Raw genomic sequence first — 143,164 nt, forward strand, 5'->3', positions numbered from 1 at the left:
AAAAGAGGAGGTGTTTTTTGATATTTTGGAACATCAAGATAAGACTGTTGACTTGGAAAGAATCTACAATATTTCAGATGCTAATTATAGAGAAAGTGCTGAAGATACACAAAAGCATGATACAGATGAAGACTCACAGCAGGAATATCACAGTGCTGAAGAACAAGAATACATAAGTAACCACTTATCTTTTGACCAAACAAAAACATTAGGTATATCTAATCCAGAAGTTGTTGAATTAGGAAATTTGGGTTATGAAGTTAAATGTGCTAGCAATGTAGAAGATAATCATGTTAACTCGGGAAGTGGTTCTGTCATCTCTTCAGATTCATTTGATGTTTATGGACAAGAAGAGTCACTTCATGTCTCCAAATTTCAGAATTCTGTTATGTTAAGAGAATATCATGACCTAAAGCATGAAAAGTGTAAGGAAAAAGAGACAAGTTCAGTATACCACACTGTATTTGATGGCAGTGTACTAAGAAGCAATTCTCCAGGAAACCAGGAATCTCAATCTAAGAGTGGTTCCTTGAGCCCTCAAAAAGTATTAAAAACGAAAACTTATACTGAACACATGAAATCTCAAATAAATGAAAGTAAAGATTTTTGTGGAAATAAAATTGCTGAGAACAAAATATTACTGCACCTTGAAAATCCTAGCACATTACCACAGGATAAAGCTTTAGAGACATTACCCCAACCCTGTAAAGATTGTCAAACTTCCTGGACCTCTGTTTTTGATGATTCAATAATTTCTGCCTATGGATATTCACATTATGAAAGCCTACAAAACACCCCTGACTCAGCCTTAGATTTTTCTGCTATGCTACCGAAGATTGCAGTGAGAGATAATCAGGCAATAGAAGATAATACTTGCCTAAAAGTTGCTCATAGCAGTACCACAAAGAAAACATGCTTTCACAATACGGAAGGAACATGTACTAACTTGATGACAGATGCAGCAAGTTGTACAGTCACAATTAATCAGACAGTGGATGTTAGCACTGATTTTAGGGCTTGTTTCACAACCAGCAGAGCAACAAGTGCAAGACCTTCTGTAGTATCTACATCAAGCAACACAGATATAACAATGATGAATAAAAAACGACCTGATGAATGGCAAAATGAGAAACAAAAAAGTGTGGCTTGTAGTACAGATTGGTCATACAGTGAAGATTGTATAGATACACAGATGGCTATGACAAAAGGATCAGGAAAATCTCCCTCAGTTGACAGTTTAAAACCTAATGGAAATTTTCTAAATAAGGTAAAATCAATATGAGTAATATTAAAATTTAGACTTTATAAAGAGACAGTATATGCTAACGTAAATGTTTTTGGTTTGTTGAATTAGGGCTTTTGTGAGAAAATGCTAGATGAGGGGAAAGGTTTATAAATTACCACCAGTTCTATCCTCCTCTCATGGCAGCTTCTCCCACAAAATCCATTAGAAATTGAATTATACATTTTACTAGTTTGGAATTTCAGATGTAACATATGTTTTTTTAATTTAATTTTAAATCATATTTTCAGGATTTCCTGGAATTAAGAAAACCATGTGGTATCACAGACCTAAAGAAACATCCTGAGAGGTACATCATATATATATGCTTACAGATACATCTGGAAGAAAAAATCAAAATAGTATTTGCTTTCTGTATAGCATGCTTACCCATATAGAATAATAGCTAAAATGGACTTCAAGAAATCATCTGTTTCAACCGTTTGCCTTCAAATAAATATTAAAACAATATAGAATATTAAAGCTCTTTGCTTACTGAGATTTCAGTCTCAATTTCTTCAGAAACTTGTGGCATCTAATCTTTACTTGTTCAACCCAAATCCATACTGATTTAATTTTCCATTTCCTTTCATTTTATTCGCCTGTAGACCAAAACAAACTAGCACCTTTGGAATATGTCATTTATTTGGAGAAGTAAATAACTACTTTCACAGGAGCATTTTAATCTTGATTTTAACTCATTGCGTAATTTGCTTTGCATTTATTAGATACTCTTGTAATTCAGAACACAGTGGAGAACCAGGAAGTGGGAGGGAGAGAAACAGGGAAAGTCTAAGATAAGCCAAATTAGTTATCATACTCTGAGGTCATTTACTTTTTCCTTCACTTGTTACTCATTCTTCTAATGTTTAATCTGGTGTTTCAGTTCTATAAAATTAAATAGAATAATTGGTTTCTAGAAGCAAAACTATTGAGAATAGCTAGAAGTGGTAATTAGTAATAAGAGAAGACCTCCGAAAACTACTAATACTCAAAAAAACAGTGACTTGGGGCTTTTTGATATAATAGTACTGCAAAATATTTACTTATGTTAATGATCCTTAATTATTAAGAAATATGTAAATTATTTTCTATTAAAAAGATAATATGTTTTAAGAATAAGTTTCATCAAAAATGCTTATAACTTTAAAAAATCTTGGCCAAAGTTTGATTTAGGTTGAAAAAAATCCATTGGTTCTGTATAAATAAGGTCATTACCAAAATGACTTTATCCAGAATGAGCAATTCTCCAGAATAAACAATTCTCAAATTCATACTTCCTTTTTTGGTATTGAAAGTATGAATCTGAGAATTGTTTACTTCCTGGACTTCTAGAATGAATATATTAAGCTTTAACTTCTTGTTTTCTGAAGTTGTTACATATTCCTACAGCCTCTTCAACCTCAGTATAAATTGATTTAAACTTGACAGGGAAATATAAAAAATTTAAAATCTGTTTCTGGAGGCATGTTATTACTATCGAAAAATGTTTGGAATCTTACCTGATCCTATCTTTTATTTTTAAAGGGAAGTTCAACTTTTTAAAGATACGGAGAAGGATTTGCCATCAATGTGCTGTCAGAAAATAATGCAGAGAGCCATAAAAGCAGAGCTGCACCTTTTAAATGTTCACTATCAGATGTGTCGTCGCCATTGTTGTGATATTTACAAACTTGTAATGGAAAATAGGGAAGGATTAAATATGTGTTTATTAATTTTAAATCTGTTTTTTCTTAGGAATTTGTCACTAGCTTTAAGTTTATTCTAGACAGTTTCTTTAATTTTCATTTTTGAAGAGTAAAGTAAGGAGTAGATTGTTACTGGGTTTGTTAGTTAGCCTAAGGGTAATAGAATCCTTGAGTTTCATGGAGGGGCCACAGGCATGGTTGGCATGACAAATCCAGTGAAAACATAGATTTGTTGTTTCTTTATAAAGTTCAAGTAAGGATGAAGTTAGAGGGTTTTGCATGACATGCTACCACACTTTCTCTGGCTTATGTGTTGACAGTTGTTTGTACTGCCCTTAGAAAAACACATTTACTGTGGTTCATTTTTTTCTTTTACTCAACATTTAAAAGAAAATATTTAGAGTTCTAGTAAAATTAGAACCAAGTGGGGTTGAGCAAGGTAGCTTGTGCCTGTAATCCCAGCACTTTGGGAGGCTGAGGCAGGAGAATCACTTAAGGCCAAGAGTTCAAGACCAATGTGGGCAACATAATGAGACCCCCCCCCCCGCCCATCCCTACAATACATTGTTTTACAAACTAGCTGGGCATTGTGGCATACATGTAGTCCTAGCAACTTGTGAGGCGGAGACAGGAGGATTGCTTGAGCCCAGAAGTTCAAGAACCAAGTGTATAATATAATATTAGTGTTAAATGGATGACTTGGGCCTAAATAATTTAGTTTTGTGCACTCAACTTTTGAACAGGAATTTATCAAGTAATTCTGCTAAGAAGGAAGTGGGATCAGCACTACTGTCTCTTTTGGGGGACTTAAAAGTTAGATATGTGACTTTGAAAGAAAAAATATACAAAGGCATACCACTGGAAGAGCTGCCCCCACTGTCAGTAGAATCAAAATTATTATCTACCTTCTCTACTTTTGCTTCCAGGGTATGTATATATGTTTTAGAAATTAAAAATTTTACTTCATTTAGACAAAACATTTTAAACAAAGATTTTTTTCCTTTTCTCTTTCCAGCTAATGAAAAAAGAAACACATGTGTGAGTTATGGTTTCATCTGATTTATAATTCATTAGATCCTAAAACTTGCTTAATTCAGTTAACTTTAAACTTTCTGTTTTGTTCCCTATTTAGAACATTGATAAATGTTTTATTGAAGTGTTTATCTTTTTTCTTGATATTTAATATTGTACAAATTTATGGGGTACATGTAATATTTTGTTACATGCATAGGATGTGTACTAATCAAGTCGATATTCAGGATATCCATCACCTTGTGTATTTGTCATTTCTATGTGTTAGGAACATTTCAAGTCCTCTCTTTTAGCTACTTTGAAATATACATTGTAGTTAACTATAGTCACCTTACTCTGCTGTCAAACATTAGATCGTTTTTCTCCTGAAGTGTTCCTTTTAGCTTTTCAGAAGCAGATGCTGAACGAGATGATCAGAGGACTCAAGATTTTGATGTTTCTTCGAACCTAAAAAAGACAATCTCTCAAGTAAGGGTCCTTGAAAGTTCATCAATGTAAACCTTTAATTGTATGGTTTAAGTAAAGTAAACCATAATTTTCAGAAACCCTGACATCCTTCTTTTCACTCAGCTGGCTTACTTTGTGTACTACTATTTGATGGATATAACTGATTATAATGATATATTTATGTCAAATCCTGATCAAACAGATGTCAACCGTATATATTGAGTAGGGTGACCATATAATTTACACCACGCCAGGAGACTTTTGCGGTTGAAAGAGCGTAATGGTAATTCTCTACGACAGTCAGTATAAACCTGGACTGTCCTGGGCAAACTATAATTTAGTGTCATAATCATGTTAAGCCAGTTCAATTAAAACTAACATTTTGTACCTTCATCTCATGAGATAAAGTAATAATTCAGTCATTTTAGACAGGGTAAAGTTATAATTTCTTCTTTACTGAAATGATGAAAATCATTTTTAAATGCCTGTCATAGGTTTTCTTATTCTCTCGTTCCCCCAAGAAAATGTTTGTCAGATGACAACCGAGAAGGAATATTTAATCTGTGTAAGAACACTCTGAAAATTACAAAGTGTTACGGAAACATTGGTTATATTCCATTATTGAGCAAGGAGGCAATCGAATAGGAAGGCTGGGGTTTAGTCTGCTTTTCTGACTTTGGTTTTAACTCTTGAGATTTTCTTTATTTGAGTAATATTAATCCCCCAAGATGAATTCCAAAGTTAAAAGTCAAATACTTGATTGAGTAAAATTAAATTACTTTAAAATTGTCTATTCCGTTGTTAAATTCTTTTTTTAAAAAATCTCAGTTATCCACAAAGAATTAACAGGTCAAAAACTAGATTTTTATGTATTTAATGGTAGGAATGGTATAACCTGTTTATTTAGAGGGAACAATAAATTATTTTTTAAAGAACAAGATGAAGATGCCGTTCTTTATAATCTTGGTTTTAGCTACAAAACAATATTTATTTTAAGTTGGGATTATGTTTTAATTCCTGTCTCATTAAATTAACTGGTAATGCATGAAACTCAGTATACTGTGTTTCTAAATTTCAGCTACTCATGTACCATCTTCACAATTTACCATAGCCCTGTATTACCTATAATATTACTTTGTCTTTAAATGATTCTCCTTTTTACATAAATTTAAATGTAAATAATAACTATTACATATAGGAAAGAAATACTACTACTTATAAATAAAAGATACACGTAAGCATACACTAAATTAAATATATAACTGTTAAAGGTTAATGTGATAAATACTTGTGTGTATATATATATACCTCCAAAAATTATCTCGATTACTTCTCGTGTATATGCCACACTTTGCCAGATAGTAGTGTTAGCACAGTCATTATACACAGACTGGATTCAAATTGTAATTCTTGTTAACTGTGTAACATGAAGCAACAAGTTACTTAGATTCTGTTTTCTCACATGTCAGGTCAAGTTGATAATGTTTTGCTTTCATAGCCCTCATTACTGTAAGGGCTGAATAATGCCAGTGAAGAGTACCTGTCACATAGTAAGAGCATAATAATTATTTGCTCTTATTTATTGTTGTTTTTGTTATCTTAATCCTCAGATGTCTTTATCGTCTGACAATAGTCGTGCTACACAAAACATATCACCCAAAAAAGATGACTTTAAAAATGGTGATATAAATGCAGACTTTAGTCAACTGAAACTTGATGATAAAGGTTAGTATAAAAATGTGTTATCTTGTATAGTTGCTGGAAAACAAAATAAGGTTTAAAGTATTGGTAGTGTTTATTCATTAAAGAAAAATAAATATTCTTAATTGACAGAAAGGCATCATTCTGATTATAAATGTCAAATATGTTCTTATTGCTATTTGACATCTTTAAGGTTGCCTAATATAGCTGACAATGCTAAATAATTATATGGACTCTTATTCTTTTGGTTCATGTTTTTAGTATGAAAATTCTCTGTTATATCTAATTTGTATCTCTAAATTGTGTGCATTTTTAGCACACGAAAAGAGATTGTGATCATTCCAAAAGATTATTAATTTAATTGTAATGAAATAAAGAGCTGCAACGCAGCTTAATTCTTTCAAAGATGTTTCATGTTATTGCATATATAAAGATAATATGTCTTTTTCACTAAAGGACAATTCAAAATGCTGAAAATTAAGGGTTTCAATAAGCTGGGAATAGTGTTTTAATTAAAGGAAAACTAGGAAACAGATCACTCAGACTGAAAGCAACTTTTTATTCAAGGGCTACTGAAAATCTCTTCTCAGAGAATCTTTGTGCTTGGTTCTCTTATTTTGCTAATATTTATCTTTAGATTTATACCTAAAACTCTAGTAGTCATCATCATGCTGATTCATCCATGGTTTTTAGATAACTTTTCAGTGTGTTGGACATTATATGTCATTCATAGCTCATTGTGTTTAATGTCTTAGACTGCAGACATTACCAAGAGATGAGTGAAGACTGGTCTGATGCTAAAGAGAACTTGACAGGAGTTGACATCTCAGGAACACAAGAAAATCAAATAGAACAAGACAGATGGAATTTGGATCTTACACTAGGTTGGTTCTCAAGAATTTACTGAGAAATCCTAACCTAGATTATTTGTAAAATAGTGCTTACCTGCTTCTGTGTTGTGATGGGCAACTGAGTTGTTTTAATATTTTATTCCTGTTTTGGCTTTTCTTTATAAATAAAAAAATGAAGAAATTGTTCAGTTGGAGGTCAGTTTTTTAAAGAGGAAAAAAAACTGCTAAAAGCTTAAATCCAAGATTTAGTTAACAGGTAGATACCCGCATTCTTTCTCTTGCTCAAGGCCAACATCAGCACTCCTGCAGGGCATCATTTTCCTCTTTCCAGGCGTGGGTACATGGTGAATAAAACCAGCTTCCCAGTTACCACCAGGCAACCAGTACTAATCTATCAAATTGGTGTTAATGATGAAAACTATTTGCTTTCTCTTATTTCAATAATTTTAGGGATGTTTTCATTTTTAGATAGTCCTTAATTGCTTAGAATAGTTATAGTTTTCTCTAGTACCTGTGATTATTGCCCTTCTATCATTTCTAGGTAAGTTTATGATACCTTTCCTTATTTTTTTTTGTATCTTCTATGGATTTTTCTTTTGTTTTCCATATCAGCATTGGTTTTATTGTTTTTTCCCTGCTTGTCTAAATAATGCTTATTATGGTTTTTTAAATAACATTTTAAAATATAGGAAAATTAAAATTAACTGGTTTCTCCAACCTGCAATAACCACTATGAATATTTTAATGACTATTTTTATGCATTTTCTTATGTATATATTTAATACACACATGCAATTTAAAGTAAATAGCATTATATCATCTATTTTTGGGGTTTTGTTGTTGTCATTTGTTTTTTGAAACAGAGTCTCTGTCACCCCAGACTGGAGTGCAGTGGCACTATCTTGGCTCACTGCAACCCTTCACCTCCCAGGTTCAAGTGATTCTCCTGCCTCAGCTTACAGGTGCCCACCACCACACCTGGCTAATTTTTGTATTTTTAGTAGCAACAGGGTTTCACCAAGTTGGCCAGGCTGATCTTGAACTCCTGACCTCAAGTGATCCACCCGCCTCAGCCTCCTGAAGTGCTGAGATTACAGGCGTGAGCCACTGCACCCAGCCCCATATCATCTAGTTTTATTCTGTTTTTTCTTCCCTTGCATTAGTTTTCTTCATGTCACTTATCACAACACTGTATGGTTTGCTTACCTGATATATTGACTGCCTTCTCATCCTCTCATTAGCTCAGTGAGCTCAGGGATTTTTATATGTTTTGTTTACTCCCTATCTCCAGTGCCAGGTACGGCATGCAGCCCATTGGATGTTCATTAGCTATTTTGTGTTGAAGTAGTGAAAGGTGAGGTGATGGGTATAATGTATGTCTTCTGATTCTTATTTACCCTTTTTTACTATACTGTAGCTCATTATTCCCTCCTCACTCCAATGTAAAAATATAAAGGTAGGTGGTTTTGCTATTTTCTCTATAGAATACATCATGATTCAAAGAGGTTAACAAATGAAATAAGTTAATGAAGGTTGGGTATTATTATCTAACGATGACAAACTGTGCCTGGATTCCAGCACCACCATTTACTATACTTGTGACCTAAACTCCTGAGACCTCAGCCTCCTTATCTGCAAAATGAAAATAATAATAGCTACCTTGTGGCGTGGTTGTGAGAATTACATGAGATGATGTGTATAAAGTGCTTGCCATATTGCCTGGAGCACCAGAAACACTGGATAAGTGTTAGGCTACTCTTATATATTATTATTTAATGAAAAAAATAAAATTTCCATATCGCCTATTACTATATAAAAATTGTAAAGCATATAAATAAAAGCTACTTTAAGGATTCATTCAGCAAATATTTGTGTTCTCCCTATGTGCCAGGTATGGTATTTGCTAGTAATTTGAATCTCTATTCAGTGGATCCTTTTTGGTTTCAAGTTCTCTTCACAATAGAGACTATGAAAATGTACTCTAAGAATTTTGAAATTTTTTATCAAGAAAAAAATTTATCCCTAATCCTAGTATTTGTAGTTTGGAAAATCATGCTTTCTAACTCAAGTTGTCTCCCCGCTTTTTTTCTTGTGTGCCCTTACCATTATTACAAGCTATATATTATAATACCTGCTATTGATCCTTGTCCAGTTAAAAGGTTTTCTTGGTGTGATGTTTCCCCAGCAAGGGAATTTGCATAATGAGAGCTCTCAGACCACTAGCTCTAGCCAGCATTAACACTAGGGAGTTAAAATCCTGTGTGTGTCCAGTGTTCTAGATAGCACTTCTCTGAACCAAAGACAAATGAAAGACAACTGCAGATTGAGAATATTTTTTAAAAGCCTGTATGAAACATGTACAGACTTTTTAGGAGTCTCATTACCTAAACAATACAGTATAACAAATATTTACATAGTATTTACATTTTATTAGGTATTATAACTAATCTAGAGATGATTTAAAGTATACGGAAGGATATGTGTAGGTTATGTGCAAATACTATACCATTCTACATAAGGGACTTGAGCATCCTTGGGGTGTCTGAGAACCAGTCCCCCAGGGATACTGAGGAACAACAATTACAGTAATTGATTACTTTGTTTAGATGTAATTTGTCCATTTTTGAGCTACAAGAGACTTAACTAACCCAACCTCTTTAGTTTTTAAGATGATGTGATTAAGGCCCAGAAATCTTAAAACTATACGGCAGGCTATTAGTCCTCAGTCTAGAAGTGCTGATAGTTGCTGATAACTTTATAATAAACTTTGGGTTAGTAAAAAGGAAGCATAAAATATGTAACAGCGTTCACATTTTCTCTGAAACATATCAGTACAATAAGGATCATTTCTGTTACATGTTTTTCTCTAAGCAGAAATGAAGAATGTTGAACCCTCACAAAGAGATAAAGGTTATTTGATACATGTTGGTGGCCTCTGCCCTTCAGTATCTGAGGTATACCAGGATTATTTTTTTGAGCTTCATTTTCAAATTTATTAGTTGTTCATATTTTGTTGTACTTTTCTACCCTTCACAAACTTTTATTTCTCTTCTTTTAGGCCGATTTAAGGTCTCATTTCCAAAAATACCAAGTTTCTGAAATTTCAATTTATGATTCTTCTACTAATTACAGGTGTGTTTCCCAACTTTAATCAATGTGCATTATTATGTGTCTGCTGTTTGCCAAAGGTTCTATACCAGATATCAGCTACAGTGGTGACAAAGTCAAGGGCTATTCTCACAGGGTTTCACAGGCCAGGAAAGGGGACACATGGACAAATAGCTGCAGTCTTGAGTTGATACTGTTCTTAACCAGATCTTTTTTTTCATTATACTTTGTAACTTGTTAATGGTATACAGGAGGGTTATTGATTTTTGTATACTTTATCTTGCTACATGCCATTACTTAGGGAAGTAGAGCACATTAGGTAAAAGAACGGCTTCCAGAAATAGATAACATTGGTTCAATTCCCAGCTCTGTCAACAACTTGGTTAATAAATTTAGGCAAGTTACTTAACCTTTCTGTACCTCAGCCTCTTTGTATATAAAGTGAGCATAATAATACTACCTTCACAACATTGCTGTGAAACTATTACAAGTAAAATATGTGAAACACTAGGAATAAAGCCTGGCACATAGTAGGTGCTCAGAAAATTGTGTTTCATTTTACTATTTCTGATTTCAATTACTTTTTAGTTGACACTCAATATATTTTAGGTAGACAGCTACCTCATTTACATATAGTTACTTTGAGTATGTATGTTGCTACTTTCTGTTTTGTGACATTGCCAGATGATTCAAAAGTATTAAATAACAATGGCCATAGCTTAATGGAATTTTTTTTACTGTTTTATCATTAAAAGTGATAGCTGTTTATTTCAGATATAAAATTTTTATCAATTAAGAAAGGATCCTATTTGTAGTTGGGGTTGCAATTTATTAAAAATGTGTGTCTTAAATGAAGTCATATAATTGTAAGATAATTGTTTAGCTGTAATTATTTGACCTGTTGATATGATGTTAATACATTTCATTAAAGTAGTATTGTAATCTTAGGAGCATTACTTCATGTGAAAGACTCTTTTAGTATCTTGTTGAATACTTTTTAAGAACTATGGTTTTTTTCTTACTTGAAGTATTTTGCATTCTGTGTAGAAATTTAGAAAATACAGTTAAATGCAAAAATACAAGGAGTTTATAAAAATGTATCCATAGTCTCATCATTTGAAAACAGCCACTCTTCCCAGGATTTGGTGTATATCCTTCCATTGACACTGTCTAAGGCTGATGCTTTTATAGGAATAGCTATTGCCCAACTTTCTTGTGTATATGATTAAAATTCTGATTAGATTTTCCAACTCTTTGTTTTTGTCTGTGTATTTCCCCACTACAAGGTCATAAAGATACACTGTTGCATATTCTGCTAAATATTTAAAATTTTGCCTCTCACATTTAAGCCTTTAAGTTATCTGAAGTTTATGTTTATACATAGGGATTAGTTTTAAGGTTTTTTAGTTATGGATAATCAGATGTCCCCAGACCACTAATCTCGGCAACTCTGTCATATATTAGCTTTGCGCATATTTTACATTAGATTTTAATATAAAATTAATAGGAGATAATGTGTAAGAAATACTTTTCTTCTATTTCCCATCTTTAACTTGGTTTTTATTTAGTTATCCTAAATAAATATTCTTCCTAATCCCAAGGTAAGTACAGCAACCTTTTTATTTTTAAAAGCAGTTATTCTTGTGAAAAATGTATTTGCGTCCGTAGTTACAAAATTAAGTTTGATGTAATTTGAAGTCATTAACAACCTTTTGGTTTTCTGCTTTTATGTTTTAGATATGCATCTCTTACTTTTACAAAAAACAGCGATGCAAAGATAGCTGTGAAAGAAATGAATGGGATAGAAATAAATGGAAAGTCAGTAAATGTGCGGCCTGTTAAAATTCTTGGAGAATATACATCACCACTTTCCTCCAAAAATGGGAATAGAATTAGTTCGAATAATTTAGAGAAAAGCACCAACAAAGAAATCCACTCAGCCTTCTCCATTTCTAGATTGCCCAGAACTAGACCACGGCAGCTGGGATCTGAGCAAGACAGTGAGGTTTTCCCTTCCAACCAGGTTAGTGTTTTTGATAGATCCCTTAGATGGTCTTTGTATGTCATATTGCTGTAAGTAGCTTTGTAGAATAAATAACTTCAATATGCAGTCTTGAAATGGGAATGACAGCATTAATCTGAATTTTTTTTAACCTTGAATCCACCCTAACCTGGTTTTGTACAACTCCAGTTGTTCCTGGGGGGAAATCTAGATCTTTGTAGACCGAGCTAACGAAAAACTCATTTTAACTAGGCTCTTTGCCAATCCTTCACCGTCTTTTTATTACTACTCTATAAGTAACTAATTATAATTTCATCTTGATTTTTCTTTCACAGCTAACCTTATCTCATAATTGTTAAAACCATAAAGTGTAGTCATTTTATTTTCATATATTCTCATGTCTCTGTTACTGAGGTAAACACCCTGTGAAAAGTGGTAAAGTTTGCCTCGTTCAGTCTTTTCTCTCCACTGCTCAGCAAATTGCCTGGAATCCCATAGGTGTTCCATATGTTTTTTTTTTTTTTATTTACATACAGTAAAATTCAATACTTTTTGGTGCCTGTAGCTTTAGACAAATGCATATAGGCAAATCAGCACCACCATAATCAAGATTCAGAACAGTTCCATCGTTCCAAAAAATTACCTGGTGCTCTGATCTGTTTCTTATTCTTTTTTTTTTTTTTTTTTTTTGAGGCGGAGTCTCGCTCTGTCGCCCAGGCTAGAGTGCAGTGGCGCGATCTCGGCTCACTGCAAGCTCCGCCTCCCGGGTTCCCGCCATTCTCCTGCCTCAGCCTCCCGAGTAGCTGGGACTACAGGCGCCGCCACCACGCCCGGCTAATTTTTTTGTATTTTTAGTGGAGACGGGGTTTCATTGTGTTAGCCAGGATGGTCTCGATCTCCTGACCTCGTGATCCGCCCGTCTCGGCCTCCCAAAGTGCTGGGATTACAGGCTTGAGCCACTGTTTCTTATTCTTAAAACTTGACCTTTTTCAGAACATTATATAAATGAAATTATACTGTATAGCCCTGTTAGCCTGGCTTCTTTCACTGAATGCATTTGAGATTGATCCATGTTGTTGTGTATGTTGGCATTTTATTCCTGCTCATGTTGTGTCCATTTTTATTCAGTTTATTTTATTACTGAATTTTGGTGTTTTAATATTCTGATTTTGAGTCCTTTACCAGATAGGCGATTTGCAAATAATTTTTCTCACTTTGTGCCTTGTCTTTTCATTCCGTTAACAGTGTCTTTCTCAGAATAGGGATATTTTAGTATTTATGAAGTATAATTTATTAATTTTTTTATTTATAATGTATGCTTTTAGTGTTGTAGCTAAGAAATCTTAGCATAATCCCAGGTCACAGAGATTTTCAGTTAATTTTTATATATTGTTTCTAGTATTTGTTGAGGTCGTTATTGCTTATTTGCATTTGTTTCTGTTTTGCATATGGAATAGTTCCAGCATCATTTGTTGAAAAGATGATCCTATTTCTGTTGAATTACCTTTGCGCCTTGGTCAAAAATCAGTTGACCATGTTTGTGTGAGTCTATTTCTAGACTGGAACTGTTTTGTTGAACTGTTTTGTCTCTTTCCACCCGTAGTACACTGCCTTCATTACTGTAGCCTCATAGTAAGTTTTGAAATCAGGTAGAATGAGTCCTCTAACTTTATTCTTTTTCAGAGTTATTGTGGCTATTTAGTCTCTTCGCCTTGCTGTATACTTTTATAATTCACCTATCTACAAAAAAAAAAAAAAATCCTACTTGGATTTTTGCTGGGATTATTTTGAATCCATAGATCAGCACAAGAATCAATACTTGTTGAATAAATGAATATAATTTTTTCCCTTAATAAGAGAAAGGGATCTCTTCTAACTGTGTCCTTTATCCAGTCCTTTCCTCATTCCTGGAGTTACCACATTCCTTTTCTATACCATTAGCAACTCCACTTCCACTCACAGACCTTAGCCTCTACTCAAAGTCAGGCACAGCCCTTCCTAATCCTGACAGGATTTTCACTTGACTTTGCATTCCTCTAACTTTACCATCCTTATTTGTCCTATGGTTTTTTTTGTTTTGTTTTGGGGAGTTTTTTGTTTTTGTTTTTTTGTTTTGTTTTGTTTTATTTGTTTGAGACAGAGTCTCACTCTGTCGCCCAGGCTGGAGTGCAGTGGCGCAATCTCAGTTCACTCAGTTCAATCTCACCTCTGCCTCCTGGGTTCAAGCAATTCTCCTTCCTCTGCCTCCTGAGTAGCTGGGATTATAGGAACCTACTACCTTGCCTGGCTAATTTTTTTGTGTTTTTAGTACAGATTTGGTTTCACCATGTTGGCCAGGCTCATCTTGAATTCCTGACCTCAAGTCATCTGCTCGCCTCGGCCTCCCAAAATGCTGGGATTACTGGCCTGAGCCACCACACCCAGCCTGTCCTATGTTTTTATTGCCAAAGTTCTCAATCAAGTAGGTTATATTCAATGTCTGTTTCTTTTCTTCTCTGTTGTCCTGATAATCTGACTTCAGTCTCTAAAATTTTACCTAAACGGCCCTTTTCATAAGGCACTAGTGACCTTTTATTTGTCTTTCCCTCATCTGCCTTCCTCTTGACTACTTTGCCTGTTTGACACTGTTCATCCCTTTCTTGAAACTTTTCCTTTCATCTCAGTGACCCTTCATGTGTGGGATTGATTTACTTGGTACATAGCCTCAATCTACAGCAGGAAGGAAGGAAACAAAGTGCAGCGAAGCTGCGTGGGGCCCTGAGCTGTAGGTGTGGGATCTGTGGCTCTCGCTTTCCTCCTTGTGTAGCACATGTGGTCTCCTGCCTCTGCTCTCCGTGTGCTTATTCCCCTTATTCCCCTTTCTCTACACACTGCTTTTCTCTGCTCATGACTGCTTTCTTCCCCCATTTGGCTTTGTTTTGCTTGATTCTAACTCTATATGTTCAATTCAAGTCCCTGTGATCTGATTAATTCATTTGCTTCATGTTCTAATTTCAGTCTTTTTTTTTTTTTTTTTTTTTCCTGAGACAGGGTCTCACTCTGTCACCAGGCTGGGGTGCAGTGTCACAACCACAGCTCACTGTAGCCTCAAAGTCCTGGGCTCAAGCAATCCTCCCACCTCAGCTTCCCAAGTAGCTGGGACTGCAGGTGTGTCATCATGTCCAGCTAATTTTTGTATTTTTCTGTAGAGACCAGGTCATGCTATGTTGCCCAGGCTGGTCCCAAACTCCCGTCCTCAAGTGATCCTTCCACCTTGGCCTCCCAAAGTGCTGGGATTGCAGGCGTGAGCCACCACACCCTGCTAATTCCACATGCTTTAGACAGGAAATTGAATTGATCCAGGCTGTGATTTTGATGTTCATTAGCTCAGGCAGCAACACTCTTGATCCTGTCAGCCGTGGCAGTGGGCCATGGGGTTGGGAGAGGGATGTTATAAAGAGGGCCATACGGGCTATTGGTAGGAGTATGTGGATCAGGAAGTTCCTGTAACCATCTTTGTTAAACTAATATCCAAGTTCTCTTTCCTTTCTGGCAATTTCTTGTTCCATTGTTCTTTTTCTGATACTCCACATTTATTTATTCTATTCATTCATTTAGAAAATATTGATTATCTACAATGAGAAGCAGAATCATAGTGATTAATAAACACTCTTAGATTCATAACCTGGCTCTGCCACTTACTCACCATGTGACTCTGGAAAAGTAACCTAACCTTTCCATTTCTGAGCTTCCTTATCGTAAAATGGAGATAAGAGTCATTACCTCACAAATGTTGATGAGTTTAAATGAGCTTACCACAGAAAAATTTTTAGAACAGTGCCTACCTTGGTAGATGTACCCAGAAAACATTAGCTGTTGTTGTTATTACTTACCAATAATTTGACTTCTTTCTTAGAGAGCATATTCTTTCTTGGAGAGCACTTACTTCAACTGTCACTTAAACTATTGTATCCCAAACTTTTTATTTATTAAACAAATAGTTATTACATACCAACTGTGTACACTATTCTAGGCACTGGGAAAGCAACAATGAACAAAACAGACAAAAATCTGTGCTCTTAAGGAGCTTAAATCTAGTGAGGGAGTTGAGGCAATAAACAAGCAAGTGAAAGATATAACGTTCTGATGTAAAAGGTCCAGTATATTATGTCTCTTGCCCTGACTTCATCGAGGCTTTAAAGTCGGAATCCTTCCTTTGTTGAACTCTTATGGTATTTACAGTGGTTTTCTACAATTTATAGCCTACTTGCATTGTTAACAGTAACTAATTGGTCATTTCAATTTTGTCTCTTCGCAAATGGAGAGGGCTCTGTTTTATATCACTATAGTTTTTCCCACGCAGCATATACTGCACTTCTGGGCATACAGTTTGTATTCATTACATACAGCATATAGTAAATATGATGTAAAATATCTCTAATTACTGTGTAGCCTTTTTTAGGTTGGTTAAGAGAATTAAGCCTTAATGCCCTAAGCCTAAAACGTTTATTTAATGAATGAATCTCTCTCCTATGCATCTAAAATGAAACTAGTTATATCCTATCTTTGGGAGAATTGAGAAAGTAGTTACATCATTTTCTGTGTTCTGTGGTTCAGATGAGAAATCTGGTTGAGAAAGGCTTATTTAGACATAACCTCGTATACTTTATCAGAAAGAAAAAATGTTGGGTGTGTTTTGTAGTATATGGCCCTGAAACATAGCCCAAGTAAATGCAATTGATACAAATAATCCCAAGTTAAAGTAAACTTTTAAGGAGTTTTTATTTTATTATTTTAATTTTCAAATATATTATTATTGAATAAGCTGTATTGTCTTTATGTAATGGTCCTTACTGATTTTAAGAAAACTTTTTAAATGCTTATTTAGGGTGTCAAGAAGAATTGTAAGCAGATTGAATCTGCTAAATTATTACCTGATACACCTGTTCAATTCATACCTCCAAATACATTGAACCTTCGTAGCTTTACCAAGATCATAAAGAAACTGGCTGAACTGCATCCAGAAGTCAGCAGGTAATAACCAAAATTATGTTTTAACTGGTTTAAAACTTTTGTGTAAAAATACAGTTCAAGTTAATAACTTAGATATATTCAGAATGTGTTCCTTTGGAAAAGACAAATAAATACTCATGTATGTTTTCCTTTTGCATAGAGACCATATTATAAATGCGCTTCAGGAAGTGAGAATAAGACATAAAGGTTTTCTGAATGGCTTATCTATTAATACTATCGTGGAGATGACTTCATCTCTTCTGAAAAACTCTGCTTCCAGTTAGGAATTCAAAAAACAATAAAGAGGTAAAGCAACCATATTCTTTCATATTTGAATATTACTTAAAATTTATAAGCTATTGATTTCATTTTATTTTTACATAAAAAAATTAAATTTAAAATAATAATATAATCACAAAATAACATGAAGTTTTAAAACAAGCATACTGTAATTAACTACTAATGCAAAACTAATTACCCTAAAATTGACTGGCTTAAACAACACTCATAAACTCACATTTTGCAGATCAGGATTCAGGGGTGACTTAGTCAGGTGGTTTTAGCTCAGGGTTTTTCATGTTGCAGTCAAGATGTTGGCCTGGACTGTAGTCATTCAGAGGCTTCACTGAGACCAGAGGATCTGCTTCTCAGGAGGCTCATTCACATGTCTGTTGGCAAGAGGCCTCAGTTCCTCACCACACAGGCCCTTCCATAAGGCTCTTCAACTGTCTTTGCATCATGGCAGCTGGCTTCCCCTAAGCAAGAGAGAGAGAGCAAGATGGAAGCTGCATTGTCTTGTATTATCTACCCTCAGTAGTCGCAGATACTGCAATTTTTACATATCGAAGGTTTGTGGCAACCCTGCATCAAGCAAGTCTATCAGCGCCATTTTCCAACAATGTGTACCCACTTTGTGTCACATTTTGGTAATTCATACAACATTTCAAACTCTTTTATGACGCCTGTTATGGTGATTGTGATCAGTGATCTTTGGTTAGTATTGTAATTATTTTTGGGCACTTTGAACTGCACCCATATAAAACAGCAACTTTTATAAATGTGTGTGTTCTGATCACTCTATTCATTGGCTGTTTCCCCATCTCTTTCCCTCTCTTTGGTCCTCCCTATTCCTTGAGACACAATACTGAAATTAGGCCAACTGATAACCCTACAATGACCTGTTAGTATTCCAGTGAAAGAAAGAGTCACATGCTCACTTTAAATCGAAAGCTAGAAATGATTAAGCTTAGTGAGGAAGGCATGTCAAAAGCCAAGACAGGCTGAAAACTAGGCCTTTTGTACCAGTTAGCCACGTGGTTCATTGTTGGGAAGCCAATGAGGAAAAGTTCTTGATGGAGATTACAAATGCTACTCCAGTGGACACAAGAATGATAACAAAGTGAAACAACCTTATTGCCAATATGGTGAAAATTTTAGTAGTCTATATAGAAGATCATAGCAGCCACAACGTTGCCTTAAGCCAAAGCCTAATCAGAGCAAGGACCTCTTTTCCATTATTTGAAGGTGATGAGAGAGGAGAGGAAGCTGAGGAAGGAAAGTGTGAAGCTAACAGAAGGTTAGGTTAGTTCATGAGGTTTAAAGAAATAAGCCATCTATTTTTTTTTTTCCTGAGATTTTGGTGCACCCATCACCCAAGCCCTGAGCAGTGTACACTATACCCAACGTGTAGTCTTCTATCCTTCACCTCACTCCCACCCTTTCTTCCAGTCCCCAAAGTCCAATGTATCATTCTAAGAAGTCGTCTTTGTAACAAAAGTACAATGTGAAGCAGCAAATGCTGATGGAGAAGCTGTAGCAAGATGCCCAGAAGATCTAGGTTAGATAATTGATGACAGTAGCCACACTAAACAGCAGATTTTCAGTGTAGAAGAAACAGCCATCTACTGAAAGTAGATGCCATCTGGGAGTTTCACAGCTTGAGAGGAAAAGTCAATTCCTAGTTTCAAAGGACAGGCAGGCTCTCTTGTTAGGGGCTAATGCAGCTGTTGACTTTAAGTTCAAGCTGATGCTCATTTACCATTCTGAAAATCTAAGGGCCCTTAGGAATTAACACTAAATCTACTATGCCTCCACTCTATGAATGGAACAACAAAGCCTGGATGACAACACATCTGTTTATAGCATGGAGGTTTTTTGGGTTTTGTTCTTTTTTTAGAGAGAGAGTCTTGCAGTCACCCAGGCTGGAGTGCAGTGACACAATCATAGCTCACTGCAACCCTAAACTCCTGGACTCAAAAGATCCTCCTGCCTCAGTCTCCTAAGTGCTAGAACTACAGTAGGTGCACGCCACCATGCCCTGCTACTTTCTTTTTAAATTTCAACCTTTCGGCCGAGCACAGTGGCTCACACCTGTAATCCCAGCACTTCGGGAGGCCGAGGCAGACGGATCAAGAGATCGAGACCAGGCCGGGCGCGGTGGCTCAAGCCTGTAATCCCAGCACTTTGGGAGGCCGAGACGGGCGGATCACGAGGTCAGGAGATCAAGACCATCCTGGCTAACACGGTGAAACCCCATCTCTACTAAAAAATACAAAAAAAAACTAGCCGGGCAAGGTGGCGGGCGCCTGTAGTCCCAGCTACTCGGGAGGCTGAGGCAGGAGAATGGCGTAAACCCGGGAGGCGGAGCTTGCAGTGAGCTGAGATCCGGCCACGGCACTCCAGCCTGGGCGACAGAGCCAGACTCCCTCTCAAAAAAAAAAAAAAAAAAAAGAGATCGAGACCATCCTGGCCAACATGGTGAAATCCTGTCTCTACTAAAAATACAAAAATTAGCTCGGCATGGTGGCGGGCACCTGTAGTCCCAGCTACTCCGGAGGCTGAGGCAAGAGAATCACTTGAACCTGGGAGGCAGAGATTGCAGTGAGCTGAGATCGCACCACTGCACTCCAGCCTGGCGACAGAGCAAGACTCCATCTCAAAAAAAAAAAAAAAAAAAAAAAATTAAACTCTTTGTAGAGACAGGGTCTCACCTATGTTGCCCAGGCTGGTCTCATATTCCTGGCCTTAAGCAATTCTCCCACATTAGCCTCCCAAAGTGCTAGGGATTACAGGCATGACCCACTGAGCCTAGCCTGTAGCATAGTTTACTGAACCCCTGGACTCAAGCAGTCCTCCTGACTCAGCCTCCCTCAGTAGCTGGGTTTACAGGCACATACCACCATGCCAGGATAATTTTTTTTTTTTCTAGAGATGGGGTCTTACCATGTTACCCAGGCTGGTTTACTGAATCTTTTAAGCTCACCATTGAGACCTACTACTCAGAAAAAAAAAGATTTCTTTCAAAATATTATTGCTTATTGACAACGCACTTAGTCACCAAGAACTCTGATGGAGATGTAGAAGGAAATTAATGGGTTTTTTTTAATGCCTGCTAACACAACATCCATTCTGCAGCCCATGGATCAAGGAGTAATTTTGACTCAAGTCTTAAATATTTAAGAAATACATTTCATAAGGTTATAGCTGCCATAGCTGATTCCATAATGGATCTGGACAAAGTAAATTGAAAACTTTATGGAAAGGAGTCACCATTCTAGATGCCATTAAGAATATGTATTATTCATGAGAGGAGGTAAAAATATCAACATTCACAAGAGTTTAGAAAAAGCTGAATCCAACTCATGGATGACTTTAAGGGGTTCAAGACTTCAGTGGAGGAAGTATGCTGATGTGGTAGACATAGCAAGACAATTCAAATTAGAAGTGGAGCCTGAAGATATGACTGAATTGCTGCAACCTCATGATAAAATTTGAATGGATGAGAAGTTCCTTATTATGGATGAGCAAAGAAAGTACTTTCTTTTTTTATTATTTGTTATTTTTGTAGAAATGGGATCTTGTTATTTTTCCCAGGCTGGTCTCAAACTTCTGGCCTCAAGCAATTCTCCCACTCAGCCTCCGAAAGTGCTGGGATTACAGGTGTAAGCCACTGTGCCCAGCCCAGAAAATGCTTTCTTGAGATGCAGTCTACTACTGGTGAATATGCTGTGGACATTGTTGAAATAACAACAAAGGATTTGGAATAGTACATAAACTTAGGTGATAAAGCAGTGGCAAAGTTTGAGGGGATTAAGTACCCATTCGGTGTTTAAAAAAAAAGTTTAAGGAAATTGACTCCAATTTTGAAAGACGTTCTAATCTGGGTAAAATGCTATCATACAGAATCTCAAGCTACAGAGAAATCTTTTGTGAATGAAAGAGTCAGTTGATGCAGCAAACTTCATCGTTGTCTTATTTTAAGAAGTTGCCACAGCCACTGCAGCCTTCAGCATGACATGAGTACATCAGAGAAAAACTGCTTGAAAAATTAAAGCCTAAAAGAACTATAAAGCAGCTGGAGGGATAAAGTTTACCTTAAGAGTGCAACAGTTAGATTCACAGCTGACTCCCACTCAACAGAAGTCACCAAATAATTATCCAAGCCCAAAGCTCTAGACCCAGGAAAAGAGCCTTCAAAAATAAATGTAAAATAACTAATTATCATGCAAATTTTAAAAACTAAGATAATTTGTTACTTTAGAAGAAGCCCTACTCTAAAGAAAATACCAAGGCCGGGCGCAGTGGCTCAAGCCTGTAATCCCAGCACTTTGGGAGGCTGAGACGGGCGGATCACGAGGTCAGGAGATCGAGACCATCCTGGGTAACACAGTGAAACCCTGTCTCTACTAAAAATTCAAAAACTTAGCCGGGCGAGGTGGCAGGCGCCTGTAGTCCGAGCTACTCGGGAGGCTGAGGCAGGAGAATGGCGTGAACCCGGGAGGCGGAGCTTGCAGTGAGCTGAGATCCGGCCACTGCACTCCAGCCTGGGTGACAGAGCGAGACTCCGTCTCAAAAAAAAAAAAAAAAAAGAAAATACCAGAATGTTCTCTGGGAAAAAAGTGATTTTAAATGAAAGGTCAGAGGTACAGGAGAAATGAAGATCAACGAAGAGTAAATATGTGGTAGGTCTCAATCAATATTGGCGGTAGAAAACAAAAATAATGATTTTTATAGGTTCTAATGTAATTAAAATACATGATAATACTAATACATAAGTTGAGAGGGGATTAAGTATTCTTACTATTCTAAACACCTTGCAGTTTGGGAAGAGAGTAAGATGCTCTGTGTTGGGGGTACTCAAGACCACCCAAGCTTCATTATATGCTAGGAGGACTCACGTAACTCAGGACATAGATGTGTTCATGGCTATGGTTTATTACAGCAACAAAATATGAAGCAAAATCAGCAAAGGAAAAAGGTACATAAGGTGAAGTCTGGAGGAAACAAGCTTCCACGAGTCCTCTTCCAGTGGAATCACACAAGATGTGCTTAATTTCAATGAATTGTGACACCTATAAAATGTTGTCTACCAGGGAAACTCATTGAAGACTCAGTGCCCAAGGATTTTACTGGGGGTTGGTCATGTAGTTGCCCTCTGCCTAGCACATACTGTAGCTCCAGGCTGTCAGGGAGCAGCAATTCAGCATAAACCACACTGTTTGTATAGCAGTTTTAGTATAATGAGGCACTCATCACTTCTGGAAATGGTGGGAACCCCCACCCCAAAATCCCAAGTTCCTAGATACCAGCCAGGGGCCAACCTTGCAAGCAGGTCTTTCTAAGGATGGCAGTCTCAGGACTGCTACATTAATTATTTTTCTACACATATGCCAGTTGATATCAGAACAAAGAATCCATGTTGTAAATTTGGGGGCAATTACTAAAAGAACAATTTTTTGTGGGGGGGGGGGTTGTTTGTTTTTGTTTTTTGTTTTTTGTTTTGAGATGGAGTCTCGCTTAGTCGCCCAGGCTGGAGTACAGTGGCACGATCTCAGCTCGCTGCAACCTCTGCCTCCCGGGTTCAAGCGATTCTTCTGCCTCAGCCTCCCAAGTAGCTGAGACTACAGGCATCCGCCACCATGCCCAGCTAATTTTTGTATTTTTAGTAGAGACGGGATTTCACCATGTTGGCCAGGATGGTCTTGATCTCTTGACCTCGTGATCCATCCGCCTCGGCCTCCCAAAATGCTAGGATTACAGGCATGAGCTACCGTGCCCAGGCCCTAAAAGAACAATTTTCAAAAGCATATGGAAAATGAAGTTGGACCTTTACCTTACACCATATCCGAAAATCAACTAAAATGAATCAACAACTTGAACATGAGTTAAAATTATAAAACTCTTAGAAGAAAACAGTGGAAAACTTTCGCAGCATTGGATTTAGCGCTGATTTGGATATGGCAACAAAAGCATGGACAACAAAAGAAAAGATACATATATTAGACTTCATCAAAATCAAAAACTTGAACATCAAAGGACACTATCGAAAGAGTGAAAAGGCAGCCCACAGATTGAGAAAATATTTATAAATCATATATCTGATAAGGGGTTAATACCCAGAATAGGCTGGGGAGGAGGTGGCTCACGCCAGTAATCCCAACATTTTGGGAGGCAGAGGCAGGCAAATCACTTGAGGCCAGGAATTCAAAACCAGCCTGGGAAACATGGTAAAACCCCATCTCCACAAAAAATATTAAAATTAGCCAAGCATGATAGCACATACCTATTGTCCTAGCTACTCAGGAGGCTGAAGTGAAGGATCCCTTGAGCCTGGGAGGCAGAAGTTGCAGTGAGCTGAGATTACGCCACTGCACTCCAGCTTGGGTGATAGAGCAAGACTATCTCATAAATAAATAAATAAGTAAAACAGGCACACAAACCAATGGAACAGAATAGAAAACTCAGAAAATAATGCACACTTACAACAATCTGATCTTCAACAAAGTCAACAAAAACAGGCAATGGAGAAAGGACTCCCTATATTCAATAAATGGTGCTGGGAAAACTGGTTAGCCATATGCAGAAGACTGAAACTAGACCCCTTCCTTACACCATATACAAAAATCAACTCAACATGGATTAAAGACTTAAATGTACAGTCTAAGACTTATAAAAACCCTTGAAGAAAAACCTAAGAATTACCATTCTGGACAGTAGGACAATTACATTCTGGCCAAGATTTCATGATGAAGATGCCAAAAGCAATTACAACAAAAACAAAAATTGACAAGTGGGACCTAATTAAACTAAAGAACTTGTGCACAGCAAAAGAAACGGTCACCAGAGTAAACAGATAACCCACAGAATATGAGAAAATATTTGCAAACTGTGCATCTGACAAAAGTCTAATATCCAGAATCTGTAAGGAACTTAACAGGGAAAAAAAAAACCATTAAAAAATGGGTGAAGGACGTGAACAGACATTTCTCAAAAGAATACATTCACCTGGCCAACAAGCATATGAAAAAATGCTCAGTATCACTAATCATTGGAGAAATGCAAGTCAAAACCACAAGATACCATCTTATACCAGTCAGAATGGCTATTATTAAAGTCAAAAAATAACAGATGCTGACAAGGTTGTAGAGAAAAGGGAATGCCTATGCACTGTTGGTGGGAATATAAATTAGTTCAGTCATTGTGGAAAGCAGTTTGGTAATTCCTCAAAGAATTTAAAACAGAACTACCATTCGGGCCAGCAATCCCATTGTTGAATATATGCCCAAAGGAATGTAAATCATTGTACCATAAAGATACATGCATGTGTATATTTATCACAGCACTATTCACAATAGCAGAGACATGAAATCAACCTAAATGCTCATCAGTGGTAGACTGGATAAAGAGAAGTGTATGTATACACTATGGAGTACTATGCAGCCATAAAAAAGAACGAGATGATGTGCTTTGCAGCAGTATGGATGAAGCTAGAGGCCATTATCAAGCAAACTAATGCAAAAACAGAAAATCAAATACCACGTGTTCTCATTTATAAATGGGAGCTAAACTTTGAGTACATATGGACAAAGAAGGGAACAGCAGACACTGGAGCCTACTTAAGGGTAGATGGTAGGAGGATGGTAAGGATCAAAAAACTACCTATCTGGTACCACGCTTATTAACTGGATGATGAAATAATCTATACGCTAAACCCCACATGTAAATTATATATATATAATGAACCTGCACATATGCCCCTGAAACTAAAATAGAAGTTTAAAATAAAATATCTTATTTTTCTTTATCAAAATAAAATTAGAGGCATGTAAAAGAAATATTAGAGTTAAAATGATTGCTAGATACAAAGACAGTACACAAAAATTAATTGCAATTCTCACTATCCATGATGTAAGAAAAATGAAATTTGTTAAAAGATACTATAGTACCATTAAAAACAAGGGCCTAGGAATGTATTTAACAAAAGATACTCAACAATCATTGTTGATTTCTCCTTTCTTTTGATTCTAGAACTTCCTTGGATAGTGTGTCTCCTCCTTCAGAGAATGTTCTACAGCACTTAGGAAAAAGTAGTAATAACAAGATGATGTAATTAGGTTGTGTAAATGGGCTAAGCTGTTAAAATATTCTACTTCATAGCCCTCCTTTAAAATCGAGCAGCAGTTGTCTATACAATATTAAGATCTCTGTTTGTTTAAAGTTAAAATATAATTTTAATAAGTTTTAAAATTTTTTATTTCAATCTTGTTGTTTAGAACATCAAGGTGCGTATTTGGGATCTAAAGAAATGGTCTTGTCCATTTTAAAAACCTTTATTAAGTCACTTTTAAAATATACTGACCAAGAAAGAGGTTTGTTGTTATATCAATGTTTGTGAAATGATTTCCATACATAAAAAAAGGTAATTTACCTGAACTTTATCTTAAGACTCTTATATTGGATTATAGGATAACAGATAAACTGTATAGATACATTCAGAATCATACAACATTTTGGAATGTGTATACTTTCAGGCTTCCAAGATAATTAAATTACGTCATGATACATTTCATGCATTTTTATGACTTCAGTATAAAACATTCAGGTGCGTTAGCCATTTTCGCTAGGAAGGGTAAACTTGTATGTGCTTTGGTACTTAAATTTAAATGTTCCCTATAGTGCTTGCATTCATTTTGTGAAAAGTTCTGTTGTATTGTTACAACAATTTTCAAAGGCTAATTTTATGCCTTATCTGATAGAAATATAGAATAGATGTTTCTTTAATTGCTTACTTTTTGAAAGTAATATAATATTTAAGTTGCATTTTTATTAATAGTAAGGTTAACATTTAAGTCTGCATTTTCTTTAAATGTTTTAAATGTTTATAACATTCAATGTTTAGTTGGTGTTACTTGATTAAAAATTAGCCATTTAACGTTTATATTTGATGTATTTATATTTAATAAAGGCATCTAATCTGTAGTACCACTGTCAATTTAATGCTTTCTTCGGGTTCAGTGGCATTTTTTTTCCCAGAATAACAAATATTCTTTATTTATTTTATTTTATTTATTTTAATTGCCAAATAGTAGTTGTACATATTCATGGGGCATATAGTAATATTTTCATATATATAATGTATTGTAATCAAATCAGAGTAGTTAGCATATTTATCAATTCAAGCATTTATCATTTGTTTGTCTTGGGAACATTCAATATCCTACTTGTAGCTATTTGAAATTATATCATATGTTATTTATTATAGCCATCCTATAGTGGTACAGAACGCTAGAACTCATTCCTCCTATGTAGCTGTGATTTTGTATCCTTACACAAATCTCTCCCTATCTTCCCCTTCCCAGTCTTTAGTATCCTTTGTTCTACCTTTTATTTCTATGATATCAACTTTTCTTTAACTTCCACGTGAGTAAGAACATACAGTGTTTAACTTTCTGTTCCTGGCTTATTTCACTTAACATAATGTCTGCCAGTTCCATCTATTGCCACAAATGACAGGTTTCATTCTTTTTTATTCCATTGTGTATATGTACTACATTTTATGTATCCATTCATCTGTTGTTGGACATCTAGGTTAATTCCGTGTCTTGGCTGTTGTGAATAGTGCCATACCACTCTCTCTCTCTCTTTTTTTTTTTTTTTTTTTTTGAGACGGAGTCTCGCTCTGTTGCCCAGGCTGGAGTGCAGCGATCTCGGCTCACTGCAAGCTCCGCCTCCCGGGTTCACGCCATTCTCCTGCCTCAGCCTCCCGAGTAGCTGGGACTACAGGCGCCCACAACCGCGCCCGGCTAATTTTTTTTGTGTGTTTTTAGTAGAGACGGGGTTTCACCGTGGTCTCGATCTCCTGACCTTGTGATCCACCCGCCTCGGCCTCCCAAAGCGCTGGGATTACAGGCGTGAGCCACCGCGCCCGGCCCACTCTCTCTCTCTCTCTCTCTCTCTCTCTCTATATATATATATATACATATACACACACACACACACACACATATATATATATACTTGCAGTTCTAGGCTACATGTGCACAATGTGCAGGTTTGTTACATATGTATACATGTGCCATGTTGGTGTGCTGCACCCATTAACTCATCGTTTACATTGGGTATATCTCCTAATGCTATCCTTCCCCCCCTCCCCCCACCCCACCATAGGCCCCGGTGTGTGATGTTCCCCACCCTGTGTCCAAGTGTTCTCATTGTTCAGTTCCCACCTATGAGTGAGAACATGAGGTGTTTGGTTTTCTGTCCTTGCAATAGTTTGCTCAGAATGATGGTTTCCAGCTTCATCCATGTCACTACAAAGGACACGAACTCATCCTTTTTTATGGCTGCATAGTATTCCATGGTGTATATGTGCCACATTTTCTTAATCCAGTCTACCATTGATGGACATTTGGGTTGGTTCCAAGTCTTTGCTATTGTGAATAGTGCTGCAATAAACATATGTGTGCATGTATCTTTATAGCAGCATGATTTATAATCCTTTGGGTATATGCCCAATAATGAGATGGCTGGGTCAAATGTGTTTCTAGTTCTAGATCCTTGAGGAATCACCACACTGTCTTCCACAATGGTTGAACTAGTTTACAGTCCCACCAACAGTGTAAAAGTGTTCCTATTTCTCCACATCCTCTCCAGCACCTGTTGTTTCCTGACTTTTTAATGATTGCCATTCTAACTGGTGTGAGATGGTATCTCATTGTGGTTTTGATTTGCACTTCTCTGATGGCCAGTGATAATAAGCATTTTTTCATGTGCCTCTTGGCCGCATAAATGTCTTCTTTTGAGAAGGGTCTGTTCATATCCTTTACCCACTTTTTGATGGGGTGGTTTGATTTTTTCTTGTAAATGTGTTTAAGTTCTTTGTAGATTCTGGATATTAGCCCTTTGTCAGATGGGTAGATTGTAAAAATTTTCTCCCATTCTGTAGGTTGCCTGTTCACTCTGATGGTAGTTTCTTTTGCTGTGCAGAAGCTCTTTAGTTTAATTAGACCCCATTTGTCAGTTTTGGCTTTTGTTGCCATTGCTTTTGGTGTTTAGTCATGAAGTCCTTGCCCATGCCTATGTCCTGAATGGTATTACCTAGGTTTTCTTCTAGGGTTTTTATGGTTTTAGGTCTAACATTTAAGTCTTTAATCCACCTTGAATTAATTTTTGCATATGGTATAAGGAAGGAATCCAGTTTCAGCTTTCTACATATGGCTAGCCAGTTTTCCCAGCACCATTTACTAAATAGGGAATCCTTTCCCCATTTCTTGTTTTTGTCAGGTTTGTCAAAGATCAGATGGTTGTAGATGTGTGGTATTATTTCCAAGGGCTCTATTCTGTTCCATTGGTCTATATCTCTTGTTTTGGTACCAGTACTCTGTTGTTTTGATTACTGTAGCCTTGTAGTATAGTTTGAAGTCAGGTAGCGTGATGCCTCCAGCTTTGTTCTTTTGACTTAGGATTGTCTTGGCAATGTGGGCTCTTTTTTGGTTCCATATGAACTTTAAAATAGTTTTTTCTAATTCTGTGAAGAAAGTCATTGGTAGCTTGATGGGCATGGCATTGAATCTATAAATTACCTTGGGCAGTATGGCCATTTTCACAATATTGGTTCTTCCTATCCATGAGCATGGAATGTTCTTCCATTTGTTTGTGTCCTCTTTTATTTCGTTGAGCAGTGATTTGTAGTTCTCCTTGAAGAGGTCCTTCACATCCCTTGTAAGTTGGATTCCTAGGTATTTTATTCTCTTTGAAGCAATTGTGAATGGGAGTTCACTCATGATTTGGCTCTCTGTCTGTTATTGGTATATAAAAATGCGTGTGATTTTTGCACATTAATTTTGTATCCTGAGACTTTGCTGAAGTTGCTTATCAGCTTAAGGAGATTTTGGGCTGAGACGATGGGGTTTTCTAAATATACAATCATGTCATCTGCAAACAGGGACAATTCGACTTCCTCTTTTCCTAATTGAATACCCTTTATTTCTTTCTCTTACCTGATTGCCCTGGCCAGAACTTCCAACACTATGTTGAATAGGAGTGGTGTGAGAGGGCATCCCAGTCTTATGCCAGTTTTCAAAGGGAATGCTTCCAGTTTTCGCCCATTCAGTATGATACTGGCTGTGGGTTTGTCGTAAATAGCTTTTACTATTTTGAGATACGTCCCATCAATACCTAGTTTATTGAGAGTTTTTAGCATGAAAAGCTGTTGAATTTTGTCAAAGGCCTTTTCTGCATCTACTGAGATAATCATGTGGTTTTTGTATTTGGTTCTGTTTATATGATGGATTACATTTATTGATTTGTGTATGTTGAACCAGCCTTACATTCCAGGGATGAAGCCAACTTGATCGTGGTGGATAAACTTTTTGATGTGCTGCTAGATTCAGTTTGCCAGTATTTTACTGAGGATTTTTGCATTGATGTTCATCAGGGATATTGGTCTAAAATTCTCTTTCTTTGTTATGTCTCTGCCAGGCTTTGGTATCAGGATGATGTTGGCCTCATAAAAATGAATTAGGGAGGATTCTGTCTTTTTCTATTGATTGGGATAGTTTCAGAAGGAATGGTACCAGCTCCTCTTTGTACCTCTGGTAGAATTCAACTGTGAATCTGTCTGGTCCTGGACTTTTTTGGTTGGTAGGCTATTAATTATTGTCTCAATTTCATATCTTGTTATTGGTCTATTCAGTGATTCAACTTCTTCCTGGTTTAGTCTTGGAAGGGTGTATGTGTCCAGGAATTTATCCATTTCTTCTAGATTTTCTAGTTTATTTGCGTAGAGGTGTTTGTAGTATTCTCTCATGGTAGTTTGTATTTCTGTGGGATTGGTGGTGATATCCCCTTTATCATTTTTTGTTGTGTCTATTTGATTCTTCTCTCTTTTCTTCTTTATTAGTCTTGCTAGTGGTCTATCAATTTTGTTGATCTTTTCAAAAAACCAGCTCCTGGATTCATTGATTTTTTGAAGGGTTTTTTTTGTCTCTGTCTCCTTCAGTTCTGCTCTGATCTTAGTTATGTCTTGCCTTCTGCTAGAAGGCATTTTGAATGTGTTTGCTGTTGCTTCTCTAGTTCTTTTAATTGTGATGTTTAGGGTGTCAATTTTAGATTTTTTCTGCTTTCTCTTGTGGGCATTTAGTGCTATAAATTTCCCTCTACATACTGCTTTAAATGTGTTCCAGAGATTCTGGTATGTTGTGTCTTTGTTCTCATTGGTTTCAAAGAACATCTTTATTTCTGCCTTCATTTCGTTATGTATCCAATAGTCATTCAGGAGCAACTTGTTCAGTTTCCATGTAGTTGAGCGGTTTTGAGTGAGTTTCTTAATCCTGAGTTCTAGTTTGATTGCACTGTGGTCTGAGAGACAGTTTGTTATAATTTCCATTCTTTTACATTTGCTGAAGAGTGCTTTACTTCCAACTATGTGGTCAGTTTTGGAATAAATGTGATGTGGTGCTGAGAAGAATGTATATTCTGTTGATTTGGGGTGGAGAGTGCTGTAGATGTCTATTAGGTCCACTTGGTGTGGAGCTGAGTTCAATTCCTGGATATCCTTGTTAACTTTCTGTCTCGTTGATCTGTCTAATGTTGACAGTGGGGTGTTAAAGTCTCCCATTATTATTGCATGGGAGTCTCAGTCTCTTTGTAGGTCTCTAAGGACTTGCTCTATGAATCTGGGTGCTCCTGTATTGGGTACATATATATTTAGTATAGTTAGCTCTTATTGAATTGATCCCTTTACCATTATGTAATGGCTTTCTTTGTCTCTTTTGATCTTTGATGGTTTAAAGCCGGTTTTATCAGAGACCAGGATTGCAACCCCTGCTTTTTTTTGTTGTTTTCCATTTGCTTGGTAGATCTTCCTCCATCCCTTTATTTTGAGCCTATGAATGTCTCTGCATGTGAGATGGGTCTCCTGAATACAGCACACTGATGGGTCTTGACTCTTTATCCAATTTGCCAGTCTGTGTCTTTTAATTGGAACATTTAGCCCATTTACATTTAAGGTTAATATTGTTATGTGTGAACTTGATCCTGTCTTTATGATATTAGCTGGTTATTTTGCTCATTAGTTGATGCAGTTTCTTCCTAGCATCGATGGTCTTTACAATTTGGCATGGTTTTGCAGTGGCTGGTAACAGTTGTTCCTTTCCATGTTTAGTGCTTCCTTCAGGAGCTCTTGTAAGGCAGACCTGGTGGTGACAAAATCTCTCAGCATTTGTCTGTAAAGGATTTTATTTCTCCTTCACATATGAACCTTAGTTTGGCTAGATATGAAATTCTTGGTTTAAAATTCTTTTCTTTAAGAATGTTGAATATTGGCCCCCACTCTCTTCTGGCTTGTAGAGTTTCTGCCGAGAGATCCGCTGTTAATCTGATGGGCTTCCCTTTGTGGGTATCCTGACCTTTCTCTCTGGCTGCCCTTAACATTTTTTCCTTCATTTCAACTTTGGTGAATCTGGCAATTATGTGTCTTGGAGTTGCTCTTCTCAAGGAGTATCTTTGTGGTGTTCTCTGTATTTCCTGAACTTGAATGTTGGCCTGCCTCACTAGGTTGGGGAAGTTCTGGATAATACCCGAAGAGTGTCTTCCAACTTGGTTCCATTCTCCCCGTCACTTTCAGGTACACCAATCAGACGTAGATTTGGTCTTTTCACATAGTCCCATATTTCTTGGAGGCTTTGTTCATTTCTTTTTACTCTTTTTTCTCTAAACTTCTCTTCTCACTTCATTTCATTCATTTGATCTTCAATCACTGATACCCCTTCTTCTACTTGATCATATCAGCTACTGAAGCCTGTGCATGTGTCACGTAGTTCTTGTGCTATGGTTTTCAGCTCCATCAGATCACTTAAAGACTTCTCTACACTGTTTATTCTAGTTAGCCATTCATCTAATCTTTTTTCAAGGTTTTTAGCTTCTTTGCGATGGGTTCAAACATCCTCCTTTAGCTCAGAGAATTCTGTTATTACCGATTGTCTGAAGCCTTCTCTCACCTCGTCAAAGTCATTCTCTGTCCAGGTTTCTTCTGTTGCTGGTGAGGAGCTGCGTTCCTTTGGAGGAGAAGAGGCACTCTGATTTTTAGAATTTTCAGCTTTTCTGCTCTGGTTTCTCCCCATCTTTGTGGTTTTATCTACCTTTGGTCTTTGATGATGGTGACATACAGATGGTGTTTTGGTGTGGATGTCCTTTCTGTTTGTTAGTTTTCCTTGTAACAGTCAGGACCTTCAGCTACAGGTCTGTTGGAGTTTGCTGGAGGTCCACTCCAGGCCCTGTTTGCCTGGGTATCACCAGCGGATGCTGCAGAACAGCAAATATTGCACAACGGCAAATATTGTTGCCTGATCCTGTCTCTGGAAGCTTCGTCTCAAGGGGCACCCGGCTGTATGAGGTGTCAGTCAGCCCCTACCGGGAGGTGTCTCCCAGTTAGGCTACCTGGGGGTCAGGGACCCACTTGAGGAGGCAGTCTGTCCATTTTCAGATCTCAAACTCCGTGCTGGGAGAACCACTACTCTCTTCAAAGCTGTCAGACAGGGACGTTTAAGTCTGCAGAAGTTTCTGCTGCCTTTTGTTCAGCTATGCCCTGCCCCCAGAGGTGGAGTCTACAGAGGCAGGCAGGCCTCCTTGAGCTGCATTGGGCTCCGCCCAATTCGAGCTTCCCAGTTGCTTTGTTTACCTACTCAAGCCTCAGCAATGGCGGATGTCCCTCCCCCAGCCTCGCTGCCACCTGGCAGTTCAATCTCAGACTGCTGTGCTAGCAGTGAGCGAGGCTCCGTGGGTGTGGGACCCTCCAAGCCAGGTGCAGGATATAATCTCCTGGTGTGCCATTTGCTAAAGCCTTTGGAAAAGCACAGTATTAGGGTTGGAGTGTCCCAATTTTCCAGGTACCATCTGTCATGGCTTCCCTTTGCTAGAAAAGGGAATTCCCCAACCCCTTGCACTTCCTGGGTGAGGTGATGCCCTGCCCTGCTCCATGGGCTGCATCCACTGTCTTACAAGCCCCAGTGAGATGAACGCAGTACCTCAGTTGGAAATGCATTACTCATGCTGGAAGTCTTCTGCATTACTCATGCTGGAAGCTGCAGACTGGAGCTGTTCCTATTCGGCCATCCTGGAACCTCTGTCTGGCATTTTCCAAGTATAAAGTAACCTACCAGTGTTGACCTGGGATATACATGAATGGTAAGGCGATACATCAAAATACTGGATTTCAAATGTTTCCTCTTTTATGGGATTTATAAAAGAATTGAATATATTTGAGAATAAAGTTTTATTTCATATATTAATTTGTCTCCAGTTATTATCAGATCCACTCCAAATGTCTACCAGGAATTGGGTTCCAGAAAGTAAAAATAACAATAATTTAAAAGGACTATATTTAATGAAACATGAAAATCATTGGCTTTAGCCATATAACAAATTAGTAAAATCCTAGTTTTACTAATTAAATTACTAAAATCCTAATTTTACTAATTAAATTTTACTAAAATTGTGGAGATTTTTCCTGTATGTTCGTTATATGGTTATTTATATTAAAAGGCTACATTCAGAGTTAGCATTGAATAAAGTAGCAACATGGAATAGGTGTTATTTTCAACATACTCCTAGAAATAAGAAGCATATCGCTAATCGTTTGTTTCTCAGAGGAATGATGAAGTAGAATTCCATTCTAGAATACATAGAGACAAAATTACTGCCTTTGATTTGGGGAAAATATAGAGTCACTTGAAATTCTAATTTTCAGCGCCAGGCATGGTGGCTCACACCTGTAATCCCAGCACTTTGGGGAGGCTGAGGTGGGCAGATCACGAGGTCAGGAATTCGAGACCAACCTGGCCAACATGGTGAAACCTCCTCTCTACTAAAAATACAAAAATTAGCCGGGCATGGTGGCATGCACCTGTAATCCCAGCTACTTCGGAGGCTGAGGTGGGAGAATCACTTGAACCCAGGAGGAGGAGGTTGCAGTGAGCTGAGATCATGCCACTGAACTCTATCCTGGGCAACATCTCAGCGTGGTGGGATGGGGAGGAAAGTAATTCTAACTTTCAGGTTTTTTGAAGTAAAGTCCTATCCAAAATATAAAGGTAAAATCAGGCAGCTTTTGTAAATTAAAGGGCTTTCAGCTGTGACCAGTAAATTGACAGCTGTTACGAAGATTCCCTAGTTAAATTTAGAAAGTTGAGTTATTTTTCATGAATCTTTTGGAAACTCAAGTGAAAAATCTCTGTTTATCTTATTCTGTAAAATCTCTAACTTGATATTAGATAATTGGATAAAATTATTGTAGAATTTTAAAAGACTGGTCAAATTGTCCAAGTTTTCATATATTTTCACTAGCAAAAATTTAGATAATTTAACATACATTAGTGCTCAAAACCATTTTTCTTTCACGCTGTTGTAGTAGATACCAAAGAGCACTTAGCTATATCAACTAGAATATATAGATAATTAATATGTTTGGAGATAACCAGAGATTTGAAAAGTTGTAAATACCATAAGATAATCAGCAAAAACAGTGGAACTAAAAATTCCCAGTTGGCTCTGCCTGATGCCAATCTATACTGGTCAAAGGAGAGATAATATGTGTGACTCAGAAGCTCAATATAACAAGTAATTTCTCTCTTAAAAAAGAGATCTCAACCAGTAATATCTATATATGGGCTTAAGTACTGCTTTTTCAGTGTTGACCATTGTTACTTATTATCAAATACATATGTGGCATGTAGTAGTAACATGTTTTAACATGTGGGCAGAACAATGACCTAAAATGTCCTGTTGTCATCTGGATCCTGTGATGTGTTGTACATGACAAAGGGAAGTAAGGCTGCAGATGCAAGTAACATTATTAATTAGCCGACTTTAAGATTAGGACCTTATCCTGGATTATCTGGCTGGGCTCAATCTAATTACATGAGTCCTTAAAAGTGGTAGAGGAGGCAGAAGAGAGAACCAGAGAAATGGCATTGTGAGAACTCAACACACTCCTGCTGGCTTTGAAGACAGAACAAGGGACTGAGAGCCAGTGGACAGCCCCCAGAAGCTGGAAAAGGTGGGAAATGGGCTCCCTAGAGCCTCCAGAAGGAATGCAGCTTTGCTGAAACCCTGATTTTAGTCTAGTGAGTTCTGTCAGACTTCTTTTTTTGAGACAGTCTTGCTCTGTCACTCAGGCTCGAGTGCAGTGGTGCAATCTTGGCTCGCTGCAACCTCCACCTCCCGGGTTCCAGTAATTCTGCCTCAGCCTCCCAAGTAGCTGGGATTACAGGCGTTCACCACTATACTCAGCTAATTTTTTGGGTTTTTTTTTTTGTGTGTGTGTGAGATGGAGTCTCACTCTGATGCCCAGGTTGGAGTGCAGTGGCATGATCTTGGCTCATTGCAACCTCTGCCTCCTGGGTTCAAGCGATTCTCCTGCCCCAGCCTCCTGAGTAGCTAGGATGTAATTACGGGCATGCACCACCACATCCATTTAATTTTTGTATTTTTAGTAGAGATGGGGTTTCGCCATGTTGGCCAGGCTGGTCTCGAACTCCTGAGGTGATCCACCTGCCTTGGCCTCCCAAAGTGCTAGTATACAGGCGTGAGCCATCGTGCCCAGCCTTTTTTTTTTTAGTAGAAACGGGGTTTCACCCCATTGACTAGGCTGGTTTCAAACTCCTGACCTCAAGTGATCCACCTGCCTCAGCCTCCCAAAGTGCTAGGATTACAGGCATGAGCTACTATGCCCAGCTTGGCTCATCTTTAATATCTGCTATTTAAGAATGCAGGCTCTGAAGGGCTTTCTTTAAAGCTTTACTGCACAGGCCTAGAGTGAAGCATTTACCACGGTGTTTGGCACAGTCAAGGTTTGCTGCTGCTGCTGGTAGTGCTGTCATCTAGCAGTGTGTCATGATGCATCTTTGTTAGTAACCTTACCCTGACTTCGTTGTAATAATCTCGTTTTACTTCATTCTACTTTCTTAATTTATTTTTATTCCTCTTCTATTGATGTCTGTAACCTGCCTCAGTATTTATTAAAATAAGGCAGGCCATAGGTCGGCTTGCTAGTCAGGGGACACTTAATTACAAATGATAGAAACGTAAACTAGCAAAAGTATAAGAAAATGGAAATGAACTTACATAGTTGAATACTCCAGAAATGTATTCAGGTGAAGCTGGATATGCTTTCTTCTGGGTTGGCATCGGGCTCTTCACACATGAGGGCAAAGATGGCCACTAACAGGTTTATCTAGGTTTATCTAATTTATGTAATTCTTTGAGTTACTAATTCTAGAAAAAAATCGTGTAACTCCAGCAAAACCCCGGGGAGGACTCTGATTAGGCAAGCCTAGATGATGGGCCTGGGCTCCACAAACACCCATGAAGTGAAGGGCAGCCAGAGAACAGGAAACCTGATTCTCCAGAGAGAAGCAGAATAAGCAGGAGGCATTTTTCCTTCATTTTATAATACAAAGGCTTTGTTATACAGACTTTAATTATGTTTGTATACATAAACATATGCAGATATATATGTATACATACAAAATTTAGAAACACATTCACAGTAAGGTCACTAGCTTTGACTTTCTAAAATGCTGCCAACACTGTCAGATGCTTCAGATGTGAAGGATTCGTTTATGCCTCTCTCACACACATATCCTGAGTAATTAGGAATGGTTCCAGCATTCACTAAGAATTACTGGGAAGTAGGGGCACAGGCAATGTTAAGAGTTGGGTATATGACTGCTTATTTGACCTTTTTATTTAGCAATAGTTTTATTGCTAGTAAGTCAGATATATATGATCTTTTCATTTAGTCTAAAATATAGTCTATATAAGTCTTAAGTAAGTCTAAAATAGTTTTAGACTTACAGAAAAGTTGCAAAAAATACCATAGGAAGTTAATGTCTGCCCTTCATTGTGCTTCCCCTAATGTTAACAACTCCTGTAACCATAGTAAAATTATCAAAACTAGGAAATTAACATTGGTGCAATACTATTAACCACAAATCTTACTCATTTTTACCAATTTTCTTCCTAATATTCTTTTTCTGTTTTAGGATCCAATCCAGTAGCCCACTTGCATTTAGTTGTTGTGTTTTCTTCATCCTCCATCCTTCATCTGTGACAGTTCCTCAGTGTTTTCTTGAGTTTCATGACTATTGTCGTGGTAGTGAATTGTTTTATCTTGACATTTGATGAGTATTAATTGATTATTTTGTAGATTACCTCTTCATTTGGATTTATCTGATGTTTTCTCATGATTAGATTGAGCTATACGTTTTTATGAGTACCACGGAAATAACCTCTCTCTCTTAGTACATCATACCTGGGGATAGTATCTTTTACAGGTGATGTTATCCTTGATCACTTTGTTAAGGTGACTTCTGCTGGGTTCCTGCACTATGAGGTTAATGGTTTTCCTTTGTAATTGAGGGAGCTCTTTGAGAGTATACAAATATGCTGCTCCTGAAACATTTGCTCACTGGTTCTAGTATTCATCAGATCTTGGCTGAAACAGTTACTCTTGTAGTGTTTGCTTCATGATGATTTTGTATGTCTCTCATCCCTTCTATATTTATTACTTGGAATTTTTCTGTAAGGAGGAGCCACACCTTCTCTGTTTATTCAGTGTTTTATATCAGTATGCACTTGATGTTTATTTTGTTCTGTGCATTACAATACTATTCTTTTCTTCCTTTGTTGCTCACATTTTTCCAGCATTAGCCATTAGGAGCTTCTTCAGGTTGGGGTCTGTGTCCTTTTGAAAAAGCCATTCTTTTTTAAGTTCTTATTTTCTGGCATCTCAGGATATTTTTGGCTCATCTTGTACATTCCCTGCCCCAGCACTGGACTCCACCACTTCAACAAGCTGTTTCCTTTTATTGGAGAATAGTATTTAGAAACGAAGACCTGGTCAGTAGGTTTGCTTGTTGCTGTTGGAGTTGGTCTTAGGCGCTCAGTAGATGTAGCTGGGAAATATGTGTGTGTGTGTTAATCCAAGCAAATAGACACACCTATATTTGTCCCTGTATTTTTACAGCTAGTCATCAGCACCTTATATATGTGCGTGTTCATACTGATACTTTGAATTTCTGTCCTTTATTTCTACCTTAGACCAATAGTGAGAAAACTGGCTCACGTTATTCACTGTTTATTTATTTATTTGATCAATCCTACTATACACATAAAATCATTGCTAAACCATGGCCCTGTGAGAAACAGATTTACTAACTGGAGTATATCATTTGTGTACAGTTCTTTTGTCTTTTGCTCTTCTGTCTAAATGTGCTTAGGTTATGTCTTTTATTCCTGATCCACTCAGGGTGGCTATGTTACACATTTGTAATATAGTCTCCTAGAGGTTGGGGGTTCCTTCAGTCTGTATGTGTGACATTTCATGTCCCGGTTTTCTGCAGTAGCTCTGGATGGACTTTCTTGTTTGTCTCTATGGTATTGGGGTGCTTTTCAATTTTCATGTCTAGAGTGTTAAGAGTTCGTCTTTCTGGAGACTGTTTCATATCACCCTTAGGCCTGTTCATCGCCCTCCCTCTTGGCTCCACGATTTTTCTCAGTCTGCCTTTGCTCACACTAAGCATGCGGCTGGCTGAGGGTAGTATAGGAGTGCAAGTTGTGTACTGGGATTCAGTGGGATTTTCCTTATTACTCAGTTCCTTTGCAGTTGGAGAATTCTCCAAGTAATGCTGAGGACAGTTTTATATAGAATTTATTTTTCACTTCTTTTTTGTTAGTTTTGTTTCTTGGGGGAATAGGGAAATACGCAACTGCTGTTCTCAGCTACTTGCAAGTGTTTTGGTTTTAACAGTGAGACTTCCTGCAGGACTTGAAAAACTGATAGTTGATGAACCGGAGTTCCCTGAGATGCTGCTGTTTTTGTTAGTGTTTATCTAGCAATTGCACAATTTAAACAACTCACAGAACTAAGTTGTTATTGATTATAAACATGTTATCTTCAGAACCACTGATTCATTATTGATAATGATTGAAGTTCAGCCTTTAAATTGTAGGCCTGATAATGAGGACACCAGTGGAGTCTTGCCCTTCATATCAGCAAGTTATTGAAAAACTATCTGTGGAATATTTGATGCTTTTTTCCTTCCAGTACTTAAAAATGTTCCATTGTTTTCTGATTGCATTATATCCCATGAGAACTCTTCTGTCACCCTTACCTGTGTTCCGTACATCAGCAGTCCCCAACCTTTTTTGGCACCAGGGACTGGTTTTGTGGAAGACAATTTTTCCATGGGGTGAGAGGAGGATGGCTTAGGGATGAAACAGTTCCACCTCAGATCATCATTCTCATAAGGAGTGCAACCTAGATCCCTTGCATGAGCAGTTCACGATAGGGTTCACAGTCCTATGAGAATCTCATGCTGCTGCTGATCTAACAGTATGCAGACCTCAGCTTCGCTAGCTCACCTGCTGCTCGCCTCCTGCTGTGAGGCCAGGTTCCTAACAGGCCATGATCTGGTACTCCTGTGGGGTTGGGGGCCCCTGCTATATACATAATGTCTTCTTTCTCTGGCTGCTTTTAAGATTTTCTCTTTATTACTGGCTTTAGGCAATTTGATCGTGATGTGCTTTCACGTACTTTTCTTCATGATTCTTGTGCTTGGAGTTTGGGGATGTTCTTGGCTCATGGGTTCATAGAAACTGTTCCACATGGTGGTTTTTCACATATTTCCCACCCACCTTCCTCTGGGGCTCCAGTTACACCTTGGAGTTGCCACTTGGAGTTGCCTCATGGCTCTCTGATGCTTTGTCCTTTGATTGTTTTTAAGTTCTGGAATGTAATAGCTACATCATTTGGAAATCATTTGATCCTGTTATTTCTTGCTTTTAAGTTTTGTTAGGCAGCACCAGAATAGCCTTTGTAATTTTTACTGACTACAGAGAGGGCCTTACCCTTCTAATTATGCTCTGATGTTCTGTGTATTTCAAGATTTTTCCACTATGGTTGGTGGGAACTGGAACTATTCCCAGTCAGGTGTGAGCTCTTAGGCTGTTTTCCCTTGGGTAGCGTCCTTAGATGTGTGGGCTGAGACTCAAGTGGGACCCTCTGTGATCTCTCACGTGCATTCTTTGCGCAGCTCTTTCCTCTCTGGTACTACGCCCTGCCAGCGTTAACTGCCTGGCTTCCCCAAACTCTCTTTGGGTTTCCTTTCTCTCTCTGTGGTCTGCAAACTCCAGGCAGTGAGCAGTTCTCGCACTCTATTTGTTACCCTGCTATCAGGGGTCCCTGCACTTCTTGTGGTCCACTGTGACAACCATTGTTTCATACATTTTATCCAGTTTTTTAGTTTAAGATGGGAAGGTAAGTCCAGTCCCTGTAACTTCATCTTGGCTGGAAGCAGGAGTCTTATGTTAATAGTGAATTTTTAGCAGTGTTGACCAGGCTTTGATTGTTATCTTTAGCCCTACTGTGTATGCAGTAAAGCATTTGGCCATTTTCTAATCTCTTCCATTGTTTAACCTAATGTCCCTCTAGATTGAGGTACCCTGGGAGAGGAATGATTTTCCATGCTACCTATGACAAATTAGAAATACAGATACATTGGACTACAACTTTTGAAAAAGGGAAGCCCATAGTAGTTGCTAAGGAATCTCTTACTTAGACCCAAGGTACAGACAGGAAAATCATGAGGAGAGAACCTGCCTCTAGGTGTGTGCCTCACTTCAGCATTCTCCAGAGAACCATGAATTTCTAAAGCACGTGAACTTGAGAAACAGGCTTTGTCTTCTTAGGAAAATGTATCCTTTAGGGAGTGTTGAGAAAATGGCGGTGGCCTCTGGCCCTGCCTCCTTGCAGTCAAGCTTCAAAGAGAAAACGTTGGGAAGACAGACTCCTGCTGAGCCTGATGAAAGAGGCGTCCCAGTTGCCAACCACAAACATGCAGCCGAAGTCCACAAGCTACAGTAGAAAGGGTGGCTCAAGCCAGAGAGTCCCTGGGTACGGAGTGCGGGTGATGGCTGCAGAAAGATGCAGGCTCTTCTCCCCCACTGTGACTGGCTATCACCTAGTGCAGGATGCGCGGTGGCCCTGTCCCAGGGCTGTGCTGGCATCCACCCTTCCCACTAGCTGTGCTGCTCTCACATGGCACGGCCTCTGGCTGCCAGGCCTGTGCTTGGGCCTGCATTCCCCTTGTGCACTTCTCTCCACCCAGCCCTCAGGACTGCCTGGGCTGTATTTTGTCCAGAGTCCTTTGTCTCCTTACTTGCACTGCAGCTGAGGCAAGTGTCCCTTGTTCTGTATGGCTCCTGTATTGTGGCGCTCATGTTATTGAGAGTTTTAGAGGTCACCCCTAGATTCACCAATTGAAGGGCAGGGCTTGTTGATCTAACACTGTCTTGCACATAGGGACACAAATGTCTGTTAAATGAAGAAAGTAGGGAGGCCAGGCCACCCAATGGGGTGTATCTCCTAGGGTTCAAGAAGAGGGGCTAATCAAGTCAAGAGAATGTGTGCCCTCCCCCACCATCTCACCCAGACCCCTCACTCTCAGAACACTTGGGGCCCCCGCGCAGGTGGTAGGCATGCTGGCCCTGAGTGCCCTCCCAGCCTGTGTTAGAAGAACCGGTGGATGACCTCGCTGTCGGCTGTCTCCCCTTCTCTGAGCTTACTGCAGGTGGCAGCAGCCTCTCAGCCACAGACTGTTCCCTTTCCTAGGAGGAAACGTTGGTCACTCAGCAATGCTGTGTGCTTGCAGCTTCCACCACAAAAGAGACAGCTGTGGCTGCAGCACCAGGGTGGTGATTCTTCCCCCTCCAAGGGCAATGGTGCATTCCTTAGCGCAAGTATAAATGTACTGTTGCTAAGAGTTATTGGAACAGGATAATACAAGAAGGAACCATTGCAAGTGAAATCCAGCCACCAGTAATGCCCTGAGAGGCCAGGCCTGTGCCTCCCAGAACCTGCTCCTCCCCAGGCTTCCCCAGCCCATCTCCAGAGCGCCCTTCTCTCACCACTTTACATAAACGAATGTACCCAAGATCCCCCATCAGTTCTCCATGCAGCTGCCAGAGTGACTGCCCCCAAAGCAAACCACGTCTCTAAGGACTCTGGCCAGGCCCTCACAGCCGCCTGCCAGGCTCTTGCTATCCATCAACAGCAAGACCCCTAGGCCATCTCAATCCCCGCAAACAGCTCTGTTCCCTCCAGCCCCACGGCTTCTGTTCACCTGCCGTGCTGTCCCCGCCTCTGCCCACCCACTCATCCTGCAGATCTGGAGCAGCATTCCAGGGCCTGGTAAGTGTGCGCCATTTTGGGTTACTACGAGTCTCGCCAGGCGCGGCGGCGAGTTTTGCCCCCAACGCTCCCCAGAGCCTGCACCTGGGCGGAGAGGTAGATACAGCTGGGAGATCTTAGCCTTTTGCAAGGCAAACACCAGGCAGGAATGCCGAGAACCTCGGAGGAGGAGGAGGGGAAGATCCCCAGGTGGAGACCAAGATGCTGCTCAGGCTGAGTCGTCTAGGAGACCCTTCCTAGTTTAAAAAGTGTTTATTTGCTCGGAGAACATTTCAGCAGTCATCCCTCGGAGCCCAAGTGTGCCGCCCCCCGGGAGGGGCCTGGAGACGCCCGCGCGGCCCCCTGCAAGGTTTTCCCAGCCCTGGGCGTCCCCAGCCCTGGCACCCACCCGGGGAGCCGCAGTGGGCCGGTCCGCGCGGCCGCCGCCTCCCACCGCTCCCGCGCCCGCTCCCGCCCCCGGCGCGTCTCCTCCTGGCCCGCGCGGCGGCGGGCTCAGTCCTCAGCGGGGCGCGTGGCGAGCGGACTCGGCTTGGCACCGCTGTGCACCATGGCCCGGGCCCTGTGCCGTCTCCCGCAGCGCGGCCTCTGGCTGCTCCTGGGTGAGTAGGGCCGGGGGTCCCGGTCGAGCTCCCTTCCCCCGGCCAGCCGGTGTCCTCTAGGGGAGAGGAGGGGAGCGGCGGGGGGACGGGGAGCGGCAGGGGGACGGGGAGCGGCAGGGGGGCGGGGAGCGGCAGGGGGGCGGGGAGGGCGGGCGCCGCGGGCGCACGGATCTGCTGCCCTTGAACGCGAGCCGCCCGGGTTCCAGGCTGGAGGCCCCAGGGCACAGGAGAGGCGGAGGGCGCGGACCGGGGTTGCGCTTCTCGCTGGGGAAGGGACGGCTTTGGGGACGTCGGGAAGCGGGCGTTCTGAAAAGCTTGGGGCAAGTCAGCCCTGCACACTGGAGAACTTGTTTTCAGAAGGAAAAAAAGGACGCGGGGTTCCCCAGCCCCGCTCCTCCGTTTCTCAGGCTGTGCGCCGCGGTGACCGCCAGCGCAGGCTCCCTTCCCTAGGGTCCCGCGTTGCAAAACCTGCAGGCAGGCACCTTGCAGAAGACGCAGTGTTTGGGAATCAGAACCACAGCCCGTTTGTATGGAAATTAGTCAACACTGACAATCTGTCGCATGCAGCAGTTGCTTGTTTGCAAATCATGTCTTTTCGGGACATTTCCATCGCTTTTTTTTCTTTTTTCTTTTGGTTTGCTTGTTAACTTGGCACTTTTGGCTAATAGAAATTTAAAGAAGGACGGGTCCCTTGGTGAAGTGGTGGAACATGTTTGGCTTTCCACTTGGAGGGAGAAGTGGAGATTATCAACAGCCCAATGGCCACAGGAACTGGCCAGACACTCAGCAAGAAACGGTCCTGTTCACTTCCCTTGTCTGTAACGTGTTTCTAAAATGCTAACTCAAGCCCCTTCTAAGCCGCTTTGGTTATTGCATTATTCCGTGTATTTAGCTCCCTTTTAACGGAAACAGAATAGGTTCTTGGCGTGGGAGAACCCAGTGCCCCTGGGAAGGCCGGAGCAGTTGTTTCTGGTATGTGTGGCCTTTCCCCAGAAACAGTGATGTTGGTCAGAGGCACCTGCCGCACAAGACTCCTTGGCACTGGCACTGAGCAAGCAGTGACCACCGGCGCTGTTTTTGTAGCTGGGGGAGCAGTTCGTGGCCCAGCAAGGAGAGGGGCCAGGGCTTCTTGGGAGCCATGGATTTCTGGTCCCTATTTGTAAACCTCTCCAAGGGGTGGCAGATCTGCATAGAATCCTCAGAGGCCAATATAATATAATCTGAAAGCGGGTCTTGCCACTTTAGAGTTTTGGCTGAAGTTGCGTGGAAAGCAAAATCTCAGAGTAATTTTATTCTCTCCATTTGGCTTGACATGGCCTTCACTGTTTTCGTTTCCTAAGAAACAAACATTTCTTTGTTAGCAAGGCAGAGAGCTGGCTTGTGGAATATTTTTTATATAAATAACCAGATAAATAAATGTTCTTTACTAGTGTCCAGAGGCTGCACCCTCTAAAGCTTGTGTAAATAAAACACTATGTCACGATCACATATAAAGACCTTACTTGTTTATCAAGAAAACTAGTCATGTTCTGCCGAAAGTCCAAAGTCCTGTAATTTTAACATTATTTTGAGTGGCCTGGCTAATGTTATGTCTTGGAAGAACAAGCACAACTTTATGAGGTTATCAGTAAATGAATGTCATTGGAGCCCAGCTGTAATTAGTAGAATTACTGAGCACAGGCTGTTTCCTTCCCAAGCTGCAGCACTAGCCAGATCTCCTTGGTGATGAAGATTTTGCTATCCAGAGTGGCAACATGGAATTTTTTTTAAAGTACTCTAGTTTACAGGTTTGAGAACTTATCTGTGACAATTTTACAATCAAGTTATTTGTCTTAGGTAGTTATTAAGAATCTCACCATCTGACCAGGCATGGTGGCTCACGCCTGTAATCCTAGCACTTTGGGAGGCTGAGGTGGGTGAATCACCTGAGGTGAGGAATTCCAGACCAGCCTGGCCAACATGGTGAAACCCCGTCTCTACTAAAAATACAAAAAAATTAGCCAGGCGTGGTGGCGGGCGCCTCTAGTCCCAGCTACTTGGGAGGCTGAGGCAGGAGAATCACTTGAACTCAGAAGGCAGAGGTTGCAGTGAGCTGAGATGCCACTGCACTCCAGCCTAAGAGTGAAACTCCGTCTCAGAAAAAAAAAAAAAAAAAACAACAACTTAGGATCCATATATAGTTCTTTTCCCTCTGAGCATCCTGTGTACTCTTGTGTTTACAGGAGACTCTACATGCATTCTTAAAGGTTTGTGTATAGACACCGAAAAGCTGTTCGTTAATCAGGAAAGAAGGATGCGTCAGAAGCCCCTGGTTTTTTGAGTCCATCTTCACTCAGGGAGTGCTGGCTGGTGCTGTCACACATAAACTCAGTCATCTGTCCTGGGAAACGCATGCCCTCCTTGTCTGTCGTGTGGGAGCTAGGGGTTTTTTAATGGCTGCACCATTAATTGAAATATATGACTTTATATAAATACAAGTAGAATTGGAATGGCGGGGACATCACAGGAAATGCTATGTGACTGCTTCAGATGCCATGTGGTTTTAAATCTGGACACAGTTCTCATGCCAAAGTCCAAATCTGAAGGATTCTTATTTGCTAATCAACCCAGTGTGTTTGTTTACCCTGTGTGTTTAGCTGCAGGAGGAAATTTCTGGATTTTTGTCTTCCTTCCATAGGCGCATGCCTGTCAGTGTGCTTATTGCCAGTCTGAGGCCGGGGCTGTTGAGAAACATTTCTGTCCGCAGTGCGAATGGTAGATTCAGCTCCGGGAAGTGTTTGAGGTGGAATCTTTACTTAAGGCTAGTTGGAAAAGTCTGTCCTGATGTTTTTCCCCAGAATGCACCCATTTCTTAGCTTCTAATCACTTACAACTGGCGTCTGGCTGACTGTGTGATGCAGGTGCCGTGTGTAGTGTGAATTCCAGGGGAAATGATGAGCCCAGAGAGTGAAGCCCCTCGGGCTTGCCCGCCAGTGCCCCCACCCCCAACTCAGGCCTAGAACCCCTCTTTCCTGATGGTCCTTGTGGTATGGTGGGCTGGCCCTCAGTGGGCCCTGAGCCAGGCCTGGCCATCCAGATGGTCCCAGGGAGGAGACTGGCCGCAGGCTGGACAGTCAGTGTTCTGCTGGAACCACGGGGAAAAACTGCGTCCTTCCTCCAGGCTGGATCTGAGTGGGGCTGCCACAGTCTACCCTGTGAGTCAAGGGAGAGCACCTGTCCGTGACACAGACAGAGCCCTCCTGACACCTTTTGAGCCCCTAGATCGAGCTCATGCGGTACACATTTCCATCATGTGACCCATAACGTTTGAGATGGGTGTCTGTCCCTTGCAGGGATGGTGTCTGGTAGACAGCAGGCTCAGGGGGCTCCCAGAATGGCGTACCTGGGGGACTGTGGGAATCCTGCCTAACAGCCTCCTCCTCCACTGGGGACCCAGGGGGGCCTCCTGAAGGAGGAGGCGCTGCAGCCAGGAAGACAGTGGGAGCTGGGAAGGGGACAGGGGAGCCTGGGCTGCAGTGGCCCTGGTGGCTCCAGCACTTGCTGGACCGTGTGCCCACTGCCCCTGCCCATCAGTTTCTTGGTGACAAATGAAGAGGCAGAGATGGTACTGCCAGGGCACTGTCCAGTTCCCAGCCTGCCATACCCCCTGCTTACCTCTGACACATCCCACAGCAGACACACGAAGCCCCGGAGGGATGTCCTTGTCCCCAGCCCTCTCCGCTCCGGAACAGGAGGACCCCCAGCTGGGTGATGTTCCTGGAGGACCTGTTTCTCCTTGTTGAGGAGGGTGCATCAACATGGCCACCATAGGAGAGCTCCCAGCCCAAACAAAATCGTGCTCACTTCACCGAATGATGTTCTTGTGTTCAGGAAAAATATTTTTTTCCTAAGATGTTTTATTTCAGTAATTTCTGCAGCATCCAAAAGGCATCATTTTAACCATCTTTTAAATCACGGATTCTGGGTGGCTTTGTTGGAGCAGGGTCCACGGGGACACACTAGCCAGACGTGGCAGGGGTGCAGGGCTATGGGCCTGAGTCGCAGCCCCCGAGACGTGGCAGGGGTGCAGGGCTATGGGCCTGAGTCGCAGCCCTCTAGACGTGGCAGGGTGCAGGGCTATGGGCCTGAGTCGCAGCCCTCTAGACGTGGCAGGGTGCAGGGCTATGGGCCTGAGTCGCAGCTCCGCTGACTCTGCGTTCTCAGCTGTCTCAGTGACTCCTCACCGTGCTTCGAGAGTGCTTCACTGCCTCCCACAGGCAGTCACACGGTGGATTTTCTGGGACCAAGAACCAGAACCCCGAAACCCCAGGCCCTGGCCATCCACTCTGCCCTCCGCCAGGGTTAGCACCACCTCCATCCCTCACAGGGGCAATGCCCAGCCTCCCAGAACCCCCACCCCACCCACCACCCCAGGGACAGGGGGTCCTCCTCTGTGCCCCCAACAGACCCTCAGGGTACATTAGTGTCACCCCCATACATGCCATGTTCAGGCCCCCACGGCTTGGCTCCGAGGAAGCAGCTCCTGAATTAGCTGAGAGTTCTGGAAAACCATGGGGGAAGGAGGGGAGGCAGAGTGACCTGGCCCATGGCCTGGGCCAGCTCACTCCAGGGGGTGGGGTACAGCTGGCCCAGGAAGCCCTGCCCCCTGTTCTCCCGGACCACGTACCCCCACACGGGCCTCAGGAAGGACTGTCTTGAGTCTGACACCACCTGGGAGGAGAAAAGTCAGTGATTTGCCCAACCATGCAAGTGTTTGCCTCTTAAGGCCTGCCGCTGTCGGGTACCCTGGCCCCAGGCCGGGAGGGGAAGAGGCCTAGAAAGCACTGCCTCTTCAACGGACACTTGGTGACTGACAGCCGGCTGGGCTCTCTCTGCAGGGATTTTCTTGCCTCTGGAGGAGACAGTTGTGAGAGGGAAGCAGGAGAGATGGACAGATGAGGGAGTGCCAGGAAAGCGCTGCACCATTTCTCCTGGAAACACCCATCTGCCACCTCACACACGTGGGACGCACAGGGTCAGGACTCTCACACATGTGGGACACATGGGGTCAGGAGTCTCACACGCGTGGGATGCACGGGGTCAGGACTCACACACACGTGGGATACGCAGGGTGAGGACTCTCACATGGGACGCACAGGTCAGTACTCAGAAGGGCAGAGGCCAGGGGTGCAGAGCAGCCTGCTACAGTAGGGTGTCCTACACACAACCCAGGGCAACCCCCCAGAGGATGATCCCACATCAAATGTCCACAGTGCCAAGGTGGGGCAGCCCTGCTGCGTGTCAACCATCTAGACATGTGGTGCCACTTAAATGCAGCAGGAAATAAACAGGAGACCATGGAGCAGAGCCCTAAGGAGCAGCAGCAGCAGCACAGTCCAAGCCCTGAGGAGCAGCAGCAGCACAGTCCAAGCCCTGAGGAGCAGCAGCAGCACAGTCCAGAGGGCAGAGGGCAAGGACAGTTGTGCAGAGGCCCTGCTTTTTGGAAGTTCCTAGAAGCCTTTTTGACTGAAGCATGGTGGGGAAGAGGGCTTTGAGCCGAAGCTGGTGCTGGAGGAAGGATCCATTCTCTAAGGATTCAGATCTCATTCCTAGGGCAGTGGGAAAACCTTGAAGGGCATTCAAGGGGGTGACAGGACTGAAGGTGTGGTTTAAAGGAACCCTCAGCTGTGGACCCCAGCATGGGCAGGAGGCCAGGCAAGGATAAGAGTGGGAGGGTTCCAGGGAGTCCCAGAGGCAAAAGCGATGGACTCCAGTCCCTGGGCCTGGATGCAGGAAGTGAGCACTGAGGAATGAAGAACAGCACTTGGCAGAGCTCCTGGGGGAGGAGGGAGGGCAGGGCAGGGGAGAAGAGAGGAGAGGAGGGGAGGGGAGATGACATCCCGGGCCACAGCCAGGGCTGCCAGGAAACATGGGAGCCCCAGGCAAACTGGAATTTCAGATAAATAAGGAGTATGAGCCTGTCTCATACAGTATCAGGGACATACATCAAAAACCACCGTTTCTCTGAGATGCAGATTTCACAAGGCATCCTATCATTTGCTGCACCTGGCAGACCCGTCCTCAGCAGCCACATGGGGTTCAGTGTTCCCCTTGGATGCTGAGGGGTGATGGTACATAGGCAGGAGTCTGTGCAAATCTAGGGCTCAGAAAGAGGTATGGCCAAGATAGGTGTTTCTGGCAGCAGCAGGACCTGGACGATGTCAAATCCTTGCTTGGAGGGATGGCCAGTAAGAGTGGGTGGAGACAGGCCCAGGCTCCTGGTGACTGGCCAGGGAGGACAGAGAAGGAAATGGGCCTCAGGCACCACTGGGTACCTTGACATGATTGGTGGTTGGGCGAGACAGATGGCAGGGTCCTTTGGGTGGCTGGGCGAGGCAGATGGCAGGGTCCTTTGCGGAAGAGGCAGCAGCAAAAGCTGCCCTTAGGAGGCAGCGAGGAGGTGAAACCAGAGAGCATGCCTGTGGAGGTTTCCTCCAGTGCCTTATGGTTTTAAATACGCAAACCTTTGATGCATCTGGAATTTACCTTCATTTCCTAGCAATTTTTCTCAATGGCTAAATATTTGGGGGATTTTCATGGTAGTTGCACTGAAAGTATTAACTGGTCAGGGAGAGTTAAATCAAGACCACCGGCTCAAGAAACAGCGGTCTGTTTTTCCACCCCCACATCTGCATCCAGGCCCTTCCAGAGATTTCGTTCTCCTGCAGATGACTCATTCAGTGTCTAGGAATCTGGTGCTTTTTGGCCATGACCGTGAGTGGGATATTTTCCCCCAGTTTATTTTCTAGCTGGTCGTCGCCAGCTAGGAGGAAGCTCCCCTTCTGCGTGTTTGTTTGGTGACTGTTGTTGCCCTCTGCCTGTTTTTTTTATTTCAGTTGTTTTGCTTCCTGCTTGGCTTTTTCAGGCTGGTCATAAGGTCGCCCGTAACCTAGGGTGGTCCTGCCGCCTCCTCACAATTTTCTGTGTTTTGTTCTTCAGTCTTACTGTGTTGGAGAGCGACTCACTGCCGAGTAGGGGAGTGACAGCAGCTGCCTTCCTTTGCTACTGGTGATGACAATACAAGTGACCCTTGAACAATGCAGAGGTGGGGCGCCAACCCCCCACATGGTCAGAAATTCGAGTGTAGCTCTTGACTCCCTGAAAGCTTAACTACTAATAGCCTACTATTGCACAGAAGCCTTACTGATAACATTGTCAGTCAATTAACCCATATTTTGTATGTTACAAGTATGTATACTGTATTCTTTTTTTTTTTCTTTCTTTTTTTGAGACTGAGTCTCCCTGTTTTGCCCAGGCTGTAGCACAATGGTGCGATCTTGGCTCACCACAACCTCTGACTCCCGGGTTCAAGCAATTCTCCTACCTCAGCCTCTCCAGTAGCTCAGATTATAGGTGCCCGCTACCATGCCCGGCTAATTTTGTATTTTTGGTGGAGATGGGGTTTCACTATGTTGGCCAGGCTGGTCTCAAACTCCCAACCTCAAGTGATCCACCCGTCTTGGCTTCCCGGAGTGCTGGGATTACAGGCGTGAGCCACTGTGCCCGGCCTATACTGTATTCTTAGAATAAAGTAAGCTAGAGAAAAGAAAGTGTTATTAAGAAAATTAGACCCAGCATGGTGGCTCACGCCTGTAATCCTTGCACTTTGGGAGGCCAAGGTAGGAGGATTGCTTGAGCCCAGGGAGTGGAGGTTGCAATGAACCAAGATCACACCACTGCAATCAGCATGGGCGATAGAGTGAGATCCCATCTCAAAAAGGAAAAACCCACAGAAAATATATATACTTTTCATGAAGTGTAAGTGGATCATCATAAGGTCTTCATGTTGAGGAGGCCAAGAAGGAGGAGGAAGAGGAGGGGTTGGTCTTGCTGTCTCAGTGGCAGCAGAGGCAGAAGAGAAGCTTAAAATAGGTGACCCACAGTTCAGAACCATGTGGTCAAGAGTTAACACCTTAAACCTTCTGTCTTTCTCCTTTGGGGCCAGATGCTTTTATTTTTATTTTATTTTATTTTTTTTCCTGAGATGGTGTCTCGCTCTGTCACCCAGGCTGAAGTGCGATGGTGCAATCTCAGTTCACTGCAAGCTCCGCCTCCTGAGTTCTTGCCATTCTCCCGCCTCAGCCTCCCAAGTAACTGGGACTACAGGCATCCACCACCGCACCCAGCTAATTTTTTGTATTTTTTTTTTTAGTAGAGACGGGGTTTCACCGTGTTAGCCAGGATGGTCTTGATCTCCTGACCTTGTGATCCGCCCACCTCAGCCTCCCAAAGAGCTGGGATTACGGGCGTGAGCCACCGCACCCAGCGGGCCAGATGCTTTTTCATTGTATTTTTGCAGGGGTAGGGGTGGGAGAGGGTTGGAGAATGCGTCTTCTTCCCATGTGTAAAGTAAGCTTCTGTCATGTGAAGGAAGAACCATTCGATGTGACACAGCAACCTGCCCAGCTGGGCATTGCCTCGGTGCTGGCAGGCCGCTGGCACTGGTGAGGCTGTGACACAGGAGAATTGGTCAGAGACTGCAAACCTACCGTGTTTCTGGGATGAATGGAGTGTTCCTTCATTCCTGTGCAGCCTTTCCGCAGCCTCGGGTGTCTGTTGGCCGCTGTTTGTTCTGAGTGTGGCTTCGTTCTTCCTGAGTGAGCTTGCTCTGTACTTTCCCTTGGGAGTTTTATTACCAGCTTTGGGTTTTCTTCCCAAGATATGGGTTGTGGACCTTTATTCTTTTCCTGTGTGCTAGGACAGTCAGGATGATGGAAATAAGCAGTTCCTTGAAGATCTAGAGGGTCTTCATTTTCACCTGCAAAACCACCGCGGCCAGGCTCCTTTTCATGGTATAGATAATTGGCAACCTTTTCAGAATCTTTCCGGTGTTATTGGTCCCTTTGGGTTTTCCTTTTTTTTTTTTTTTTTGGACGGAGTCTTGCTCTGTCGCCCAGGCTGGAGTGCAGTGGTGTGATCTCGGCTCACTGCAAGCTCCATCTCCCAAGTTCAAACGATTCTCCTGCCTCAGTCTCTCAGGTAGCTGGGATTACAGGTGCCCGCCACCAGGCCCAGCTAATTTTTGTATTTTTAGTAGAGATAGGGTTTCGCCATGTTGGCCAGGCTGGTCTCAAACTCCTGATCTCAGGTGATCCACCTGCCTCGGCCTCCCAAAGTGCTGGGATTACAGGCGTAAGTCACCGCACCCGGCTAGGGTTTTCTGTGTCTTGTAGCAATGATGTTGTTTTACATTTTCCTCTGAAATTGTTCATTTTATCCAACATATCATTATGTGGACGATTATTTTTCTAATTCCCTCTACATCTGTGAACATTTGTCCTTTTCAGTGCAATTTTGTGACTTTGTGTTTTCATGTTATTTCTTGATCAGAATGGACAGTGGTTCATCTGTGATTAGTCTCTTCCCCACTGATTCCTGCCCGCCTCCCCTGCAAAACAAAACCAGTTCTTGAGTTTACTTATCCTACACTTTCTTGAATGCCTAACACATTTGTTTCTGTTCTTTCTGGTGTGGGAATGAAACGTCATCAGTTCTCTGCTTGGCAGCTTGGCTGGATCCCTCGAGTTTTCCTCTGCCTTGTGCTCCGTGTTGATATTTTCTGGATTCTCTATATTTGTGGTTTCTGTCTCCTCTGTAGCACGTGAATTGTTTGGAAGCAAGTTTTGGCAAATCTCAGGGGCTCGGGCTTTTTGGTTTCTCTCCCGATACTCATTGCTGGTTTTATTGCACTGTGGTTGGGGCAGAACAGGAACCACAACCACAACTTAGTGTGCATTGCGGGTTCTTTCTTGTCTTGCAGATTTTTCCTGTTGTAAATGACCCATAAGCCCATGGGAGGACTGTGGTGTTTTTATGCATCCATCCCAGTCATCATATAAATTTAATACTTAGGGCCTCCGTATCCTTGTTTTCATCTTCCCCATCTGTGCACATTGTGTGAAAACCCTGCACTGTGTTCGTGATCCTGCCTGCTTTCCCTGGGCACATGTCGCTGCGTGTTCTGTGCAGGGGAGAAGATGGGGAATTCCATATGTGACCCTGACAGTCACAGCTTCGTAGTGACTTCTTATAGCCTAACCTCTGTCCCAGTCAGGCTTTGTTAATTGCAGTAAAGTATACACAACATAAAATGTACCATCTTACCTATTTTTAAGTGTACAGTTCTGTGCCACTAAGCACACTCATGTTGCTGTACAACCATCGCCACTATCCATCTCCAGAACTTTTCTCATTTTGCAAAACTGAGACTTGTCCCAGTTAAACCCTAACCTCCTGCTGATTTACCACCTCCCCCAGCCCACGATTCTACTTTCTGTCTGTGAATCCGACTACTCTAGGAACCTGTATAAGTGGAATCATACAGCATTTGTTCCTTTGTAACTGGCTCATTTCACTTAGCCTGATGTCCTTAAAGTTCTTCCGTGTTGTAGTGTGAGTCGGAATTTCCTTCCTTTTGAAGGCCAAGTAATATTCCACTGTTATGGATAGACTACATTGTGTTTGTCCATTCATCTGTTATTCCACTGTTATGGATAGACCACATTGTGTTTGTGCATTCATCCATGGACACCTGGGTTACTCCCACCTCTGGCTGTTGTGAATCAGGCTGCTGTGAACATGGGTGTGCAGATATCTCTTTGAGACCCTGCTTCCAATTCCTTTGGGCATATGCCCAGAAGTGGGATTGCTGGATCATCAGGTGGTTCTGTGTTTAATGTTTTGAGGAGCCGCCACCGCGTTTCCCTCGTGGCTGTGGCATTGTGCGTTCCCACCAGCAGTGCACAAGGCTCTGGTTCTCAGGGGCCGTGTGAGGCTGCCTCTGCCACGCTGCCGGCTCCCTGACACGCGGTGGGGGAGCCAACCTTGGAGCGCCGAGCCGGCAAAGAAAAACCGTCTCCACAGCCTTGGCAAAGCTTGTGATTTTGTTTTCGATGGTGGCCGTTCTAACAGGAATGAAGAGCCATTCGTTACTTCATACGTGGACAGCGGCAGCTTTGTCAGGGACAACATGGTAGTTTCTCATTGTCTAGTCTTTTTTCTGTGTCATGTCCCGCCACCCATCTTTTGAATGTTCCCCTGAGTCACTTAGCTCTTTGACCTGGTTTAGCATCCGGTTTTCTTGTGGATTTTAGGGACACGTTAATGTTGTTTACCAAATCCCGGCGCCTGCCCTGAGGTCCTGGTGACCCTGGGCAGGCCGCTTCCCGTCCCGTGCAGCTCTGATCTACAGGACAGGGCGGTGTGGGAGCACCCATGTCCCGGCCTGAGGACTCTCCAGGCCTCGGTGGGGGTGGTGGCAGGGCCTGGCCCACGCGGCTCCCTGATGCTGCTCACCCGCCCTTCTGGCTTTAAGAAGTGGAGCTCTTCTAACATCTTATTTTCCATTTTCTTTCCTTAATACTTACAGGGGCTTCCTAATTTTTCTCCAGGTCAGTATTTTCTTGTTCTTCTCTGGTAATTTGAAAGGTAGACAGTATGTTTTTAGTTCAACCTGTGTTTTATTTTATGACTTAAAAAAAAAATGAGGATTTCTTGACTTCTCAACTTCAGAAATGAGGAGTGCCTGTTGACAATGCATAGAATTTTACTGAGTGGCAGTTGTGGACAGGACCAAGGCTGGGGAGGAGGATGGAGGGTGCTGTGTGCAGTCAGGGGTCTGCCACCAGGTTCCTGAGGTTGGAGGTGAGGCTGGAGGCTGCCACAGTTATCCGAGTGAGGACTTGGAAGGGCCTGGGCATTCCCAGTAAGAGTGGGCAACACAGACCAAGACGGGGACAAAGAACTGTGCACAGCACCCCCATCCGGCACAAAGCAGGCACTTCGTGGGGGTACAGGCTCTGAGCCCAAGAGAGGGGACGGTGGGCTGGAATGCAGTGCTTTGCTGTCTTTGAGGCCCAAAATCAGGTGACAGGTGGAGGAGAATCTACTTGGTGGAGGCTTTGGTGGGGTAAGCAGCTGTGTGGGTGGGAGGGGAACGGCCCGGCCCTGGCCCATGGCCCCAAGGACCTTTCCTCTTCTGGCAACCGCCCCGGCACTGGATGCTCAGAGGTGTCCACGGATGGCGGGGAGTTTCTCAGCCTGGGCTTGAGAAGTTGGAATGAGAGGGTCTTGCTGGAGGAAGGAGAGTACCAAGGTGACCCCTGGAGAGACAGGACTTTAGACAGAGCAGGGCAGGGAGAGGGGGAGCTCAGACTGCTGAGTGCTTTCACTCTAGAGGACGTCAAGTTTGAGCCGGAGGGAAGCACTGGGGAGATATCCTGGCCACGCAGGAAATGCCAGGCTGTGGTTGACACCTCACGCGGGCACTCGCATGCCTGAAACGGACCAGGTCATGCAGGGAGCAGACACTCACCAGGGGCAGAGGCCTCGCAACCCACCAGGGACAGATCGTGGCAACTGAAGGGGCCCTGTTCGGGAGAGCCAGCCATCAGGGAGCCAGGAGCAGGCGTTCCCGTGACATCAGGGAGGCAGGAGCAGGCGTTCCTGTGGGCTGGGGAGCTCCGGGTTCCTCCACCACACCCCTGCCCCAACTCCCTTGGGCCCTGGGTACTTTCGCCCTTTGGAACAGTCGTCCCCAACTCTCTTGGTCCTGCCCCTGCCAGTAAAATAATCTGGACATGCTCCTCCAGGATTTGCTTATAAGTTAGACCCCTGTGCCACTGCGCTATGTGTTATAAAATATTTGCAAAAACAGGCCAGGAAGTCAAGGCTGCGGTGAGCCGAGAAAGCACCAGTGCACTCCAACCTGGGCAGCAGAATGACACCGTGTCTCAAAAAAAATAAAGAAAGAAAACCACTAGATATGGTGATGGTTGTGCAACTTCGTGAATTTACTAAAAATCATTGAATTGTCTATATAAAATGGGTGAATCTGTGGTATATAAACTATACTTCAATAAAGGTGTGTTTTAGAAGAGAAAAAACATAGGCTTCTTTGAAAGGAGAGATGCTGAGAATAGTGTACTACAGTCATGACCATCTTTCCGCCCTCCTGCGAGGGTATCGTCCATGTCTTAAGGACGGTAGCGGTTCTTAGCAGGGGCTTCAGGATTGAGTGTGGATCGAGCCTGTGTTTAGATGGACGATGCCAGCCCCTCCGCCCAGGAGGTTCTCGCATGGGGAGGAGAGGCAGCTCGGCAGCCTGTTCTCAGCCTGCCCTGGTGCTGCCAGAGGCACCTCGTGCTCTCTTCAGTTCATGCCCCTTCGCAAAAGTCGCCCACTCAGTGGCGGTGACGATGGCCACACACCCACTCTCCCAGGGCCCCTGTACTGCTGGGCACTAGTGTGGAGTGGCCAGGTGACTGTCCAGGTCGTGGACTCACGCATGCCCAGTGAGAGCCCCCGAAGCCACTCCTGGGAAGCCTGAGGGAAGCAGACACCCTGAGGAAGCCCGCCTTCAGCCGGGGCTCCTGGCCCAGGGTCTCAGGGCCTCCACAGACATGGGTCACCCATAGCCTTTGGGGCTGCTGTTGGGGTCTCCGCAAGAGGTCACTGACCTCATCATGCCTCCCACGTGTTCTGAGATAAGCGTGCCAGGGATTGCATCTGGGCTCTACCATTCCTGGGCTGTGTGACTCTTAACCTGTCTGAGCCCCTCTGTCCCTGCCGTAAGGGTTATTTGCGAGGATTAAATAGGCTAATAGTGGCCGGGCACCGTGGCTCACACCTGTAATCCCAGCACTTTGTGAGACTGAGGTGGGACGATGCCCAGGAGTTCAAGACCAGCCTGGGCAACGTGGGGAAACCCCATCTCTACAAAAAATAGAAAAATTAGCCGGGTGTGGTGGCATGTGCCTCTGGTCCCAGCTACTCAGGAGGCTGAGGCAGAAGGATCGCCTAAGCCCAAGGAGGTCAAGACTGCAGTAAGCCATGATTGTGCTGCTGCACTCCAGCCTGGGCAACAGAGCAAGACCCTGTCTCAAAATAAATAGGCTAATGGATGTAAGGGACTTAGGCCAGGACGTGGCCTGTGAGCTGAAGCTATCAGCATCCTGGACTGGCTGCTGGGAGGGGAGCAGGCAGGCTTCAGGAATTTGCATGAACTTGTGCTAGAACCCAACCTGCACTCTCCATTTAGCCACCACCCCAGCTGGGAGGAGGACAGTGATGGGGTCTGAGCTTCTCTCTCTACAAATCTAAAATACACAGCTGCAGAACTGGCCTTTCCTGCCCCGTGTGGCACAGACCAAACACGGACGTCAAGTGCATTGGCTGAGTCTGAGACCCATCAGCTCTGTGCCCCTTGTCTCCTTTGTCCAAACATCTGATGAGCTGAGTCCAGGGGTCCCCTATGGGGGGCCCGGCTGCCCTGTAGTTCTGTCCCCACTCTCTCACTTTGCTTGAGGGGCCCTCACCTTTGGGGTGCCTGCTATGTATGCTCTTTTCAGGGGCGCTGGCCTGCTATGGGGAGGGAGGCCATTGCTCTGAACTCCCCCAAGCAACACTGAGTTCCTAACTTATGCACAGCTCGAGGAAAGGTTCCTGTCTTAACACGCCGAGTGCGGAGTGAGGAATGCAGCCGTCTACCCAGCAACCTCTGCACACGGCTTTTTAAAGACATGATTTATGAATGATTACATTTGCAGTCACACAGAGGAATGGAAGCTATTTGGCCCTGAATGGCTTGTTTTAAAACTTTGGCAATTTATTCTGTTTTAAAACTTTGATGTTACCTCTCTCTCCAAGGAAAGAAACCACATCAGTCTCGTTTAAGAAAAACCCAAGCATTCTTCGCCTGTACCTAAAAAATGAAACAGGTTTCCAGATTTGCCTGAACGGCTGCCCCTGGCCTCATCCCAGCTGTGGGACTCTGGGCTCGCATAGGGCGGGAAAGAACGGGCAGCATTGGTCGGGGAGGGCTCTGTCCCTAAGGAGCAAGGGACATGGGCTGGGCATGGTAGCCCCGCCCCTTGAGAGGCACAGTGGCTCTTTAAGAGAGGTGGGGGATGCATCCAGGAGAGAACAGCCCAGAGCCAGGCCAGGGTCAAGGCCACCGGACCAGCCCTGCAGCCAGACCAGGACAGGGGGCTGCATGGGTGGTGGAAGCTAGAACTGGCTGGGCTGCAGGACAGGAAGGCCCAGTAGGTTGGGGGCAGGCAGCTGCTCTGGACAGCCCAGGGGACTGCAGGAGACTGACCTGAATATGACAGGGAAGGACACCCTGTGGCCTGGGGTGAAGGGATCACTGTCATTGTTTCTGGCCCCTGCACCTGCACTCCCCTCGCCTGTTGGGGACCCCGCCAGAAGGAGCAGCTCGGCCTCCCCACGGGGACTGGCTCTGCAGGGCGATTGTGCAGACCCCACTTCCCAGACCCTCCTGGGGACTTGGGAGCCACCAGCGTCCCTTTACCAGATCCTCCACCGCTCACACCAGCCCCAGTTGGCTTCTGCTGCGTGCAGCCGAGGATCCTGACTGAGGCACAGACGCCTGTTCATCTTCATTCGTCCTAACAGCGGCTCTTCCAGAGGAGGAGGGGAGTCCGCAGTGGTTTGTGACCCTGGCACCCAATCTGTCCACTCCACGCAGGACAGCGTGAGGCACACTTGCTTCACTCCCAGGCAGAATGGCCACTGAGAAAGCCGGATATGGCTGTCTTACTTATTTGCTGCTTCATTTGACAAATATTAATGTGCAAAGCCACTGGGTGCCAGGGAGGATGTATGCATGAGTCAGAAAGGAGTGGGAGATGAGAGGGTGGCCAAGAGAGTTCTGAGAAAAGAAAGAGACCTTCCACCAGCCCTGAGAGAGGCTCTGAGGAAATGGGCTGGGGGACAGGGTGGGGGAATGGCTTCCCACAGGTAGGGTCAGCCGCGGGCCTCTTGGAGGACAGGGCAGTGGAGGAGGGCAGCGGAGGAGGACAGGGGCCTGGGATTCACCAGAGAAAGGCAGTGAAGCGGGGACGGGATGCCGGGAGCAGTGAGGGGTGGGGGACAAACAGAGGGACGATTCTCCAAGTGCAGCTGGACAGGCAGCCTGGAATTCTTTCCATGAGTTATCGAGTCAGTGTCTGAGTCTTCCTGAGCTCCTAGGAGCCCCTGGGGCATCACTGTCCCCATTAGGTGGGCTTTCCTAGGGGGCATTGTGATGGGGCAGGTGTCAGAAATAGCTCTTTCTCCAAGGCTGCCCTGACTGTGGGTGAAAGAAGCCCCCAGGGTGGGGGTGCATCCACAGTGGGACCAGCCGGCCCCAGGGTGCACTCACAGTGCTGGTGTGGACACCTGTGCTGTCAGGAAGCAGCATGCCCTCAGGTGGGTACAGAGACTCCTGAGGGGTCCCTGGGGTGCTGGGGGGAGACTGTTCTGCCCTCAGCTTTCCCAGGGGCAGGTGCAGCTCCCTCTGTGGCCACAAACTCCAGTGCTGGGCGCTCATGCCAGGGGTCAAGGGTGGGTGACCTGCTGGAGTGGGGGTTGGGGGGACTCCATCTTGCTTGCCAGCAGGTCCTGTCCTGAGCTCCTCCAAGGGGCTTTTTCCAATCCCAGCCTTTCATGCAGGCCCAACCACACCCACATTCCTCCCTGGCTTCCTGGGCTAAATGTCCCTGATCCAACACACCTGGCTCTTTGGGACCCACTCATGGCCTCGGCCCAAATGTCCCTGATCCAACACACCTGGCTCTTTGGGACCCACTCATGGCCTCGGCCCAGGCCAGGGCTCAGCCTCCCTGGTCAGCACTCTGCTCTCTCTAGCAGCTGTGGGCCAGGTCAGTGCCCAGGTGTGCAGTGTGTGGGATCTGTTCACCCTGACACCAGCCACTGGGCCTGGAGTGGTGCTCTGCGACAGCACCCCCGGCCCCACCCCACCCTCGCATGGCCGCCTGCTCGCCCTCCCTCAGGTGCACCTCCAGGGACCTCAGGCCCTTCCCTGTGCTTCCCGCCTCCCACCTGGTGCCCAGACCACTTGGTCTGCTCTCTGGTCCACACCACTTCCGGCCATGGGACCTGGGGCCCGGTTCTGAACCCCAAAGCCTCAGTTCCCACATCTGTAAACTGCCGATCGCAGCCAGATCCACTCTGAGGTGGCTGCCAGTGAAGAGCTCCAGGGCACCCAGCGCATCAGGACAGCTCCAGCTCCTCTGCGTTCTATTCCGCAGCCTGAGGGGCCTCTCAAGCTCACACCCCTCCCTGGGCCACGTGCCAGAGACTGGTACTGCAGAACCCCCCCCAATATGCCTGCCCAAGGGCGGCCACCTCTCCTTGGGTGGGCTCCCTGGGCCCGAGGCCGCAAGGGGCAGTTTGGTGTCCTCACTCATGGGGCCCAGGGTGGGGCCAGGCGGCGGGCTGCAGGGGCTGGGTGCCCCCAGCGTCTCCCAGGGCAGCCCTGGCCTCCCAGCACCAAGCTCCTTCCAGGAATTGGGAAGGGCCAGGCCAGTAGGGGTGGGGCTGGGGGTCACCCTGGGCAGAGGATACGCAGCATGGCCTGAGGGGAAAAGGAGGGGGACCTGGGGACGGTGGGAGGGCCAGGAGCCAAGCTCTAAACAGGGAATGCAAAGCCCCTGCGCCCAGCTGCCCTACAGATTGGCCAAGAAAGCTGGGCTCAGCCTGAGGGGGAAGAAGAGGCCTGGTGGGTGGGGGACCAAGGTCCATGCTCTCCCCGCCCACCCCCAGCCAGTAGCAAGCTACAGGGTAAATGAGTGAATTCTGATTCTGTGCGCGGCACCGCTGGGCAGGTCACTTTTGCTCTGGTATATGGCTTGAGGCAGGAGGAGGGAGCACAGTTCGTGATTCCGTTTGTCAGCTCGGTTCATAGCCCGCAGATATTCAGACAGGAGACGTGTCTGCAGCTCCTGGGCTGGGGGGGCACAGCACAGCCCATGCCCAGGTACCAGCGGAACAGGGGCAGCCAGGCCCCTCTCATGCCGCCCATGCCTGGGGCAGCCCAGTGGCATTGTGGGATGGGAAGTGCCCTGGCCCAAGCTGGCATGGGCACTGAGGGCCAAGCCACCTTTAGCAGGCAGGGAGGGCCTTTGCCAGGTCACAGAACAATTGATGAAGAGCGTCCGCTTGGAGCCACAGTTGCTCTCTCCAGGGGTCTCTCAGAGGCACCATTCTCATGGAGCCTGGGCTGCGGGGAGCGGGTGGGCCAGCGGTGATGCCCTTAGGCCTCTGCTGCAGCCCATCACCTCTTCATGGTCATGTCTGTTACAGCCCATCACCTCTTCATGGCCACTGCCTGCCAGGAGGCTAACTACGGTGCCCTCCTCCAGGAGCTCTGCCTCACCCAGTTCCAGGTAGACATGGAGGCCGTCGGGGAGACGCTGTGGTGTGACTGGGGCAGGACCATCGGGTGAGTCCCATGGCCGCTGGTGGGCAGGACACGGTTGGGGAGGGAGGGGTGCAAGCGGGGGAGGGGTGGACCACATGGGGGCCATGGAGGATCCTCTCTAGACCCCAGAAGGGTTCTTCCCCGGGGGGTGCCGGGATGAAGACAGAGGAGGGGGCCGGTGGCAGGTGGATGTGAAGAGTGGCGGTGGGAGGAGGCCGCGGCCTCAATAATCTCCTCTGGGTGGATGGTGGAGCCCTAAGGCAGGGAACGCGGAGGGTTCAGACTGGGCCATGTCCAGCCAGAGATGCCCATGGCCTCTCCAACGGCAGGCACCTGGGGAATGACTGACAGTAGGGTCTCATGCCCGGGTGGCCAGGTCTCTGACTGGAGCCTGGCTTCAGGGACATCCCTGCTGGTTCCCTCCGTCCCCGTGGTCAGGCCAAAGCTGTCCTTCCTGGCCCCACCCTGTCCAGGGCTAAGAGCTTCTGGTAATGGAGCAGGCTGTCACCACCCACAGCCCCCAGCAGGACGACTTCAGCCAAACCCTTCCCCACCTGGCCCGGTCCTCCTGCCCAAGGGCCCTTCTTCCCACTTGAGGGACTCCCTCATTGCCTCCCTCAGCCTCCTGGGTACTGGGCCCCCATCAGCAGGCCTGGGGGTTCTCCCCAGCAGGCCCAGGCTCCTCTGCCTCCAGAGCAGGGATCAGAACTCGGCATGTCCGCGATCGACTTTCGAGTCCTTGTTTCTGCCTCTGTGGGAGGTGCTGGGGTGTCCTGGGGCTGCAGTGGGTGAGTAGTGGGGTCCACAGAGGGTGTGTGGAGCTGACGGCCACCGCCTCCCTGCCACGCGAAATTCACATAGAAATCTGTCTATTGGTTCACAGCGCAGTGCAAGTCCTGGTGCCCCACTGATGACAAGCGCTTTCCCCAGTGCCTGAGAGAAAGGGAGCCCTGGGGACCAGTAGGGAGGGCCAGGGGCAGGGAGGAGGCCCTGGGGAGGGTCTTCACGGAGGAAAGGTTGCACCAAGGTCCCACACCAAGAGTACATGTGGCTGTGGTGTACCCTGAGGGTCCAGGACACACCTGGCACATGTCTGTGGGATTGAAGATCCCTGGTTGGGCTCATCACCCCTCCCCTGTGGGCTGCGGGCTGGTGTGAGCACAGGGAGAAAGCCCATGGCTGGGTAGCTCCCACTAACCCTCTGGGCCTGGGTTTGGGCCTCCCTGTACCCTCAGAGCCCCGCTGGCCACAGCCTGCCCTCTTCTCTCTGAGGCTGGCAGATGAGTGGCCTCTGTTTTCTCCCGTCGGCTGTGTGCCCTCTACCTGCTTCGTCCACCTCAGGGGACTCCTTTGGTCCCAGCAGAGTCCATGCTCAATGCACTGTTGTTGAGGCAGCTCTCTACCTTGGGAGCCCAAACTTTTTAAAAAGTAGGAAGGCATGGGGTATATGCAGGTGTGCATCCTGGGATTTAAACAGCGGAAACTCCACAGCCTCTGCCCCGGTTCTGGTGGGAGAGTTGGCGCTCCCAAAGGTGGGAGGGCCAAAGTCACGGCTCCAGCCTCAGAGGCCCCTGATGAGACACAGTGAACCAGGGAGCCCACCCCAACCCTCTGGGGTCTCTGGGGGCCTGCCTGTGCCCTCAGCAGGGTCTCCTCACTCTGGGGTCTCTGGGGGCCTCCCTGTGCCCTCAGCAGGGTCTCCTCACTCTACTGTACTCAAGGCTTCTCCAAGATTTCAGGGTCTGCTTTTCTAAGCTGAAAAATGAGTTGAGCAGGGAGAGGTTGTTAAAAATCAGAACAGCCTGTTCTTTAGGCTAACTGGCTTTCTGCCACAGCTGAGTCATTTGTATTTAAATTAAGATTGCATTTTATTACGATCCAGGGAAGGCACAGTGGGGGGCCCCTGGAGAAAAGCACTCTCCCCGGCCAGCTCTGTGGAAGTGATGGTTGATTTGTGTAGATTGATTGTGAACCAGAGGCCTGGCAGAAGACAGCAGGGTAACGCACGAGTGTTCTACAAGCAGCCGTGGTGGGGCGTCCTTAGAAATGGAAGCCACCACAGATGGCTTCCGACAGTGCCAGAGCGCAAACAGGAATAATTAGCCCTGAGGCCAGAGAGTTCGCCATCCTCGGAGGAGCCGAGTGGCAATAGCTGGAACTAGAGAAATTTTCTTTCTTTCTTTCTTTTTATTATTATTATACATGTGCACCCATAATGGGTGCAGCACACCAACATGGCACGTGTATACATATGTAACACACCTGCACGTTGTACACATGTACCCTAGAACTTAAAGTATAATAATAATTTTTTTTAAAATCTAGCCAGGCACTGTGGCTCACACCTGTGATCCCAGCGCTTTGGGAGGCCAAGGCAGGTGGATCAGCTGAGGTCAGGAGTTCCAGACCAGCCTGGCCAACATGGTGAAACCCCGTCTTTACTAAAAATATAAAAATTAGCTGGGCGTGGTGGCACACACCTGTAATCCCAGCTACTCGGGAGGCTGAGGCAGGAGAATTGCTTGAACCCAAGAGGTGGAGGTTGCAGTGACATGAGATCATGCCACTGCACTCCAGCCTGGGCGACAGTGAGACTCCATCTCAAAAAAAAGAGCTGGGCGTGGTGGCGAGCACCTGTAGTCCCAGCTACTGGGGAGGTTGAGGCAGGAGAATGGCGTGAACCTGGGAGGCGGAGCTTGCAGTGAGCCGAGATAGCGCCACTGCACTTCAGCCTGGGTGACAGAGTGAGACTCCGTCTAAAAAAAAAAAAATCAAGATATTTTAGGAACCAGGAAGGAAAAGTCCACATCACAACAGCATCTCAGCAGGTCGGCCCAGGCCTGCCAGCCCCTGGGGTCTGCATTTGGCAGAATGATGCCCCCCAGAGATGTCCATGCCTAATTCCTGGAACTGTGAGTGTGTCACATTACACAGCAAAGGGGAATGAAGGCACAGACGGAACTGGCAACACTAATCAGGTGGCTTTGAGATGCGAGAATCCGGATCGTCTGGGGGGCCCAGTGCTATCACAAGGCCCCTTAAGTTGGTCCCAGGCTTGGCTATTGGAGAGCCTTTTTTGTGTCTTTTTGACATTGCCCCTGGCTTTTTTTGAGCACTTTCTTTCTTCTGGTACCACAAGATGTTCCAGGCTTATCTTATACATTTTGTGCCCCAGCCCTGAAGTCAGTCATTTCTCCAAGAAACCCTAGTTCCTTTTGTTGGAGAATGGTATCTAGAGACCAAGCCATATATGTATATGTGTGGGTATACACACACACCAGGGATTTAGATGGAACCCATGGAACCATGTAGATGCTAGAATAAAACATGGGTGAATCTCTGTTTAAGCCATGGTATTGAGAAAGGCTGGGTAAAACAATATTGTTTCAAAAAATTGGCTTGCCTGATCACGGGGCCCAGCAGGCCAGCAGGCTGGAGGCTCTTGGGAGCTCATGCAGGATTCTTGAGGCAGAATTTCCGAACGTGCTGGTAAGGCCTTCCCGTTGGCTGGGCGAGGCCCCACCCCCAGCATCAAGGATTATCCCCTTAAAGACAGCTGATGATAGATGTTAACCACATCTCCCAAATACTCCCACAGTGACATCTAAATGTGTGTTTGACTGAGTCACTGGGTACTGTACTCTGGCCAAGTTGGCACATAAAGCTAATCATCACACTGGTTCCAGGGGCAGAGCTCTCTGCGCAAAGGTGTGTTCGGACAACTGGCACTGTCCCTCCTCCTACTGCCCCTTCCCATTTCTCTCATTCCTTTCACCCTGTTCCCACCCAATTCCTGTGGGCAACTTATCTCATCAGTTTCTGGTCTTTCTTTCCTGTATATCTTTTGCACAAATGAGCAGATGCCTGCATTTTTTCTTATATCCCCTTCTTTCTTGTATAAAGGGTTGTATACTAATGACACTCCTTTGTACTTTGGTTTTTCTTCACTTAACAGCATAATCTGGAAATCTCTCCTTGTCAGTGCAGAGGGAGCCTCCTCCCTCATTTTTACAGCTGTATAGTACTCCACCGTGCAGAGTTTTTCAGCCATTTTCCTTTCAGCCGGGGCAGAAGCCAAGCGAGCGGAGGCACTTAGGTTGTGGCCAGTGTTTTCCCATTTCAGCATCGATGTGAGTGGCCTCGTGCATCCGTGTTTTCCCAGCACCAGAGCTGACTGTTCAGAATAGATACCAGAAGTGGAGTCGCAGGACCAGAGGTGAGAGCAGGAGGAACGTGTTAGGTTTTGCAGCATACCTCTAGAAGGCTTATGCCAGTTTGCGTTCCCACCAGCAGCGTGTGGGGTGCCCGTTTCCCCAGACCCACCAACAGACTGTGTTGTCGTACAGTAGAAGTGTCGCTGTCTGATAAGTGAGGAACAATGTCTCAGCAGCATGTGAATTTGCATTTCTGTACTTAGGAGCGAATCTGAACATCTTTCGTATGTTTACAGGTCGTTCTTTTATCTTTTTGGCAAATTGTGTCTTTTCCTATTTTCTCTCAGGTCCTTCTTAAGGAGTTCTTTGGATGTGAGATGAGGGTTAGGCCTCTGCCCCTCATGTGCAGTAGATATTTTCTCCTAGTTTGTTGGTTGTCTTTCAACTTTGACTTTTGGTGTTTTTGTTGCCACACTTTTTAATGTGGTCAAAACCATCCATCTTTGATCACCTCTGGAGTAGAGTCATAACGGAAAAGCCGCTCCCCACATTCAGGGGAAAGAGGAATTTGCCAGGTTGTCTCTATCCTGTGTGATCCCACTGCTTCCATCCAAATCTTTGGCCCGTCGGAGTTTATTCCAGTTTATTCTTGTGTATGGTGTGAACTGTGAATCAAATGTTACCTTTTTCTGGATGGGCTACCCACTTGTCCCATTTATGCAAACGTCCATCTCTGCTCCCGGTGACCTGAGATGACACCTTCGTCATGCACTAAGTTTCCCTGTGCACTTGGCCCGTGCCTTCTTAAATCGTCCCTTTCCCAAACCTTCCTCATCTCACCTGAATCTCATATTGATTTATTCTCCAAACTATCAGTGAGTCCTCACCGCCTGCTGAATGTTTACCTAATTATCCCTTAACTTATTCCAAGAAACACGTTTACTGTAGCTGGCGTTTATTACCACGTGCCGGGCTTTGTGTCGAGCACGTAACTTCCATTGACTTATTCAGGTCAGCAGCAGCCTGGCGGAGGCGGAGCTGTTGTGATTGCTGCTTCACCTGCCTAGGCTCGCACAGCTGGTACCCATGGCTCCCTCCTGGTTCCCAGTGGAGGTGGAGGGATGCCCTGCTGCCATATAACTGTGGCCTCCTGAGATGGGGATGCCAGCCTTCAGGTGCTGCCTCCACCCTGGCAACGTCCCCACCAACCTGGTACGGTCCATCACATTGAGACACCAAGCCTGGCAGTGGGCCAAGGGCAGCCTTCCAGGGGTCTCCTATAGCAGTGAGGGTCTGGGGTTCTAGGGTGGGCACATTTGTCCAAGTGATTGGTGGAGAAGAGGGCCCTGGAGAGAACACAAAGGCACAAATAGGGTGAGAGGCGCTAGGCTGCCTGCAGGCAGGCCATCACCAGGTATGGGCCATCGCCAGGTGTGGGTAGGTGGCACTGTGTCTGCTGGATGAGCGGGACCCCAAAGTGAGGCCAACCGGCAGGCAGCCAGACAGCCGGCTGCTCTCAGGGGCTGCTCCTGACCGAGCAGGGTCCCAGCTGGTCTCAAGGACTGTGAGCCAGGCAGGTGACCTGATGGGGGACGTAGGCTCTGGGAAAGGCCCCTCTCTTTTTTTTTTTTTTTTTTTTTGGAGACAGAGTCTCGCTCTGCCGCCCAGGCTGGAGTGCAGTGGCCAGATCTCAGCTCACTGCAAGCTCCGCCTCCCGGGTTTACGCCATTCTCCTGCCTCAGCCTCCCCAGTAGCTGGGACTACAGGCGCCTGCCACCTCGCCCGGCTAGTTTTTTGTATTTTTTAGTAGAGACGGGGTTTCACCATGTTAGCCAGGATGGTCTCGATCTCCCGACCTCGTGATCCGCCCGTCTCGGCCTCCCAAAGTGCTGGGATTACAGGCTTGAGCCACCGCGCCCGGCCAAAAGGCCCCTCTCTAAGCCAAGTGCAGTTGAGGCTTGGCAGCTGGGGCAGAAGGCAAGCAAGCAAAACCAGGCAATTATTGGGGTCTGGTATCCAAAACCAGGCTGACATAGAGGGCAGGGGACTCTGAAGGCAGGAGCCTTGGGGCCAGAGCCGCCACATGCCTGCTGCCCAAAGTCACAGCTGTCCCGGGGCCCTGGGCTGGGCCTGCAGGTATCTTGGTATATGGCAGAGGGAAGCTTCCAGACTCTTCTGAAATCAGAGATCTCATTTAACAACAACTGTGTGTCAAAGGGGACTCACCTTCCCATGAGTGACACAGACAAATGTGGCCGGCCAGCCTTTTGTGGGATACACACACAGTAGTAAGTGGGGACTGAGACATGCTCGTGCCAGCTCCTGGTGCCGGCCTGGCAGGCTTGCCTCCTCTATCAAAGCAGATGGGAAGGAGGGCCCCTGTGACCCCTGCTTTACTCGGGACATTGAATAGAAGTAAAAAATGAATAGGCCGGGCGCGGTGGCTCAAGCCTGTAATCCCAGCACTTTGGGAGGCCGAGACGGGCGGATCCCGAGGTCGGGAGATCGAGACCATCCTGGCTAACACGGTGAAACCCCGTCTCTACTAAAAAAGTACAAAAAACTAGCCGGGCGAGGTGGCGGGCGCCTGTAGTCCCAGCTACTTGGGAGGCTGAGGCAGGAGAATGGCGTGAACCCGGGAGGCGGAGCTTGCAGTGAGCTGAGATCCGGCCACTGAACTCCAGCCTGGGTGACAGAGCGAGACTCTGTCTCAAAAAAAAAAAAAAAAAAAAAAAAGAATGGAAGACTCCTCATGGCCTGGTGCAGTGGCTCTCACCTATAATCCCAACACTTTGGGAGGCCAAGGCAGAAGAATTACTTGAGCCCAGGAGTTTGGGAACAGCCTGGACAACAAAGTGAGACTCCATCTCTATAAAAAAAGTAAAAATTAGTTGTACATCTTGTTGCACACCTGTAGGCCCAGCTGCTTGGGAGGCTGAGGCAGGAGGATCACTCAAGCTTGGGAGGTCAAGGCTGCCGTGAGCCACGATGGCGCCACTGCACTCCAGCCTGGGTGACAGAGCCAGACCAGGGCCTGTCGTGGGGTAGGGGGAGGGGGGAGGGATAGCATTAGGAGAGATACCTAATGTAAATGACGAGTTGATGGGTGCAGCACACCAACATGGCACATGTATACATATGTAACAAACCTGCACGTTGTGCACATGTACCCTAGAACTAAAGTATAATTTAAAAAAAAAAGAGAGAGAGAGAGAGAGAGACTCCTCTGCACAGAGTCATTCTTGGGTCCCTGCCCTGGCTGTGGGTCTGCTTTTTTTTTTTTTTTTTTTTTTTTTTTTTTTTTTTTTTTTTTTTTTTTGAGACGGAGTCTCACTCTGTCGCCTGGGCTGGATGGAGTGCAGTGGCCGGATCTCAGCTCACTGCAAGCTCCGCCTCCCAGGTTTACGCCATTCTCCTGTCTCAGCCTCCCGAGTAGCTGGGACTACAGGCGCCCGCCACCTCGCCCGGCTAGTTTTTTGTATTTTTAGTAGTGACGGGGTTTCACCGTGTTAGCCAGGATGGTCTCGATCTCCTGACCTCGTGATCCGCCCGTCTCGGCCTCCCAAAGTGCTGGGATTACAGGCTTGAGCCACCGCGCCCGGCCGGGTCTGCTTTTTTTTTTTCCTCATTTAGGGTTTGTAGCCACCACACTTGCCCTTGGACCTTAGGTGCCCGGCGTGGGTCTGCACGGAGGTGCTTGCTGGGCTCTGACAGCCCTTGCCCTGACCGTGACCCCGCTCCTTTGCTCATCCTGTTGCTTTATTACCTGGTTGGTGGTTTTTGTCAGGTTGTTTGTTGTGAGCAAGGCTTGGGGGTGATTCCTGAGCCCTCTCTAACATGTGTGGGGTGTCTTCCACACAGCTGCATGGAACGGGTCCCTGAAAAGTGGCCGAATAAGCTCAGCGGGGCCAGGCTCCCCTGCAAGCTGGTTGGTGTGTCATTTACCAGGGGTTATCATCTTATTAAGCTGCAGCCTTGGTTTGCTGATGGAGGCATGATGTGATTTAATGTATTAACTGGGGCTGCAATCTAATTTGAGGAGGTATGGAAAACATGACAAATGTGTCATCGGGAACTCTCAGTTCCAGAGACCTTCCTGTGGGTGCAGGGGAGGGAGAGAGAAGGCAGAACAGACAAGAGAAGAATCTGGAATGTGCTGGACTCAGCTATAAAACACGGGTTTTAAAAAGCCTCACATCAGATTTCCTCACCCAAACAAGAAATGCTGGTTGATTTAAGAGGGAAGTGGCCACACCTATCCCACCCCACCCGATACAGCTTCAGGGTCTGAGTGCCATCTTAGGCAGGGAAAAGGTGTCCTGGGGGAAGATGCCAGAGGGATGGGGCCACAGCCTGCCCTGCTAGGCTTCTGAGGTCACTGGGCCCCAGAGAACCAGACTTCACTTCCATACCAGCTGGGATGCCCCCATCCCTCTGCCCTAAAGCTTCCAGGTTTGTAAATACTGACCATGGCAGCCTCAGGTCACCTCAGCTTCGGTTACCTGAGGCTGCCACTGTGGATCCTGCCCTGCCCTGCCCTGCTGACCCCGTGCTGGGCAATGATGGGCCCTCCCCCAGCCCCAGGAGCTGCCCAGAGGATGGGGCTCCAGGCCCCTGGGAGTGGGGCTGCAGCCCGGCGTGGTAATTGCGGGACGGGAGACAAATGTCTGCTGTGGTACTGCGGCTCAGCATGGCCAGCGCCAGGCATGACATTCTGGGTCTACACGATGTTGACTTGGGCAGGGTGCACCAACATCTCGGGGTTCTTCCCAGCCTGCTGCATCTCCCTCCTGCTGCCTTCTTTGTGTCTCCTGCTAAAAGAGTCAAGTCAGGAAATTCTTCAGAACTCAGCAGCAACATGGGAACAGCTGCTTGTGTTTTGAATTTGAGCAGGAACTGAGAGGCAGGCTTCTTCTGAAATCACGAGGGCTCTCTGGACCGAGGGCGTGGCGTCCTCCTGGATTCCTGCTGAGCTCGATACCCCATGAGGTCTTGGGATGGGCTGTTCACAGAGTCCTGCCCGCCGCCTGCCCCTGCCCCTGCCCGGCCTGGCACTGGAGCCCCCCCACCTCCCTGAGGCCTGTCTTGCGCATCAGGAGCTCCCAGCACAGCATCTGGGGCTGCCTCGGTGCCCTCGTGGGTTTGTTCATGGAGGTGTCCGCCCTGGAACTTGCTATGTGCCCACGAGCACTGGGGCTCCTCTGTGCTCTGCTGGTGGCTGTGGTGCTGTTGTCCCTGTGTGTGCTGATGGAATAGCGTGGGCTCCATGAAAGGCCCGCAGGCACGGACAGGACAAATGGCAGTGCCCAGCACAGCCAGGTCTCAGAGGATCCAAAGGTGAGCACTGCCCAGGCCGAGGCTGCCCTTCCTGCCCACCTCCCTCCCTGCCCACCTCCGCACCATCTCCTGCCGTGCCCCTCTCTGTGTGGTCTGCACTGGGCGTGAAGCCAGTTCTTGTGAGGAAAGGCCTGGCTGGATGCCTGTTCCCCCACCCTCTGCGCCCCCTGGGTGGGAGAATCTTTCCAGGCATCTCCAGAGCACACCCCAGGGACACACAAACCCGGCTGCTGACCCCTGACCTCCTGGGGCCTTCAGCGCTGACAGCCAGCCCAGCGGGAGGTGGAGGAGCAGGAAGAGCCCCTGGGAGCCGGGTCCTCGAAGACTCCAGGCTGTGGCTTATAGAGAAGGGGGCGGAGGAGGAGAGATGGAGGTGGCTGTGCCAGGAAAGCCATCCAGCTCGCACAGTCTGGCTCCCCTGAGGACGCCACTCCCGAGGCCTGCACAGGCATCAGCTGGGGTGCCCGGTCCCCATGGGGAAGGGCTGTAGACACAGCTGTGCAGAGCTGGGCAGGGTGGGGCAGTGGCTGGGGATATGCCGGCCCTGCTCAGGCCGCCCCTTGGGGGTGTCATTCCACCTTCCCCGAGTCTCCTTGGCACGAGTGGCCGCGGTTGTGCAGGGAGCACCTTCTGCTGGCTTTCAGCACTGGGGAAATAAACCAGGGCTCAGAGTCCTTGGCAGCCGCCCCTGGAATGTGTTCAGGTCAGGGTCGCCTCACTTAACATGTGTGCTCCGTGGCGGGTTCTGATGAGGATCCCCAGAGGATCTGATGACACCTGCCTGCTGGGCTGGGGGTCTCTGGGATGGGGAGGAGGAGCCCCGTTTCCCTTCTCGGAAAGCTCTGGGAGAAATGCATCTGTGAGGACCCACAGCAGAGGAGCCCTCATGTTGGGGGAGCTTGGAGGCTGCGGCTGGGACGGGCAACTGCTGGCCTCACCCCTCCACACCCAGGGACCACTGTGTCGTCCTCAGCACCTTTTTGTCTGAAGTCTTCTGGCCCTGGGGGGAGGCACAGATGGAGAGACCTTCTCCAGACCCTGGGGTGACTTAGTGCTGAGTGTGGCACTGAGCCCACCATGGCGTCTTTCCCATCAGGTGATTAACTGCCTGGTTTCACATCCTCCTGAGTTTGGGGATGAAATCAGGCCTGTGCGTCAACATGAAAGGTCAGACATGGGGTGACGCTAAGCAGATCCCGGCAGTGAGTGAAAGGGTGGGCAGGTGGAACGTGTCTGGTGGTGGGGGCTCGTTGCAGCTCAGCATCTACCCCCGCCTCCCCTGTGGACACTCCACTGCGGCAGCCATGCCCCCAGAAAGCCCTAGAACCATCCAGGCTGTGCAAACGGGACTTGGCTATCCTGGGACACAGGCCAGCTTGTGCACACGGGGCTTCACTGAACCCCAAAGGCAGCCTCCTGGGTTGCCCATGGGGAAGGGGTGGGAGTGGGGGAGAGAGGATGAAGATGTGCCCTTGTGTGCGATACCTCTGGCTGTGGGTCCTGTGTGGGGAGGGCAGCGGGTGGAGTATGGAGCAGATGCCCCTTCCTAATGCTGACCTTCACTCCAGCCCCCAGGCTGGGCCATGGCACCTCCCAGGATCTATCCATTCATCACTCAGATGGTAGACATCTCCCAGGCACAGGCAGGGCCAAAAACATTCTCGGTCCCCTGTGGGAGGGCCTCCAGGGAGCAGTGGCACCTCGCAGCCTTCCCCGTGCATAATTCAAGGACACTGAGTGTCTTGCGGGACCTAAGCACAGGGTGCCCTTTGGGCTGCGTCCTGGGACAGGCCTTGGGTCTGAGTCCACTCTTGTTTCAGCTTCTTGTATCAATCAAAAAATGGAGCATGCACTTTCTGAAAAAGAGACTGAGTTTACCCTCAGTGCCCAGGCAGTGGAGGCCGCCTCCCTCCAGGGCAGGCCACACCGGCATGCTGTGGTTCCCTACTCCTACTCGAGTTAAAGCCATTTCCCGGTTCTTGCTGTTAGAAACTATGCAGCCAGGCGCAGTGGCTCGCACCTGCAATCCCAGCACTTTGGGAGGCCAAGGTATGTGGATCACTTGAGCCCAGGAGTTCAAGACCAGCCTGGGCAACATGGCGAAACCACGTAGCTACAGAAAATGTAAAAATTAGCTGAGTGTAATGGATGCACCTGTAGTCCTAGCTACTGAGGAGGCTGAAGTGGGAGGATTGCCTCAGCCCAGGAGGTTGAGGCTGCAGGAAGCCATGGTCTTGCCACTGCATTCCAGCCCAGGTGACAGAGTGAGACCCTGTATGAAATAAATAAAACACTATAAGAACTTGTGTACATATATCCTTTGTTTTTTTTTTTAACATTAATTTTGTTGTTAAACATTCCTGGGAGAAATAATTCATGTAAGTGGGCTTGCTGTAGCATGTACCATGAACATTCTGTGGTTTTGGGGGGTTTTTTTGAGATGGAGTCTCGCTCTGTCACCCAGGCTGGAGTGCAATGGCACAATCTCAGCTCACTGAAACCTCCGCCTCCTGGGTTCAAGCGATTCTCCTGCCTCAGCCTCCCGAGTAGCTGGGATTACAGGTGCCTGCCACCATGCCCGGCTAATTTTTTGTATTTTTAGTAGAGACAAGGTTTCACTATGTTGGCCAGGCTGGCCTCAAACTCCTGATCTCGGGTGATCCACCACCTCTGCCTCTCAAAATGCTGGGATTACAGGCGTGAGCCACCATGCCCGGCTCAAGAACCCATTGTGTGGTTCTTGATAGATTTTTGCCAGTTGTTCCTCTAAAGAATTTTACTAGTTTATAATTCTATCAGCAACATATGAAAATGCCTATTTCCTCATAGGTTCATGAGTATTGAGTTTGTAGAGATTTTGTTTTTGCAGGTCAAAAGGAGATTTCCTCTTTGGTTTTAATTTGCATGTCTTTGGCAATTAGGAAAGTTGAACTAATCTCTGACAGTTATTTGGAATTTGTTTCTTCTCAAGTGCAAGTTACGTCACCATGACCTTTCCTGTTTGTCCTGTGAGTCACTGTGCTTTTTTCCCTTTTTTAAGACTTTATTTTTTAGAGCAGTTTAGGTTCACAGCAAAATTGAGAGGAAAGTACAGAGATTTCCCATATGCCCATTGGAGGTATTTTTAATCTTCTTTTACAAATTCTTTTTTTTTTTTTTTTTTTTGAGACGGAGTCTCCCTCTCTTGCCCAGGCTGGAATGCAGTGACAAAATCTTGGCTCACTGCAACCCCTGCCTCCCGGGTTCAAGTGATTCTCCTACCTCAGCCTCCTGAGTAGCTGGGACTACAGGCACCCGCCACCACGCCCGGCTAATTTTTTGTGTTTTTGGTAGAGACGGGGTTTCACCATGTTGGCCAGGATGGTCTCAAACTCCTGACCTCAAGTGATCTATCCGCCTCAGCCTCCCAAGTTTACAGGCATGAGCCACTTTGCCTGGCCACAGATTCTTGAAGAATATAAATATTAACTGTTTGCCATTGTGCTCTAAATATTTTCTTGTTTCATTGGTGTTTCTTTTGATGTTCATTTTCCACATTGTAGTTAATTAGCTAATCTGTGAACACATGGATGCTCCGATTCACCCCCATCAGTCAGTAGCCGTGTGATCTCTGCATAACTGTGACTGTCCGCAGACTCCATTGTCTCAGTTGTGAGAGTCATATGCCCACAAGATTATGTTCTGTGATTTTGTAGTTGTTCTGTGTTTTGAAATGATATTTATCTTCTTAACACAGTAGATGGACAGAAATGTATTTCCTTCCCACCTCAATTATCCTACCAGAATTTGTTAAATAATGTTGCCAACCTCCATTGTTTTGTGTTGCTTAATTTAACACATAATACCTTCCTATGTGCGTTAGAATCTATTTGAAATAATTTTTACTTACATTTTGGGGTCGTACCACGCCATTTAAATTACCACAACTTTACAATATTTCCTACAATTTAGAAGGCCTCTCCTACCGTGTTTCATTTTCATCATATTTTACATTATGTTTTGCATGCTTTGATATATTTTCTGCCTATTTTTCCAAAAGAACTTAAGAATCATGTTGCCTAACTCCATAAAAAGTCATTGCAGCCTCGACCTCCTGGGCTCAAGCAATCCTCCCACCTCAGCCTCCCAAATAGCTGGAACTACAGGCATGTGCCATGACACCCAGCTAATCTTTATTTTTTGTAGAGATGAGGTCTCCCTGTGTTACCCAGGCTGGTCTTGAATTCTGGGCTAAAGCGATCCTCCTGCCTCAGCCTCCCAAAGTGCTGGGATTACAGTTTGATGGGTTGTTACCTGATACTGCTTTTTAGTGAATAGTAGGCAAGCTACCATGGACCGTGGGGACCAGGCATGCAGTGCCAAGTGGGGCCCACCTGCAGGAACCCCGCTGGCTGCATCCCTCCTTCAGCGCTGTGAGCCTCTGTGGCCTCCCCAGTAAAACGGGTGTAGAAAGTGATGAATAAGGAAGCTCCGGATTTTCCTCTTTGTGTTTCCTTAATCAGGTTTTAGGGTTAGAATCATGTTTGCCTAATGGAATAGATATGCTAGCTGAGCATTAGAATCAAGAGTGGGAAATAATTTTTTTTTTTTTTTTTTTTGAGACATGGTCTCACTCTGTCGCCCAGGCTGGAGTCCATTGGTGTGATCTTGGCTCACTGCAACCTCTACCTCCTGGGTTCAAGTGATCCTCCTGCCTCAGCCTCCTGAGTAGCTGGGACTACAGGTGTGCACCACCACACCCGGCTAATTTTTGTATTTTTGGTAGAAATGGGGTTTCACTGTGTTGCCTAGGCTGGTCTCAAACTCCTGGGCTCAAGTGATGCACCCGCCTTGGCCTCCCAAAGTGCTGAGATCACAGGCGTGAGCTACTGCACCCAGCCAGAAATAATTTGTGATGTGAGAATTATTTATTCCTTAGAAGTTTGAATGAATTCATCACTAAGACCATCAAACCTCAGTAATTTGGGGGATTTCCTTCTCCAGTTACTTCCTCCACTGTTGATTTATTTTGCCTTTCTAGCTCTTGTTTTAACAGTTGTCTTCATCTGTGTTTATTTGGCCTGTGTCCTTCGGATTCCTCAGTTAACTGAAACATGATGTGTAGTATTTCTTTACATGTTTAATATCCCTTAGATTCAAGTTTATGCCTCCATTTTTGTTTTTTTCTGTTTTTCTTCTTTCCCCTTTTTTTCTTTGTTTACATGCTATTTCATTCATCAAAAGGAATCGAGGAGGCCCACTTTTTAATTAACCAAACATGCCCCTTTTTGTAGTCTTTAGAAAATAGGCTACATTTTGCATCACCTTGTCTTTTCTAAATTTTTTTTCTTTAACTTTTATCATTCACTTGCCCCCTTTTCCCTTTTTTGAAATTGCTTCTTTCCTAAGATATGATTTAAATCCTTAGTTCATCATTTTTCTCACTTTTCTTGAACATAATAAAGCATTCAAGGCTATGATGTTTTTCTCTAAGGACCTTCCTCATTCATCACTTTCTATAGATTTTGATATGTTAGCTTTTTTCATTGTATTCTTTTTTTTTTTTTTTTTGAGACAGAGTCTCGCTCTGTCACCCAGGCTGGAGTGCAGTGGCGTGATCTCGGCTCACTGCAACCTCCGCCTCCTGGGTTCACGCCATTCTCCTGCCTCAGCCTCCCGAGTAGCTGGGACTACAGGCGCCCACCACCTTGCCCAGGTAATTTTTTGTGTTTTTAGTAGAGAGGGGGCTTCACCGTGTTAGCCAGGATGGTCTCAATCTCCTGACCTCGTGATCTGCCGGCCTCGGCCTCCCAAAGTGCTAGGATTACAGGTGTGAGCCACCATGCTTTGCCTATTGTATTTTCTGAATAGACAGCTATTGTCTTCTTGACTTTCTTCTTAAGACAATTTTTTCCTTAGGTAAGTATATTTTAAAATATACTATTTCTATTTCTGTTTGTTCTTTATCTCTTTTTTTGCCATAGGGAGGAAATGTAGCCTGAATCATTTCTGCTTTTGTATTTTTATGGAGATTTTATTTGAGACTAGTATATGATGACTTTTTGTGAACATACCATGAATACTTGAAAAATAATAAATTATCTGTTTATTCCATGTAATCCCCTCCAAAACAACCGTTAATGTTATCTTGCTTTGATCTTCAACTCCTTTATGTGTTGCTGAATTTCTTATGTAGTTGATAATGAAGTATTTTATTTTTGTAATCATATTTTTATCATTTCTACTTCCTTTTTCTTGGAGGTATTTGCATATATGTTTTGCTGTGTCTTTATGGCATTTAGATTCCATGTAATTACGCTGCCATCACCCATGCCGCTCATCCTGATACCTCTCCTTACCACATGTAATCATTTTTGCTCTAAATTATTTTTTGCTTCATATTAATATTGAAATCCCAGCGTTTCAACTACTTGAAGTTTACCGATAACTCTTTTTTGTCTTCCTATTTTGTTTTAATGACCTCTCTCGTCCACAGCTTATTGCTGGATTTCATTTTTTCTTCTGGAGAATGGCGAGCCTTTTAACAAAGGAAATTAAGTTGTATTTTTTCAGTCTTCAGGCACTCTAATTTTTGTCTTCTTAATTTTTATCTTTCCATGCTGATTATTTTTCTTTCCTCTCAATTGTTGAAACACCATGTGTTTTTTCTTTTCTTTTCTTTTCTTTTTTTTTTTGAGACAGGCTGGAGTGCAGTGGTGTGATCATGGTTTGCTGCAGCCTTAACCTCCTGGGCCCAAGTGATCCTCCCACCTCAGCCTCCCACGTAACTGGAACTACAGGCATGCACCACCTCATCTCGCAAATTGTTTCTATTTTTTGTAGAGATGGGGTCTCACTATGTTGCCCAGGCTGGTCTTGAACTCCTGGGCTCAAGCAATCCTTCCATGTTGACCTCTCAAAGTGTTGGGATTACAGTGTGAGCCACCGTGCCCAGCCCGTGTTTTCTCTTTTATTATTATTGAAATATTGGCAAGCTATTTGTCATTCAACCAGCCATGAAATGTGAAGCAAACAGATGTTCTTATCTTGTATTTATTATCTTACACTGTCCAACCACACACTTTGGCCTCCCCTGTGTGAGAGAACAGGAATCTCTGGGTTTTGGGCTTTCTCTCTCTCTCTCTCTCTCTCTCTCTCTCTCTCTCTCTCTCTCTCTCTCTCTCTCTCCCTCTCTCTCCCTCTCCATCCTTCTCTCGCCTCCCCCACGTCTTCCTTCTCATTGATTGCAATTACTATTCTAAAACCTACTTTGTCCTTTCTATCTTCTATGTAATTTGGTTTTTAATTTTTATGCCATTTTTCTGACAGTTGCACTATTTGCATACTTTTGTCAGTAATAAGCCTTGCTCTGATAGGGCTCTTGTTTACTTATCTTTGCAAATAGGTTGTTAATTCAAGCATGTCTTATTTTTAGCATCATTCCCTTTTACATGTTACCTTTTAAATTCAGGCGATTATTTCAAGTGGGTCCTAGAAATAAGCCATGTGATTAATACATTCTCAGGATTCAACAGTTTCTAAGGAGCTCTCTGTCGTCTTTGCAACATGAGTGACAGCTTGGCAAGATAATAAATCTCCAAGGAGCAACTTTGTTCTGTGAAGTTCCTGTAGCTGTTGTTCCATTGTCTCTGGGTGTTTGGGATGTCATCAGAGAAGGCAGAAGGGGTTGTGATTTATGTATATTTTTAAAATCTGACCTCCTCCTTCCTGGCGTGGTTGCTTGCAGTATTCTTTTTAGTTTGAACATTTTGTGAGAACTTGTTTTGCTGATGGCCTCGTTGAGCCTGCAGAGGCTTTGGTGTGCAGAGCGCAGTTTCCTCCTCGGACTCCTTTCTCCAGGACCGGACGCTGACATTCCCCGATAGCTGAGGTTTCCGAACCTGGTTCCTCCAGCCCCTCCTCTAGCCCCTCTGTGCTCCACTGGAATTATTTTTGCCTTCTTTCACTTCTTTGTCACGTCTTGCACTGTTTCTACCTGTACATGTTACATCCTCTTTCCGGATACATTTTTCCAGATAATCTGTTTTTATTTTCTGCAATGCAAATTCTGCTTTTTACTCTTTCTAAAGTAGTTTCGGCCGGGTGTGGTGGCTCACACCTGTAATCCCGGCACTTTGGAAGACCAAGGCAGGTGGATCACTTGAGGTCAGGAGTTTGAGACCAGCATGAGCAACATGGCAAAACCGTGTCTCCACTGAAAATACAAAAATCAGTTGAGCGTGGTGGCAGGCACCTGTAGTCCCAGCTACTCGGAGGCTGAGGCAAGATAATTGCTTGAACCTAGGAGGTGGAGGTTGCAGTGAGCCAAGATTGCGCCGCTGCACTCTATCCTGGGCGACAAGTGCAAGATTTTGTCTCAAAAAAATAAATAAAAATAAAAATAGCTTCTTTTCTTTTTTCTTTTTTGATTCAGTCTCCCTCTGTCACCCAGGCTGAAGTGCAGTGGCGTGATCTCAGCTCACTGCAACCTCTGTCTCCCAAGTTCACATGATTCTTGTGCCTCAGCCTCCCTAGAAGCTGGGACTACAGGTGCATGCCACAATGCCCAGCTAATTTTTTGTATTTTTAGTAGAGACAGGGTTTCGCCATGTTGCCCAGGCTGGTCTTGAACTCCTGATCTCAAGTGATCGGCCCACCTTGGCCCTTCAAAGTCCTGGGATTACAGGCGTGAGCTGCTTCGCCCAGCCTAAAGTAGTTTTTAATTAGGATACCGTGATTGAAACTAATTATACGGCAGTGAATTAGAGTTTCCTTTATCCCCAAGCCTAATGGACATATTAACTCACTTCTTTACAGGGAGGCTGGATTTCTGCCATTGTGGGAAGGAGGCAGGAGGAGCCGGGGGCAGTGCTGGGGTGGGAGCTAGGCCAGGGAGAGGCTGTCTGTGGAAGGGCCCTTTGGGCAGCTCGCAGGCCATATGTCCTCAGACCTGGGGCAGCCAGGACCACCAGGGAATGTTGCTGACAGGCAGCACCAGCGCCTGAATCCCCCGCCCCAGCTGGGCCTGGCTGGGGGGTGAGAACCCCCTGCCACCCCTCCATCCCAGAAACCAGGCGGGCCTGAGGCTCTGTGGGTCCCCACCACACTTACTTCTTGGCATCTTCACCCTCCTGGTGCACTGTGACAGTTCCAAGGCCCAGGCTGCCCAGGGCGGCTTTTGAATTGTGGAGAAGCCCCTGGATGGCTGGAACCTTCTCCCCTGCTTGGGTGAGGGTGGCTCCCCGTGGTGCACAAACACGTTCTGAGACTGAACAGAGGGCCACGTGTTCACAGGAGGTGAGACAAAGCGTTGCAAGCCCTGGGGAACAGGGGTGGCCTGTTCCTGCTCCTGTCTGGTTGTGGTTCTCCTTTGACAAGTGAGGTGAAGGCACGTTGGTAGCAGGGTACTCATCAGGACCCAGATACCTGACTCAGCTCAGCAGCCATTTGCTGAGGACTTAGCAGACACCTGGCAGTGGTGCCAGCCACTAAGGACCCAGTGCCACAGGACCTCCCCCTCCCTCCTGGAGCCACGGGCCCCCAGTACCATGGCCTCTGGAGCCCCTCACCCTCCCTTGAGGTCAGCCCTATGGTGGGGATTGTAGAGCAAGTCAGGAGCGAGACAGGAAGCCACGTGTTGCCTGTCCAAAGACGGGGCAGTGCAAGTCACATGCCCACCCCCTGCTGTGCAAAGGGGTCCTATGGGGAGTCATGGGCTCCCATCAGAGAGCGGCGTGGTAGTGGCCCTCTGAGGGGGTTCTCACCACGCTGCTGCTGGGAGCTAGGGATCACTGAACCCATTTTAAAAGTGAAAACACCGAGGCTCCGTAATTGCCAACTCCTCGAAGCCCCCACAGTGAACACCCCATGGTGGGACGTTTCCTGGCCTGGCCCTTTCCCCACATTCAGTGGTGCCCTGAGCTCCAAATGCGGCGAGATTGGGGCAGGAGGGCAGCGGCGGCAAGGCTGCCACCCGAATGGAGGCGGCCAGTTGGTGGGATGCCTGTATAGGGGCCAGCATGAGGCAGGGCGCCCCGTGGGTGCGCAGGGTGGATTGTTGAAGGCTCGTGAAGCCTGGCGGGGGACCCTGCAGAGTCCAGTGGCATCAGGGAGAGAGTTTCTTGCGCGGGGAGGGCGAGAGTGCTTTGGGCCAGCTGGTGCTGAGACCGGGGGTGGGTGGGAGGGCAGAGCCCGTCCAGCCTCCAGGCCAGTGTTGCTTCACAAGGACAATGCCCCCAGGGTGTTAGTGTCCAAATATAGCTTCCCGGCTGTCATGCTTAATCCTGAGACTCGGACACATGTCACACCCATGTCCCCATGAGGTGGGAACCCTGGGGCCTGGGCAGGCCTGAGTGTGGTCTCAGCCCCATCACACAGCTGGGCAGCTAGACCCGGGTGTCCCCACAGGGGTCCCAGGACACCTCCCAGGGATTGTAGTGAGCCCTTGGGGTCACATGCACCCAGCCCACAGTGGGCACAGCTCGGCAATCTCCCAGCATTCCCTGATCCTCGGACCCCGGGATGCAATGCACCCCCTGCTCAGGCCCAGATGCAGCCGGCATAGGACAGTCTGTGACTTTGCCTGGGACGCCCACTGCATCGTAAAATTGCACTTCATCTGGCAGCCCCGGAGCCAGGGAGCTGCCCAGGCCTGTTCTCAGAGGAGGCATTGTGCCCGTCTGCCCGCCCGCTGTGGCTGCTCTGTGGGGAGCCTGGCTTGGCAGCTCCCAGGCTGTGTCTGGTGCCAGACCTGGCTGCACATGGAGCCAGGGATGGATTTAGAAAACTCTCGCTTCCTCCCAGCATTGGCAGAGGCGCCCAGATTCCTTCCCAGCCTGGGGCCACCACAGCAGGAGAAGGGGAGGGAGGCAAGGAAGCCAGGCCCAGGGAGGACCCTGAGTGGAGGAGGCCAAGCAGTCCCCAGCAGACCTCTGGACCATTCCCCACTCGGCACTGCTGCCTTGGGGACCTCCCCACCACCTCAGCAAGCGCCCTTGTCCATAAGGAGGGGATAAGAACACCTGCCCTAGGGTCACACTCACCCGGGGAAACAGGTCTTAGTATTTTCTTAGACTTTTTTTGTTTTATTTTGTTTCGTTTTTAAGGCAGGGTCTCCCTCTGCCGCCTGGACCGGAATGCAGTTGCATGATCTTAGCTCACTGCAGCCTTGACTTCCTGGACTCAAGCAATCCTCCTGACTCAGCCTCCCAAGTAGCCAGGACTACAGGCACACACCACCACTCCTGGCTAACTTTTTAAATTTTGTGTAGAGACTTTCTGTGCTGCCCAGATTGGTCTGGAACTCCTGGGTTCAAGCGATCCTCCCGCTTTGGCCTCTCAAAGTGCGGGGGTTGCAGGCGTGAGTCACTGCCCCCAGCCTCTTAGACTTTCGGACAGCAGAGGAGCCAGGCCTTTAAATGTCCTGGGGGTGTGGTGTGATGTCTGTGGGGATGGTGGGGTCACCCGCCCCAGCCTCAGTGGGTCCCTCTTTTACATGCCTGCAGCTCCCCGGATGCTCCGTGTGGCACTCTTAGCTATCACAAGGTGTCCATCAGTCCAGGCGGACCCCAGAGCCCAGCATGCAACCACAGGCCCCACCTGGGCCTCAGCCTCCATCCCAGGAATGGGAAAACCAGCTACACTTCAGGCCAGGAAAGAGGGAGACTGAAGCAGATGACATGGGGCAGGACAGAGCCTGAGGCCCAGACAGGCCATGAGCGAGGGGAGGTGAGAATGAGGCCACAGGTGGTCCCGTGTCTGCCTTCCCTGCTCAACATGCAGAGAGGACTGGCCATTTTCTCTGGCTTTATTAGCATGCTCTACAGTCACTGCAAGTGTCACAGGAGGAATTGTGGCCTCCTCCACAGCAGTGAGAACACTGGGCCCATTTTCATCTGTCTTCCTCCTGTTTCCTCGAACCCTCCCAAGATTCTTTCTTCAGTGCGTTATTCACATTGTTCCTTTTCCTGCAAGAGAGAGGCCTTTGGCCTCCTTTTCAGCAAGGGCCTATCACTGGTGAAGTGCAGTATTCAGCTGGTGACAAAGGTGTGAAATGGAATGGCTTCCATGATTTGGCGAAGTATTTGCAAGAAGCCTGTGGTGGGGCTTCTTGTTTACAGATCCAAGAGTCTTAGTGGAAACCTCAGAAACACATGCTCACGGTTGCTGTCATCCTTTTGTTTTTTTTTTTTTTTTTTTTTTTAATTTTGTTTTGAGATGGAGTCTCGCTCTGTCTCCCAGGCTGGAGTGCAGTGGTGCAATCTCGGCTCACTGCAACCTCCACCTTCCGAGTTCAAGCAATTCTCCTGCCTCAGCCTCCTGAGTAGCTAAGATTACAGGCACGCGCCACTACACCCAGCTAATTTTTGTATTTTTAGTAGAGACGGGGTTTCACCATGTTGGTAAGGCTAGTCTCGAACTCCTGACCTCATGATCCACCTGCCTCGGCCTCCCAAAGTGCTGGGATTACAGGCATGAGCCACCATGCCCAGCCTTTTTTTTTAATTTTTTTTTTCTTTTTGAGACTGAATCTCACTCTGTCTCCCAGGCTGGAGTGCAGTGGTGCAATTTCGGTTCACTGCAATCTCCACCTCCCCAGTTCAAGTCATTCTCTTGCCTCAGCCTCCCGAGTAGATGGGACCACAGGAGTGCGCCACCACACCCGGCTAATTTTTGTATTTTTAGTAGAGACAGGGTTTCACCATGTTGGCCAGACTGGTCTCGATCTGCTGACCTCAGGTGATCCACCCGCCTCAGCCTCCCACAGCGCTGGGATTATAGGTGGAACCATATGGCCGTGCCTGGCCAGATGCTGTAATTCTTTGGAGAGGGATGGAGTTAGCATTTCCCCTTGTGCTCTTGGGAAAATGGCTTTGCTAAGATGTCAGAAGTCCCTGTTAATACAACTTAAGTAGATAAACCATAGTCAGAACCTGGGGAAAATTCCTGTTTAACTTACTCATTTGCATGCAATGATGACACTTATTTCAAAGCATTCCTGTCTCCGCAGTGCGGTAGTTCAAATGTGTGGGCATCCCTGGGCTGGTACAGGTACATAGGACTTGTAACGCTTGGCTCTTTTCCCTAGTTTGATTATACTCTCTGACCAGTCTGATTTAGGAAGGGTTTGATAGTACAATATCTGCCTTTCCCGGCGTGTGCTGCAAGTCCCAGTAGGAGTTCCAGGTGTGCACAGCTGGCTCAGAGCCTGCTGGCCCAGCCCACATTTCCCAGGCCAGCGACAGTGTGCTGAAGTGTTTTTCATCAGACAGTTAACAAGACTTTCTTATACATTTCCCCAGTGTCAAGAAAAACAAAAGGTGCCCAGTTCTCTGCTGCCTCCAGCAGTGCTGGGCAGAAGTGAGACAGGAAGCCGGGCTCCCGACTCACACACGCAGACGTAGGTGGGAAGCTACAGCACGTGGGCTTTCATATCCCCAGGGCCTGGGCTGAGGCCTCTTAAAGACAAGCCGGCCCTGCGCTTGCCCACGCCTGACGCAGGCCAGGCCACAGCGTGGCTCTCTGTCCACAGAGGAAGTGGCGCAGTAAGTGGCCAGCCCCTCCCTGCTTTGGAAAGGTCCCGCTATTCACGGAATCTTGGGTGGGAGCCCTGACACCAAAGGCAGAAACCACAAGGGAGAAGCCAGTCCCGGCCGCCTAAACGCGAAATAAGCCTGTTGCTGGATGCCATGACAATGCCCCGCGTTCCAGTCCTAAATGGGATGCGTGCTATTGGTTTGAGAGAGAGATTTTTTTTTTTTTTTGAGACAGGGTCACGCTCCGTTGCCCAGGCTGGAGTGCAGCGGCGCGATCTCGGCTCACTGCAACCTCTGCCTCCTGGGTTCAAGCAATTCTCCTGCCTCAGCCTACCGAGTAGCTGGGACTATAGGCACACGCCTCCACACCCGGCTAATTTTTTGTATTTTAGTACATACTGGGTTTCACCGTGTTGCCCAGGCTGGTCGCAAACTCCTGACCTCAGGTGACCCTCCCGCCTCGGCCTCCCAAAGTGCTGGGATTACAGGCGTGAGCCACCACGCCTGGCCGAGAGAGATTTTTATCACATTAAGAAAATAGTCTCTTTCTGTGTTTCCAGGGTTATGGCTTTTTTTAAAATCAGAAACGAATGTTGAGTTTTCTCAAATGCCTTCTCAATGTGTACGAAAATGATGGTGTGTTTTTTTCCCATGGCGTATTAAAGTGTGATTTTGTAGTAACAGGCTTAAAGCATTCCTGAGATTAGCCCTCCTTTAAATAAAATATGCTATGTGGCTAGATGAAACTTGTTAGCTTTGGATAGAGGACTTGAGTGCCTAGTCATAGGTAGAAGTGAAGGGCATCTGTTCTGTCCGTGTGCGCATGTGCTGAGACACATGTCATGCCATCTTAAGAGGCGTGGGATCAGGGTTTCTTACCTTTTTTAAACGAACTGGGAAGCTCCACATCTTTTTCTTTCACATTAGGAATTTGCAGTGGCTCATGCCTCTCCCTCCTGTAATCCCAGCACTTTGGGAGGCTGAGGTGGCATCACTTGAGCCCAAGAGTTTGAGACCAGCCAGAGCAACATAGTGAGACCCTGTCTCAATTAAAAAGAAAAAAAAAAAGAATTTGAAAGAACTGCTTGGGATCTAGGGCCTTTTGAGACAGCAATTCTTTAATAACACTTTCCATTTTTCTTCTTGGAATTCCTCCTTTTTAAGTCAATATTTGATAGTTTATAATTTCCCAAAAAGTATCCCAATTCACAGAGGATTTTCCAATTTTTAACAAACTTTTTTTACACATTAATCTCTTATAACTTTTCTTTTCTTTTCTTTTTTTATTTGTTTGTTTGTTTTTTTAGGACAGTGTCTGACTCTGTTGCCCAGGCTGGAGTGCAGTGGCACGATCTCGACTCACTGCATCCTCTGCCTCCTGGCTTCAAGGGATTCTTGTGCCTCAGCCACCCAAGTAACTGGGACTACAGGTGTGTGCCAGCACACCTGGCTAATTTTGGTATTTTCAGCAGAGATGGGGTTTCGCCATGCTGCCCTGGCTGGTCTTGAACTCCTGACCTCAAGTGATCTGCCCACCTTGGCCCCCCAAAGTGCTGGGATTACAGGCGTGAGCCACCGCACCTGGCCAATATTAGCTTTTAATAATTATTGATGGACAAATTATTTGCCATTTGGAGAGATTTATTTTGTTCTTTTTAAAAAATATCTTGCTTTGGATACTTATTTTGTTTATTTATTTTTGTTTAATAAGATAATTTACAACTGTTAATTTTTCTCAGAATCCACTTTTGCCCCATTCCATTCATTTGTACACATAGTATTTTGCCATTCTTGTTTCTTAATATTTTGTAATTGAATTTTTAACTTCTCGCATGACTTCAAAATTATGTAAACGATCTTTCGTTTTTAAGAATTCCGTTTTTTAAAATATATCCTTTTTTTAAAACTAATTTTTAGTTTTCAATATTGTAGCCTAAGAATATTGACTTATGATGTATTCTCTGGGGATTTGATGAGTAGAGTCTCTTTTTGCTGCCTAATACGGACCCAGGGGCCTTTGCAAAGCTGGCTGAGTCTCTGTAGAATGGAACCTTTATCAGTCACTGCATCAGTTTATTAACATTATTTTTCATAATCATTTTATGCTACTGTTTATCTACCTAGCCTTGGGAGGTGTGTTTAAGTCCCCCACGTTCTTGCGTTCCTGGCAGCTGCGGCCGTCTGTGCGCTGCGGCTATTCTGGGTGGAGTATCCCCAACAGCCCCACAGATGGCCCTTCTCACTGGCCTGGGCCGGGTCTGCTGGGAAGCCTGCACCCCTGCTCACCTTCTGTCTGCGTCTCCTGGGCACAGCCCTCTCTCGCTGTCTTCCTTTAGCCTTTGTTTCACTTTGTCTTGGAGGTGGCCGCTGTGAGCAGAGTAAGTGGGATTTTGGCTCTCACCCTCCCTGCCCTGGTGGTGTCTGCAGTCTGGTTGTTGAGACCAACAGTGATTCAATAATCACATGAATCCATGGACAGGCACAAAGTAACACACATCTAGGAAGGAAAACCCCACTTTGCTGGGGGAGCCAAATATGATGGAAGCATCCAGAAAGGCCTCTTTGAGGACATGACATTTAAGTGAAGGGTGAGCATAGGGTGAGCCTGTGAAGATGAGGCTAACAGCTTCCCAGGTAAAAGGAACAGCACGTGCAAAGGTCCCGAGGTAGAACGCTGGCCGCCGTGGCCAGAATGTGGCTAGCAAGAGGGAAGGGACCCAGGTGAGCGGGGAGTGTGGCTAGAATGTGGCCAGCAGGAGGGAGGGGTCCCAGTTGAGCAACCCACACAGAGGCTTCTGAATCCGGGACAGGTGCAATGGTGAGCCCTGAAGGCGTGAAGCAGGGGTGGGAAGGTGTGGACGGTGGGTTAGGGCAGGTGCCAGGTGTGGGATGTGGCCTGGAGAGCCCGTTGTGGCTGAGCCCAGCATGCAGAGTCGAGGGCGGTGGAGGTGTTTGATGGCTGCCCCTGACTAAACTGGAGGAGGCAGAAGAAGGGGTACATAGATGCCAGGCCCCCACATACTCACTCACTGCAGAAAGGTGGAAGCTGGTATGTGAGTTGTAATAATCCATCCACCAGGACAAGTCACTTCTGTCCCATCCTGGGCACAGTGATGGGGCCTCAGGAGGGGAGGGCAACCTTGAGGGAAAGGGGAGCCACGATAACTCAGGGGATAGGCATGGCATGGGGGCCCTGAGTCACACGTGTTCACAGCCAGAAGTGAATGGCCCAGGCTTCAGGTGGAGGAGGGAAAATGGGGAGCTCACAGGTGCAGCCCAAGGCCAAGAGAGATGGAGCGCTTCGCGGGGGATGCCTCTCCTCCGGGGGCTGGGAAGGGCGGGGGGCTTAAGTCAGTGAGGATTCCCCACTGCCACCCGGAGCAAGGCTGGAGTGAGGATGAGGAGGGGCCTGGAGCAAGGACAAGGTGGAAGAGGAAGGGATTGGGAGAAGGAGGAGGTGCTGGGAGGAAGAAGAAGGGGCTGAGAGGAGGAGGGAGGGGCCAGGAGGAGAGCGGGATCAGGAGGAAGAGGAGGGGCCAGAAGGACAGGGAGATGGAGGAGGGAACAGGAGGACCAGGAGGATGCAGAGGTCCCTGCAGAGGGGGTGGGTGGGGGGGTTAGAGCAAGGAAGAAAGTGGGGTCCTGCCCCCAGGGCCCACCCTGCACCCCCACTCACCCTCCCACAGGGCCCCTTCCTGCCTCAGAGGTGGGTCCCGCAGGGCCCCCAATTCCACACAGGAGGCCACTGAGACTGGAGAGGCCCAATGCCCTGTCCCCACTCCCTGTCTGCACTGCACGCCTGCCCCGTGAGCCACTGTCACCAGAGGGTCCCAGCCCCACCTGCATATCAGAGCCCTCTGGTGGGAAGACCCAGGCTGCCCCAGACACCAGGCGTGGTAGCTGCACATGCAGTGACATCAACATCTAGTTTCCTGTGAGCCTTCCTGCTAAAATGAGCTGTTAAATATAATTATAAAAAGTATGTATGCTCAAAGTAGAAAACCCAGAAAATCCAAACAAGTTGAGAGAAAAGTCCTTTGTGTTATCACCATTCTGGTGGGGGTCACCCCTGAAACACTCTGGTGTGTCCCCTTCCCATGTGGACCATTTTACCCCAATCCAGGCTGTTTATGGTATCTGGTCTAACCTGCTGCTGCTTTTTAAAACTTTATTTAGCAGAGAGACTGGGTTTCACTATGTTGCCCAGGCTGGTCTTGAACTCCTGGCCTCAAGCGATCTTCCTGCCTCAGCCTCCCAAAGTGCTGGGATCACAGGCATGAGAGCTGTTCTTTTGCGCAGCTTTAGAACATAAATATTTTTCTATATCTTAAAATTTTCTTCCTAAATATAATTTTAACAGCTACATAACAGAGCCGCTCATAAATAATTTCTGTGACCACTGTCCTGTTGTTTGCTGTTTTTCATAATTATAAATCTGCAGTGGACACCTTCTTAGATCACTGTTATCTATATTTCACATTATTAATTTAGGATAAATCCCAGTAATTGAATTATGGGGTCAAGAGGCATCTATGAGTTTGACATTATTGATACATATTGCCACATTATGTTTCAGAAAAATTGTACCAGTTTATCTTCTGTGAGGAATGCTGTGAGTGCCTGCCTCAGTGTCCTACACCTTCACTAGCATTCAGCATTCTTTTCTTTTTTTTGAGACAGGGTCTCACTCTGTTGCCCAGGCTGGAGTGCAGTGGCAGGAACACAGCTCACTGCAGCCTCAATCTCCCACCTCCCTGGGCTCATGTGATCCTCTGACCTAAGCCTCCCAACTAGCTGGGACTACAGGTGCATGCCATCACTGGCAAATTTTTGTATTTTTTTGTAGAGACAAGGTCTCACTGTGTTGCCCAGGCTGGTCTTAAACTCCTAGGCTCAAGCAATCCTCCGGCCTGGGCCTCCCACAGTGCCGGGGTTTCACATGTGAGCCACCGCGCCCAGCCTAGCATTCTCATCTGTAAGAGGAGCGCCGTCTGGATGTGCGGTCTTTCATTTCACATGCCTAGTAGTCATTTGTATTTCTAGAAGAAACTGTGATTTAAATGCCTCATGGGGATTCCTCTCTGTTTTGTAGCCACCCATACACCACCCTATCTGAATCCCTACCCCATGTCTGCCTGGCATTGGGACAAGCTCCCCGAGCCGGCCTCAAGTGGGTCACCCACGCTGGCTGTCAGGATACATGGGGTGGCACCTCCCGCCCCAGCAGGCAATGAAAGCTGCTGGAAGCCACCAGGCTGAATCTTCCAGGGCAGAGGGAGGCAAATACTGATGCAGATAAAGTGAACTGAGGCCGGGTGTGGTGGCTCATGCCTGTAATCCCAGCACTTTGGGAGGCCAAGGCGGACAGGTCGCTTGAGCCCAGGAATTTGAGATCAGCGTGGCCAACATGGTGAAACCCTGTCTGTACTTAATAAATAAATAAATAAAAGTTTGCCAGTTGTGGTGGTGCACGCCTGTAATCCCAGCTATTCTGGAGGGTGAGGCAAGAGGATCACCTGAACCCAGGAGGCAGAGGTTGCAGTGAGCCAAGATCATGCCACACTGCACTCCAGCCCAAGCAACAGAGCAAAACCCTGTCTAAAATTAATAAATAAATAAATAAATTGTAAAAAGTGAATTTAAAGCCAAAAGTGCTTTCCCCTCAGATTTTCTGATGATTTAGACACACATTGCCTGGTCACCTTTTGCTTAAGTATAAACTCAAAAAGGACGAGAAATGTATACTTCATGAGCCAGTCAAGTGAGGACCTGTCTCTTCATCCTAATAGGAGACTAAGGCTTGAACAAGCAAATGAGGTCTCCAGGGTCACTCTGGGTAAGAAGTGGAGCTGGGATTTGAACCCAGGTCTGTGGGTGACAGGGCCCAGGCTCTCATATTTCATATTAGGGCCAGCCGGGGGTAGCTGGGGGACAGCTGCAACCTCAGGGTGTCCCCAGCGTAGACGACTCACCTGTGAGCATTGGCGATCACACTTTCTTTTTTTTTTTTTTTTTTTTTTTTGAAACGGAGTCTCGCTGTGTCTCCCAGACTGGAGTACAGTGGCATGATCTTGGCTCACTGCAAGCTCCACCTCCCGGGTTCATGCCATTCTTCTGCCTCAGCCTCCCGAGTAGCTGGGACTACAGGCGCCCGCCACCACACCCGGCTAATTTTTTGTATTTTTAGTAGAGACGGGGTTTCACCGTGTTAGCCAGGATGGTCTTGATCTCCTGATCTCATGGTCCACCCGCCTCGGCCTCCCAAAGTGCTGCGATTACAGGTGTGAGCCACCGCGCCTGGCCGGCAATCAGACTTTCTTACCAGCAAGTAAACCACCATGAACTGCGGTGCCGGGCCTTGACTTGGGACCCACATATGCTGGAAACTCCCACCAGAGGATTCAGGAACATTCCAAGCAAAGTTCGCTTCGAGCCCCAGAATGGAAAGTCCTAGCCAAAAAAGGATCATTGCTCAGTGACATGAGAACTGAAACTTTAGGGAGTTAGAGTCAGGGTGTATCTTTCATGACTATTTTGGGTCCTTCAGTCAGTTCTGTGTTGTGTTGGGCAGAAGAATGTCTGTACTCTGAGGGGAATATTTTTTATCGCATCCTCACTGACGGAGCTCACAACATTTATTGAAAGTTTCAGCTGTCACTTCTGTATAAATAAACAGGATGAAGTGGGCAGCCGACAGCACATTAGAGATATTTTTAGACGCGGGTGGCGCTGCAATCCAGAAGGCTAACGTATCAAGGAGAGAGTGCCTGGTCCCAGAATAGCCCACCCACACACGGCCCTATCTGCCTCAGTGTGGCCTCAGCATGGGTTCTGTGGTGATGTGGCTTCCTGCATCCGCTCCTTCCTCTTCTGTTTGGCCAGTGCAGAGATGGCAATAGCTCCTCCTAAAAATGCCACAGCTCCGCGCCTCAGGGGACGGGGGCAGTGTTGAGGATCACGTATCACTGGATCTGCAGAACACCAAAACCTAAACTGCCTGTGGGTTTGGAGGGTCTGAGATATGGGAGAGGATCATCATTCAAAGCAGCATTCATTGGTCAGATGCAGTGACTCATGCCTGTAATCCCAGCACTTTGGGAGGCCAAGGCAGGTGGATCACCTGAGGTCAGGAGTTCGAGACCAGCCTGGCCAACATAGTGAAACCCCGTCTCTACTAAAAGTACAAAAATTAGCCAGGTGTGGTGGACCGTGTCTGTAGTCCCAGCTACTCAAGAGGCTGAGGCAGGAGAATCGCTTGAACCAGGGAGGCGGAGGTTGCAGTGAGCTGAGATTACACCACTGCACTCCAGCCTAGGTGAGAGAGTGAGACCCTGTCAAAAAAAAAAAAAAAAAAGAGGCAGCATTCTCACTGTTTAACCCTGTAGCTGAGAAGCCTAGACTTGGTTTTCAGCAACAATAACACGTCTAACATTTACCGTGGACCAGCCACATAACATGTACTCATTCGTTTTTTTCCCCACAATGAGACTCAGACTGTCCCGACTTCCTGTGGCTTTTTCCACTTCTGTTTTCTTCTTGAAACATGAGTCCTTGCTCACCTGGAAAGACCACACACCCCAGTGCCCACAGGCAGGGCACACCCTTTACTGCCTGTCCCTCCTCATGCCACATCTACTGGGCCTCTTGCATGGGCTAAGGGAGGCGCTATGCACTCAGGGCAGTGACCTAGAGGGCGGCCAGGGAGGAAAAACAGTGACCGTATGACAGGGGCTGGGGTAGAGGGGCGCTGGGATGCTGGAGAGGGCCCTACTTTTTCTGTATAGCCTCTTAAAGCCCCCGAGGGTCTCCTCACATTTGATTTATGACCTCTGATCCATTTACTCACTTTCCAGATTAAGTATAAGGAAAAATATCCTTCTATTATCTTCATTTTCACTGTTTTTGGAGCCCGTCATCTATTCATGTGGATCTCAAATTCTTTCTTATGACTGAAGAACTTTCTTTGACATTTCTTGTAGCACAGGTCTGCTGGCAATGAATTCTCTCAGCTTCTTTTTTCTCAAAAGGTTCTTATATCAACCTCTTTTTTTTTTTTTTCTTTTTTTTCAAGACAGAGTCTTGCTCTGTCACCCAGGCTGGAGTGTAATGGCATGATCTCAACTCACTGCAACCTCCGCCTCCCAGGTTCAAGTAATTCTCCTGTCTCAGCCTTCTGAGTAGCTGGGGTTACAGGTGTCCGCCACCACGCCCAGCTAATTTTTGTATTTTTAGTAGAGGCGAGGTTTCACCATGTTAGCCAGGCTGGTCTCTCACTCCTGACCTCAAGTGATGCGCTTGCCTCGGCCTCCCAAAGTGCTGGAATTACAGGTGTGAGCCAATGTGCCCAGCGTCAACCTCATTTTCAAAAGGTATTTTTTTCTAGGTATAGAATTCCTAGAATATAGAAAATTCCTAGGCATAGAAAACAAGAATGTGTTTCCCCTCCCCCCAACCCCTAATACTTTCAAAATGTTGCCCATTGTCTTCCCGCATGACAAGCCTCTGATAAGAAATTAAGAAATCTGCTATAACTCACTGTTCTTTTATATGTCTTTTTTCTTCTGACTTCAAGATTTTTTCCTTTTTCTTTGGTGTTCAGCAGTTGGACTTTGATGTGTCTACGTGGTTGTTTGCTATTGTAGCTGCTTTGTTTTCTGTCCTGTTTTAGATTCTCCAAGCTTCTTGGATCTGCAATTTTATGTCTTTCATTATTTTTTTAAAAGCCTCAGCCATTACCTCTTCAAATATTTCTTCTGCTCCATTCCCTCTCCTCCTTCAGGGACTCTCACATTATGAGTTGAGGTTGATGTCATTTACAGGATTGTCATGTTACACAGCTCTTGGATGCTCTAGTCTTCCCCAACTTTTTTTTTCTCTTTGTGTTCCAGTTTGGTTAATTTCTACTGACATATCTTCAATTTCTCTCTCTCCTCAGTTTTCGTGTCCACTGATGGGCCCACTGAAGGAATTCTCTCTGATGCTATGTCTTTTTATTTCTAGCAACCTGTCTTTGACTTTGAGTTTCCACCTCTCTGCTTAAATTCTCCATCTGTTCATGCATATTGTCTACCCTTTCCACTAGACCCATTATCATACTAGCCATTCTAACATACCTGTCTGACATCTAGGTCATCTCTGAGTCTAATTCCATTCATTGTTCTGCCTCTTGGCAATGGATTGGTTGTTTTTTGTTGCTTCTCAGCAAAAAATATATATATATATATAATTTTTATTGAATACTGAACATTCATGTATAGAACAGAGGTGACTACAGTCGATAGTATTTACATGTGGAAATGGGTAAGCCTCTTCTGTCAGACTGTTAGTGTGGGATTTGAGTCAATCTTGTTAGGAATTGAACTGGGTTTGGGATTTGTCATTGTTATGGTTATCTTCAATGTACCATAGGCCTCAAGTACCTCTAGCAATGAGCTGCCATTGCCTTGTGCCCAGGGTTGGGACTAGGGCACTGGAGGAGATTTCTCAGTGTGGTGCCCCACCCTCTGCTTTCAGCTTTCCCTTGCCTGCCTGTGCTGCAGCATGGATCTCGCCCCACTTTCTCTTGGCAGTAGACAGGTACTGCTTGTTATTCTACACCAAGGTTATGTTCAAAGGCTTGGGGAGGGTTCTCTGTGTCCTGATCCAGCCTCAGTTTAGACAGGCCCTTCCCTGTGCCCTTCGCCTCAGAATTCCTACCCCTTTTTCCTGTGGCAGACAAACCCTGCTGGGGTCTTGGGTGCGACTGTCCTGTCCCTTCCCCAGCGAGAAGAGATCACTGTTTTTTGTTGTTGTTTTGAGACAGAGTCTTAGTCTTGCTCTGTCACCCAGGCTCAAGTGCAGTGGCGTGATCTCAGCTCACTGCAACCTCCACCTCCCGGGTTCAAGCGATTCTCTTGCCTCAGTCTCCTGAGTAGCTGGGATTACAGGCACCCGCCACTGCACCCAGCTAATTTTTGTATTTTCACCATCTTGGCCAGGCTGGTCTCAAACTCCTGACCTTGTGATCCACTAGCCTCGGCCTCCCAAAGTGCTGGGATTACAGGCATAAGCCACCGTGCCCAGCCAAGGCCTCTGTTTTGTATGGTGCAGGATCCTAGGCCAGGATGGTTTCCTGGTGCCCTTCCAAAGAAAAAGAGTTCCTTCCTATCCTTCCACCAGCCATGGTCTTTGTCTGTGCCCTGGGGGCGACAGGCTGTGCTGTTGCTCCCTCAGCAGCCTAAGACATCTGGTCCCAGGAGAGAAGAGTCTGGGATGGTGGAAAGGGCTTTGAGCCTGTTCCTACCCTGGCTGCAGCCCTGGTGGCACAACTGCCACGGCAAGCCTGGCATCACACTAGCATCGTGGATACGGGGGTGAAGGGGACTTGACAACTGCCCTAGAGGCACTCAGGCTGCCCCTGTGGGGCAAGGGCTCATTCAAGGCTTACTGGCTTATGGATGCCCACTGTGGCCTCAACCCCCAGTGAGTGCGACTTGGACCCAGACAAGGAAGTGTCCAAGCTGTGGCCAGATTTGGCCACCAAGGGCGAGGGACAGTGGTGAGGTGTGAGACCTGTGCAGTCACACCCTAGCCCTCTCACCCGGAAGCCCTCCAGCCTTCCCAAACCTCTGTTTCCCTGTCTATAAAACGATGGGTAACAGCGGTCCCCAAGCATGAGCGAGATCACACACAGGCCCTGCTGAGCCTGTGCCTATCATGCAGGGGCACCCAGTGGATCTGCATGATAACAGCAGTTATCATGGAATGGTGACAACAGTGAATGCCACCAAGACCCCTCAGGCAGTCAGTCCCTGAGAACAGGCTCTGAGCCCCATGCAACATCAGAGGGGCCTTTCTTCCTGAGTCTCAGGGCTGTTCTGTGAAGCAGGAGGTCACGGGGTTGGGGGAAATGCAGGGCTGGAGGCAGAAGGAGCCGGCATGGTCTGGGTTCTACCCATGTCCAGTGCTGTCTCAGAGCCTCAGTTTCCTCTGCTGGAAGAGGCACTTGGCACCCACGTCCTGGGTTGGAAGATGACACAGAAAAGCACCGATGGCTGGGTCCACTTGGGTTTTGTCCACTTCATTGCAAAGGGCAGGCTGTGGCCTACAAACCCCTGTCTATGGAAAAAGTTGTTCAGAAACAGATGGTGTTTGCTCTCCCAGAGAACCCTGGGGGAGCAGAGTCCTGAGAGCACCTAAGGGGCAGGGTGGGAATGAGTTCATCTGCTGCGGCTTCGAGAGTTAGAATTCCTAGAGCAGAGGGGACTCTGCGTTGGCTGCTCTCCAAGCCAAGCCCAAGGAACACCCCAATGGCACACCCTCTGCCCGTGCCACCCGGGCCCCTGGCTCAGCACAGCCACCTCCACTCCCTTCCCTGTAGCCTGGTGGCAGCCATACCTGTGGGTAAAGGCACCTGCAGCCATGGCAGGATAGGGTCAGGGGCCCTGTGGTGAAGTCCACACACACAGTCACACACACAGAATAACACAGTCACACTGCACACACAGTCACACACACAGAATAACACAGTCACACCCGCACAGTCATACACACAGAATAACACAGTCACATCTGCACACACAGGTTCATACACAGAATAACACAGTCACACCACTCACAAATGACAGTTACACACACAGGGACACACACAGAGGATAATACAGTTACAAACCCACAGAAAATAACAAGTTACACTCACACACAGGGACACACACACACAGAGAATAACACAGTCACACACAGAGAATAGCACAGTAACAGTCACACAGAATAACAGTGTTACACAGTCACACACAGAGAATAACACACGCAATCACACACAGAGAATAACACAGTCATAGTCACACAGAATAACACAGTGTTACACAGTCACACATAGAATGTCTCACACACACACACAAAATAACAGTCACACACAGAGAATAACAGTTACACCCACAGTCACACACAGGATAACACAGTTATATATATATATAGTCACACACACAGTAACACAGAATTACAGTCACATGCAGAGAATAACAGTTACACAGTTACACACAGAATAACAGTCACACAGAATAGCACAGCTATTCACACACAGTCACACACAGGGAATAACAGTCACACACAGAATAACAGTAACACACAGTCACACACAGAAAATAGTCACACACAGTCATAGAAAACAGTCACACAATGTCACACAGTCACAAAGAGAACAGTCACACACAGAATAACGCAGTTACACACAGAATAACAGTCACATGCAGATAATAACAGTTACACAGTCACATAGTCACAGAGAATAACAGTAACACACACAGTCACATATAGAATATAACAGTCACACAGAGACAATGTCACACAGAGTCACACACAGAATATTATAGTTACACAGAGAATAAGTCACACAGTCACACACACAGAATAACACAGTCACCCACACACAGAATAACAATCACACAGTCACACACACAGAATAGTCACACACACACAGTCACACAGAAAATAGTCACACACAGAATAACAGTCACACAGAATAACACTGTCACACAGTGAATAACAGTCACACACAGTCACACAGAATAACACTGTCATATAGTGAATAACAGTCACACACACAGTCACACAGAATAACACTGTCACAAAGTGAATAACAGTCACACACACAGTCACACAGAGAATAACAGTCATACAGTGAATAACACACAGTCACACAGAGAATAACACTCATGCAGTGAATAACAGTCACACACAGTCACACAGAGAATAACACTCATGCAGTAAATAACAGTCACACACAGTCACACAGAGAATAACACTGTCATACAGTGAATAACAGTCACACAGTTGCACACAGAGAATAACAGTTACACATAGTCACACATAGTCACACACAAAGAACAATGGTTACAGTCACATACAGAATAACAGTCACACACAGACGCGACACCAGTCTGTGACCTTGCCCGGGGTAGCAGAAGGAGCTGGTGGCAGAGGAGCCAGTGGCAGAGGTGTGGGCCTCATTGGCCACCCAGCCTAGGTCGTCCTTCCGGTGCAGACAGAGCTGTGAGAGGCCCCACAGCCACGCCAGGGCTTCCTGCACCACGGGCCGCCATGCAGGTTGCCTGGGAGTCCCCCTGGAGCCGTTGGGGCCCTGCCCTCCTGGATCCAGGGCCACTGCCTCGGTGCCGGGCCTTTTCCAAGCCAAGCTCCAGGGCCGCGTGAGGGGCCACGGTGCAGCGCCCCGGCTGGGGTCCCGCGTTGTTTCCCCTGCCTGCCCAGGGTCTCACCACCTCCTCTTCCATCCACAGGAGCTACAGGGAGCTGGCCGACTGCACCTGGCACATGGCGGAGAAGCTAGGCTGCTTCTGGCCCAACGCAGAGGTGGACAGGTTCTTCCTGGCAGTGCACGGGCACTACTTCAGGGCCTGCCCCATCTCAGGCAGGGCCGTGCGGGACCCGCCTGGCAGCGTCCTCTACCCCTTCATCGTGGTCCCCATCACGGTGACCCTGCTGGTGACGGCACTGGTGGTCTGGCAGAGCAAGCACACAGAGGGCATTGTGTAGGCAGGGCCCAGGCTGCCGTGCACCCAGGCTTCAGGGTGAGGCCAGGCAGGCCTGGGTGGGGGCAGCTTCTGGAGCCTTGGGACACAGCAGGCCCGCAATACCCCCCCTTCTTCCGACCAAGAAGAGCTCACAGGAGTCCAAAGTAGTCGAGGCTCTGGCATTAACCTGGAAGCCCCCCCTGGCTGGAGGCCACTTCCACCCTAGGAAGGGGACAGAGACGTGACCCCAACTTACCTCTGGAAAGGGTCCCAGCCCAGGCTGCTTACCCCATAGCCACATTTGTGGATGAGTGGTTTGTGATTAAAAGGATGTTCTTGAACTTGGAAAGAGTCATTACCTCTGAGTACCCATCACTGGGAGAAGGGTGGCAACCCAGGCCCTGTGGACTCTCTTTCCTCTGACAGGAGGAATCAGGGGCCTTTGCTCGGGGGTGACACTGGAGCCAGTGCTGAGTGCACTGAGGTGCTCCTGGGGATTCTGGGGCCCTTGCTGCCCCCGGTGACACAGAATAACACAGTCACACCCACACACAGTTACACACACAGAGTAACAGTGTCACACCTGCACACACACACACACAGAGTCACACACACAGAATAACAGTCACACCCACACACAGTCACACACATAGTCACACCCACACATACAGTCATATAGAGTAACAGTTACACCCACACACACAGTCACACACAGAATAACACAGTCACACCCACACACACAGTCACACACAGTCACACCCACACAGTCACACACACAGAATAACAGTCACACCCACACACACACAGAGTAACACAGTCACACCCACACACACAGTCACACACATAGAATAACACAGTCACACCCGCACACACAGTCACACACACAGAATAACAGTCATACACAGTCACACACAGAGTAACACAGTCATACCCACACAGTCATACACACAGAATAACACAGTCACACCCATGCACACAGTCACACAGAATAACAGTCACACCTGTACACACAGTCACACACACAGAATAACACAGTCACACCTGCACACACACACACAGAATAACACAGTCACACCCATGCACACAGTCACACAGAATAACAGTCACACCTGCACACACAGTCACACACACAGAATAACACAGTCACACCTGCACACACAGTCACACACAGAATAACACAGTCACAGTCACACACACAGTCACACACACAGAATAACAGTCACACCCATGCACACACACAGAATAACACAGTCACACCTGCACACACAGTCACACACAGAATAACAGTCACACCTACACAGTCACACACACAGAATAACACAGTCATACCTGCACACACAGTAACACAGTCACACCTGCACAGTCACACACACAGAGTAACACAGTCAAACCTGCACAGTCACACACACAGAGTAACACAGTCACACCTGCACACACAGTCACACACACAGAGTAACACAGTCACACCTGCACAGTCACACAGAATAACACAGTCACACCTGCACACACAGTCATACTTGCATACACCAGGGCTGGATACACTGAGATCACAGACCAGGAAGGGCTGGGCCCCTCCCCACAGATACCTGGGGCCTCGGGTGCAAGCTCTTCCTGTCTGTCCCTGAGGCATCACCGGGCTTAGCCTTCTGTCCCTCACCTCCCTGCACCCCATCCACACTTCTGCCCATGTCCCCACCTGTAGCTGGGCTTCCAGAAGGTTCTGGCTCCCCAAAGGTGCCCCTCCATGGTCCCTCCTGGGTGTCCTCTGAGTTCAGACCCCGCCTCTCGGGCCTCTGCAGCCCCCAGGACCTGTCCCTTCTCCAGTGACTGAGAAGAGTGTCCACTCCCCCATCACCTTCGACTTGGCCTCTCCCTCTGCCCCACATGACAGCCCCATCCAAACACAGCAGCCAGTGCCATGGCCTTGTAGTTTCAGCTTCAGCACACCACAGCCACGTGAGGCCACCCACCGCCCAGCCTGGGCTAAGTCCATCAGACGCCAGGCAGCTCATCACAGCAGCCTCCCCCCATAGAGCCCCTGAGCCTCCTCCTGGGTGTTGCAGTCCCCACGCCACCCCTACAAGGTACACCCAAACCTCCCCACCCAGCCAGTCCCAAGAGGCATCCCCAGCCTAAGAGACCAGAAGGAGCCCCAAGTGGCTTCTCAGCTTCTCCAGCAGAACCATGGCTGTGGTGTGGGCCCGTTTTCCCCAGAGGAGCAGGCGTGGCTGTGCCTTCCACTGGGTCAGGAGAGGAACCCAGGGTTGCTGACAGTGGGCGGTGGCCTCAGGGGCTGATCCTCGTCTCTGTCTTGTTGGGAACCGCCAGGACTCCACTGTCCATGACCCAGTCTCAGCCTTGGGCCCTCAGTGAGGGTCTGGTCAGTCTGCTGCGCGAGGCCCCAGCTTCCTCCACTTCTAGGATGTGACCACCTGTGAGTGGAGAAGCCAAGGGTCCCCTAGGGCCAGTGGTTTGGGGCCACAAGGAAAGAATAAGTATGACAAGAACAGCAGTAGCGTTTGCGTGAGCCGGGCACTGCACTGTGAACTTGTATTTATGAAACTCTCAGAGAAGCCCCTTGAGGGAGGGCCTGTCCTTGTCCCCATTTCACAGAAGAGGAAAACAGAGTTCAAGTCACTTGCCCGAGTTCTCTCAGGAATCTGTCCAATAAGATTCCTTGAGATACTCCAATACACAGGACAGATGAAGGCAAAGAGGGGCCGGGATGCACCTCCCCCTTCTCTCCTCTATTCCCCCCTCAGCTCCTCCCCTACCTGCCCCCTGGGCCACAGTGGGGCCCGGCCTTGCCCCTGTGCTCACAAGCTGGCCTTTCCTGAGAGGCCCCAGTGAGGGCGAGGAGACAGGAGGTGGGAGCTTCTCACACGATTTCGAGCTGCGGTACTGCCGGCATCTCTCAGACAAACTGCAGCTGGGCCAACCTGGGTGGGGGTGCTGTGCTGGGACCTGAGTCAGGGACCACCGGAGGAGGTAGCCCTTGAGCCACCCTGGAGCCCGGGCCATGGCTGGGTCAGTCGGCTAGGCAGGCCTGGGAGCTTCGGATGGACTCCTCCCACATGGGACTGGGGAAAAGAGGGATTCATTGAAAATTACCACCAAAACAGCACCTACGGGGATGGCCCACAGGTCCATTCCAGGCACATTATCAGTGAAGCCAGGCTGGGGCTGTCCTCTTACCAGTAAGCATTTGTCACCTTAGTTGACCATGCTTTTTAAGACACTGTCCAGTCCACAGCATTCACTCTGCCATCTCCACTTCCAGAAATCTCACCCCTCCCTGGGATCCAGGGACCCCTGAGCCCTCAGCCAGTCGTAACCCACCCGTACTCTTATGTCACAAAGTGGTTGTGGTTATGAGAGCTGGAAGAAAATGGGACAAGTGTCTCGGCTCATCCCCCACTTCTCCCCCAGAAAGCCAGGGAGCCCTGAGGACCCTAGTGGCTAGCCCAAGGTCACACCACCAGTGGCAGAGCCCCAGGCCCTGGCTCGAACAGCCCCGCGGCCCCCGGGCCCCCAGGTGGGGGTGCAGAGCCCACTGCTTCACCCAGGGCTGAGCTGCACACGCAGAATCCTTCCAGAATCCGTTTTAGGGCTGTGGCATCTTCAAGGACAAGGACCCTCACCTTGCCATGTGCTTTGCCAGCCGTGTGTGTGTGCATGCATGCGTGCGCATGTGTGTGCATGTGTGTGCATGTGCATGTGTGTGTGCATGTGTGTGCATGTGTGTGTGTGTACGTGTGTGTGCATGTGCATGCATGTGTATGTGTGAATGTGTGCATGTGTGCGTGTGTAGAAACAGTAAACTTCGAGTGGCACTATCCCCTCCAAAGTTCTATTGTTTTATTCACTGGTCACGACATGAGCTTTTCGTTGGTTCCAGGCCTGCTGTTTGCTGCTGGTTGTGGTTGTGGAGGGGTGCGTTATACTTTGTGGACATGAATCTCCTGCCACACATCTTTCTAGGTGGCCACTCACAGTGCTACCACTTGCCTCAGATTAATAAGATTTGTTCTGATTAAGGAAAGTAACCTTTCCCAGGACACCAGGACACTGGCTGCTTTTCACATCACAGCACTGACAGACCCTCATGACCACTGCCCCATTATAGGGAAACAGACCAAGGGAAACGAGACACTGAAATTCAGAGGCTGGTTTCATGTAGAAGAAGGTGTTCCCAGAGCACTCTGATCAAAAAGGTCTGATCCAAAAGATTTCACCCAACTTCGTAAACTTCAGAGCGTCAGCTGTTCTGGAAGGACAGTATGCCTATTCTACCACTTGGAAAAGATGACAATAGACATCAGAAATCAATGTGACAGGCCGGGCATGGTGGCTCATGCCTGTAATCCCAGCACTTTGGGAGGCCAAGGTGGGCCGGCAGATCACTTGAGGTCAGGAGTTCGAGACCAGCCTGGCCAACATGGTGAAACCCCGTCTCTACTAAAACTACAAAAAATTAGCCAGGCATGGTGGCGCACATCTGTAATCCCAGCTACTCAGGAGGCTGAGGCAGGAGAATCACTTGAACCCAGGAGGCAGAGGTTGCAGTGAGCTGAGATGGTGCTGTTGCACTCCAGGCTGAGCAAGAGAGTAAGACTCAAAAAGAAAAAAGAAAAGAAAAGAAAGGGGAGGGGAGGGGAGGGGAAGGAGAGGAGGGGAGGGGAGGGGAAACGCGACAGAAAAGACTGCGCTGAGACCAGGTCTTCCTTACTCTCCCGCCTCCACAACTCTCAACTCACGGGGACAATAACGGCTTTCGGCTTTCCTTCTTCCTTGTCAGGTCACGATGGGCAGCGGGTGAAGTCCACAGGCAAGGCCTGTCGTGGCTGGGATGGGCAAAACTCTGCCCTTACCAGGGTACCCTGTCTGATCAGGTTCCTGGTCAAGTATTTGCATGTCACAAGGCTGGGAACCAAGAACTGAATGCCAGCACGTAAGGTGGTAAAGGAGAGGTGGACTGGGCCTGGAAGCACTGTTCCTTCTCCAGCCTTCTCTGATGGGCCCAGGACAGGAGGCAGTGTTGACACAGGGAAGGCCTGGGGTCTCTGCTAAGCTGATTGGGAAACCAATGGCAGGGGTGTGTGTGTGTGTGTGTGTGTGTGATTTTTATTTGGGGTTTTTGGTGGTGGTGGTTCTTTTTTTTAATTAATTAATTTTTTTTTTTTGAGAAAGAGTCATACTCTGTCGCCCAGGCTAGAGTGCAGTGGCGTGATCTCGGCTCACTACAACCTCTACCTACCGAGTTCAAGCAATTCTCCTGCCTCAGCCTCCGGAGTAGCTAAAATTACAGGCGTGTGCCACCACGCCCAGCTAATTTTTGTATTTTTAGTAGAGACAGAGTTTTGCCATGTTGGCCAGGCTGGTCTCAAACTCTTGAGCTCAGGCAATCTGCCCACCTTGACCGCCCAAAGTGCTGGGATTACAGGTGTGAGCCACCGCACCTGGACTCCAAAGGCAATTCTAATTAAAAAAATAAGATTGAGTGGCTTTGTTGTGTCCTGAGCTGGAGAAACACTCCCTTACCCAGAGCTTGTCATAAAAATCCATGTCATAGAATGTCAGAAATCCATAGGAAAAAAAATGAATTGGAAGTCAAAAAAATCTTTAAAAAGCAAGGGAAAAATATGGAATTTAGCATGGGAAATGGAATTGCCCAACTACGTCACTGCTCCCAAAGTCGCTTGTCTTAATGAGCTCCCAGAAATAAAATTGCTCTGGGGACAGCATTTCTTGTAAACCAAGAAGCAGCTCTGGATTGGAAAAATCTTCAAAGAAAGGACATCCCTGTTGGATTTGCCACTAAGGAGGCCACAGACAGCCTGGGAACGTAGGGGCGGAGGCAGCACCAGAATGCACAATGAGTCTGAGCCTGGGAACAGGTCATTCCTGCCGGAGAGAAAGCCCTGGGGCCTCTGGAGATGCGCTCTGCCTCTCGTTCATCAGAAATGAAAACTGGGCTGGGCATGGTGGCTCATGCCTGTAATCCCAGCGCTTTGGGAGGCTGAGGCGGGCAGATCACAAGGTCGAGACCATCCTGGCTAACACGGTGAAACCCCATCTCTACTAAAAAATACAAAAAACTAGCCGGGCGAGGTGGCGGGCACCTGTAGTCCCAGCTACTCGGGAGGCTGAGGCAGGAGAATGGCGTAAACCTGGGAGGCGGAGCTTGCAGTGAGCTGAGATCCAGCCACTGCACTCCAGCCCGGGCAACAGAGCGAGACTCTGTCTCAAAAAAAAAAAAAAAGAAAAGAAAAGAAAAGAAAAGAAAACTGGGCTGGACATGGTGACTCACGCCTGTAATCCCAGCACTTTGGGAGGCTGGGGGTGTTGGGGGGGATTATTTGAGGTCAGGAGTTCCACACCAGCCTAACTTGGTGAAACCCCCAATCTCTACTAAAATTCCAAAAAAATTAGCTGGGCATGGTGGCAGGCGCCTGTAATCCCAGCCACGCTGGAGGCTGAGGTAGGAGAATCACTTGAATCCGGGAGGCGGAGTTTGCTTTGAGCTGAGATCACACCACTGCACTCCAGCCTGGGAGACAGAGTGAGATTCCGTCTCATAGAGAGAGAGAGAAAGAGAGAGAGAGAGAGAGAGAGAGAGAGAGATAGACAGACAGACAGACAGACAGACAGACAGATAGATAGATAGATAGATAGCGATAGATAGATAGATAAATAGATAGAGATAGATAGATAGATAGATAGATAGATAGATAGATAGATAGATAGATGGATAGATAGATAGATAGATAATGGTACCATCCTTCTGGAGGCCAAGTTGGAAATATGTACCAAAAGTCTTGAAATGCTTATTCCCAGTAATTTCCCTTCTAAGAATGTATCCCAAGGACATAATTAAAGATACGCAAAAGGACTTGCAGGGAAAGATCTTCACCTGGAGTTATTTATAAGAGCAAAGGGTGGAAACACCCTCAATGCCCAACACTGGAGGACTGTCAATCAGATTAAAACCCAGATGACAGGGAAAAACTGTTCAATCCAATCCAGATGACAGGGAAAATAGGTTCTTTTTTTTCTTTAGAGTCTCGCTCCGTCACCCAGGCTGGAGTGCAGTGGCACAATCTTGGTTCACTCACTGTCACCTCCACCTCCCGGGTTCAAACAATTCTCCTGTCTCAGTCTCCCAAGTAGCTGGGATTACAGGTGTGCACTACCACGCCTTGCTGTATTTTTGTATTTTTAGTAGAGACAGGGATTCCCCGTGCTGGCCAGGCTGGTCTGGAACTCCTGACCTCAAGTGATTCACCCACCTTGGCCTCCCAAAGTGCTGGGATTACAGGCGTGAGCCATCCACCATGCCTGGCCAGGAAAAACAAGTTCTTAAATTAAGTACATGGGAATTTTTTTTCATAGTGTAGAGTTAATTGGAAAAGGCAGATTATGAAAAAGGAGAGTGAACTGATCTCAGTTTTGGAGTGTGTGTGAACACATTCCCCAGGCCATATCCAAGTGGGGGAAGAGCACATATACAACTAGCAGAAACGGTAGCAACAGGGCTATGGTCTGGATCTAGGTGCCACATCCCCATTACTGGGCTGTCACTCTTTGGCATTAGATCAGATTTAGTAGGTTCTGAGCCCTTTTTTTTTTTTTTGAGACGGAGTCTCGCTCTGTCTCCCAGGCTGGAGTGCAGTGGCACGATCTCTGCTCACTGCAAGCTCCACCTCCCGGATTCAAGCAATTCTCCTGCCTCAGCCTCCCGAGTAGCTGGGATTACAGGCACCCGATACCATACCTGGCTAATTTTTACATTTTTAGTGGATATGGGGTTTCACCATGTTGGTCAGGCTGGTCTTGAACTCCTGACCTCAAGTAATCCACCCACCTCGACCTCCCAAAGTGCTGGGATTACAGATATGAGCCACGATGCCCAGCAGGTTCTGGGTCTTGACTGGACCCCTTTTTAGCTGTGTGACTTTGAGCAACCTCTTCATCTTTCGATAATTTTATGTGCATGGAAAAGATGCCTTAGCATTGGTCATATGCCCTGTTCCAAGGATGGTGTCTGAGCTCCAAAGAGCAGGCCACCTGCCAGAGGACCCGTATTTTGCGGGGACAGGGATGAGGATGGGATGCAAGAAGAGAGCACATGTAGGCTGAGAGCATTGAGAATGGGAGAGGAAAGAGGTTTCAAGACATTTTTCTCTAGATTGTGAACAAATTGCCCTTTGGTTCCCCCTAGAACAAATTTAAGAAGGACCTAAATTGCTTTTCAAGGCTATTTTAGGAGGTGAACTTGGATCTGACTTTGTTTTTTCTTCCTGGGCCTGTGCGAGGTGGGCCATGGGTGCCCGTCTTTATTTGGGTTACAAAAATGTGAAGGGGGTGCAGAGGAACAGCAGAAAGAGGGCAGCTCTCCAGAGCATCCCTTTCTGTCCCACACTAGTCACAATCCTTGGGCCTGGGAACAGCGCTCATGCCCCCAGGCGAATCCCTTCCCCACAGACACCCTGGCAGGAGGCTGGGGAAGTTTGCTCCCTGTCTGGGGGCAGGGCAGGAGGCAGACGGGGTGACTGGAGGTGTATGTCCATGACAGGTGGCAGCTGCTTTCCATCCCCAGTGCAGCCTGCCGTGACAGCACCTACATCCCAGCCCTGCCCCTGACACCTAAGGTCTCTTCTTACAAGAAGCAGTGCCACCTTTAAAACGTTTCAGATGGTCAGGCTGGGTGCAATGGCTCCCACCTGTAATCCCTGTACTTTGGGAGGCTGAGGAGGGCAGATTGCTTGAGCTCAGGAGTTCGAGACCAGCCTGGGCAACATGACAAAACCCCATCTCTACCAAAAATACAAAACCTTAGCCAGGTGTGGTGGCGCACACCTGTGTTCCCAGCTACTCTGGAGGCTGAGGTGGGAGGATCACTTAAGCCCAGAGGTGGGAGGCTGCAGCGAGCCGAGATTGTGCCACCGCACTTCAGCCTGGGTGACAGAGCAAGACCCCATCTCAAAAGAAAAAAGTTTCAGATGGTCATAGGTGTGAAAGTATATAATGTAAATAAAATGTTTTTAAAAACTAATTTTTTCAAAAGTTGTAGCGTAGAAGTGATGGCACCAAGCTGTCTGAGTTCAAACAAAATGCTGGCTGTGCCAATTAAAAATGGTGAGGCAGGCCGGGTGCAGTGGCTCACACCTGTCATCCCAGCACTTTGGGAGGCTGAGACTGAGGCTGGAGGATCACTTGAGCCCAGGAGTTTGAGACCAGCCTAGGCAACATAGTGAGACCCCATCTCTACAAAAAAAATGTAAAATTTAGCTGGGTGTGGTGGCATGTGCCTGAAGTCCCAGCTACTCAGGAGGCGGGGGGGGATCGCTTGAGCTGGGGAGGCAGTAAAGCCATGATCACACCACTGCACTCCAGCCTGGGTGACAGAATGAGACAGACGGAAAGAAGGAAGGAAGGAAGGAAGGAGGGAGGGAGGGAGGGAGGGAGGGAAGGAGGGAGGGAGGGGAAGGGAGGGGGGAGGGAGGGGAGGGGGGAGGGAGGGGAGGGGAGAGAGGGAGGGAGGGAAAGGCGAGGCAAGCTCCTCAACCCTCTGGGCTTCAGTGTCATTGCCTGCAGAGGGCTGGCCATGGACACTTCAGGGACTCACAATGAAGACAGCCCTTGGCCACGTGCCGGGCACATCACAAACGCTGCTAACCGGGGCCATAGTGATTCACTTTCACAGAAGGGCTGGGAGCTGTGGCTGCAGGTGCGCATGAACATACGTGGGTAAATGCTCCTGTCTCTCGGCGTTCCCAGCCCTTCTGCACAGAAGGTGCGGGTGAGTCAAAGAGAGAATAATCGGTGATCATAATGATAGGAAACGATCAAGTTCGGGGATTCTCTCCTCCTCCCAGGGCTCGGCTGAGGATACAGCAGTGCAGTCAGGGTCTGCTCAAGCTGCTGCTGTAAGACTAGGGACTTAAACAACAGAAGTGCGTTTCTTGCAGCTGTGGAGGCTGGAAGGCTGAGATCAAGGGGTCGGCAGGGTTGGTTTCTTCTGATGCCTCTCTGCTCGGCTTGTCATTTCCTCCCTGCCTCACATGGTCGTCCTTCTGTGCCTGCATCCTAATCTCTCTCTTTTTTTTTCTTTTGAGACGGGGTCTCACCCGGTCACCTAGGCTGGAGTGCAGTGGTGCAACCTCTGCTTGCTGCAGCCCCCACCTCCCGGGTTCAAGCAATTCTCCCACCTCAGCCTCCCAAGTAGCTGGAATTACAGCCGTGTGCCACCACGCCTGGCTAATTTTTGTATTTTTAGTAGAGACGGGGTTTCACCATGTTGGCCAGGCTGGTCTCGAACTCTTGACCACAGGTGATCCACCCATCTTGGCCTCCCAAAGTGCTGGGATTACAGGTGTGAGCCATCACAACTGGCCCTAACCTTCTCTCCTTATAAGGGCACAGTCACATTGGGTTAGGGCCCACCCAGTGGCCTCATTTAACATTAGTCACCTCTGTAAAGACCCTGGGTCCAAACCCAGTCACACTCTGAGGTACTGCAGGTTAGGACTTTAAGATGTGAAGTCACATTCTGAGGCAGGTACACAACTTAGCCCAGGACAAGAGCCACCTCCGCAACCATAAAAGTGTCACCCACAGCAGTGGGGTTTTCTACCTGACCCAACACAGTCAATTTCAGGTGGGATGGAATTAAAGTGTTGTAATTCACGTGAAAAGGCATGGAAAACAGCACTGCAGTAAGGCCTTGGCTACAGAAACATCACAAGATTGAATAAAGACCTGTTTTGCATCAATGCACATCATGGCACATTCTCATTGTGGGAAAATGTGGTTTAATGAGGGAGCCACGGGGAGGGGCAGCAAGACCTCAGGGAGATTCCAAAGAGGATTCCCAAGCAGGTGCATTCACGGGCACTGGTGAAAGGCAGCAGAGGCTTGTCATCCCACTTCTGAAAAATGGGCAACTCTCCTCTTCACTGATGCCCATGTTCCCCATGGGGGATGGCGGGGGCGGGGAGAGAGGGCAGGACCGACAAATCAACCTGCAGCAGGAGGTGGGGAAGGAGGGCAGGAGTGCAGCCTGGGCCTGCTTCCTGAGGCCAAGAGATGCCACCCCTGCAATCCCAGCACTTTGGGAGGTCAAGGTGGGAGGATCGCTTGAGGCCAGGAGTTTGAGATCAGCCTGGGCAACACAGTGAGATCCTCTCCCTACTAAAATTTTTTTTACATTGAGAGAGACAGATGTCTGCCGGCCAGCCTCACACAGCAGGCCAGCCCGGGAGAAAGCAATGGAGGAACAGAAAGGCACTGAGCCCCTCTGAAGGGGCCTGTCCCTGACCTCTGCTCTCCTAGTCTTCATCAGCCTGGAGGTTATGTCCACTTTGCAGTTAAGGTGATTGAGGCACAGGCAGGTGACAACATGTGCCCAGTGTCCCTGAGCGCAGGTACTAGAGCCAGGATTGGAAGCCAGCTCTCCGACTCCAGGACCCCCGGTTCGCTAACGAGTCTGTGCGGCCCTCCTTGGCACAGGAGAGAGCAGAACCATCAGGAACCGGGATTCGAGGAGGGGAGGACAAGGGAGGCTGTGTGCCTCCAGCCATGTGTACACTTGGGTGGCTCACAACTGAGTGTTTGCAACTCCGGGTACCATCAACCTAGTGGGCCACCCTCTGCGTGACTCATGCCCCCTCCTGCCCAAGCTCTCCCGGGGCCACCCCTGCCCTGGAGGAGTGCCCAACACAGCAGCTGTCACGGCCAATCTCCTGGGAAACCCTCCTGACGGAGCCCAGCCCAGGGAACCCCACGGGATGCTCTGGTTCTCCTCGGCACTCTCTCTGGCCCATCAGGTTCAAGGACAGGTCTAAGTCTTACCCGGGAGAAGAAACTGGGGCACCTCCTGTTTCCTCCGTTCTGCCTCTCAGCAGGGTGTGCAGAAAGGGGAGCTGTGTCTGCAAGTCCTGCACCTGTTTCGTAAGCCTCACCTGTGCTTCCTGGGGATGGAGTCCCGCCCTGGCCCCCTGTTCCCCCAGGAAGGCTGGCAAGCTCAGCCCCACAGCCAGGACAAGTTGTGGGAAAACGCTGGGACCATAAGGCCACCCAGCCCAGGGAGGAATCTGTGTGTCTCCAGGCACAGCTCAGTCCCCAGCCCACCACAAGCTGGCCCCACGGGCAGCCCCACTGCCCCTGCTGTCACGCTTCTGCAGCCCTACAGCCCACCCAAGGCTGCCAGGGGACCCTCCTTTCCTCCCAGCCCCCCGATTTTTAATTAAAAAGCAATGATTTCCCAAACTGGTACCAATAAGCAGTAAATTCCTGTTGACGGGTTTGGAGGGGACTTACCTAGTTCATAGATTCCACGGTCTTAAAAAGATCACCGCTGTCTAGTTTTCCAGTCCTGGCCCCGTGGAAGGTCACGCGCAGCTGAAAATAATTTTCTGGATCAGGAAACAGGCCAGACTGACGCGTGCCCAGGCAGTTCCCTTGCTGGCCTTGGAAGACATCTGGCGGACACCTGGCTGTGGAGGTTCGACTTGGAGTCCAGCTGGGGCTCAACTCAGCTCGCTGGAGGGCAGGGGACTCTGGAAAGAAAACGGGCGCAGCTTGCCCTGTGGGCCTGGGGTTGTGCAAAGCATGGACACAGGACTGCACGGCCCGCAGGACGCCGGACGCCCGCTAGGGGCGCGCGCGAGCCAGGGGCTCCACAAGGGCCCCGTGTGGAGCGAGGCGGCAGCCAGGCCCAGGACACCCTGAGTTCTCCTGCTCTTACTCCCCACCCTTTGTTTCTTTCTATCTTTTGTTTTTCTTTACTTTTTTTTTTTTTTTGAGACGGAGTCTTGCTCTGTCGCCCAGGCTGGGGTGCAGTGCCCGGATCTCAGCTCACTGCAAGCTCCGCCTCCCGGGTTTACGCCATTCTCCTGCCTCAGCCTCCCGAGTAGCTGGGACTACAGGCACCCTTCAACCCGCCCGGCTAGTTTTTTTTTGCATTTTTTAGTAGAGACGGGGTTTCACTGTGTTAGCCAGGATGGTCTCGATCTCCTGACCTCGTGATCCGCCCGTCTCGGCCTCCCAAAGTGCTGGGATTACAGGCTTGAGCCACCGCGCCCGGCCTTCTTTTCTTTTTTTTAAATTTTCTTTTCTTTTCTTTAAATTTTCTTTTCTTTTCCTTTTCTCTCCTCTCCTTTTTTTCCCCTTTCCTTTTTTCTTTTCTTTTTTTTTTAAACAAAAAGCATAGTCACATGTACAGCCTAGAACAGCCAAAGAATATCTAATACCTAGCACGTGGTACTGAAGAAAACTATTCATTGGTGTCATTAATTGTAAATAAATGCGACATACACTTCATCAGCCAATCCTCTATTGTTAGACATGAAGCTTGTTACCAATTCCCCCCCATGTCTTGTCACCTTGTTTTATTATAGAAGTACATTGTAGAAAATATAGGTAAACAAGGCCGGCGCAGTGGCTCACACCTGTAATCCCAGCACTTTGGGAGGCCAAGGCAGGCAGATCACGAGGTCAGGAGATAGAGACCAGACTGGCCAACATGATGAAACCCCGTATCTACTAAAAATACAAAAATTACCTGGGCATGGTGGCATGCGCCATGTAGCCTGTAATCCCAGCTACTCGGGAGGCTGAGGCAGGAGAATCGCTTGAAACCTGGAAGCTGAGGTTGCAGTGAACCAAGATCATGACACTGCATTCCAGTGCAGACAGAGCAAAACTCAGTCTCAGAAAAATAATAATAATAAAGAAGGAATAAAGAATAAAAAGAAAATACAGGTAAACAAAACAAACAGCCTTAATTCCAACCATTCAGATAATATTTAACATACATTTTGGCATTAATTTATACTTAAGTACATAGATGATAGATAGATGCTTGTATTAAAAAAAAAAAAAAAAAAAGGCTTACTGGGTGCAGTGGCTACATGGTGAAACCCTGTCTCTACTAAAAATACAAAAATTAGCCGGGTGTGGTGGTGCACGCCTGTAGTCCCAGCTACTCAGGAGGCTGAGGTGAGAGAATCGCTGGAACCCAGGAGGCAGAATTTGCAGTGAGCCAAGATTGTGACACTGCACTGCAGCCTGGGCAACAGAGGGAGACTCTGTCTCAAAAAAAAAAAAAATTACTTAATTAAAATGGCCTCATACTCTTTTGTAAATGGCTTTATCAATTTAAAAATTACTACTTTTTTGGAAAATGACTACACAGTTTTTATAAGCTCTGAAGGGCAGGGGGTTCATCTGTTTTGTTTATATTTTTATTAATTTTTTTTTTTTTTTTGAGACAGAGTCTCACTCTATCACCCTGGCTGGAGTGCAGTGGCACTATCTCAGCTCACTGCAACCGCTGCCTCCCGGGTTCATACAATTCTCCTGCCTCAGCCTCCCAAGTAGCTGGGATTACAGGCGCCTGCCACCATGCCCAGCTAACTTTCGTATTTTTAGTAGAGACGGGGTTTCGCCTTCTTGGCGAGGCTGGTCTCCAACTCCTGACCTCAATTGATCCACCCACCTTGGCCTCCCAAAGTGCTGGAATTACAGGTGTGAGCCACCATGCCCAGCCTGTTTTGTTTATTGCTATTTATAAATAATGCCCTGATGTGCACTTCCATAATACGAATGTTTAGAAATAGAATATTTGGGTCAAGGAGATCCCTAGGCTCTGTGTAGCTGTTGCCAGATCCTTCACGCATGTTTGCGTCTTCCCGACACACCAGCATTGATTCAAGTTTCTACTTACTCACACTTTGGCCAGAACAGGGTATTAACTTTATCAACTGGATCAGGAAAAGATGCTCTCAACTGCAGTTTTCATTACACACATCAAGGCCAATGTTTTCCCCAGGGGTGTGGGCCATAGGAAGTCTTCTTTGGCGAATTACTGTGCAGGCCTGTGGCCCATGTATAAGTTACGACGCTCTTCACAATAGCATTCTGCCCCCACAAGTTCAGGCGCAAAAGGCCTCTGTTTTCCTGAGTGTTTTCACATGTACATTCATAAGCCAGTCTGTAGTTATTCTGCAGGGAAGGAGTCTCTTTTGATCAGGATTTTGTGAGCTATCAGGTTTCTGTGATTTTGTAAAATGAATTGGAAAATGTCCATCTTATTCTATGCCCTGGAATGGTTTACAGAGCATTAGAAATGCAGAGAAGGAAAACAGAAATGCTTGCTAAATATATAAAAAGATGATCAGAAAAATGCAAATTAAAAGGAGATACCATTCTTTGTATATAATGTTAGCAAAATGTGTAAAGAGTGATAAATCCAGCCAATAACTCATGCCTGTAATCCCAGCACTTTGGGAGGCCAAGACAGGCAGATCACTTGAAGTCAGGAGTTCAAGACCAGCCTGGGCAACATGGCAAAACCCCATCTCTAAAAACAATAGCCGGGCATGGTGGCACTCGCCTATAGTCCCAGCTATGCTGGAGGTCGAAGTGGGAGGATCACCTGAGCCTGGGAGACGGAGTTTGCAGTAAGCTGAGATCCCGCTACTGCACTCCAGCCTGAGCAACAGATTGAAGCCCTGTCTCAAAATAAAATTAAATTAAATTAAAAAGAGAGTGATAAAATCCATTATGACAATCATCTTAAGATTCTCACAGAGGCCAGGAGCTGTGGCTCATGCCTGTAATCTCAGCACTTTGGGAGGCCAAGATGGGTGGATCACCTGAGGTCAAGAGTTAGAGCGTACCCTGGCCAATATATGAAACCCCATCTCTACTAAAAATACAAAAAATGACCTGGGCATGGTGGCACACGTCTGTAATCCCAGCTACTTGGGAGGCTGAGGCATGCGAATCACTTGAACCAGGGAGGCAGAGGTTGCAGTGAGCCAAGATCATGCCACTGCACTCCAGCCTGGGCGACAGAACAAGACGCTGTCTCAAAAAAAAAAAAAAAAATTATAGAGATGGGATCTTGCTGTGTTGCCCAGGCTGATCTCAAACTCCTGGCCTTAAGCAATCCTCCTGCTTCAGCCTCCCAGAGTGCTGGGACTATAGGCTGTGACTGGCCATGTGCTTCAGTATTGATGGGAGATTTTCTAATGAGAATATTTTATTTTTATCAAAAGCTTAAATTATAGAATAAAATTATCTAACTCTCAGAACTTGAGAAAACAGGTTCATTAAACTATCTATCTACATAGTGCCTATTTGAAATGGATTTCCTTTTCAATCTCTCCTATAGCTATTGGTATATTCAAGTTTTCTCTTTTTAAGAGATGGGGTCTCACTCTGTCAACCAGGCTGGATGGTGGCGAGATTATACCTCACTGTAACTCTGAACTCCTAGGGTCAAGCGATTCTCCTGCCTGAGCCTCCTGAGTAGCTGGAACTACAGACACACACCACCACGCTTGGCTAATTTTTTTTTTTTTTTTTTTTTGTGGAGACAGAGTCTCACTGTGTTGCCCAGACTGGCCTCAAACTGTTGGCCTCAAGTGATCCTCTTGCTTTGGCCTCCCAAAGTGCTGGCATTGCACGTGTGAGCCACCATGCCTGGCCTTGTTGCTCAGGCTGGATTGTTGCTCAGGCTGGATTGCAATAGTGTGATCTCAGCTCACTGCAACCTCCGCCTCCCAAGTTCAAGCAATTCTCCTGCCTCAGCCTCCCGAGTAGCTGGGATTACAGGTGCCTGCCACCACTCCTGGTTAATTTTTTTGTATTTTTAGTAGAGACGGGATTTCACCATGTTGGCCAGGTTGGTCTCAAACTCCTGGACTCAAGTGATCCATACACCTCGGCCTCCCAAAGTGCTGGGATTATAAGCATGAGCCACCTCGCCTGGTCAAGAATGTATATTCTACCTCACACCATATGTGAAAATTAAATCGAAATGGGTCAAAGGCTTAGATGTAAATTTAAAACTCTTAGAAGGAAACATAGGTGTAAATCTTCGTGACCTTGGGTCAGGCAATGGTTTCTTAAGTATGAAACCACAAGCACAAGCAACAAAAGGAACAAATAGATAAATTGGACTTCATCAAAACTTAAAACTTTTTTGCATCAAATGACTCCATTAAGAGAGTATTTCTGTGTAGCTGCTGAGGGGGAAAGAGAAAGAAAGTAAAAAGGCCAGGTGCGATGGCTCACGCCTGTAATCCCAGCTCTTTGGGAGGCCGAGGCGGGCAGATAGCTTGAGCTCAGGAGTTTGAGACCAGCCTGGGCAACATGGTGAAACCCTATATCTACAAAAAACACAAAAATTAACTGGGTGTGGTGGTGTGTGCTTGTCGTCTTAGCTACTCGGGAGGCTGAGGTGGATCACCTGAGCCCTGGAGGCGGAGGTTGCAGTTAGCCAAGATTACTCCACTGCACTCTAGCCTGGGTGAGAAAGTGAGACCCTGTCTCAAAATTACGTATATGTATATATGTATGTGTATATATATACATATATATACCAGCAATCCTCAAAACTGTCAAGATAATAAAAACAAAAGAAGTCTGAAAAACTGTTGCAGCCAAGAGGAACCCAAGGAAACATGACAACTGAATGTCATGTGGTATCCTGGATGGGCTCCTGAATATAGAAAGAATATTAAGAAAAAACTAAGGAAGTAGGAATAAAATATAAGCTTTAGTTAACAATAATGCATTCGAATATTGGTTTATTAATAGTAACAAATGTACCTTATTCACATAAACTGTTAGTGATAGGGTTGACAGTGTGGCATATATGGCAGCTCTCTGTACTCTATTTGCAGCTGTTCCGTAAATCCCAAGCTGTTCTAAAATAAAACCTTATTTTAAAAAGATAAAAACAGTGGCTGTCCCTGTTCCATCAGTTTGGTGAGTCAGTGTCCCTATAGGTTGTAGAATGAAAATACCCAACACTGAAATTCAAACGCAACACAGATGATTGTGGAGGTGGTTCAAAAGACAGTGCTTTGAATATCAAAGGTTCCAGAGAAGCACTGGAGAAAACTGATCAAGTACTTTCTCGCAAAAGTAACCCTCTTTCTTGAGAAGGCCAAACACGCTGGGTAGGAGTTCACGTGGAGCTGTCCAGCCTCCTGGCTGCTGAAACCCTGATCAATACCTGATGGATTCTTTGTTCTAGAATGGGCAGGTGGCACCAGGAAGATGATGGGTCCTGATCCCTGGAGCTGCACCAGAGCTCAGCCTATGACAACCTGGCTCAGCCTATGGCAACCTATGAGCACCCTGTACTCTTCCTAGGAGGGATCAGGAGGAACACCAGGACCCCAAACCCCCAGAGCTAAATGATGGTACCCGTCTCTAAGTGGAAACCCACGGCATGAGGACCAAAGCCATTGATACCTCTGGCTCTCCTCAGGGTACTCCATGGTTACAGGTGTGTACCCCACACCTGATCCCGCTGGGGGCTGGAACAGGAAAGGGGCTGGATGGGGGCTAGGGGAAATAGGCGGGAAGGGCAGGGCAGTCCATCTTTTGCAAGTAGCAGTGGATCTCTCTCCAGGAAGCAGAGAACTAGCTTTGGGGCAGCCTCTTTCTGTGCTTTGGGAGATCCACTTTGAGGGTTACAAACCCTCAAAGCTGCTCCTACAAGTCTTCTTGGGCAAACTGGAACTTTGGCATGGCTGGCAGTGTTACCGAAACAATAGGAATTTGGCCTAGGTTCTAGTGCTTGCCACGCCAATCCCTGAAACCACTATTATTGCCAAGGAAGAAGGCTTTAATTGGATGCTGCAGCCAAGGAGATGGGAATATGTCTCAAATCCTTCCTGACTGACTACAATTAGGGGATGATATAGCAGAAACGTAACCACATGCAGGAAAGCAGGAATTAGGGAGGGGTAAGGAAGAGGAGTCGGTTAACAGGGAGCAGGTGGCCAGTTAGGCAATCATCAGAGGTGAGGGGTTTGGCTTCTCATTGTCCAAATGCAGTGACTGATGAGTTTCAGCTTCTTGATACTATCTGGGAGGCCAGCTGGTTGGTCTCCTGAGAAAGGAGCTCAGAAAAGACAAACATAACTTTCTCAAATTTCACAACTGGGAGGGGCAATTTCTATGTTTACTCAAAATAAACTATAAACATCAGTCTTGTTTTGTTTTGTTTTGTTTTGAGACAGAGTTTCACTCTGTTGACCAGGCTGGGGTGCAGTGACACCATCTTGGCTCGCTGCAACCTGGGTTCAAGTGATTCTCATGCCTCAGTCTCCCAAGTAGCTGAGATTACAGGCAGGCACCACCACACCTGGCTAATTTTTTTTTTTAGTTTTTTGCACTTTTAGTAGAAACGGAGTTTTACCAAGTTGGCCAGGCTGTTCTCAAACTCCTGGCCTCAAGCCCACCTCAGCCTCCCAAAGTACTGGGATTACAGGTGTGAGCCATTGCACCTGGCCTATAAACATCAGTTCTATGGGACAATTGGGCGGGTTTCAGCAGGAGCCTTCCAGGTTCTTGGGTGTGATTGACAGGGACTTGGCTTTGTCACCACAGAAAGTGAGGGTCAATAGCTTCAGCTGTGCATGAATTGAGACCATCTTGACCTTGAACCGAGGCTTGTTCTGGAAGATCATTTGAATGTTTTGCTGGGGCAGGCGAGGCAGGGAACCATGCGTCCACCAGTACAAAAGACAATCACGTAGCCACTAACAAGAACAGTGCAGATCTGTAAATACTGATGTGGAATTAACCCTGCAAAATTCTGTTAGGTGAAAGGAACATAAAAATAATTGAATTTGTCCACTGAAATTTTCTAGCAGGTCAAACCAGAAACAATACTGGTTGACTCAGAGGAAAGTTACTGGGGTACTGGTTAGGAAGGAAATTTGTGTACCCTCTTAAGTATTGAAGTTTTACTTTGTGTATCATGTAACATTACATGCATTACATTATACTTTTTCTTTTCTTTTTTGAGACAGTCTCATTCTATCACCCAGGCTGGAGTACACTGGCACAATCTCAGTTCACTGCAACGTCTGCCTCCTGGGTTCAAGTGATTCTCGTGCCTCAGCCTTCTGAGTAGCTGGAATTACAGGCTCACACCACCACGCCCACCTAATTTTTGTATTTTTTAGTAAAGATAGGGTTTTGCCATGTTGGCCAGGCTGGTCTCGAGCTCCTGGCCTCAAGTGACCCACCCACCTTGGCCTCCCAAAAGTGTTGGGATTATAGGCATGAACCACCATGCCCGGCCACATAATGATTTTTAAAGTCTAACCTAACCAAACTATGTCAGAAAGTTAAAATGGCAACCCTTTCTTTCCAATTGATTGTACTAGAATTTTCCAAGCAAATATCCCCTTCCTTCCCCAGGCCAGGGCCCAGCCCTGCCTCCCACTCCTCCAGGCTGCTGAGCTAGTTGCGGGGTCCTGGGGTGGCCCACAGGGACTTTGCCTACTGTAATTTCCACCAGCACCCCCAAGCCACCCCAAATAAACACAGAATTGAAGTACAAATTGCATGTTCACCATCTGAAGACAAGTCCCCTATTTTCTGCTTCCAACTGGACTGATTTCTCAAGACCCTCTGCATTCATTTCTACTGCTGGGTAATATATTTCCTGGCTGGTGAAAAGTCCCAGCATAGTCCAGCTATGTCCTCCGAGACGGCAGGGTCTCATGAGGCTGTCATCAGGTGTCCGCTGGGTCATATCCTCCTCTTGATAGATGCAGAAGGCAGACAAATGCCTAGGCAGATGGGGCGGAACCCCAGTGAAACCCTATCTCCAAGACAAAGACAGTTTAAAACCTGAAAGCCAAGCTACAAGTCAAATCTGCAGACTGGATTGAGAACCTGTCTTCCCTTTTGGTGCACTTTCCTCTGATTGATCCCCACCCTTCACCTATTTTACAGAAACCTACCCTACCCTAATTGGTTTTTTATACCGTCATGCCCACCTTTGAGCGGTGCCTTTCTTTTAACCTTTCTTGCATACTCACAAACCAATCAGCACACACTCCCCACTCTGAGCCTGTAAAAGCCTCAGACCCAGCAACACTGAGGGAGAGACCACCCAACTTAGAGTGGAGGACAACCCTTGCATCCCCTCTCCACTGAGAACTTTTCCATCGCTCAATAAAGTTATTATCTGCCCTCCTCACCCTTCGATGGTCAGGGTAACCTCATTCTTCCTGGACATGAGACAAGAGCTCAGGAACACTGAACATGGGTTGGAGCTGTAACACAGGCAGGCTGAGGCACACACGGCTCAGCTATGGGCTGAGCTGGTGCACAAGCTCAGTGCAGCCCAGTGGACTGAATGGGTGGGACATGTGACCAAGGGGCCCTGGCTTTTGCTGCCTGCTGACTCAAGGTCCCCCTCAGGTCCTTGTTAGTGGTTTTTTTGTTAGGTGAACTTAAAACATAACATGGTCTTATTTCATTAAGCCAGGAAGGAAAATCTCCAATGTGTGCTGGTAAGATGGAGGCTTGTCTAGGTATTTATAGTAACTAAGTCATGGAGTGACATCCTGTCATCTGTGCTATATTCTACTGGTTATAAGCAAGTCACAGGTCCCATTCACACTCAAGAGGAAGGGATTATACAGGGCATGAACCTGGAGGCTACCCTCGGGTCTGTCTGCCACACCCTCCCACAGGGAGATTTTTGAGCTGGCACTGGCATGGCCCTGGGGAGGAGTTATGGGATGCCACACTGCCAGGAGCAGAGGAACTGTGCAGGGTTTGTGCCCTCACAGACACTCAGATTCACAGTGGCTGGCCCAGAAAGATGAAAGGCATTTAACATGGTAAAGCCACAGGGCTGTACCTAGCCAGAGCTTTTGTCATGTGCCATTGTGTGTGATGTTAACACTGGCCCTGAGTTGTGCAGTGCACACCTGCACAACTGTTCACAGCAGCCCTGACCCCCACCTGTGGATGAGAGGCTTCTTCAGAGCACTACCTCACTGATGATCATTATCTGGTCAGACTCCAGTTCCACCAACAGACCATATGTCTGTGCAGCTGAGTTTACTTTACACTACATCCTCTTTTCCAGCTATTCTGTGACTTCTCAGTTCCTCAAACACACCCAAAGCTTGAAATATTTTCTCTGGAACTTTTGGCTCTATGCAATTCAAAACTCACAGCTTCTCGGAGTTTGTTTATTTTTTTACACTGCTGGGTGGGTCTCTAGAAGCGAAACATCAAAGCCAGCTGGAATCTCAAATGAGAAACCTGATTCTTCCAAAGCAATGATTGTCATAGTTGTCATGTAATGGGACAGCCCACCCCCAACAATGCATTGCAGTTGCAGTGCCACAATTACAGGTTAGGTATACATTCCAAACAGTTCAGTTCATCCCCAGGCATCCTTGGCACAGCTCAAGACTGTTTTACAATGAACCATAAATGTAGAAGGTGCTGGCCGGGTGCAGTGGCTCATGTGTACTCTCAGCACTTTGGGAGGCTGAGGTGGGCAGACCATCTGAGGTCAGGAGTTCGAGACCAGCCTGGCCAACATGGCGAAACCCCGTCTCTTCTAAAAACACAAAAATTAGCCAGGTGTGGTGGCACACACCTGTAGTCCTAGCTACCCAGGAGGCTGAGGCAAGAGAATTGCTTGAACCCAGGAAGCAGAGGTTGCAGTGAGCCAAGATTGTGCCACTGCACTCCAGCATGGGCAACAGAGGGAGACTGTCTCAAACAATAAACAAACAAACAAACAAACATAGAAGGTGCAGAATTTCAGAACAGCAATTGCTGAACTTGTATCTGGACCCATTTACAGAGGTAGACCACATTCTGGGCCAAGCTCATCCAATCCGCAGCCTGTGGGCCACATGTGGCCCAAGATGGCTTTGAATGTAGCCCAATGCAAATTCATAAACTTTCTTAAAACATTATGAGACACTTTGAGAGGCCAAGGTGGGTGGACCACTTGAGGTCAGGAGTTCAAGACCAGCCTGGCCAACATGGCAAAACCCTGTCTCTGCTAAAAACACAAAACTTAACTGGGCATGGTGGTGGGGGCCTGTAGTCCCAGCTACTTGGGAGGCTGAGACACAAGTATCACTTGAACCCGGGAGGTGGAGGTTGCAGTGAACTGAAATCACGCCACTGCACTCCAGCCTGGGTGACAGAGTGAGATTCTGTCTCAAAAATAGTAATAGTGATAATAATATGTTTATTGCATTTTTTTTTTTTTTTTAGTTCATCAGCTATTGTTAGTGTTAGTGTATTTTATGTGTGGCCCAAGACAATTCTCCTTCTTCCAAAGTGGCCCAGGGAAGCCAAAAGATTAGACACCCCTGTGTCCTAGAATGCAGTTCATAAAGCAAGTCTCAAAAATGTTTTTGAAGAATGCAAGCTGTACTAAGTGTGTTTTCTGACCACAGTGGAATCAAATGATAAACCAGAAACAGAAAGATCTCTGGAAAATCCCCAAGTATTTGAAACTAGATATCACACATCTAAATAATTCATGAGTCAATCAAAAATAAAATAAGAAAATATTCGGCCGGGCGCGGTGGCTCAAGCCTGTAATCCCAGCACTTTGGGAGGCCGAGACGGGCGGATCACGAGGTCGGGAGATCGAGACCATCCTGGCTAACATGGTGAAACCCCGTCTCTACTAAAAAATACAAAAAACTAGCCGGGCGAGGTGGCGGGCGCCTGTAGTCCCAGCTACTGGGGAGGCTGAGGCAGGAGAATGGCGTAAACCCGGGAGGCGGAGCTTGCAGTGAGCTGAGATCCGGCCACTGCACTCCAGCCTGGGCGGCAGAGCGAGACTCCGTCTCAAAAAAAAAAAAAAAAAAAAAAAAAAGAAAATATTTTGAACTGAATAAAAATGAAAATGCAACATACCAGGCTGGGCGCGGTGGCTCACGCTTGTAATCCCAGCACTTTGGGAGGCCAAGGTGGGCGGATCACGAGGTCAGGAGTTCCAGACCAGCTTGGCCAACACAGTGAAACCCCATCTCTACCAAAAATACAAAAAATTAGCTGGACTTGGTGGCAGGCACCTGTAATCCCAGCTACTCGGGAGGCTGAGGCACAAGAATTGCTTGAACCCCAGGAGGTAGAGGTTGCAGTGAGCTGTGATCACGCCACTGCACTCCAGTCTGGGCAACAGAGCCAGACTCAGTCTCAAAAAAACAAAAACAAAAATAAAAACAAAAAAAAAGTTGACAAATAAGTGGGGGCAGATTCCCAGGGCCACTAGATGCTCTGCGTGGACCCCAATGTGCTTGGCACCCCTGGAATCCTGAGTCATTCTGGGACCCAGTGGCAGTAAGGGCATGTTAATTAGTTGCCATCCCTTCAAATCAATATTCTCTAAATTTGTCAGAATTTAGGTGACAGAGGGCCGGGCATGGTGGCTCATGCCTATAATCCCAACATTTTGGGAGGCTGAGGCAAGTGGATCACCGAGGTCAGGAGTTCGACACCATCCTGGACAACATGGTGAAACCCTGTATCTACTAAAAATACAAAAATTAGCTGGGTGGCATGTGCCTGTAATCCCAGCTACTCAGTAGGCTGAGGCAGGAGAATTGTTTGAACCCAGGAGGCGGAGGTTGCAGTGAGCCATGATCGTGCTACTGCACTCCAGCCCGGGCGACAGAGTGAGACTCCATCTCAAAAAAAAAGAAAGAAAGAAAGAAAAAATGGCCAGGCGCGGTGGCTCACACCTGTAATCCCAGCACTTTGGGAGGCCGAGGCAGGCAGATCACGTGGTCAGGAGATCGAGACCATCCTGGCTAACACGGTGAAACTCTGTCTCTACTAAAAATACAAAAAATTAGCTGGGCATGGTGGCAGGCGCCTGTAGTCCTGGCTACTCGGGAGGCTGAGGCAGGAGAATGGCGTGCACCTGGGAGGTGGAGCTTGCAGTGAGCCGAGATCGTGCCACTGCACTCCAGCCTGGGAGACAGAGCGAGACTCCATCTCAAAAAAAAAAAAAAAAAATACAAAGATTAGCTGGGCATGGTGGCTTGCACCTGTAATCCCAGCTACTCAGGATGCTGAGGCAGGAAAATTGCTTGAACCTGGGAGGCAGCAGTTGCAGTGAGCCAAGATTGTGCCATTGCACTCCAGCCTGGGCGACAGAGGAAGGCTCCATCTCAAGAAAAAAAAAAAAAAGAAAGAAATATATTTGGGAGCCAGACCCAGTGGCTCATGCCTGTAATCCCAGCACTTTGGGAGGCTGAGGCAGGTGGATCACCTGAAGTCAGGAGTTCGAGCCCAGCCTGGGCAACATGGTGAAACTCCATGTCTACTAAAAATACAAGAATTAGCCAGGTGTGGTGGCGGATGCCTATAATCCCAGCTACTCGAGAGGCTGAGGCAGGAGAATCACTTGAACCCAGGAGGCGGAGGCTGCAGTGAGCCGAGATTGTGTCACTGCACTCTAGTCTGGATGGCAGAGTGAAACTCTGTCTCAAAAAAAAAAAAATACATATATATATGTGTGTGTGTGTATATATATATATGGATAAATATTTTGATTTCTTTCAGGGCACACTATATGTCAAGTGATGTTATACTAGAGTCAGGTTGGAATCTGGTATCTTATTACTATAAAGAGTCTTGTTTTGTCAATCTTAAGACCTCTGTTTTAATGTTAATGTTGGTCAGTTGTGCCTGAACTCCAAAGGGAGGAGAATATAATGAGGCATGTCTGGCCTCTCTTTCCTGTCATCACATGAAGTAGTTTTTCAGGTTTCTTTGGATGCCCTTGGTAGACAGGAGGGGTCTATTCAGTCAGTTGGGGGCTTAGAATTGTCTTTTTGGTTTACACAACAAACTGTATTACAAATGCATGCAACAACTTTGCTGGAGGGGATGGAGGTGTGAGGGGTGGAGGGCATGGGAAGTTGCTGAGCTAAGTAACTTGGAAATGAGTTGCACCTCTAAGACTAAAGACAGAAGGAATTGCACATGAGCACTGTACTCTACTTAATAAATTTGTTTGCTATGGAGGTATGAGCTAATAATTCAGATACTGCTATACATATATACTAGAATACAGCAATTATGTAAATAGTGGCAGATGGCAGAAGCTACATTTCTCAGTGTGTTTACACAAAAGCAAGGGGAGAAAGCTAGAATGATCCATGTGGTGCTGGATTAAACATCAGTATGAATTCATTCTTAGCTTACTATAGATGCAGATAGCTACATATAGAAATAGTTGTAGATACATGCTGCTGGTTATATATGTGACATGAGTTAGTATGAACACATATACAGGTATGTGTCACTTAATGGTGTTACAGTCTTGTCAATGCACCACAATGGAGCAGTCTCTCACTATGAGGTATCACCCGGAGTTCTTTGTCTCACAACCAAGAGAATTAAGGAGTGTGGACACAAAGGATAATAAGTGAAAGAAGAAAGCTTTCTGCTGCAGAGAGAGGACCTGAAGAGCGTTGCCATTTTCACAGCTGAATGCAAAGGCTTTCATAAGAAACTGGAGAGGGCTGGGTGTCTCATTTGCTTAAGGTGCAAACTTCTGGTAGGTCTACCCCATCCTCCTAATGTGCATCTGTGCCCTTGGCTTGAGTTACTCCACATTGCTTTGTAACCCTTACTGTGCACGTGTCAGGGCACGGAATTTTCCATTGTGGGCATGTCTGGGAAAGTCACCTATGTAGTCTTTCTTTCTTTTTTTTTTTGAGACTGCGTTTCACTCTTGTTCCCCAGGCTGGAGTGCAATGGTGAGTGTTCCACGCGTCTATGTGAAGAGTCCACCAAACAGGCTCTGTGTGAGTAACAAGGCTGTTTATTTCACCTGGGTGCAGGCGGGCTGAGTCTGAAAAGAGAATCAGCAAATGGTGGTGGATTATCATTAGTTCTTACAGGTTTTGGGATAGGCAGTGGAGTTAGGAGCAATGTTTTGTGGGCAGGGGGTGGATCTCACAAAGTACATTCTCAAGGGTGGGGGAGATTACAAAGAACCTTCTTAAGGGTGGGGGAGATTACAAAGTACATTGATCAGTTAGGGTGGGGCAGAAACAAATCACAAAGGTGGAATGTCATCGGTTAAGACTATTTTCACTTCTTTTGTGGATCTTCAGTTGCTTCAGGCCATCTGGATGTATATGTGCAGGTCACAGGGTATATGATGGCTTAGCTTGGGCTCAGAGGCCTGACAGTGAGATCTCTGCTCACTGCAACCTCCGCCTCCTGGGTTCAAGCAATTCTCCTGCCTCAGCCTCCCGAGTAGCTGGTTTTAAAAGAATGTGCCACCATGCCCAGCTAATTTTGTATTTTTAGTAGAGATGGAGTTTCTCCATGTTGATCAGCCTGGTCTCAAACTCCCAACCTCAGGTGATCTGCTGGCCTTTCTTATCTGTGCAGCTGTGGGCGTGTCTTAGGCAAGCTCCCCTGTGTAAGTTCCCTTATCTATGCCTGCAGGCTGTTCTCTCGTTTGAAAGAATTCAACCAAGGACCCACCCTAACTGCCTGCCTGATCTGTTTCTTTCTCCTGTCTCAACGTCAGGGTACCTTTTAAGAAATGTGTCCGGTGATTTTGTCACTGTGCAAATATCATAGAGTGTGCTCACACAAACATAGATGGTGTAGCCCACTACACACCTAGGCTGTATGGTATAACCGATTGTGCCTAGGCCACAAATCTGTACAGCATGTTATTGTACTGAAGAGTGTAGGCCATTGTAACACAGTGGTATTCATGTATCTAAACATATCTTAACATAGAAAAGTACAGTAAAAACATGGTATTTGCTCCATAGCAGGCCAGTCTATGCAAACCTACCCCCAAAGTCCAAGGAAGCTGAGGGCTAAAGAAGAGGCTGACGAATCCAGCTCCTCAGAAAGAAGCATTTAATAAAGACTTATGAACAGAAGCCATGTCTCAGGTGGCCAAAAGATGGTGGACCCTCACACCATTCCTACCACGGGGAAGGAATCTGTAGGACAAGTGAAGCTGATCCCCTAGGGAAAGGCAAGAATGCTACGTGAATCTGCCTAAGGGCAGGATTTATGGTCAAGGTTGTTTTGACCCAAGGCCAGAGTTTATGGTAATAGCAGATGAAATAGAAATCTTAGAGGCCTCCCTGAACAAGCGTTAATGAGAAGTCACCATGGTGGATTAGAATCCAAGATGGAATTGCTTTAGCCTCCGCAGTCTTATAATCTTATGGGACCACCATCATATATATCATCCATCATTGACCCGAACATTGTCATGTGGTGCATGACTATTTTTTACCCTGCAGGCTGAAAGGGCATTTAAAAACCAATACTGTGAGCTGGGAATGGTGCATGAGTCTGTAATCTTAGCTACCTGGTCAGACGATCACTTGAGTCCAGGAGTTCAAGACCAGCCTGGGCAACATAAAAAGACTCCCATCTCAAACACACACACACACACATACACACACACACACAAACACCTTAGTAGCAATAAGCACACTGAGCACTCAGATATTGGTTTTGAACACCATTTCCAATTAATGGAACAATTTCAATTAATTATTGTTTTTCTCAACTGTTATCTATTGCCTCAGGCAGCAACAACTGAAGCCTTTGGCTGTGTTTTCGACAAACATTCCCTGCATAAGTCTTCAACTCTGGGAAAGTTCTGGGTCAAAAAAAATAAAGACAAGTGTTTTGAGCTGGTCTTCCAGGGAAGACAGGTCAAATAATGACAGTTCTTTGAGAATGAGGTCTGTTCTGCTCTCTCTGGTGCTGGGGATGTGTGCTGTTACCTGTATGGAAACAAAGAGAGAAGCAAAGGCTATTTATCTACTCAGAGGTTGCTTTAACAAGGGAGGAAGCCACTATCCTGTGTTTCGGCAGAGACTCAAAAGCAGGCAGGGGAGTGGGGAAGCTTCATGGCGGAAAAAAGGGAAGTCTCAGGTGTGTGCAGATTGGAGGCTATTGACCTAGGGAAGCTGGAAGGCTCACGAGAAATGGAGCTCCTATATGATTGCTTAGGGGAGCAAATTGGCTTTCTCTGTTTGGTCCTAAGCTGGAAGCAGGCACAAAAATTAGGAAAGTGGCTAGTTATTAATCAGTCAACTGGCTACTTGGGGGCAATTGTCACAGAAGTAATTGTTTTTACTTTGTGAATTGTTTCTAGAGAGAGCAACTGCACCTCCAACAAGTCTGACTTGTAGCATGCTGGCTTCCTGAGTTGTTATGCAGATAAGGGTTTGGCTTCCTTCCTGGGCTTGTTGTTACCGGTTGTGGGTTAGAGTTCTGTTTGTATGTATGGCCTGGCCATTGTCTGTATATTTGGTCTGTCTCTTTTTTTTGAGATGGAGTCTCACTCTGTCATCCAGGCTGGAGTGCAGTGGCGTGATAGCTCACTGCAACCTCCACCTCCCAGATTCAAGCAATTCTTGTGCCTCAGCCTCCTGAGTAGCTGGGATAGCTGGGATTACAGGCACATGCCATCAGGCTAACTTTTGTATTTTTAGTAGAGCCGGGATTTCACCATGTTGGCCAGGCTGGTCTCAAACTCCTGACCTCAGGTGATCCACCCACGTCGAACTTCCAAAGTGCTGGGATTACAGGCGTGAGCCACTGTCCCTGAACTGGCCTCTCATTTTCAAGTTTCCTGCTTTGCTGGGGAGCCAGGGAGAGGAATAGAGTTAACTGCCACAATGCCTACTGCTCTTACAGAGACCCCAGCCCTTCCTTCAGCTGTTCCTCTTATCAAGTGCTTCCTGACTTCTTACAAGTCTTTGTTTAATTTCCAGAGTTCCAATGTTGGAACCGAACTGTCGATTCCTTCCTGGGCAGGGGTCGCCGCGAAGGATCACTGACACGAGATTCACAGCAGAGAGTTATTTATTACTAGCGTGCTAGGGTCCCAAGCTCTAAGTTGGCCCTGGGACCCTGACTGCTTGTTACAGGCTGTTTATATAGGCAAACACAAGTTCAAACACAGCTTAGGGCGTGAAATTCAAACAAAGCTTTAGGCGCGTGGTAATTGGGTCTGTCTATGGCCTGAGCAAGGTGTCTTGTTCTGATTGGTTAGAGCAGGACCTTATGAGGTTTTTTCCTGGAGTTGTTGATTCCGGGAACTTCGAGGCAGGGTGGGACCCCCGGAATTGGCAGGGTGGGACCCCATGAGGTTGTTTCCCGGAATTGGCAGGGTGGGACCCTATTGAGGCAGGGTGGGACCCTATCCAGAGCCACCTGGTGTTAATTTTTTTAAGTTCTTTTTTTATGAGGCCTAGTTTCTAAGTTTTATGCGGCCTAGTTTCACCAAGAAGTTAACTCCAGCAGTTTGGGCCAATGTTTTGTGGCTTCTTAGAATGCACAAGGTTTCAGGGTTCCCTTATTGTAGTTTCACTAACATCACTTGCCGTATTGATTTTTTTCTTTTTTTTCCTTTTATTATATTAGAAATGGGGGTCTCACTATATTGCCCAGGCTGGTCTCAAACTCTTGGGTTCAAGTGATCCTCCTGCCTCAGCCTCCCAAAGTGCTGGCATTGTAGGCATGAGCCACCACACCTGGCTATAAGTAGATTGTTCTTCAGAGATTATTTTCAGCTGACTTTTGGTTTCCTATCTAATTTTGTAATGGTGGATAACAAAGCCCCTCTGAACCAAGAAGTTTGTGTGCAGCCCATTCTTGTCTTCTGTGATTTTCTTTTTTTTTCCTCTCTCTTTCTTAAGTATAATTAGAGAGTTTATTTGGGCCAAATTTGAAGACTGCAACCCAGGAGACACATAGTCAAGTTGCCCTGAATATGTTCCCCTCTTTGATTTTCATCTGCCCTGCCAAGCTCCTATTAAGTACATAAACTGCCTGTCCCATGGCTTTCCTTAAGGGGAGGTACCTTTAATACCTTGTCTTTTCTAATCAAGATATCGGCCAGTCCTAATACAGGGCCTGGCATAGGGTATTAAGCCTCCTCTTGGTTGACGTATTTTTTTTCTAGAGACACAGCAAACACCAGTCATGTGGACAGGGAGCAAGTAGACATCATTGGCTTTGATGACAACAGTGGCCCATCTGGAGAGGCCACTGTGAAAATGCCAGCTGCAGTGGGGGAGGTGCGGACAGGGCAGCACACTCCACATAACAGGCGGGAGCCCTGGCCCCTACAGAGTCAGCAGCACGGAAGCTCCATGCTCCCAGGCGCAGCTGCAGCCGCTCAGCCTCAGCTCCAGACCCCAGGCATCCATGCACTCTTGGGGACCCAGGAAGCCCCTTACCCCTGCAGGCTTGAAAGTGTCTGCTCCTGCTGCCTGGCTTCTCCCTGCTCCCAGTACCCACTCTGGGGTACAGCAAAGTTGTGGCCAAGTCTGGGCACTGTCATGACCTGGCTGAGTGACTGCATTTGGGATGGTGCTGACATGCCAGCCCCCTGGCACCTTGCCCCCTCTGGACTTTGGGTGTCAGCCAGGATGGGAGGGAAGCCAAAGGGGTGCTGAGGGCAGCTTAGTGTGGGCCTGCAGGTGCCCCTCAACATGAACAGCTTGGGGGCCGTAGGTGGCACGTTGATGGCAGCAGGAGGAAGACAGGCTCCTGAGTGGGAAGAGGAGGGTCCCCGGTGAAGTCCCACATTCAAGCAAGGGACAGCCTGAAGCCTAGGGGCTGGATTGTCAGTTACAGATGGAGTCCACAGTCTGGAGTGAGAACTTATGGCACTTTTTCCAGGCCCACCTATGGCTGCCCATGGTTAGCACACACTTCCTCCCTTCTAAACCCATAAAAACCCCAGACTCCCACAGACATCAGGACTACCAGCTGCAGGAAGGGATGACCTACTTTGGGTCTCCTTAACTCGTCAGGACAACCTGCCTGTGGACAGCAGCTACCCACTGTGGGTCTCCTCTCCATTGAGAGCCGGACACTCATCAGGATGCCCTGCCTTCAGAAAGGAGCTACCCACTCCAGATCTCCTCTCTGCTGAGGGCTGCATTCATCAGGACTACCTCCCTGTGGAAACAAACTACCCACTTTGGGTCTCCTGAGAGCTGTTCTGTCACTCAATAAAACTCCTGTCCATCTTGCTCACCCTCCAGTCATCCACGTACCACATTCTTCCTGGACATGGGACAAGAACTCACCACATGGTGTGACTGAAAGAGCTGTAACACAAACAGGGCTGAAACATGCCCCCCAACCCCCTACTCACCATGTTGTGGGCAACAAGAAGGAGAGAAGAGCTGTGGCCCTTCAGGAAGCCCAGACCTAGGGGCTCCCTGAGCCAGGGCTGTGACACCTTCTTTGGGGCTCTGTGGTTCCTGGCATCCCCAAGCTTCCAGATACCACCATGCTCCCCTTGTCCAGACACAGGTAATCACAGAGGAAGCTGCTTGCAGTACATCTGATCCAGGTGCAGCCTTGCATGGAGTCAGTGCCTGTGCCAGCGCCTGGAGCTGCCTGTCCCATAGCAGCAGCCAGTTCACTTGGCTGTGCACAGTGGTCAGACCCCACGCTCACTCCACTTTGCTACTGGCTCACCCTTGGCAGGTATGAGATCCAGGCCAGTAGCACGAGCTGAGTGTAGCCTGCCAGGCCAAGTGGGCAGAATGAGCCAAGCAGGTCCAAGCAAAAACTCGGGCAAAGGCACCAGCAGCCACAGAGGTTTCCAACTGCAAAAGCAACACCCTAAGGATCCTGAGGCAGCCTCAGAGACAATGGAGAGTAAGACAGCAATAGACAGAGGCAGGGCTGTGGAGCGACGCAGGCCTCCAAAGAAAAGAGAAGTTTCTATTCCTGAAGCCTTCTGGAATCTGAAGTTTGCTGCCTGGCCTGCCCACTTTTAGCGGAAGTAAGCTTGCTACCAAAGACTCTTGGCTAGAGCAACGTGGATCAAGGAAGGTTCAACCAAAGACATGACAGCGGTTCTGAGGGGCTGGGCAGCCTTTGTGGCCTCCCACCACCACCTCAATTAAGCCAAGTGATGGATGAAGAGAATCTTCTGGGTTCTCAAGTGCCTGCTTCTTAAAACCACTTTGGAGAGCGCAGGGAGCGCAGGAGGCAAAGCAGTGCCCCCTACATGAGTCATCCCCATTTGAGCTGCCTTCCCACCCAGAACTGAGATACAAGGCTACACTTAGCATCGAGGGAGACCAAGTGATGTGCCCAGCTTCAAGCCAGAGCTTTGTTACAGAGAAGAAAGGGAAGGGTAGATGTTGGCATAGCAACCAGCATTGTCTGCCACTCTCCTCTGTCTGCTGTGTGTCTCCCCACGAGATGCCCCCCTGGGAACAGGGTGCCTGAGTAGGACTCTTAGGCCTGGATGATGAAACTGGACTTCTAATTCCCTCTTCCATGTAAATCAGAGCCAGTCATATCATTTCTGCTCACAACCCAACAGCCGTAGCTAGGCATGGGGCTGACTGCAGACGGCTGGACGCATGGGGAGCAGAAGGAAGGTAGTGAGCAACACCACCTCCAACAGCCTTTAACAGGAGTGACGTGGCTCCACACGCACTTACAAAAAAAGGGCTTCAAGACCTGCTGTTAATTGGAAAAATAAGAAGAGCAAGCGACAAAACTCACGTAGAATATGATCCCACTTGGGTACGAAATGGTTCAATTAACCCTTAATAGGCCAGGCATAGTGGCTCATGCATGTAATTGCAGCACTTTGGGAGGCCAAGGTGGTGGATTGCTTGAGCTGAGGAGTTTGAGACCAGCCTGAGCAACATGGCAAAAACCCATGTCTACAAAAAATACAAAAACAAGCCAGGGTTGGTGGCACATGCCTGTGGTCCAGCTACTCAGGAAGCTGAAGTGGGAGGATCACTTGAGCCCAGGAGGTGGAGGTTGCAGTGAGTCAAGAATGTGTCACCTCACTCCAGCCTGGGTAACAGAGCCAGACCCTGTCAAGAAAGGAAGGTAGGAAGGTAGGAAGGAAGGAAGGAAGGAAGGAAGGAAGGAAGGAAGGAAGGAAGGAAGGAAGGAAGGAAGGAAGGAAGGAAGGAGGGAGGGAGAAAGAGAGAGAGAGAGATAGAAAGGAGGGAGGGAGGGAGGAAGGAAAAAGAAAGAGAGAGAAAGAAAGGAGGGAGGGAAGGAAGGAAGGACAAAGAAAGAAAGAAAGAAAAGAAAGAAAGAAAGAAAGAAAGAAAGAAAGAAAGAAAGAAAGAAAGAAAGAAAGAAAAAGGGAAGAAAAAGAAAAATAAAGAAAGAGAAAGAGAGAAAGGGTTCAAGATGCAGCTATGAACACATGGCTATATTAGCTTCCAATTGCTGCTGTGACAGATTACCACAAACCTGGTGAAAACAGCACACATTTGTTATCTTATAATTCTGGATGTGAAACATCTAAAATCGAGGTGTCACCAGGGTTGCATTCCTTCTGGAGGCTTCAGGGGAATCTGTTTCCTATGTTTTTCAGCCTCCAGAGGCTGCCCGAGTTCTTTGGCTTGTGGCCACTTCCTCCATCTTCACTAGCAGAAGGGCATCTTCAGGGTACCCACCCACCCTCCCTCCCTCTCTCTCTCTCTCTCCACAGGGTCTCACTCTGTCATCCAGACTATCATAGCACACTGCAATATGAATCCACTGGACTCGAGTGATCCCTATCTCAGGGGATCACTACCTTCCGAGTAGCCAGAACTTCAGGTGTATGTCACCATGCCCAGCTAATTTTTCAATTTTTGGTAGAGACGGGAGTCTTGCTATGTTACCCAAGCTGTTCTCAAAATCCTGGGTTCAATCAGTCCTCCCACCTTGGGCTCCCAAAGTGCTGGGATTACAGGTGTGAGCCACCACACCCAGCCTTCACATCTCTTTCTTTCTGACTCTGATTTCCTGTGTAGCTCATAGGAATATGCCACCCCAAAATACACTATGTTGGCATAATGATTAATTTGACTTAGAGGCAAACGATAATCAGTAGATGCAGAAAAACATCTTCTTGGTGCTTTTCTTACCTGACAAAAAAGCAGAAATTTCTGGGGAATGAGGATTGCTATAAATTCCCTCTCCCATGGAAGCTTTATGGCCATGTAGAAGATGGAAAGTCAGCATCCAGATGGACCTGCCCAGGTAACCCTACTCTTCTGTTAGCTTCCCTCATCTGGTCACCTTCTCACAGTTTGTCACCCTTGGAAACATAAAACCCTTTTCCTTTGTATCATTGCTTCTCTAAAAATGTATTGTTTCTTTGCTAAAATGCTACATAAACCCAGTTCTTCTTCTTTTTTTTTTTTTTTTTTTTGAGATAGAGTCTTGATCTGTCACCCAGGCTGGAGTGCAGTGGCACAATCTCGTCTCACTGCAAACTCCACCTCCTGGGCTCAAGTGATTCTCCTGCCTCAGTCTCTTGAGTAGCTGGGATTACAGGCCCATGCCACCACACCCAGCTAATTTTTGTATTTTTAGTAGAGACGGGGTTTCACCATGTTGGCCAGGCTGGTCTCAAACTCCTGACCTCAAATAATCCACCCACCTCGGCCTCCCAAAGTGCTTGGATTACAGGCGTGAGCCATCCTGCCCCGCCTACACAAACCCAGTTCTAAATATCCCTCTGAGTTACTCAAAACCAAGGTTTCTCCCAAGTGATGTGTGCTGCACTTTCTAACAATCTGTTTGTTTTTCTCTTGTTAGTCTGTCTTTTGTTAGCCCAATTTTCAGGACCCCAGCTGGAAAACTTAAGACGAGCAGAGGAAAAAGATGTCCTCACACACCTGCCTCACTCTTTTTGTTTTTTTTCTTTTTGAGACTGAGTCTTGCTCTGTAACCCAGGCTGGAGTGCAGTGGCGTGATCTCAGCTCACTGCAAGCTCTGCCTCCTGGGTTCTCACCATTCTCCTGCCTCAGCCTCCCGAGTAGCTGGGACTACAGGCACCCACCACCATGCCCAGCTAATTTTTTGCATTTTTGTAGAGATGGAGTTTCACTGTGTTAGCCAGGATGGTCTCAATCTCCTGACCTCATGATCTGCCCACCTCAGCCTCCCAAAGTGCTGGGATTACAGGCGTGAGCCACCATGCCTGGCCTGCCTCACTCTTATAAGGACCCTTGTGATGACATTGGACCCACCAGATAACACAAGATAATCTCCCAGCTCAAGGTCTTTAAGTTAATCACATCTGCAAAGTCCCTTTCGCATTGTGAGGTAACATATTCACAGGTTCCAGGGATCAGGATGTGGACATTTGGGAGGAGGGCATTATTCTGCCCACGACAATGGTCAGTGGCCATAGAAAATTCTGGAGAGGTTTGTTATACAGCTTTGGGGTGGGGAGAGTTCCTTTAAGAAAAAGTACACTCAATTTTGACAAGTTAAGGATGAAAGTAAATATTACTGGTGGTGAGAAAGCAAATCACGAATACTACAAACTGGCAGGGGGTGGTGGCTCACGTCTGTAACCCAGTACTTTGAGAGGCTGAGGTGGGCAAATCACCTGAGGTTAGGAGTTCAAGACCAGCCTGGCCAACATGGTAAAACCCCGTCTCTACTAAAAATACAAAAATTAGCCAGGCATAGTGGCACACACCTGTAGTCCCAGCTACTTGGGAGGCTGAGACAGGAGAATTGCTTGAACCCAGAAGGCGGAGGTTGCAGTGAGCCAAGATTGCACCACTGCACACCAGCCTGGGTGACAGAACGAGATTCTGTCTCAAAAAAAAAAAAAAAAAAAAAAAAAGGATAATATTATATACATCACATATTGTATATATGATATGGTTTGGCGCTGGGTCTCTCCTCCAAATCTCACCTTGAATTGCAATAATCCCCACATGTCAAGAGTGGGGCCAGGTGGAGATAATTGAATCATGGAGACAGTTTCCCCCATACTGTTCTCGTGATAGTAAGTGAGTTTTGATGAGATCCAATGGTTTTATAAGGGGCTTCTCCCTTCACTGGGTTCTAATTCTCTCTACTGCCGCCCTGGGAAGAGGTGCCTCCATCACGATTATAAGTTTCCTTAGGCCTCCCAGCCATGCTGAACTGTGAGTAATTAAACCTCTTCCCTTTCTAAATTTCCCAGTCTCAGGTATGTCTTTATTAGCAGCACGAAAACAGACTAATACAATATAATTTTTATTTTGTAAATAATATTACATATCATATGTAATGTGATTATATTTTCTGTATTTTGTCATTTTTGTGCTATTTATTATTTTCTCACTGTAAATAAATATTGACTTTCACCCCGACTGTGCATTCTTTGAATATACAGCACCTTGTTTTAGTTTTGGTTTTGGTTTGGTTTGGTTTTTGAGACCGGGTCTCACTCTGTCGCCCAGGCTGGAGTGCAGCAGCACGACTTCGGCTCACCGCAACCTGCCTCCTGGGTTCAAGCGAGTCTCATGCCTCAGCCTCCTGAGTGGCTAGGACTATAGGCACATGCCACCACGCCCAGCTAATTTTTGTATTTTTTGGTTGAGATGGGGTTTCATCATGTAGGCCAGGCTGGTCTCAAACTCCTCAAGTGATCCGCCCACCTTGGCCTCCCAAAGTGCTGGGATTACAGGAGTGAGCCACGGCACCCGGCCAGGTATATAGCACTTTGTATAATAACTTTATATAATTATGTTCTTTCTTAAAGAGGACTCCTCATCTATGCATCAAGACAGAGACCCCACAAAACTGGATCTGTCCTGGAGTAGAAGAGCTTTTTTCCAAAGAAAATGTGACTGTTTATTTGTCAGAGATTGACTTAAAAAAAACAAAAGGCTGAGCACAGTGGCTCATGCCTATAATCCCAACACTTTGGGAGGCTGAGCCAGGTGGATCACTTGAGGTCAGGAGTTCGAGAAGAGCCTGGGAAACATGTCAAAACCCCATCTCTCCCAAAAAAAAATTACAAAAATTAGCCGGGCATGGTGGTACACACCTGTAGCACCAGCTAATTGGAGGACTGAGGTGGAAAGATCACTTGAGCCCAGAAGGTCAAAGCTGCAGTGAGCCAAGATCATGCCACTGCACTCCAGCCTGGGAGACAGAGCCAATTAAACTTCTTTCCTTTATAAATTACCCAGTCTCCAGTAGTTCTTTATAGCAATGTGGGAATGAACTAATAAAAACATATAGGCCGGGTTGGGCATCATGGCTCGCCCCTGTAATTCCAGCACTTTGGGAGGTTAAGTGGGCAGATTGCTTGAACTCAGAAGTTTGAGACCAGCCTGAGCAAGATGGTGAAACCCCATCTCTACCAAAAATACAAAAGCTTAGTCAGGTGTGGTAGTGTATGTCTGTGGTCCCAGCTACTTGGAGGCTGAGGTGGGAGGATTGCTTAAGCCTGGGAGGCAGAGATTGCAGTGAGCCAAGATTGCACCACTGCACTCCCATCTGGGTGACAGAGTGAGACTCCATCTCAAAAAACAAAAACAAAAACAGAAAACAAAACAAAAAACTATAGGTCGGGTCCAGTGGCTCACAGCTGTAATCCTAACACTTTGGGAGGCCAAGGCAGGAGGATGGCTTGAGCCCAGGAATTGGAGACCAGCCTGGGCAACGTGGTGAAACCCGTTCTCTAAAAAAAATACAAAGAATTAGCTGGGCATTCTGGAGCGTGCCTGTAATCCCAGCTACTTAGGAGGCTGAGGTGGGAGGATCACTTGAGCCCATGAGGTCAAGACTGTAGTGAGCTGAGATTGTGCCACCGCATTCCACCCTGGCTGTGGCTGACAGAGCAAGATGCTGTCTCAAAAAAACAAAACAAAACAAAACAAAACTGGGAGGCCAAGGTGAGCAGATTGCTTGAACTCAGGAGTTCAAGGCCAGCGTGGGCAACATGGCAAAACTTCATCTCTACAAAACTACAACAATTAGCTGGGCGTGGTGGTAAGTGCCTGTGGTCCCAGCTACTGGGGAGGCTGAGGTGAATTCGAGACCAGCCTGGCCAACCTGGTGAAACCCTGTCTCTACTAAAAATACAAAAAATAGTTGGGCGTGGTGGCGCGCGCCTATAATCCCAGCTACTCAGGAGGCTGAGGTAGGAGAATCACTTGAACCTGGGAGGCTGAGGTTGCAGTGAGCCGAGATCACACCACTGTACTCCAGCCTGGGCAACAGAGTGAGACTGTCTCAAAATAAAACAAAACAAAACAAAAAAACAAAGCTAAGGAACCAGCCACAGAACAGAAGATTTTGTACTATGTACACTATGTCTTATGTATTAGACACAGGATTTATTCCAGAATGCATGAAGAACTTATACAGATCAATAAGAAAAAGATAACAGAAAAAATGGGCAAAGAATATGAAGAGGCCATTCGCAGAAGGAAAACTGTGAATGGCCAATAGAAAAGAGGAAAGCTGCACACACTTGCCATTGAGGGATGTGCAAAGGAGACCCACAGGGAGATATCATTTCATCCCCATCACATTGCCAAAATCAGCCTGTCAGTGCCAGGAGGTTACGGGGAAATGCAAATCCTCACATACTGCTTGTAGGCATGTTAAGTAATATGGCCACTCTAAAGACCAATGTGGCAATTCTAGCGAAGCTGAAATGTGTACACTCTATCATCTAGCTATTTCACTTCTTGGGGCAGGCTTTAGAGAAATTCCTTACCTTATGTCAGGTGACGTGTCAGAGGCCAGGCAAAGGAAAGTGATTGGCTCTCAGGTAGTAAGAAGAATTTACCAATAGTATAGGCTTGAAAAGGAGGCCAGGCACGGTGGCGCACGCCTGTAATCCCAGCACTTTGGGAGGCCGAGGTGGGTGGATCACCTGAGGTCAGGAGTTCGAGACCAGCCTGACCAATATGGTGAAACCCCATCTCTACTAAAAATACAAAAATTAGTCGGGTGTGGCGGTGCATGCCTCTAATCCCAGCTACATGGGAGGCTGAGGCAGGAGAATTGCTTGAACCCGGGAGGCGGAGGTTGCAGTGAGCCGACTCTGCACCACTGCAGTCCAGCCTGGGCAACAAGTGAGATTCTGGAAAGAAAGAGAGAAAGAAAGAAGGAAGGGAGGGAGGGAGGGAGGGAAAGAGAAAGTTTTATTAGATAAAAAATATGCTGTGGAAGAGTGCAGTGGGTGCTTCAGCAAGAGAGGACAGCACACTGCAGTGGATTTTCCTTAGGGCTATTTATGGACTGTAAAGTGGGAGCTTAAAGGTAATTTGGACCATATTAGCCACGTAAGACATGACAGATAAATGATTACCTTTGTAGACATTTTGATGCCTTAATGCCAGCAAGGGTTACACAATGAGTTTTGACATCTGCATTCTGCAGATGTATAGAAATTTGAATTACGTATACATTTTTGGGAAAGAAGCCTGGAACCGGATGCTGGCTTTAGATAACAAGGAAGTCTAATTTACTTCTAAGCTTCTCAGATAAGGAGTTTTTCCTCTGGGCTTTACTCCAGGTTACTTTCACCAGGCAGCGTGTTTGCTGCAGCACTGTTTGTGATTGCAAATCATTGGAAGCAATGAAATGGAAATAGGAAACTGGACAAACAATCGTGAAATATTCTTTGTTTAAAAAATTATTTTTAGGCCGGGCGCGGTGGCTCAAGCCTGTAATCCCAGCACTTTGGGAGGCCGAGGCGGGCGGATCACAAGGTCAGGAGATCGAGACCACAGTGAAACCCCGTCTCTACTAAAAATACAAAAAATTAGCCGGGCGAGGTGGCGGGCGCCTGTAGTCCTAGCTACTCAGGAGGCTGAGGCAGGAGAATGGCGTGAACCCAGGAGGCGGAGCTTGCAGTGAGCCGAGATCGCGCCACTGCACTCCAGCCTGGGCAACAGCGTGAGACTCCGTCTCAAAAAAAAAAAAAAAAAAAAAAAAAAATTATTTTTTTATTTTTAATTTATATATATTTTATATATATGTAATTTTTTTGAGATGGAGTCTCACTCTGTTGCCCAGGTTGGAGTGCAGTGGCATCATCTCGACTCACTACAACCTATGCCTCCTGGGTTCAAGCAATTCTCCTGCCTCAGCCTCCCAAGTAGCTGGGATACAGGCGTCTGCCACCACACCTGACTAATTTTTGTACTTTTAGTAAAGATGGGGTTTCACCATGTTGGCCCAGGCTGGCCTCAAACTCCTGACCTCAGGTGATCCACCCACCTTGGCCTCCCAAAGTGCTAGGATTACAGACATGAGCCACTGTGCCCAGCCAATTTTTATATTTATTTATTTATTTATTTATTTATTTGAGACAGGGGCTCCCTCTGTCACTCAGGCTGGAGTGCAGTGGCACAATCATGGCTCACTGCAGCCTTGGCTTCCCAGGCTCAGCAATCCTCCCACCTTAGCCCCCTGAGTAGCTGAAACCATAGGCGTGTGCCGCTACACCCAGCCAGTTTTTGTATTTTTTATAGAGATGGGATTTCACTATGTTACCCAGGTTGGTCTCAAACTCCTGAGCTCAAGTAATCCACCCACCCACCTCGGCCTCCCAAAGTGCTGGGATTACAGGTGTGAGCCACCGCATGTGGCCAATTGTGAAATATTCTTATGAATGAATAACATATGCACTTATTAAAAGGAATAATATGGCCAGACACAGGGACTTACACCTGTAATCCTAGCACTTTGGAGATCGAGGTGGGAGAATTGCTTGAATCCGGGAGTTAGAGACCACATCTCTACAAAAAGTTTAAAAATTAGCTGGGTGTGGCGGCTCACCCCTGTAACCCCAGCACTTTGAGAGGCCGAGGCAGGCAGATCACTTGAGGTCAGGAGCTCGAGACCAGCCTGACCAACATGGTGAAACCCCATCTCTACTAAAAATACAAAATTAGCCAGGTGTGGTGGTGCATGCCTGTAATCCCAGCTACTCAGGAGGCTGAGGCAGGAGAATGAATCACTTGAACTCGGGAGGCAGAGGTTGCAGTGAGCTGAGATCACGCCATTGCACTCCAGCCGGGGCAGCAAGAGTGAAACTCTGTCTCATAAATAAATTAATTAATTAATTTAAAAAAATTAACCAGGTAGCACATGCCTGTAGTCCAAGCTACTTTGGAGGCTGAGTCAGAAGGATTGCTTGGGCCGGGAGATCAAGGCTGCAGTGAGCTGTGATTGCACCACTGCACTCCAACCTGAGTGACAGAGTAAGACCCAGTCTCAAAAAAAAAAAAAAAAAAAAAAAAAAAAAGATGAATAATATGGATTTCTATATATCAACATGAATAGATTTCAAAGCCATAGTATTAAGTTAAAGAACTAAGTTGTGGAATAAGTACTTTTTCTGGTGAATATATGTATACATACTTAAGGGTGAAATTGCTGGGTTGTAAACATTTCTTCAACTTTAGTGGACGCCACCTATTTTCCATAGCCAATGTGTAAATATTCACTCCCATCTGCAGAGTATAAGAGTTGCATTTGCTCCACATCCTTGCCATCTTCTTCGTTGTAACCATCCTGACAGGTGTGAAGCAACGTCGGATGGTTTCTTTTCCTGCTGACTAGAGAGTGACCAATGACTGGCTGAAGCCTGGAATTCCTGGTCTCAGGAGACCCTTGGGCCTGAGTCTCCAGGTAGCTGGGACTTCAGGCGCCACCCCTCCCACGATCACAGGCTTCTTGCCATTCGGCTAACCTCATTTGTGAAGTGTCCAATCAAATCACTGGATGATTTTTCTTGGGGAATTTCTGCCTTTTCTTGCTGACTTATAGACTACAGTTCTGGCTATGAATTCTTTGTGAGATATGTGTGCCAAATACCTCCTCCCACCCTGAGGCTTGTCTTTTGATTGTCTTGATGGTGTCGTTTGATCAAGAGAGGTCCTGAGCTATAGTGTACTCGAATATATCCTTTTTGTCCTTTATGACTAGTCCTTTTTTTGTGTTCTGCCTAAAGAAGCTTTGTCTTCTCCAAGGAACCATTTTCCTATAAGCGCTAATAGAAGTGTAGTCTTACCTTTTACATTTAGAGCTACAATTCATCTGGAATCTGAATTCCTTTGTAATCTCTCCTTTAAGGTGGTGCGCAGTGGTGGAAGGGGGCTGGGATGGGGGTAGCAGGCCACTCCGTGCAAAGGCAGCCCTGCCCTCCAGTGTACCAAGCGTCTCCCCTCACTAATTTCCCCTGCTTTGCTCTGACCTTGGCTCCTGGAGATGCTCCCCCTCGGAGGCTGGCCCTACCCTGCAGTCAGCTCTTCCCGCTTCCTCAAAGGCCGGGCACTGCCCCTCTGCCGGTGCTCAGCCCTCCGGGGGCCCAGCGAGTTCCAGGGACTGCCAGGACCACCTGCCTGCGGGACCCGCGGAGCCAGGCCCCCTGCAGGGGGAGCCTCACTCGCAGCCCAATGACCGGGTGTCGCCCTCACCCAACTCTGCTGCCCCGGGACGCCCGGGCTTCGGGGCTTTGGGGAACCTGCGGCGCCTGGGTCATCCCCTGCGTGGACCCCTAGACCCCGGGCGAGGCCACCAGCTCCCACAATCCAAAGGGCGACAGGGAGGGGTCCCCCCAGCCCCGGCGGCGATGCCCCTTGCGTCCTGACTAACCACACGCCCTGGACCCCCGCACCCTCTGTAGCCCCACGCGGAGTGTAACCGCGCCCCGTGTCCTGGGATCCCGCGCCCTGGGTAACCCGGTCCCGTGTAACTGCAACCTGGTGAAGCTGTGCGCCCTGGGCGCGGCCACCTGGCCCTTCCGGCAAGGCGGAGATGCGAGGCCTCAGGATTCAGCCCCGCAGCGCCGCTGAGTCCAAGGACCAAGTTGGGAGTTGGGGCCGGAGCTGAGAAGGGGCGCCCCCTGTGCCCACATCCCGCCCTGGCTCTGGCGGTATCTCCACGCAGCCCTGGGAGGGCTTCTCTTTCTTTCCTTCTTTCTTTCTTTCTTTCTTTCTTTCTTTCTTTCTTTCTTTCTTTCTTTCTTTCTTTCTTTCTTTCTTTCTTTCTTTCTTTTTCTTTCTTTCTTTCTTTCTTGTATTTCTTTCTTTCTTTCTTTCTTGTATTTCTTTCTTTCTTTCTCTTTCTTTCCTTCCTTCCTTCCTTCCTTCCTTCTTTTTTTCTTTTTCTTTCTTCCTTCCTTCTTTCTTTTTTTCTTTCTTTTTCTTTCTTCTTTCTTCTTTCTTCTCTCTCTCTCTCTCTGCCTGTGAAAAGCACCTTGATGTGCCCTCGGGTGATGGCAGTGCCTCTCCCTGCAGCCAAAAGCAAGCTAAGTATTCCCCATAGGGCCCTGGGGAATAGGTGATGGGGCATTAGTGAGAGTCTACACAGCTGCTCCAAAAACAAGGTAAACACACATTCCCAGCTGGAAAAGTATCCATCACATATGATAAAATGAAAAAATAAGTAGGGCCAGGCTCTATGACTCACACCTGTAATCCCAGCACTTTAGGAGGCAGAAGCGGGAGGATTGCTTGAGCCCAGGAGTTCGAGACCAGCCTGGGCAACACAGCAAGACCTAGTCTCTACCACAATGAATAGGAAAACTTAGGTAGCTGTGGTGGCGTGAACCTCTAGTCCTAGCCATTCCAGAGGCTGGGATGTTGCTGCTGATGATACATCAGTGATAGGATATTTGAACCCGTTCCTCCGCTTGGCAGGCCCATTCTGAGTGGCAGCTCCTGCTCTTTACAAATAAGACCTGTAGCATCACCATCACCTGAATTCTCCCGGACTTCAGTCATGTGGGTTTGGAAAGGAGTTATGGAATGTTGGTTCCCCCTAAGTCTCTAGCAAGAGTTGTGGCTGCAGGTGAAGGGACTGCCTTGATGTGCCAGGTGACTGTCTTAGGTGGCCCCTGTAGGGCCCCGGCGGGGGCAGCCTGAGATGCAAACAGCATGGATGCCGTCTCAACCATCACTGATGCTCCAAATTCGGAATGGCTACTCCCGATCATGTTCTGCCTTGTGCACTCAAGTGTTCCCATGAACTCGCAGATATACATTTTCAGCTGGGTTTTTAGGGAAAAGTGTTTTGTGGCATTTTCCACACAGCACCCACTGAAGTGCACAATGTCAGATAGTGAGAACAATGAAGACTCCAGAGGCCATGCTAAATGAAAGTATGGCTGCAGTTCTTCCCTGCAAGAGTGGCTCCAGAATCCTGAGTGCCTGTGAAAAGCACCTTGATGTGCCCTCGGGTGATGGCAGTGCCTCTCCCTGCAGCCAGGCCTTCCTGAGCCCAGACCCCAGGCTGCGGCCCCAGCCACTGTCCACTGGGAATGTTCTATGGGAGACATGGTGCACTCACTTCCCGTGGGGGCCATCACAAACAGTTGCCCAAAACGACAGACATTCTCTTACCATTCTGAACATCAGAAATCTAAGAGCAAGGTGCTGGCAGGCGTGTGAGTCTGTTCGGGTTTCCATAACAAAACTCCAGAGGCAGGGCAGCTTAAACCACAGAAATCAATTCTCTCCATTCTAGAAGCTGGAGTCTAAGATCAAGGTGTTGGCAGGGCTGGTTTCTCCCAAGGCCTCCCTC

At 46.9% G+C, this 143,164-nt stretch overlaps 2 protein-coding genes, 1 long non-coding RNA gene and 1 other non-coding gene across 4 annotated transcripts; 3 read left to right on the top strand and 1 right to left on the bottom strand.

Moving 5' to 3' along the window:
* The first annotated feature begins 3,400 nt into the window (after nucleotides 1–3,400).
* On the top strand, nucleotides 3,401–26,361 carry RBM44 (RNA binding motif protein 44). The gene is made up of 11 exons (XM_015111458.3): nucleotides 3,401–3,897; nucleotides 3,986–4,008; nucleotides 4,386–4,470; nucleotides 6,060–6,174; nucleotides 6,906–7,034; nucleotides 9,876–9,955; nucleotides 10,060–10,133; nucleotides 11,847–12,132; nucleotides 16,979–17,124; nucleotides 17,264–17,409; nucleotides 25,411–26,361. Exons 1-10 carry the CDS (start codon nucleotides 3,661–3,663, stop codon nucleotides 17,385–17,387), a joined length of 1,299 nt encoding a protein of 432 aa, XP_014966944.3. The 5' UTR covers nucleotides 3,401–3,660; the 3' UTR covers nucleotides 17,388–17,409; nucleotides 25,411–26,361.
* Nucleotides 26,362–43,125: 16,764 nt separating this feature from the next.
* On the top strand, nucleotides 43,126–98,354 carry RAMP1 (receptor activity modifying protein 1). Its single transcript, XM_015111460.3, has 3 exons — nucleotides 43,126–43,230; nucleotides 61,375–61,513; nucleotides 97,772–98,354. Exons 1-3 carry the CDS (start codon nucleotides 43,179–43,181, stop codon nucleotides 98,025–98,027), a joined length of 447 nt encoding a protein of 148 aa, XP_014966946.1. The 5' UTR covers nucleotides 43,126–43,178; the 3' UTR covers nucleotides 98,028–98,354.
* LOC114671603 (small nucleolar RNA SNORD55/SNORD39) lies at nucleotides 54,033–54,111 on the top strand. Its single transcript, XR_003721637.1, has one exon. It is a non-coding gene; the product is annotated as a small nucleolar RNA SNORD55/SNORD39 (small nucleolar RNA).
* A 10,535-nt stretch (nucleotides 98,355–108,889) lies between the features above and the next one.
* LOC114671456 (uncharacterized) lies at nucleotides 108,890–110,617 on the bottom strand. Its single transcript, XR_013402256.1, has 4 exons — nucleotides 110,499–110,617; nucleotides 110,327–110,407; nucleotides 109,859–109,950; nucleotides 108,890–109,029 (listed from the first exon to the last, which is right to left on the bottom strand). It is a non-coding gene; the product is annotated as an uncharacterized LOC114671456 (long non-coding RNA).
* Nucleotides 110,618–143,164: the final 32,547 nt, after the last annotated feature.

Source organism: Macaca mulatta, chromosome 12 (assembly GCF_049350105.2).
Source record: "Macaca mulatta isolate MMU2019108-1 chromosome 12, T2T-MMU8v2.0, whole genome shotgun sequence".
Classification (NCBI taxonomy): Eukaryota; Metazoa; Chordata; class Mammalia; order Primates; family Cercopithecidae; genus Macaca; species Macaca mulatta.

What these genes read in the sequence shown, in the direction of transcription:
- RBM44 (XM_015111458.3), top strand. Translation starts at nt 3,661, where the DNA reads ATGGATGACTTGGGCCTAAATAATTTAGTTTTGTGCACTCAACTTTTG. An exon ending in AGGTTTTCCCTTCCAACCAG is followed by an intron (nt 12,133 to 16,978) that starts GTTAGTGTTTTT and finishes ATGCTTATTTAG; the next exon opens with GGTGTCAAGAAGAATTGTAA. An exon ending in CTGCATCCAGAAGTCAGCAG is followed by an intron (nt 17,125 to 17,263) that starts GTAATAACCAAA and finishes CCTTTTGCATAG; the next exon opens with AGACCATATTATAAATGCGC.
- RAMP1 (XM_015111460.3), top strand. Translation starts at nt 43,179, where the DNA reads ATGGCCCGGGCCCTGTGCCGTCTCCCGCAGCGCGGCCTCTGGCTGCTC. An exon ending in CGGCCTCTGGCTGCTCCTGG is followed by an intron (nt 43,231 to 61,374) that starts GTGAGTAGGGCC and finishes TGTCTGTTACAG; the next exon opens with CCCATCACCTCTTCATGGCC. An exon ending in GACTGGGGCAGGACCATCGG is followed by an intron (nt 61,514 to 97,771) that starts GTGAGTCCCATG and finishes TTCCATCCACAG; the next exon opens with GAGCTACAGGGAGCTGGCCG.